The following is a 121896-nucleotide window of genomic DNA, read 5'->3' as shown; positions in this document are numbered from 1 at the left end:
TTCCTGAGTAAAATTGCTGTAAGAGTCCACTTCTGGACTCAGGGCAAGTCGAAGACCAGTCTATGTAGAAAGGCTGAGGCAACTGGGAAAGACCTGACAGCTAGTTACATATATTCTGACATAGTCCCCCCGTGATGGCTTTTAGTGACACATGTACTGATAGAATTCTAAACCTCTAGAATTCCCCTGCTGGTGACGCTGGTGTCTTCTCTTGTGCTTGACTGTACAGGGTAACCTGATGCAGAATGCTGCAAGTGTGATGAGAGGTAGAACGCTGTGAAAACTCTTGCTAGGAAGGTTGGGCTCGGCGTGACTTGCTCCAGTAGGAATCCTGGGTAGAGATTTTTAGCTGTAATTAAACGGTATATCCAGAGCCAAGGGTGACTCTCAACTCAGGTAGTTCTACAGGTCAGATGTGAATTTACCAAATCTCCCAATTTGTTTATTTGTTTTGTTTTGATTTTTTAGAGGAGGGTCTCGTTCTGTCACTCTGGCTGGAGCGCAGTGGTGTGATCACAGCTCACTGCAGCCTCAAACTCCTGGGTTCAAACAATCCTCCCACCTCAGCCTCCCAAAATACTGGGATTACAGACATGAGCCATTGTATTTAGCCAAATCTCCCAATTTAGAAACTCCTCTGTAAAGGGTTTGGGTCTGAGCTATATGTTTGTTTTTTGTTCGTTTGTTTTGTTTTGAGACGGGGTCCCACTCTCTTGCTCAGGCTGGAGTGCAGTGTCACAATCTTGGCTCACTGCAACCTCCACCTCCCAGACTCAAGTGATCCTCCCACCTCAGCCTCCTGAATAGCTGGGAATACAGGGGCACACCACCATGCCCAGCTAATTTTTCTGGGGGGTGGGGTGGGGACTTTCTATAGAGACAGGGTCTTGCCATGTTGCTCAGACTGGTCTTGAACTCCTGAGCTCAAGCAATCTACCTGCCTTGGCCTCCCAGAGTGCTGGGATTACAGGCATGAGCCAAAGCACCCAGCCCTGAGCTGTATGGTACTTCAAACTGCCAACACGCCAGCCCCCAACACTCTGATTGGTATTCCTTTAATTCATCAGACTCCATGTGCAATAAATGACTGAGTGTTGAAACTGTTCTTTTTTGTTTGCCCAATCGGTAGATGGCCACTTTTTGTAACTTTTTTTTTTCATTCAGGTTTCTATTTTTATTCAACTATAAGCAAACAGCACAATTAATGCAATGTTCAGCAACTCCAGACCAGCTTTTCTTACTCCTGTGAAGAATGATCAGTTTAACAAACACCGATCTAAGGTTTCCTCCCAAGCTGTCAGCGAGCGCTGCTGCCGGTCTAGATGGCCATGTCCCAACAACAGCAGCGCCACTCTCCCTCCTGCTTCTTCCAGGATTGCTCTTTAAAGGGACCAGAGCGACATACTGATGCCTATTGAGGCATCTGAGATGCACCGTGTTGGGGGTTAGCCTCAATGCCAGCCTCTGGTTGTCTAGGTGAGTGACATCACCATAAAAACACATTGTGTACCATTCTGGACTCAGGATCACAAAGGCAGAGGCAACCAATCTTTTTTTTTTAAACCTTCCTTAAAGATTCTTTGATGCTTTGCTCTATCACTGTAGGCCTGGTTTTTTTCCCCCCAGTTTTTTCTTTTTTACGTTCTGGGTTGCTATTTTCAGATTAACAATTTGATGACCCCATCACAGTACCAAAATATCCCCCAAAATGAAGTTCAAATTTGATCAAAACATAAATCAGAGTGAGTGAGTAAAATTATAAAGGCCAGGCAGCAGGAAAAGTCACCCTCAACCACCATCTGACTGGTCAGGTCTCACCTGTGCCAAGGGAGGCAGGAAGAGGAGAAACCTATTATACATGCAACACTGAACTGGGGAACATGGCTTGGGGCCTCCAGAACAGTTCAGGTCCCCAAGCTAACCCACTACTTCCCAGAGAGTTGCTCGTACAGTTTGGGCACATAGTCGTCCCACTCAGCCTGGTAACATGTGCCAGCCACCGGGGCCCTGAGCTCGTACTTTTTACGGAAGGACGCCACCTCGAATTTGCCACGGTGGTCTCCAGATCGGTTGCTGAGGATGGGCTCGTCACACTTTAGTGGCCTGTCCTGCTCATAAACCAGCCAGACATAGCGGTGGAGACCTGTGCCCTCGGGAGGCCCCGAGCCCACATAATCGGAGAGGAGTGTGTCACTGCTGATGTCATTGCCCTTCATGTTGACCACCAGGAAATGATGCCATTCTCTGTATTTGGGATCCTTCCTGCTGGGAGCATCAGGGTCTGTCAGGACCAAGGTGTAGAGCTTCCCTGAATCAAGACCATCCCACTAAATGCTGGTGGGTCTATTCTTAACCTGGGTGGGCGTCAGCACTTTGCCCAGCTCGTCCACCACCGCCCGGGCGTAGGTGACATGCAGCAGGTGCTGTGACCGCTCGTCCATTTCTCACAGGCTCAAGGGCCCGGACCACTTGCTGAGGTCCACCGGCATGGCAAGGCCAAGCAGAGCATGCAGCCGGGAGTGCCGCGGTAGGCCAGGTGCGGGCGGCAACAGCGACACGGAGAGCTCAGCACACTGGCCTGGGAAGGCGCAGACCCCACTTTTTGTAACTTTATAATTCCTTAATTTTATTTTTTTAAAGCTTATTTTGGTGTTATTCAGTATATAGTGTTTTACTGAGCTTCTGCAAATGCCATCGCAATAATAGTTTTGTTTTCTTGAACAAAAAAACCAAAATAAATTTCAAATGTTAAAGCAATGGAATCAATAAATTTATTAATGTTACATTAACACGAACTACAAGGAGACCTTTCGTATGTCTGATACCAAAGACATAACTGAAAAGTCATTTTTCCAAACCTTGAGCTTGCATTCACCTACCTGTCTAACCCTCACATGTGCTAATTAACTGCAAATGCCATTTCTGGGCTTCACACACATTCCGTGGCTTTCCCTTTTCTGATGTGACTTCCCTCCCTTACCCCACACCTCCCTGCGCTGTCCCCTGCTGTGCCCTTGGCTGGAATGCCCTGCAGCCTGCTTCAGCCCAGCAAAGTATTCATCTTACTAGTCCATGCCCTGACTCCTGATGTCACCCTTCCCTGCATCACCCTTCCCTGTGTATTTGGTGGATAAGGCTTGATTGAGGCTCAGGTACTGAGTCCCTGCTGGCACATTGAGAACCAGATGCCACCCCGATGATAAGGAAGACAGACCCAGGACTTCCATATGAATTGGATATGATCATCTGACATGCACCCTACTAACTGATGGATCCTGCTGTTACCCCAAAGCTCCAGAACCACACTGGCCAGACACAGGCATTTCCTGTCCCCTGAAGAGCCACTGAACCCAGCACAAAAGAGATCTAGAGCTCTCCAAACCTATGGAATGGCAACCAAAACCATGCCCAGGTTTTGAGTTAAGCCTCATTAGTCTCCCTTTTCCCTTGACAATGTAGAACTGTGCAGCGTAGCACTAAGTGAATGAGAGCAGAAGCCTCAGGACAGAACTGAACCCACCAGCTTGAGCTGACAACACTGCCAGGGGTTCTATCCACAGATGGAATATTCGCTTTGATCACTGAGTTAGGAGGCATGGGTGAGGGATGCAGAGCGCCGCTCGTCATGAGACAGCAAGCTATCCAAGTCAATATCCTATTAGTAGGGATGGCATGTTATAAAAGGCGTAAAGATCTCACCTGCCCCAGCTGGAAGCAGTGATTCCATTGCCCCAGATTCGGAATTGTGATTTAAACTAGGCCTCTCTTCAGGCATCAGAACCAAATTAGAGTGCTTTATACGTGCAAGGAACTAATGCAGAAAGACATTATGGGTAAGTCAAAGGAGATGCCCCAGCCATTGGGCAAATTCCTCTGACTCCTCCCTGATGGAACTAATTCTTTTTCTTCTGTGCCCGGATCCTAGAATCAAGATTCTTAAGGTCTGAGTACAAGTTCCGCTTCAGGATGGCGCTGCTGCACAGCAGGGCACCTTGCAGGGCCCCGACCAGCCCACAGGTGAAGATATCCTGGCCTAGGAGGCAAGAGCAGAGGCCCCTGAGCGTGCACCCAGGCAGGCCCAGGGGAGGGTGGGGCCTTGGTGCTCTTCCCTCCACATGAGGGCCACCCAGAGCTGGCTCCAATCAGACAGGGGCCACAGCCTGCCCAGGCAGCCCTGCTCAGGGGATGGGAGGCTGCAGGGGACAGCAGGGCCTGAGGACAGGAACAGAGGACATTGGGCGACAGGGTCCCAGGGTCTCAGGTCCTGACAACATGGGGCAGTGAGTATACCTGTCAGATAGAGGTTGGGGATGGGGCTCTGGGCCCTCAAGGAGGCCATCACACAAGGGTGCAGGCGGCCCAGGTCATGGTCAGCCCCGTAGCAGGCACCTCGGGGAGCAGCCAGATAGAACTGGTTGGTGAGTGGGGATCCTGCAGTCACACTCTCCACCTGAGGGCAGAAAGGGTGGGGCAGGCATGTGAGATCCTGGCTCCCCTCCCTCTTCCACTCGTTCCCATTCGCTGACTGCAGGGATGGGTGCCCTGTCCTTCCCTGGGGCTCATGTCTTGGGGCCTGATTCCCGTCTCAAGGAAAGGGCAGAAATAGCACCGTGAGGTTCGTCACCACCCCAAATACTTTACCCCCTACCTTCCCCTCCAGCTGTGGGAACAGTTTCAGGACCACTGACATAGAGGCTTCCACAAAGGAGTTTTTGAAGGTCTCATAGTCACTGCCCCGCTTTCCCTTCAGCTCCGCCTGCCACTCCTCAAACCACTCGTAGGCAGTGGGTATGAGCATGATCATGGTGGACCGGCCTGGGGATCAGAGCTGATATTACTACTGCCCGGCCTCTCCCTCCACCCCCTCACCCGGGACGTGCAGCCCCACCTGGGAATCGGTCCTCCCAGGTCGGATCCTTGGCTGATGGGAAAGCGAAGAAGAGAAGAGGGATGTGTTCCGCAGCCTCTTCCCTGGGCATGGAGACGTAGCGCTCCATCCTGCGTGTGACAAGAGTGTGGTGCGATCTCCAGGTTTTTGTCCTCAAAACCCCAGAACCACTGCAAGGACTGCTCATCCCTAGGGACTCCCCACAGGGGTGAAGCTGAGCCACAGCCTTGGTGTGACAAACTTCCAGGAGCAAATTAGAAATTGCCCACTTCCTCCCATTCCATAACCTCTGCTCATTCTCTGAGTCAAGCAGGGAGGCACGGGCCACACACATACACACACACGTGCACCTTACGCCTGGTCCATGTCCGTGTCATAGTAAACATAGTAGTTGGTGGACGGCAGATGCAGGTCTTCCTTGGTGCCTCGCAGGCAGATGAAAACAGAGGTCATGCCTAAGCCGGGCCGCACCGTCCCCAGTTGCTGCTTCACACCTGCCAAGGGGAGTGGTTGGTGCCTGTGTGGACCATGGCCGGAGACGGCCACTCCTTGCTCCCAGGAGAGCCTTGGGGTGCCAGCTCTGGCACCTGCCTGAGGCATGCCGGGCCCCTGGCCACTCTGCTTCCTTCATTTAACTAAATATTTTTGAGGCCTTCAGATCGTGTTCAGGAGGAAAATTCATAGACAAGGGAAAATTGTAACCAGACAGTGAGAGGGGGGTGGGAGGGACAGATGACTCTAGCAGGGCTGCCTGGCCCAGGACAGTGTCAGTTCCCAGAGGTCCTGGGACAGGGGAGAAGGGAGGTCAGGGTCACAGAGAGAAAGGTAGGAAGTAGCAAAGGCAGAGTCTGCCTGTGCACCATGCCTGACCTCCCTGCTCTGCCCCTGGGCCATCTCTGCCTCACCCCTTCAGCTCCTGAGAGTCTGAGAGAGGGGAGGCCGAGCAGGCTGCAGGCTCAGCCACGCAGGGTGAAGGAAGGAGAGGCTGGCGCTGGTGAAACCACCCTATGCCCTGGAGACAATCACAACTGCCTTACCACCCAGTCCCCATGCGGAAAGCCAGGACCTCGCTTTACCCCCCAGCCCGCTCTGCTGTCCCCTTCCCCGGCTCCTCAGGGAGCAGCTCCCGGGCCCACCCTCTGGGGTCAGGGCTCCTTCCCCTGCTCTCTAGCTCCTGCACCAGTCAAGGTTTCCGCCATACCATATCCGGAGCTACTCCGTGCTCTCCAGCTCCCGCACCATCCTGAGTCCTTCATCTGGGCCCCTCTCTCTCACCCCTGCTGGGTTACTGGTCCCCTCTTCCCAGCGGCCTCCCTTCCTCAGATCCAGTTACATGAAGGTGGCGGGACCTCTTAGCTGCGTTGGCTCGGCGGCTCTGCTCCCTGTGGGCTGCCTGCTCTCCTGCTTCTCTTCCTGAGGCCTCTTCTCTGGAAGCCCCCTCAGCCCAGAAGGGTGGGAGGAGCGGAGCTTTCAAATCAGACCAGCTACTCTGCTCAGCCCTGCCCCTTTCAGCTGAGTGGCCTCAGGACTGTAATTAATCTGTATGGGCCTCAGTTTCCCCAACATTAAATGCTAGGGTTAGGATGATGTTAGAGGTAGCGTTCTCACCTTGTTGCTTAAGGACAATCAGAGGGCCGGCCAAGAAGAGGAGAAGCATGACCCACACGGAGCAAGTTGGCTCCAGAAGGGGACACATTGGGGAACCTGCAAGAGGGGCAGTGCAGACCCGCCTTTTACCTGGCAGGCAGCGGGCGTTCCCCGGCAGTAGGTGTTCATAGGTGTTGAACAGTCCTGCGTTGGAGACCACGATGGGGCAATAGATGTTCACCAGCTCATGCCCCTTCTTCACACTGACACCTGCAGGCACAAGAGCTTGGCTGAGGGTCTGTGAGCTCTGGGATGAAGAGAAAGGCCCACGGCCCCCATGGATCTCTCTCTGCCTGTGCCCATTTCTCAGACCTTGGAGTCCAGCTACCTAGACTCAGGCAGGGCAGGCCCCTGGGAAAATGCACAGTGAGTGAATATCTTCAGGTGCTTTCACACTATCCTACAACTGCTTGGGCTTACTTTCCCTAGCTCTGTACCCACCTGTGTGTGTGTATGTTTGTATGTATTCTGTGTTTGAGCCAAATCCCAGACAAAGCTCAAGGGCTAAAGACCTTCCACTGGAAATCCAGGCCCTTTTCTCTGCTGCCAGAGTTGTTTCCAAATACTCTTTAATACCCTCCAATCGGGGCTAGGCACAGTGGTTCATGCCTGTACTCCCAGCGCTTTGGGAGTCTGAGGTAAGAGGACTGATTGCTTGTGTACAGGAGTTCAAGACTAGCCTGGGCAACATAGTGAGACCCTGTCTCTATAGAAAAAAAAATTTAAATTAAGCTGTATGGAGTTGTGCACACCTGTAGTCTTATCTCCTCAGCCAGAGGAATGGGTTCAGCCCAGGAGTTAAACGCTACAGTGAGCTATGATGACACTACTGCACTCTAGCCTGGGCAAAAGAGTGAGACCATGTATCTAAAAAAAATGAATGAATGAATGAATGAATAAAATAAAAATAAAACCCTGCAATGATGCCTCATCCTGGATAAGAGAACCTCCAAAATCTTACAGCAGCCTGTGCAATGTGGTCCCTTCTGTGTGTCCAGCTCCATCCATCTCTGGTCACTCTCACTAAACTCCCACTAAACTATTAGGCAGAACCAATATCAAACAGCTGAGAGTCAACCATTTCTTACCTACAAAAATGGCAGTTTCTTATTGTTCAACCTAATACTTCTGGATGCCTGAAAACACTCAGCTCTTTCATATCTCCACACCTTTGCACATGCTGCTTCCCCTTCCTGGAATATTCTCCAACCTCATCTGCTTGCTAGCTTCATCTCACCCTTTATTACTCAGCTCCAACACCTGTGCCTCCAGGAGGTTTCCCCTGTTCCACCGTGCTGTCTGTTATCCCCATCCTCAGCACACGCCTCCAGATGGCAAGTAAATGAATGCTTTTTCTTTTTTAAGATGAAGCCTCGCTCCGTTGCCCAGGCTGGAGTGCAGTGGTGCAATCTCAGCTCACTGCAACCTCCGCCTCCCAGGTTCAAGCGATTCTCCTATCCTGGCCTCCAAGTAGCTAGGATTACAGGCTCCCAGCACCGTGCCTGGCTAATTTTGGTATTTTTAGTAAAGACAGGGTTTCACCATACTGGCCAGGCTGGTCTCGAACTCCTGACCTTGTGATCCACCCACCTCGGCCTCCCAAAGTGCTGGGATTAGAGGCGTGAGCCACCGCGCCTGGCCCTGGCTAATTTTTGTATTTTTAGTAAAGACAGGGTTTCACTATGTTGGCCAGGCTGGTCTCGAACTCCCAACCTCAGGTGATCTGCCTGCCTTGGCCACCCAAAGTGCTGGGATTACAGGCATGAGCCACTGCGCCCGGCCTCTTTTATCTCTATCTTTTATTACCTAGCACTTGAAAAACAAACAAATATATCTGGATTGTATTTAACTCAACTGATACCTTGCTTCCTGGACCCCTTTCAGCTGAAAGGAGAACTTGTTCATGGACATCAGAGAAAACCTTGCCCAACCGACAGCCACCTCTCTCTTACCACCCGGTAACTTATCAGTCTCTTCTACTAATGGATTCTCTCAGATCACTGATGGCCTTTTCTCCTTCATTTTTCATTTTGCACTGGACCCCCCACTTATCACCTCCTTGAAAGGTTCCTCTGATAAATGCATGTCTACATCAGCCCAGTTTTTCCCAGGCCTCTTTTTGTCTGCTTCCCTGGCTTCTTTAAGCACCCATTAGTCATATATGGCCTATTCTGTTTAACAGAGTCCTTCTTGCACAGACCCTCTATTCCAAGAGTTCATTTATACTGGGATTCTGAGTCCCTGTGCGGGTTACAGCATCAACCTGAGCCAGGGTAATAAGGTTCTGGGCCCCACTTTACAGATAGAGGCAGGGAACCTTGCTGGCCTCCATACTACCCTGTGGAATCCAAGGTTACTCATTCATTCTATCGGCCACTGAACAGCATTTATTGAGCCTCTAATATGTGCTAAGATTTACAGACACAAAGATAAAAGACAGTCTCTACACTCAAGAAGACAGTCGGCTGGTCTCGGTGCCTCACGCCTGTAATCCCAGCACTTTGGGAGGCCAAGGTGGGCGGATCACAAGATCAGGAGATCGAGACCATCCTGGCTAACACATGGTGAAACCCCGTCTCTACTAAAAATACAAAAAATTAGCTGGGCGTGGTGGCGGGCACCTGTAGTCTCAGCTACTCGGGAGGCTGAGGCGGGAGAATGGCATGAACCCAGGAGGCGGAGCTTGCAGTGAGCCGAGATCACACCACTGGACTCCAGCCTGGGCAACAGAGCGAGACTCCAACTCAAAAAAAAAAAAAAAAAAAAAGAAGACAGTCATAGATTACTGGGTAAATAATTTTATCTATTAAATAAATAAATAAATACTGTTCTTTGGGGACCATGCAATCCTTTATTTTTCTTTTCTTTTCCTTTCTTTTTTTTTGAGATGGCGTCTCGCTCTGTCGCCCAGGCTGGAGTGCGGTGGCGTGATCTCAGCTCACTGCAACCTCTACCTCCTGGGTTCAAGCAATTCTTCCGCCTCAGCCTCCCAAGTAGCTGGGACTATAGGTGCGTGCCACCATGCCCAGCTAATTTTTGTATTTTTAGTAGAGACGGGGTTTCACCGTATTGGCCAGGCTGGTCTCAAACTCCTGACCTTGTGAGCTGCCCGCCTCGGCCTCCCAAAGTGCTGGGATTACAGGCGTGAGCCACCATGCCCAGCCATATTTTTGTTTTTTTTGTTTTTTTAAAGAGACAGGGTTTAACCATGTTGCCCAGGCTGATCTCAAATTCCTGAGCTCAAGTGATCTTCCCATCTCAGCCTCCCAAAGTGCTGGGGTTACAGGCTTGGACCACTATGCCCGGCCAATCCTTTATCTTTCCTGCTTCCTTTTTATTTCTGGACTAATCACTATCCCTGGACCCTGCTCTGGGGCAGATTCTCACCTTTAGCCTCCATGAGGAGGTCAGTTCTCCTACTCCTTCCGGTCTCAGGGAGACCCCAGGTCTCGCCCACACCAACCCAGGGACCCAGAAGGGCAGGGCGGGGCAGGGCTCTCACCACAGGCTTTCCCAGCTGAGTCCAGCAACACACTCTGCACAGTGGCCTTTGTAAGGACAGCGCCCCCAGCCCGCTGAATCACAGGGATGGTGTGGAAGGCAATTTCACTGGAACCCCCTCGGGGATAAAAGCCTCCTTTCATGTAGTGGTTGACCAGCAGGGCGTGCATGGAAAAGGCACTGTGGCTGGGGGTGACACCTGCAGAAGGAAGGAAGGGTGGTGAGCAGGCAAGAGCAGGCACCAGCACCATTCAGAAAGGAACGTGGAATTCTGTGAGATAACACACAGCCCAGTCTATCCGAGGAACCACATGTTCCTCAGGGTCCAAGGCAGCCAGAGGAGCCTTTCCATCTAGACATGGGGTACCTTAGAGATCTTGGCGCCAGTAGGAATACCCTCCCTGCAAACTGCCATGCTGCCAAGACCAAGGAGGATAGTGTTGCTTGAATTGAAAAATCATCCAAGGCATGGATGAACAGAATTTTGACCAAGGAGTCCAGCAGGTGGCCAGACTTCTCATCCACAAGCTCCAGAGGGCCTGGGGTTTACACTGCTCCATATCAGTCCGCCAGGCAGGGTCGAGAAGAAAGATTGAGAGATGAGAGGGCAGCCGTTCCTCCTCCAGAAGCTGCCCAGAGCCCAGGCCCAGTACCCACCGTAAGTGGGGAAGATGTAGCTGAGTACTGCCTGGAGCTCAGAGGAGGCCCCCAGCTGCTGCAGGACCTCAGCCAGGCTCTGGGTGGATGCTTGAAGGAATGGAGAGAAACGAGTCAGCAGCCCACACCTGTCGAGGAGCTGAACCACGGGCAATGGGAGGAATTTCAACAGGATGGCATGAGGGGCTCCACTGGATACCACCTGGGGGAGTGAATGAGGACAGCAGGCCTCACCTCTAGAACCGCTTTGACAGAACTGCTATCCCCATAGCCTGGACCAGCCCAATAATCCAGCAACACTTACCCCTGACTGAACTTTGCTGAATTTGAATATTTTTTTTAAAATCTATACTCTGTGAATTTTTCCCATCCTATACTCGGATGAGTCCTTTTTTTGCTTTTAATTTTCCTGCTCAAATTCCTTTTCAAAAATCCCAATCTGGTCTCGGATGCAGTAAAAAGGAGTAGTGATCTGATGTCATGGAAGCCAGCCTAGTCAGGGAGGAGAGCAGGGCATCCCCAGAGGCCAGGGTGACAGCAGCAGCTGTGGAGCCAAGGCTCCAGAGAGAGAGAGACGGAGAACTGGATGGACTTGGGTGGAGGCTGAGCTAAGAACAGATATGACTCTTCCTCCCTTCCTGCCTCCCGCACTGCACTCTCCACCCCCAGTGCCTCCACTAATAATAAAGAAAGCCAGCCTCATCGAGAACAAACTCTGGGTCCTCAGCATGTCCATGTTACCTTAACCAGCTTTATATACTTGTCAATGATAGCTTCCTCCTGTGGAAACTTCTCCTTGAGGCCCTGAATGTAGGCTTTCTCTCCACTGTACATGGGGTACTCCTTTCGGCCATTGGGCCCTTCCAGTACCATGATGTCAAAAGGAGAGGACAGGGGAGCCCAGTCCAGCTGCCCTTCAGTGATCTGGTCCAAGATAAAACGGCCAATGCTGCCCTCTTCCATATGCCCAATGTAATGGATTCCTGTTGGGAGATGGAAAAACAAGTAGTAAAGGGATATGGGGATTGAGCCCTGGAAAGGTGGCTGAGTAAGTGAGGTGGAAGAGTTTATCTGGCCTGGCCAAGTTCACGCCCAGAGTGAGCTGCTCACTCTGTCCGTAGGGAGGTGTCACAGCAGAAACCACCAGATCCCTGCCTGATTCAACTCCCAGTAGCTATGCTGTCACATAAGAAAAGTGCCCAGAGGCTGGGCACGGTGGCTCACACCCGTAATCCCAACACTTTGGGAGGCAGAGGGAGGTGGATCACTTGAGGTCAGGAGTTCAAGACCAGCCTGGCCAACATGGAGAAACCCCATCTCTACTAAAATACAAAAAAATTAGCGGGGTGTGGTGGCCCACTTGGTGGGATTACTGAGTGTAATCCCAGCCACTCGGGAGACTGAGGCATGAGAATCACGAACTCAGGAGGTAGACGTTACAGTAAGCTGGGATCACACCACTGCGCTCCAGCCTGGGTGATGAAGTGAGACTCTGTCTGAAACAAACAAAGAAAAAAAGTACCCAGAGAGAAGATGGCACTTCCAAAACAACAGAAATGCTCAGTATCACCCCACAAGGGCTGCTCCAAGCCTCTTCAACATACAGCCATGCTCCCAACCCTTTTCCACACAACTCTTACCTGTGTCAAATTCAAGGCCATTCTTTCCAAAGGTATGACAGCAGCCCCCTGCCTTGGTATGTTGTTCCAGCACCAGGACTCGCTTGCCAGCTTTAGCTAGAATTGCAGCTGCAGCCAGGCCCCCAAAGCCACTGCCAATTACCACCACATCCAGCTTCTCCGGCACTTGGTTGGCTGAAAAAGCTACAGCAGAAGGGCCAAAGGGTGGGTTTCTCAGGCAGGGGCAGGGAAATAGCAAAGATAGGGAAACCAAAGAAGACTTCTCTAGCTTGTACAGTGCAAGAAACCTCTAGAGCAGTTTGGCATAGAACTCTTGACTAACATGTTTCAAACATTTTACCTGGGAATACTCAGAACCAGCCAGGCAGATTTGGGGTTTTGCTTATTTGTTTTTTGAGACAAGGTCTCACTATGGCCCAGGATGAAGTGCAGTGATGTGATCACAGCTCACTGCAGCCTTGAACTCCTGGCCTCAAGCAATCCTCCTGCCTCTGGTTCCCGAGTAGCTGGGACTACAGGTGCATGCCACCATGCTGGGCCATTTTATTTTTATTTTTATGTATTTAATTTTTTTTAAGACGGAGTCTCACTCTGTCACCCAGGCTGGAGTGCAGTGGCGCAATCTCCGCTTACTGCAAGCTCCGCCTCCTGGGTTCAACATCATTCTCCTGCCTCAGCCTCCCGAGTAGCTGGGACTACAGGTGCCCACCACCACGCCCAGCTAATTTTTTTTTTTAATATTTTTTAGTAGAGATGGGGTTTCACCATGTTAGCCAGGATGGTCTCGATCTCCTGACCTCGTGATCCGCCTGCCTCGGCCTCCCAAAGTGCTGGGATTACAGGCATGAGCCACCGCGCCCCGCCTATTTTATGTTTTATAGAGCCAAAGTCTTGCTATGTTGCCCAGGCTGATCTTGAACTCCTGGCCTCAAGTGATCCACCCACCTCGGCCTCCCAAATTGCTGGGATTACAGGCATGAGCCAACACACCAGCCCACAAGCCGGGTTTCTTTGGAAGATGCAGGGTCTGCAAGCAATAGTGGAATAGCTGGGTCTTATGGTGGCTCTTCCAGGTCCTGATGAAAAGGCTTGGGCAGGACAGAACTGCTCAGAGGCTGCAGCTCTGAGAAATCACAGCACCAGCCCCTCCCATAGGGAAGGTCTGGGGGCAGTGCTGAGGGAGGCAGCACCTTCTCAGAAGACAAAACTGGATAGCAAGTGGTGCTATATGGGTACTTCCGACACAAGATCTGTTCTTCAACAATCACTGGCAAAGAACTGAGATCTGGGATGTTTCAAGATACAAGAGAACTTGGCAAACTGCTTATTTTTTTTAATGTTTTTAGAGAGATCAATAGTAAAAAAAAATTTCACATGTAAGTATATAAGATAAATACATGAAACAAGTGTCACAATGCAATACTTAGTGGAACTATGTATAATGCACTCTGATATTTTCTATTCTACTGCATTCTAAAATACTAGTTGTGGCCGGGCGTGATGGCTCACGCCTGTAATCCCAACACTTTGGGAGGCCGAGGTGGGCGGATCGCTTGAGGCCAGGAGTTCGAGAGCCTTGACAACATGGGGAAACCCTGTCTCTACTAAAAATACAAAAATTAGCTGGGCATGCCCACTACTCGGGAGGCAGAGGCAGGATAATCACTTGAGCCCAGGAGGCGGAAGTTGCGGTGAGCGGAGATCGCGCCACTGCACTCTAGCATGGACAATAGAGCGAGACTCTGTTTCAATAAATAAATAAATAATGCCAGTTGCAACTCACTAAATTGATTTCATAGCCCACTAATAGATCACAATCCGGTTTGAAAAGCAGTTAAGCTAGTCATCTCATTTTTAGACCAGCCCAGGTAGGTGCTAATGGTTATGCAGCAAATTAGTGACAGAGTCCAAGCTAAAACTCAGTTCTCAGAAGTCCAGATGATTAGTCCTTCCACTTAGAACAGTACTGTCTCCGATTGTGTAGCAAGATATGACACGGAGAATTCTAAAATTTACAAGTGAGAGGGACTCCGTAGATCAAACAGGTGATCCATTATTTTTTAAAGCAGCAGAACTCTTTAAACTCTAGAAGCAACCACAAAATATGTTTTAAAGATGAGAGTGGAGAGCAGGCTCTGAGCCTGAGGCGCCTTGTTGAACCTCTGCCAAAGTTTCAGAACTAGGGTTCAATCCTTACGATTTGGGACCATGCAAAGCCTGTTAAATCACCGGACGGGCAAAACGCAATTTCCTACGCATTTCTGTGCTGCTCCCCCACACCCCTGAGCTCGCATGGGAGGGTAGGTGAAAAAGTTAAGGTCCTGGAACCAAGTGGAGGAATGAGTCACGGGGATTATCAGTTCCACGAGCCCCGGGGTTACAAGTGGCAGGGCGGGTGCCAACACCTTGCAAACCAAGGACAATGACCACACCCTTGGGACTACTATTCCCGGGGCCTACTAGGGCAAAGGCTATCGACAGTGTTGCACACTAAAGCGGGGCTCCTCCACGTGCAAGGAAGCCCTCCTAGTACTTTACATATGGGGAAACTAAGGCCCACGTCTGGTAGCGGCTGCCTTGGCAAAATGAGAACCCAAATCTGTGAGAAAGCCTCGAGTGCAGCCCCGGACCCCAGGGTCCCTCCTGCTACCTTGTTTGAGAACCTTCTTCCTGGCCTCCTTGTCAGTTACCAGGGGCGCTGGGGGCCGTTTGACATCTTCGGAGAAAGGATTCGGGGAGGTGCCAGAGAATAGTCCCAAGTAAACTTTGCAGAGGACGGCCAGCAGCAGCACAGCCAGGAGCAGCACCAGCGGAAGCCACATCACGCCGGCGTCGGGTCGGGTAAATGGGACAGCTCCGACTGCGCTCAGCCTCTAGGACTGTGGCTCCGCCCGGGCTCTCCAGTCAGGAGGCGGAGGCAGCTTTGAGCACTGATTAACCAGCCAGCCAGCGAAGAGCCAACTCTCAGGTGATGATTGACCCTCCCGGCTCTCCGTACTTCTTTTGGGTTTCCATTGCCTACTGGGAAATGTAGTTCTCGGGGCCAGGGGAGCCGGCGCGCAAGCGGCTGTGCGCATGAGCAGATGAGGCCTAGCCGAGGCGGCGGGACCCCCAAGTTTGGAAAGCTCTGTTAACGGTGAGAACGCGTTAACACTTGCCAAGGGGAGTGGTTGGTGCCTGTGCGGAGCTAGCAGCCGGCCTGAGGAGGGAGGGAGACTGTGATCCGGTGGAAATTATCACTATGGGGCGAGACAAGGCCGAGAGTTGTAAGACTGAAAGAGAATCCCAACTGGGAGACAGGAGTCCTGAGTTCTGGTCCTAGCTCTGCCCTGGACTCGCTGCCTTGAGGTGTTAAATTGCTTTCCTCGTCTTACGCCTCCAGGCTATGCGAAAGTTCTGTCCAAAGGCTGCTCACAGCCCCTGTCTGACTGGGTGTCATGATGAATTGAGCTCCCTGTTACCTGCGCATCACAACCGGTGAGCGTCTCTGTCTCTGTGCCCCTCAAAGTGGCCCATAGTTTTGTCCTGGGGGCCCGCCTGGGACGGAGTCCTCTATGGCGGGTCCCTAATGACACCCCATCCGTGGGGAACCTGGGGGACGGGGAGCCGCCCATGGACAAGCACGGTGAAAGGATCAGCGAAGGGCCCATCTAATTTAAATTCCTATGCAGAGAATCTAACCTCCAGCAAGCAGTTGAAGAATCATACCCCCTCCTTGCCTAAAGAGGGTGCATAATGAATACTTGATTGGAGAAGGATCCATTTTTACAGGAAGGCCGTTTCCTTAGGTCCAACTATCAGGAATTTGCCTGTGAGTACTTCCTTGTTTAATGGAATTGTTGCTCTTTTCTTCTCTGCTACAGATAGTAACTTTCCCTACTGAAGGCCCCAGGAGTGCTCCAGCCAGGTGTGGAAAGCTGGTCACGATTCTATGCTACTTGGTTCATTTTCTACACAGCAACAGAAGAGCCCTCCTGAGATTGCTATTACCATACCCGCCTGTCACCTTGCCAAGGCTGGCCAATGTGTGTTTTGTCATAGGCTGTCATGGAGGCCATGATGGAGGAAAAGGAAAGGGGAGGCAGATGTTGAGGCCCCAGAGGCCACAGTGAGAGCAGTTTAGTTCCTGGGGTGCCAGGACTAAGGGGGCATTGCCCTGTCCCCAGGATTACAGTGAGCCACATGTCAAGCCCAAGAGCCAGGAGGTATTCTTCCACTCAGTGTTAAGAATCAAAGCATCCTGACACCAGCAGCCAGTTTTTATGGAATCCTGATCATTATTACCACAGTGGAGGGCTGACCTCATAGAGAGGCTACCCTCCTTCCTTAGTCACCCAAAGTTGTGAACTATGATTGTCAGTTGTGTGTGGGCCATCTGCCCACTTAGGATGCAATTTTTGATGTGACAGACATTCCGGATGTCCAATTCCCCTGTGATGAGGTATGAGCCTTGTCCAGCCCTTTTCCTGAGGGAAGCAATGTCAGATGAAAGACTTAGAATTGCCCAAACTGGCTAGCCAGCTGCCACATGCACAGTATTGCTGATAACTGAGAAAGGTTAGAACATCGTGTTGCATTTTGAATTTCTACCATTGTTGGAACCAGGTCTAGTATTATAAGCCCCTGACCCAACCTGTGTGTGAGGCCTAAACAAAGCCTGAGCACTTCAGCTAAGACCACCCACCAAGGTGACACCTTTAGCCTCACGCCTTTGATAAGCTGGCCCAGGTCCCAGTAATTCCATTGTCGGAAACAGACCCCATCCCTTCTAGTGGTGCTGCTGCCTTTTGGACACAGAATCCAGCTCACAGTCCCCTGTGTGGTCCCCTTTTTGCCATCCTGTGGTCAACAGGCCGAGCGTGTTGGCTCACGCCTGTAATCCCAGCACTTTGGAAGGCCGAGGCAGGCTGATCACGAGGTCAGGAGTTCGAGACCAGCCTAACCAACATAGTGAAACCCCATCTCTACTAAAAATACAAAAATTAGCAGGGTGTGGTGGCGCACGCCTGTAATTCCAGCTACTCGGGAGACTGGGACAGGAGAATCGCTTGAACCCGGGAGGCGGAGGTTGCAGTGAGCCGAGATCGCACGGCTGCATTCCAGCCTGGGCAACAGGGCAAGACTCCAAATCAAAAAAAAAAAAAAAAAAATTGTCAACAGAGGCATAACTGAATGGTGAAACCAGTTTTCTTTTTCAATTTCTTTTTTTTCTTTTGTGCAGAGCTGAGGCTTCGAAGACCTCAGAGGACTTCTCTCAGCACTCACAGAAACCTCCTACACCCTCGGATGGCACAAAGGGACTGTTTTCTTACTCTTAGTCTGAGTGACTGCCAAGAAGGAAGGCAAAGGTAGAGCAACTGGATCTCTGGCTCTCCACATAGCTTCTGATCTCAGACCTTACTAAAACGCTTTCTGGGCCCAAGGACAAAGCTCACATGAACAAATGATTTTGAGTCATGAATGAAAAATCTTGCTCTTTCCATAGTAAAGAAGAATTAAGAGATGGACAGGTAAGCATGCACTCTTATTTGGGAAAGGTGGTGTTGGTTTGAGATATATCATTAAGTATAGTAAGAATATATTAAGAGAATATTTGGAAAAATTTAGAAACCCTCATTATAGTTCTCTTTGTTCTGTAAGAAGGAGCTTCTATTCACCTCAGGGTCAATTGCTTTTCCTAATAGCTTGTTTTGTGAGTGAGTTATGAGATTTTTGTTTTCTTTTTGCTTGGGTAGTGGGGAGAATTTCATTGAGGAATCACCCAAGAAATCTGTATTTCATTGATTTGGATCATTTACCTTACTAGCCTCTTCCCTGTGAAACGCTTGCTTTGGCCTGATCATCCTCAGGACTCAGTTCAATGTGATATGTCTTTGTATGAGCCGGGCAGCTAACCCTACATGCCTTACCTTTCACACTACTTTGCCCACCCAAAAATGGTCTTAAATGGAGGCTGTGGGATTCAGTGGCCAGACTGGGACAAAGCCTTTGCTTTGGGTCTCCAGAAAGATTTTCTTCACTGTAGTAGTATGCGAACTGTTCCAAAGAGGGAAGTCTTTGGACACTGGAGGGGACTGAACTGGAGAAGGAAAGGAAGAATGAAATGAATCTCAGGTACACAGACGCCTGCAGGAAGTTGTTCAGCACAATGAATCACCAAATATTTTAGAGATAAAATTTCAACAAAAATTTGAGAAATATATTTTGTGCTTAGTACTGTGCCAATGGTTGTGAAACATATAAAAGAAATATAAGAGCCTGGAGGCAGTGGCTCACACCTGTAATCCCAACACTTTGGGAGGCTGAGGTGGGCAGATCACTTGAGGTCGGGAGTTGGAGACCAGCCTGGCTAACATGATGAAACCCTGTCTTTACTAAAAATACAAAATTATCTGGGCATGGTGGTGCATGCCTGTAATCCCAGCTACTCAGGAAGCTGAGGCAAGAGAATCGCTTGAACCCAGGAGGCGGAGGTTGCAGTGAGCTGGGATCACACCATTGCACTCCAGCCTGGGTGACCAAGTGAGACTCTGTCTCCAAAAAAAAAAAAAAGAAAAAAGAAATATAAGAGAAGGTCCTTATACAGGCCTTTTGCAGAGGAACTTTTGCTGCATACAAGGGTTACTGGACTTAGAGGTGTGAGACAGCATTGTAGCCCCAGCTAGTAAGGTAGGTTGCCTTGAGTAGGTGGAACTGACCTTGATCAGAGAAGAGGGTGGAGGTGTATTCTGGAGGAAAACTACATGAACAAAGGGATGGAAGTGAGGAGAGGGATCTGCAGCAGGTGTGTTGATTGCATTACAGTGGGAAATAAATGCTTAGCCATCATGAGCTCCGTTACGAGGGAGCTTGGTCAGCTGTGAGGTGTTTTGGCCTCCATCCTTGCATCTGGAACATGAAGAAATGAAAGTTGTGTTTAATGAGCATTAGTTGGAAAGGAAAAAAAAAAAAAAGCAGAAGAATTAGAGTAACAGGATGATCTGGGATTCCAGGGCCTTGGCATAATACATTCACATGGTTCAAAATGCAAAAAGTACAGAACGATATACGTATTGTGAAGAAACCACCTTCCACCCTTGTCCCCCCAGCCACTCAGTTTTTCTGCTGGAGACAAAGCTACTGCTTCCTTGGGTATAACTGTGAAAATGGTCTCTGCAGAGACAAGCAAATGTGCTTATGTACTTTTAAAAAATAAAATGGTAAAATAGTGTATAGACTCTGTCCTTTGTTTTTTCACTTAATACATCATGGAGATTGTCCCATATTGCCTGTAAAGTAAAGCACTTTCTCATTTGTCTTTATGGCCATATAGTATCTCACTGAGTGAATGTGCTTTTATTTATGTAAATCAGCCCATTAATGAACATTTAGGTTTTTCCAGCCTTTCGCTATTATAAACAGTGTGACAAAGAATCACACTATAAATGTAAACATGTCGGTTTTGCACATGGATGAATATATCTGTTAGATAAATTACTAGAATGCAGTATCAGGCCCCGCATGTACAAAACATGTATGATTTCATTAGGTACTATCAAGCTGTAGAGGTGGTAACAGTTTACTCTCCAGTGTGTTATGCACTCTGGCCAATGTACATGTTATCAGACTTTTTGATCTTTGATAATCTGACTAATGAAACACAGTAGTTTTACATGACTCTTTTTTTTTTTTTTTTTTTTTTGAGACGGAGTCTTGCTCTCTTGCCCAGGCTGGAGTGCAATGATGCGATCTCGGCTTACTGCACCCTCCGCCTCCCAGGTTCAAGTGATTCTCCTGCCTCAGCCTTTCGAGTAGCTGGGATCACAGGTGTGCACCACCACGCCCGGTGTGCTAAAAATACAAAAAAAATACTTTTTTGTATTTTTAGTAGAAACAGGGTTTCACCATGTTGGCCAGGCTGGTCTTGAACTCCAGACCTCAGGTGATCCACCCACCACAGCCTCCCAAAGTGCTGAGATTACAGGTGTGAGCCACGGCGCCTGGTGACGTTTTTCTGTTTTGCTTTTTTTTGTTTTGTTTTGTTTTGTTTTGTTTTGTTTTAATGAATGAGGTTGAACATTTGTTCATATGTTTAAAACCAATTTGTGATTGTGCAGGATGGCTCGTGTCTGTAATCCCAGCACTTTGGGATGTCAAGGTGGCTTGAGCCCAGGAATTTGAGACCAGCCTGGGCAACCATATGTAGACCCCATGGCTACATGGGCATGGTGGTGTGCACCTGTGGTCCCAGCTACTTGGAATGCTGAGGTGGGAGAATCCCTTGAGCCAAGAAGTGAGTGAGCCATGATCGTGCCACTATGCCCCAAGTGGGGCAACAGCGCGAGACTCTATCTCAAAAAAACCCACATGGAGAAACCCCGTCTCTACTAAAAATACTCTACTAAAAATTAGCAGGGCGTGGTGGCGCATGCCTGTAATCCCAGCTACTCAGGAGTCTGAGGCAGGAGAATCACTTGAACCCAGGAGGCGTAGGTTGAGGTGAGCCGAGATTGCACCATTGCACTCCAGCCTGGGCAACAAGAGCAAAACTCCATCTCAAAAAAAAAAAAAAAAAAAGCCACTATTTCAGTTACCTTTTGTGTAAACCATCTATATCCTTTTTCTAATGTTTCCACTGGGTTGGTTTTTCTTTTTTTTTTTTGAGATGGAGTCTCACTCTGTTGCCCAGGCTGGAGTGCAGTGGCATAATCTCAGCTCGCTGCAACTTCCACCTCCCAGGTTGAAGCCATTCTCGTGCCTCAGCCACCTGAGTAGCTGAGATTACAGGCATGTGCCACTACATCTGGCTAATTTTTGTACTTTTTAGTAGACATTGGGTTTCACCATGTTGGCCAGGCTGGTCTTGAACTCCTGACCTCAAGAGATCCTCCTGCCTTGGTCTCCCAAAGTGCTGGGATTACAGGCGTGGGCTACCACACCTGGCTGGTTTTTCTTTTTTGCCTTAATGATTTTTTTTTTCTCTGAGATTAAACTTTATTAAAGTTACTTTTCCAGAAAATTCAGTGAATATGGTAACATAGGAACAAACTTAGGCTCATAAGCCCTTTACATTTTTACATAATCTTTAATGATGTTGATCAGGAAATTCTTTCACTGGTAGAATTACTTCTCCATTCTCCAGAATTGTATCATCTGGGAATATTCTGGGCTTCTTTTCAATGGTGCCATATGGTTTTTTTAGATACATCATACTTCTTGGTGCTCTATATGTTCAGAGAAACTTCTCTAGTAACAAACTATAGAAATGATGATTTTTTATTTTTTAAACAGTAGAGACAGGGTCTCCCCATGTTGCCCAGGCTGCTCTCGAACTCCTGGGCTCAAGCAATCCTCCTGCCTCAGCTTCCCAAAGTGCTGGGATTGTAGCTGTGAGCCACCACACCTGGTGATTTTTAGGATTTTAAAAGAACACATTGAAAAATTAGCTCTGTATCTGTGAAATGAGTTACAAACAATTGGCCGAGTATTTTGGTCGGTTTTTTGTTTTTAATCTGTAGCAGGGGATAGGTTTGGCTGAGCAGAAAGGCCATAGGAAACTGCTTCACTAAACTTCGCTCACTCAGAACCCTCAGACTTTCAAAGAGCCAGGAAATCGGTATAAAATTTTTGAGATAACATTAACTAAGCTTTTTGCAGTTTTTCCTAGGACCAGATTAAACAGAAGTTTTCCTTTACAGTATTCATTATGGTTGGTATCTCCAGAGTTCATCCTTTTTTTGTGGTACTGGGAAAAGTTGCAACATTTACCTTTGCAGGGACATGGATGGAGCTGGAAGCCATTATCTTTAGCAAACTAACACAGAGCAGAAATCCAAATACCACATATCCTCACTTATAAGTGGGAGCTAAGTGATGAGAACACATGGACACATAGAAGGGAACAACACACACTGGGGCCTATTGGAAAGTGGAGGGTTGGCCGGGCCCGGTGGCTCACGCCTGTAATCTCAGCACTTTGGGAGGCTGAGGCGGGTGGATCATGAGGTCAGGAGATCGAGACCATCCTGGCTAACACGGTGAAACCCCGTCTCTACTAAAAATACAAAAAAAATTAGTCGGGCCTGGTGGCGGGCGCCTGTAGTCCCAGCTACTCAGAAGGCTGAGGCAGGAGAATGGCGTGAACCTGGGAGGTGGAGCTTGCAGTGAGCCGAGATCGTGCCACTGCACTCCAGCCTGGGTGACAGAGTGAGACTCCGTCTCAAAAAAAAAAAAGAAAAAGTGGAGGGTGGGAGGAGGGAGAGGATCAGGAAAAATAACTAGTGGGTACTAGGTCAAATACCTGGCTGATGAAATAACATGTACAACAAACCCCTGTGACCCAAGTTTCCCTATGTAACAAACCTGCACATGTACCCCTGAACTTAAAAGTTAAAAAAAAAAAGTATGACATTTAAACTATTATCTTTGGGGGATTAATATGTGCCTGGGAGATTGACCCTTGTCTGTTTTACAGGGCGAAAGATTGTCTGCTGGATATTCTCCATCATATGACAAGGACAAGAGTGTTCTGGCTTTCAGAGGAATCCCTGTATGTATCACCCACAACTTGGTACCTTCTGCCAGGGCTTTTGTTGTGTGTTACTGTGTGGTGCCAGAACTGTGCTAGACACTGGGGACACAAGGGTGGCATAGACCTTAGCTTCCAAGAGCTCACACTTGAGGGGAGTGAGGGGAGGGTGTATGGAACACAAACATACAAAACAACTTCTATTTAATAAGATAATTGCCATAATGAAGCAGACTATAAAACGCAGAGAGAATACCAAAGGCACACCACAGTCTGAAATGAGTGTATGAATTTTTGTTTATTTACATTCAAGGTGGGCATACACTTGTCCCCAACATCACCCAAGTTCCACATCATAGTTGAAGTTTTCCAGGTGCCTCAATTTAAAATGGACTTCAAGGCCAGTAAGTGGCTCATGCCTGTAATCCCAGCACTTTGGGAGGCTGAGGCAGGCGGATCACTTGAGGTCAGGAGTTCAAGACCAGCCTGGCCAACACAGTGAAACTCCATCTGTACTAAAAATACAAAACTAGCTGGGTGTGGTGATGCACACCTGTAGTCTCAGCTACTTGGGAGGCTGAAGTAGGAGGATCACTTGAGCCCAGGAGGTGGAGGTTGCAGTGAGCCAAGATCAGGCCACTGCACTCCAGCCTGGGCAACAGAGTGAGACTCCATCTCAAAAAATAAATAAATAAAAAGTAAAAGAAAATAAAACTGACTTCAGTCAACCCATCAGGGCACACTAGGTCCTTTTGGCCTCCAGTGTCAAGGACATTCAGTACAGTGGGTGGGAAGCGTTTGTGTATATGCGGGTATGTGGATTCTATCCTCAAGCTGAAGGTCAGCTGCCTCTACAGATCTCAGAGTTGAAGAACCATGGCATTCTCCAGGCTCTGACCACAGAAGCTAATGAATGGGAGCCACGTGGTAAGGTTCCCTTCAGGGCCCTTGGAGTCTGGGTGGGACCCAAGTCAGACCTTCCCATGCATCTGCTGTTCATCATTTGAATTTCTCTCACTCCTTGTCTTTCAGAATTTTGTAGATGTCTCATTCCTTGGGGAAAAATAGAATCAACACTGAATTAGGAATCAAAAGACCAGAGTTCTGATCTTCCTCTGCTAGTGGTTTACTGTGTGCCTCTGGGCAAGCCATATGATCTCTAATATTAGTACCTCCCTTATCCTCAAAGGGATATTATGAAAATGAGACACAATATAGGAAAAGCCTTTGAAAAGTTATTCTACTTCATCTGCTTTGCAAGGCGCTTCCCCATACTATATTTAAAGTTCACTCTACTTGCCAAGTGATTACGGAGAAAGGTACACTCCAGCCTGGCCAACATGGTGAAACCCCATTGTATTAGTCCGTTTTCATGCTGTTGATAAAGGCATACCCAAGACTGGGAAGAAAAAGAGGTTTAATGGACATACATTTCCACATACCTGGGTAGGCCTCACAAACATGGTGGAAGGCAAGGAGGAGCAAGTCACATCTCACATGGATGGTGGCAGGCAAAGAGAGAGCTTGTGCAGGGAAACTCCTGTTTTTAAAACCATCAGATCTTGTGAGACTTATTCACTATTATGAGAACAGCACAGCAGAGACTGGCCCCCATGATTCAATTATGTCCCACTAGGTCCCTCCCACAGCACATGGGAATTATGGGACTTACAAGATGAGATTTAGGCAGGGACACAGAGCCAAACCACATCACCGTCTCTACTAAAAATATTTTAAAAATTAGCCAGGTGTAGTGGTGTGTGCCTGTAATTCCAGCTACTCTGGAGGCTGAGGCACAAGAATTGCATGAACCCAGGAGGTGGAGGTTGCAGTGAACTGAGATTGTACCACTGCACCCATACGTGGCCACTAGAAATATGAACTTTTTTAAAAATACTCTTTTTTTTTTTTTTTTGTTAGGGACAGGGCCTTGCTTTGTCCCCCAGGCTGGAGTGCAGTGGTGCAATCATAGAATTTGTGGGTTCAAGCAGTCTTCCCACCTCAGCCTCCTGAGTAATTGTGTACCACCAGGCATAGCTAATTTTTTTTTTTAAGAGACAGGTTCACCGGGCACAGTGGCTCACGCCTGTAACCCCAGCACTTTGGGAGGCTGAAGCAGGCAAATCACGAGGTCAGGAGTTCAAGAGCAGCCTGACCAACATGGTTAAACCCCGTCTCTACTAAAAATACAAAAATTAGCTGGGCATGGTGGTGCACGCCTGTAATCCCAGCTACTCAGCAGGCTGAGGCAGGTGAATCACTTGAACCTGGGAGGCAGAGGTTGCAGTGAGCCGAGATCATGCCACTGTACTGCACCCTGGCAGCAAAGCAAGACTCCATCTCAAAAAAAAAAAAAAAAAAAAGAGACAGGTTCTTGCTGTGTTGCTCAGGCTGATCCTCACCTTATCCTCCTGAGTATCTGGGAATATAAGCGTGAGCTTCTATGTGTAGCTAAAAAATATTCTAATATAGGAACATCATTTGGACATCTGTGAAGTTTCTTTTAATGGAATTTTATCTTTATGGTGACAAACCCAGCATTAATACATTAATAATTTTTACTTTAAATACATACATATATATATTATATATATATATTTTTTTTTTCTTTCCAGAGACAGGGTCTCACTCTGTTGTCCAGGCTGAAGTGTAGTAATGTGATTGTAGCTCACTCCAGCCTTGAACTCCTGGGCTCCAGCTGGGACTACAGGTGTGCACTACCATGCCTAGCTAATTTTTAAAAAATTTTAGGTGGAGACGGTCTCATTATGTTGCCCAGGCTGGTCTCAAACTCCTGGCTCAAATGATCCTCCAACTTTGGCCTCTCAAAGTGCTGGGATTACAGGCATAGTGGCATGTGCCTATATCTCTGGCTAACTTTAAAAAAAAAAAAAAGTAAAAAATAAATGTAGGCTGGGCACGGTAGCCCACGCCTGTAATCCCAGCACTTTGGGAAGCTGAGGCGGGCAGATCACAAGGTCAGGAGTTCTCTACCAAAAATACAAAAATTAGCCAGGAGAATCGCTTGAACCCGGGAGGCAGAGGTTGTAGTGAACCGAGATCGCACCACTGCACTCCAGCCTGGGCGACAGAGCGAGACTTCTTCTCAAAAATATATATATATATAATAAATAAAAATAAATGTAAAAAAGAATTAATAAATAAGCTGACTCAATTGGCAGTGCTCTTGACTATATGAGTAAGTGGAAGAGAGCTGAAATAAAGGAGACAATTATAAAAAGGAAAAAAGATAACCTAATTAATGTGAGCTGTGTTAATTATCCTGACTATTTGTCCTTTGCCCCCGTGTTCTTCTGTTGGTCAGGGGAAAACAGTATTTCTGTCACACGTAGGAGGCATCTCCCTCGTTCCAAGAGAAAAGGAGAAGCTCTTACGTGGTTTGGGCATTTGTGTTGCGTTTTTAAGCACCAGCTTGCTATTGCTGGTGGAAACCTTGAACTTTTGTTGACTAACCTGTTTTGACAGCATATTCCCACCCCCTTGCCACTGTGGTTCCTGCTCCTGGCTCACAGACTTTGATCAAGCTGTTTGTAGGCGAGGGTGTATGGGGTTGGGGAGGGATTGGTTAAGTTGCTGGTAGATGAGGCTCTGACAGGTGAAGAATCAATAAATCAATAAAGCTGCATGAAGGTAAGAGGGTGAAGGATCCTGTTCAGCTTCATAATAAGCATTGCATCCTGCTGTTCTACTCTTCCCCTAGTCCCTTTTTTTTTGAAACAGAGTCTCACTCTTGGCGCCCAGGCTAGAGTGCAATGGCACAATCTTGGTTCACTGCAACCTCCACCTCCCGAGTTCAAGTGATTCTCCTGCCTCAGCCTCCCAAGTAGCTGGGATTACAGGCATCTGCCACATACCCAGCTAATTTTTTTTTTGTATTTTTAGTAGAGACAGGGTTTCACCATGTTGGCCAGGCTGGTCTCAAACTCCTGACCTCAGGTGATCCACCCACCTCAGCGTCCCATAGTGCTGAGATTATAGGCGTGAGCCACCGCACCCGGCCTACTCTTCCCTTTTTGTTCAGCCACTTTGTCCCTCCTTTTTAGCTCCTATGCTGAAAGTAAGTTTTATTTTCTTGATCCTCCAAGGTTGAATATTCTCTTAAAGCTGTCTTAGAAACTCCAAGGCTCAGTGTCTGCTACTCCGGACTGGAGCAGGTGAGATGGAATTTCCTAAAGGTCCAGATATTTAGGACCCTGGACCCATCTCACCCGCTGCCTCTGTCCATTGCCCTGCTGGACCTGAGCCCACACCTATGTTGATAATAATAACTTACATTTGGGCCACGTGCTCTCCTAGGAAGTAGAATTACCCCATCCTCACAACAGCCCCATGAGGGGTTACAGATGATAAGTAACTTGCCTGAAGACATACAGCTAGTAAGAGGCAGAGATGAAGCATTCACAAGTAGTTTGGCTCTCAAGTGTGCCTTCAGTAACTATCCTCTACTGCTTCCCAGCCGCTTTCTCTTCCTTATTATCCATTAGTGTCTGGTAGCATTTCATTTAATCTGCAGGTATATTCTCCCAACAGTTTATTGTCATGTGATGTCCTCAGCCAAGATTGTGAGGCAGAGAGGAGCTGTCCCAACCTACTATTACCACTGAGGCTGCAGAGATCATATTTTTGGTATTAAACTGGAGTCTCCCCATCCTTCACATTGTTGATGTCCTCTGTAGCAAACTGGAAAAGTCAGTGACAGAAGATGCCGCTAGCAGTTTGAGCCAGAGAATGACAGCTCTGGTTTGGAGAAAAGGGCTGGATGGTGGCTCTAGAAAGCCCATCCTTCTGCTCTTTTTTTTTTCTCCCCCTTATATTGTGCTTTCATTCATTCATTCATTCATCAAACATTTGTTGAGCACCTATTATGTGCCAAGCTCTGTGCTAGCCTCTGGAAAACCTGCCCTCATGTAGCTCACTGTGGAGTAGGAGAAACAATGACTACACTGTGATAAGCACGGGTTGTCAGGGTCTCACAGAGCAGTGGCCCCTCATCCAGACCGATGAGGTCAAAGAAGGCATCCAGGCGAGGATGGTGTCAGAGCTAACTGAAGAATGAGAGGGAGCTGCACCAGCAGGGGTTGGAACTGAAGGTGGCAGTGCCTGGAGTCTTGATTCCAGCAGAGGGAGAGCAGTCTGTGAAAAGGCACCAAGGGTGGGAGAGGGCAGAGCACATGGAGGAACTTCAGGTAGTTCTGGATGGCCCTGGGGCAAAGCTAGAGAGGTAAGAAGAATCTACAAATGTTCCTCGAGTTACATGAACTTCCATCCCAATAAACCCATTGGAAATGAAAAATTTAAGTCAGAAGTGCATTTAAGGCTGGTCCGAGTAGAATGATTTTTACAACGAATTGATCACAACCAGTTACAGATGTCTTTGTTCCTTCTCCACTCCCACTGCTTCACCTGACTAGCCTTTAAAAAAACAAAAAATTTAAAAACAAAAAGAAAAGAAAAATGCATTTAATACCCTGATAAATCCATCAAAAAGTCAAACAATTGTTAAGTGGAACTGTCATGAGTTGGGGAACCATCTGTAGATTGTGAAGTTATGTGGATACTGTGCTGTAGAGTACGGGTTTTATCTTGAGGACTGTGGAGAATCCCTGGAGGGTTTTGAGCAGTGATGTCCGATCTTACTTTTCTTTTCTTTTTTTTTTTTTTTGAGGCGGAGTCTCGCTCTGTTGCCCAGGCTGGAGTGCAGTGACATGATCTCTGCTCACTGCAACTCCGCCTCCCGCGTTCACGCATTCTCCTGCCTCAGCCTCCAGAGTAGCTGGGACTACAGGCGCCTGCCACCACGCCCAGCTAATTTTTTGTATTTTTAGTAGAGACGGGGTTTCACTGTGTTAGCCAGGATGGTCTTGATCTCCTGATCTCGTGATCCGCCTGCCTCGGCCTCCCAAAGTGCTGGGATTACAAGCATGAGCCACTGCGCCTGGCCAATCTTACTTTTCAAAAGCTCACTCTAGCAAACCTGCGAGGAGAGGATCAGAGGGTGTTAAGATCCAAGGCAGCCAGATGTGGTAGTGCGTGCCTGTAGTTCCAGGTACTCAGGAGGCTGAGGCAGGAGGATTGCTTGAGTCCAGGAATTCTGGGCTGTAGTGTGCCATGCCGATCATGTGGCCCCACTAAGTTCAGCCTCAATATGGGGACCACCTGGGAGTGGGGGACCACCAGGTGGCCTAAGGAAGGGAAAACTGGCCCAGGTCAGAAATGGAGCAGTTCAAAAATCCTGTGCTGATCAATAGTGGGATCATGCCTGTGAATAGCCACTGCACTCCAGCCTGGGCAACACAGTGACACCCCATCTCTTAAAAAAAAAATAGGCCCAAGGCAGGCAGACAAGGCTGGGGTCTTCAGTAGAGGCCCAGACATACCTAGATCTCAGAGGGTCTCCTTTTCTCCTACTATTGCAGTTGTGAGTACAGAGGTGGTCAGAGCCCAAGAAGAATGGGAAGCTGTGGACACCATCCAGCCAGAGACAGGTAACTGTACAAATGCTGCTGTCTCCCCATAGCCCCTCTGCCAGCAAAGGCACCATCCACACATGTGGCAAATGTTTCTGTGAGTCTGGGACTAGGAGATAGAATTCCTGAGAGTGCTCATTTTAACTATATAACATAGATTACAGTATCTTTTTCAAATCCTAAGATGATGACATCCTACCTCTGGAGGAAACCAGAGTGAAGGCCATGGAGAAAGGGCTGCCATCCCTGTCCATCTTTCACCCAGCCATGAGAGAAGACAGGGTTGACCTTGGTTAGGGCAGCTTCTACAGAGTGGCAAGGCTGGGCAGGAGGATGGAGACGGGCCCCTGTGTAAGGCTGCTCAGGTTGTTTACTGCACAAGGAAGTCCCTGGGGATGGGAGCTGAAGCAATCTGCTGGAAGGCTCTGAAGGCTGAGTAAAAATTGTCTCCTGTTTCTTTCTAAGAGGTTGGATGAAGCGATAGAACTAGGACCTATATCTAGCCTGAGCCTCTCTTCAGCTCCTGGGGCCCAGTGAATAGTATTAGCCATCGCCTATATTGCTAACTGATCAGTTAATTCCCTATTGGCTATAACAGAGGTGTATGGTTGGGGGTTCCTATACAAGGTGTAAGAAGGGAAAAGTGGAAATTAGGAAAGGCCCTTAAAGAAACTGGTTGCATGCTCTTATGTGGGTACCCAACCCAGGCAGTGACTTGCCCCCTCGTAGATGAGAGCATTTAGGGATCACCTGGCGGGGTAGATCCGCCCCATACCCACCACAGAGGCTGACCTAGCAAGACTGAATAGCCTCGTCCAAAAAAAGAGTCCTCTTCGCCGACAATGCCAGCCTCTTGAAAGAAGATTGGTTGTAGCTGTAGGTGTCTGATGTTCAACTGGAAGCCAGTGCTTGGCTTGGAAGTGACAAGTAGGAGGGCCTCAGTAAATGTTTGTTGACAGAATGACTCCTATAAATCCTGGCATGTCTTCCATTTTGCCACAGGGAGCCAAGCTAGCTCAGAGCAGCCTGGGCAGCTAATCTCCTTCAGTGAGGCCCTGCAGCACTTCCAGACTGTGGACCTTTCCTCCTTCAAGGTATGATGGTAGCAGGGTTTGGAGTCTCAAGCAAAGTGCCTTTTCCCTAGGAGCCAAGCCTCTATCCCACCAGGACAGGGCATTGGGCAAGCAAATCTCCCCTAAGATCTTGGTGCCCAGGATCACGGGTGGCCTAGGACCCATGCTTCATTTGGGGCCTTGATAGCTTTTGTGGGACTATGCCCTTACAGCTCCTGTGGCCCTGTCATTCAGGGGCCTGTATAGCTGTTTATCTACTCTTCCCTTTTAGGGATGGGGACATCTAGAGTCAAGTACTAGGTAGATCCTTGCAGAGGCAAGGCAAACTGTTCAGGGAGCTGAGTGATTCATGGCCAGTGGAGGAAAACCTTCCATTCCCTCAAGGAACCAGAAGCTATTTAGGAATTTAAGAAAGATATAAGCTGGAAAAAGAAGGAATATTTGGGGGAATAAACGCTAGGGGTGGGCTGGGTGCTGGGCATAGTGGCTCACACATGTAATACCAGCACTTTCGGAGGAGGCTGAGGTGAGGGGTCACTTGAACCCAGGAGTTCAAGGCTGCAGTAAGCTATGATCACACCTGGGCAACAGAGTGAAACCCTGTCTCCATAAAAAAAAAAAAAAAAGCTGGGGAGCTTTCTGGGCCATATTGAGTAACAATACGTTCAGAGAAATGTGATTTCAGGTCTTCTACCTAAAACCTGGCTCAGGGGAGAGAGGCTAAAAAGATAGGAACCAAGTTGTTTTATAGGACCCAGAGAGCCAAAAGCTACCGAAATCAGAATATTCTAAGGCTTGCAGTAGTGACCCTGAGCCATGAGAAGCCAACATGACCTCACTTGGGAAGTGCTGGTTGTGACCAAAAGATTCCAGCTACCCCTCAGAGTCATCTAACTCCAGTGGGTCCCCACCTCCTGGGAAACCTGTCCTGGCATTTGTCTGACTGCCTGGGGGAGCTGGGCATGTGTAACCCCTGTGGGAGTCAGTGGAATACCTAGTTCTGGAAAAGCCCAGAGGACTAAATGCAAATAATGGCTGATAATACCTACGCTTGGGGATGTCTTTCACCTTGCAAAAAATCTGGGAGCTGGAAGAGCCTGGCTCTAGAGACTCAACAGGTGCCTCGAAGCTTCTGCCTCCTTCCCCTGGCCCAAAGACCAGCCAGATAGCTGGGGGAATTACTTTCTGCAAGCACTGCCTCTGGTCTGAGCCTGATGGGAAGTTGATTAAGGGAAATGAACCAGCATTCTGCCCATTGCCTGCAACTTCTTCCCCAGAAAAGAATCCAGCCAACTATTCGAAGGACTGGGCTCGCTGCCCTCCGACACTACCTCTTCGGGCCTCCAAAGCTCCACCAGCGCCTTCGGGAAGAAAGGGACTTGGTCCTGACCATTGCTCAGTGTGAGTGCAATGCGAGCCCACAGGGCAGTTGCTGCATCTGTGGTTGGGCAAGACCGTGTGTGCTGACCCTGTGAGGCTAAGCCAGGAATATTGCATGTACCATGGTTGGCGGGTGAGAGTGGGAGCTAAGAACTGGATATCTCACAGTCCAGATCTCACATTCTCTGAGAAGCACCCGGTTCTCCCATGAGGGGCAATCTGGCAGAGAGTGTGGGTGTGTTTTGGGGCAGGTGGCCTGGATAGCCAAGACCCAGTGCATGGCCGAGTCCTCCAGACCATCTATAAGAAGCTGACCGGCTCCAAGTTTGACTGTGCCCTTCATGGAAACCACTGGGAGGACCTGGGCTTTCAGGGTAAGAGGGAGGAGTAGCTCATCTTCTTTTTCATGCCTCTGATTCCAGGACTAGAGTGAGAGGCCAGGTCGTTCTCTTCCAGCGCTATGAGGGGGAAGATCTTGGGGGAGTATTCCAGGAAGAGGGTGCAGCAAATGCAAAAGCCCTGAGGGGGCGCCTGCTAGTTCTGCTTGAAAAATAGCAAGAGTAGGTCGGGCATGGTGGCTCACGCCTGTAATCCCAGCACTTTGGGAGGCTGAAGAGGGCGGATTACTTGAGGTCCTGAGTTCGAGACCAGCCTGGCCAACATGATGAAATCCCATCTCTACTAAAAATACAAATATTAGGGCGGGGTGCGGTGGCTCGTGCCTGTAATCCCAGCACTTTGGGAGGCTGAGGTAGGTGGATCACGAGGTCAAGAGTTCAAGACCAGGCTGGCCAACATGGTGTAAGCCCGTCTCTACTAAAAATAGAAAATTTAGCCAGGCCTGGTGGTAGGCGCCTGTAATCCCAGCTACTCGGGAGGCTGAGGCAGGAGAATTGCTTGAACCTGGGAGGTGGAGGTTGCAGTGAGCCGAGATTGCGCCACGGCACTCAAGCCTTGGCGACAGAGCAAGACTCTGTCTCGGAAAAAAAATAAAAAATAAAAATTAGCCAGGCATGGTGGCACGTGCCTGTAATCTCAGCTACTCAGGAGGCTGAGGCAGGAAAATCACTTGAACCCGGAGGTAGAGGTTGCGGTGAACAGAGATCGCACTACTGCACTCCAGCCTAGGTGACAAAGGGAGACTGTCTCAGAAAAGAAAAATAGCCAGAGTGTGGCTGAGGTGGAGATGAAAGTGACAGGAGGAAAGATCACTTGGTGGTCTTTTAGGCTGTTGTAAACATTTACTGTAAGTGATATGGAAAACACTGGAGTGATGTGACAGAATCTGGCATTTTTGGGTTTTTTTCCTCTCTAAAAAATATTTATGAAAATTTTATCATATATTATTTTACATTCTGAGTGAAACAGAATCATTTCACCAGTTTTTGGATTGTACTATTTTTTTTCAAAACCATATCAAATTGGCTGGGCATGGTGGCTCACACCTATAATCCCAGCACTTTGGGAGGCCAAGGCAGGTGGATCACCTGAGGTCAGCAGTTCAAGACCAGCCTGGCCAACATGGCAAAACCCCAATTCTACTAAAAATACAAAAATTAGTCGGGTGTGGTGGCACGTGCCTGTAGTCCCAGCTACGTGGGAGGCTGAGGCAGGAGAATCGCTTGAAACCGGGAGGATGAGGTTGCAGTGAGCCAGGATTGCGCCACTGCACTCCAGCCTGGGTGACAGAGTGAGACTCTATCTCAAAAAAAAAAAAAAAATAGACAAAACCATATCAAATTATATTTGTATAGAATAGGAAAATAACTTTGAAAGGAAACTTTAAGGCCGGGTGCTGTGGCTCACTCCTGTAATCCCAGCACATTGGGAGGCCGAGGCAGGCAGATGACTTGAGGTCAACAGTCTGAGACCAGCCTGGCCCACATGGCGAAACCCCATCTCTACTAAAAATATATAAATTAGCCAGGCATGGGGGTGTGCACCTGTAATCCCAGCTACTCAGGAGGCTGAGGCAGGAGAATCGCTTGAACCCAGGAGGCGGAGGATGAACCCAAGATTGCACCACTGCACTCCAGCCTGAGTGACACAACAAGACTCTGTCTCAAAAAATTTTAAAAAAAAGATAAAAGGAAACTTTATGTACCCCTAATTAACTGGTGGTCTGTTGGTATGGCAACATGGTTAAGTCCCTGTTCCCTCTCTCATCTATCATGTAATTGTCTTAAATGTATCCTCTCTATATATTCAGAATCGCACCAGTAATGTTAAGATTTTTGTTTCAATCAACAAACATAATTTTTTTGAGGAGGGGTTCTCAACGAAGAACCAGAAAACCTGCTAGACAAATTGTAGAAGAGCTGTGACACTGCAATAAACGTAATTTCTAAATCTCTGGAGAAAAAGGAAAATCTGGGCCAGGCACGGTGGCTCACACCTGCAATCCCAGCACTTTGGGAGGCCACGGCGGGAGGATCACGAGGTCAGGAGTTCAAGACCAGCCTGGCCAAAATAGTGAAACCCTGTCTGTACTAAAAATACAAAAATTAGCCAGGCATGGTGGCGCGTGCCTGTAGTCCCAGCTACGTGGGAGGCTGAGGCAGGAGAATTGCTTGAACCCAGGACGTGGAGGTTGCAGTGAGCCGAGATCTCGCCACTGCGCTCCAGCTTGGGCAACAGAGTAAGACTTCGTCTCAGAAAAAAAAAAAAAAAGATAAGAAAAAGGAAAATCTATTGTATTTACTCTTTCCATTGTTTGTTCTTCCTTCCTAACCCTCTTTTTTTTTTTTTTTTTTTCTATTTCAAGGACTTCCTTTAGTTATTCTCTTAGGATAGGTCTGCTGGCTATAAATTGTCTTTGTTTTCCTTCATCTGAGAATGTCTCAATTTCCCCTTCACTTCTGAATTCTCTCGATATAAAATTCCAGGTCGACAGTTCTTTTTTTTCAGCACTTGAAAATGTGCTACTTCCTTCTGGCCTGCATAGTTTCTGATGAGAAATCCACTGTCATTTGAATGATCTCTCCCTTATAAGTAAGGAGTTCATATTCTCTTTCTGCTTTCAAAATATTTTTTGTGCCAGGCATGGTGGCTCACACCTGTAATCCCAGCACTTTGGGAGGCCAAGGCAGGAGGATTGCTTGAGACAAGGAGTTCAAGATCAGCCTGGGCAACATTATGAGAACCTATCTCTACAAAAAATAATTTTTTTTTTCTTGAGATGGAGTCTCACTCTATTGCCCAGGCTGGAGTGCAGTGGCATGATCTCAGCTCGCTGCAACCTCCACCTCCTGGGTTCAAGCAATTCTCCTGCCTCAGCCTTCTAAGTAGCTGGGACTACAGGCCTGTGCCACCACACCCAGCTATTTTTTGTATTTTTAGCAGAGATGGGGTTTTACCATGTTGGTCAGGCTGGTCTTGAACTCCTGACCTCAAATGATCCACCTGCATGAGCCTCCCAAAGTGCTGGGATTACAGGCATAAGCCACCGTGCCTGGCCAAAAAAAAAAACTTTTGTTTAGTAGCCAGGTGTGGTGGCGCATGCTTATAGTCCCAGCTACTGGGGAGGCTGAGGCAGAAGGACTGCTTGAGCCCAAGAAGTCGAAGCTGCAGTGAGCTGTGATAGCACCGTTACATGCCAGCCTGGGTGACAAAGTTAGACTCTGTCTCAAAAGAAAGATCTTTGCTGGCCGGGCGCGGTGGCTCATGCGTGTAATCCCAGCATTTTGGGAGGCCAAAGCAGGTGGACTACGAGGTCAGGAGTTTGAGTCTAGCCCGGCCAATATGGTGAAACCCCATCTCTACTAAAAAAATACAAAAATTAGCCAGGCATGGTGGCATGTGCCTATAGTCGCAGCTGCTTGGTGTGGAGGCGGAGGTTGCAGTGAGCCAAGATCATGCCACGGCACTCCAGCCTGGGCGACAGAGCGAGATTCCATCTCAAAAAAAAAAAAAAAATCTTTGCTTTGTCTTTGGTTTTCAGGAATTTGACTGTGATGTGTCATTGTATGGATTTATTTGGGCCTCTCCTGTTTGAGGTTAGCTCAGTGTCTTGAGTCTGTAGGTTTGTGTCTTTTGCCACATTTGGTCAATTTTCAGCTGTGATTCCTTTGAATACTTTCTTCAGCTCCACACTTTGTCCTCTCTTGTGGGATTCCAATGATACAAATGCTGTCTTTGTTCATTTTTTAAAATCTTTGTTATAGCCTCAGATCTCCAAGGCTCTGTTCATTTTGGTTTTTGTTTTGCTGTCCCTCTGTTGTTCATATTCTGTTATTCTATTGTTACTGTCCCATATTCAAGTTCACTGATTCTGTTGTCTCCGTTCTCCTGTTGACCCCATCCAGAGAGTTTTTAGTTCTAGTTCTTCTATTTTTCAGTTCTAAAGTTTCCATTTGGTTTGTCTTTATATCTGCTGTTTCTTTACTGAAACTTTCTATTTTTTCATTTTTTCAAAGTGTATTTGTTCATAATTGCTTACCAAAGGCATTTTATGGTAGATCCTATAGTCACTTTCTATCATTGCTGTAACAAATTACCACAAACCTAGTGGCTTAAAACAACACAAATTATTGTCTTATAGTTTTCTAGTTCAGAAGTCTGACTCAGGTCTCACTGAGAACCTGTGGTCAAGATCAAGGTGTTGGCAGCACAGTGTTCTTTTTGGAGGCTCTGGAAGAGAATCCATTTCCTTGCCTTTTGCAGCTTCTAGAGGCCACCTCCATTCTTCCATCTTCAAAGCCAGAAACAGCATCTCTCTGAGCCCGATTCCTCACATCTCTTTCTCTGGCTCTGGGCTTCCGCCTTTCTTTTCCACTTTTAAGGACCCTTCTGATGACATTGGGCCCACCCAGACAGTCCAGGATCATCTCCCTCTCTGCTGATCAGCAACCTTAATTCTACCTGCAGTCTTAATCCCCTTTGCCATGTTACATAACAGTCATAGCTTCTGGGGACATGGTCATCGTGGGGCGGGGGGATTATTTTGCCTACCATGGCTGCTTTAAATTCCTTGTCAAATAATTCCAACAACTGTGTCATCTCTGTTGGTGTCTGTTGATCATCTTTTCTCATTCGAATTGAGAATTACCTAGTTCTTGGTGTAACAAGTGATTTTTTATTGTATCTTAGACATTTTGGGTAGTCTGTATGAGACTCTGGATCTTACTTAAATCTTCTACTTTAGCAGGCCTCCCCTGTTACTGTGCCAGCAGGGGAAGGAGGGACGTCACCTTGTTACTGCCAGGTGGGGGTGGAAGTCCGGGTATCCCACTTGGCTTGCAGTAATACCAAGTTCAAGACCAGCCTGGCCAACATGGCTGGTGGGGCCAGGGGTGCCTCGTTACTCTTCCTATGTGGCTTCCACATTGCAGAGGAGGCAAGGGGGCTCCTTACCACTGGGAAAGATAAAGTCCCAGCTCCCTGCCCGGCCTTCTCTGACGCTACCCTTGTGGAGCTAAGGGGTGCCTTGATACAGTCAGGCCAGGATGGAAGTCTAGTGTCCCTGCTCAGCCTTTTCTGGAGAAGAGTGGGGATGGGGCCACATTTTTCTCTGTGGTGTTTTGCTGCAGTAGGGTGGGTGTTGGCTAAAGCCTTCTGTCTTGTTACACTGCCTCTTTCCCCACCCTTTGGCTAGAGAGAGCAGCTTTCCTTGGGGCTTTTTGGTCTGCTCCCATTGGCATTTCTGGGTTGCTGTCTTCTCCAGCACCAGCTGGGATATATTAGGCAAAAAGAAACCCAGGAATTCACCAGAGAGTTATTTCTCAGCTCTCAAGATTCCTAGTAAGTCTGTCTTCCCTCCTTTCAGAGTCTTCTGTTTATTTTATATAGTAATGTCCAGGGCTTTTAGCTGTACTTAGTGGGAGGAATAGGCAGAAAGTGCATTATTCATCTTGTTCCAGAACTGTAAATTCAGCCTTTTTTGTAAAGGATTGCTTTGGTGGTTTTGTGTAGAAGTAACTATCAAGGGTCACAGGCAGCAGCAAGAAAACTGATGTGGGAGGCTGCCCCCAGGGCGCTGGGGTCCCCATTTGGTGCATAGCCCCTGCTTAGCTCATTAGAATGAGCCCCACAAGTGTGGCAGAAAGTGGACGTGTGCTGCTCATGCTCCGCTAGCCTGGGAAGAGGCCAGTGTCAGGGCAGCTTCCCACGGCAAGCCCTTGAAGCATTGCTCGCTGCCACACCCTGTTTCCTCACGGTCTCTGTTACAGGAGCGAATCCAGCCACAGACCTGAGAGGCGCAGGCTTCCTTGCCCTCCTGCATCTGCTCTACCTGGTGATGGACTCAAAGACCTTGCCGATGGCGCAGGAGATTTTCCGCCTGTCTCGTCACCACATCCAGGTGAGACTTTGGTGGGAAGCCAGAGGAAAGGAAAGGGCCGTGGAGCTAGGACCTGAGTGGCCGAGAGGGCTCCCAGGACAGCTGAGATAAACCAGGAATGGGCTTCCCCGTCAGTCTGACCTGCATTGAAATATGAGCTGTACCGCTCATTAGCTGTGTAGCTCAAGCAAGTTCCTCGACTCCTCAGAGCCTTGATTCCCTCATCTGCAGAATGGAAATCATAGTGTTGTTAGAAATGCTTGTTCTTTTGTGCTGTAAAGAAATAGCACTTGAACATAAATTTAATTTCTTCAGCAAGGCTATTTTTTTACTTTCTGCAGAAAGGGTACACTCACTAGCAGTTTTGCCACGAGAGTACACTGAATAAATGAGACAGGGTCATTTATAACTTGACCCATCTACTTTACTGCTGTGTCCGGTTTCTATTGGCTGGAATGGGACTTCACATTCGTATTTGTCTTGATTGGCTAGCAACTTAGAACTTTTTAAAAGAAGCAAAGGAAGAGGAGAACAAAGGAAGGAAGAAATAACTTGTGGAATGCTGAGAAAGGTAAAAACACCTTCAAATAAGGAAGAAGAATAGGCTATGACTTAATGCTTGCTTGGACTAGTATAAGCATGCCAGGGCAAATATTTAGGCTAAATTGTGGGAGCTAAGAACATAAAGTACAGTGACTTCTTCATTATGGCTAGCAGATATTTAAGAATGTTAGCAGAGGTCTTTGAATAAATTTTGCTTCTAAGAGAAGTTACTATTTATCTTAATTAGATGGGGAGGAAAGTCTTTGAAGAGGAACCTCTACTTTACTTTTTACAGTGTGACCCTGAAAATCTGAGGTCTCAGTTAATTTAGAAAGTTTATTTTGCCAAGGTTGAGAACACACGCCCGTGACACAGCCTCAGGAGGTCCTGATGATATGTGCCCAAGATAGTCAGAGCACAGCTTGGTTTTATACATTTTAGGGAGACATGAGACATCAATTAACATATGTAAGAATGAACATTCATTCAGTCCAGAAAGGCGGGACAACTAGAAGCAAAAGCGGGAGGACTCGAAGCAGGGAGGGGGCTTTCAGGTCATAGGTAGATAAGAGACAAATAATTACATTTGAATTTCTGCTTAGGGTCTCCAAAGGAGGCAATCAGATATGCATTTATCTCAGTGAGCAGAGGGGCAACTTTGAATAGAATGGGAGGCAGGTTTGCCCTAAGCAGTTCCTGGCTTGACATTTCCCTTTAGCTTAGTGATTTTGGGGGCCCAAGATATTTTCCTTTCATATTTTCCCCCTTTTCTTTTTTAAAATCTTTTGGAGAAAGCATTTTAGAAGAAAATGAATCTCTGGTCTTAGGTTTCATCTGATCTCTTATGGCTAGGATGGTTTATTCCTAGACGGATAGGTCCCGAGTTATTAGGAAAGTTCATTTTTAGAAGGTTGTGAAGTGTCATGTCCTATGAAGAGAAAATATGGGGAGGAAGCGAAAACAACAACAACAAACAAAAGAACAATCCTGGATGTCGATATAGGCCACATTCCTCTGAAGTCTATACATCAGTAGGCAGGTATGAAAGTGGCTTATGTATGTAAATAGGTTGCTGTTATTTTCTTCTGAAGTTGTCTGGCTTCAGTTGGCAGGGCTGTAAGAAAGCATGGCTTAATTTTCAGTGACTCCAAATTAGGAAAATGGAAAAAAAAAAGAGGAAAAGAAATTGAAAACATTATTTTGTTCTGTTTTGTTTTGTTTTTTTGGAGACGGAGTCTCGCTGCGTCCTGTTGCCCAGGCTGGAGTGCAGTGGCGCAATAGCACACTGCAGCCTTCGCCTCCCAGGTTCAAGTGATTCTCCTGCCTCAGCCTCCTGAGTAGCTGGGATTATAGGCACACGCCACCACGTCTGGCTAATTTTTGTATTTTTAGTAAAGACGGGGTTTCACCACGTTGGTCAGGCTGGTCTCGAGCTCCTGACCTCGTGACCTGCCCGCCTCAGCCTCCCAGAGTGCTGGGATTACAGGTATGAGCCACCGTGCCTGGCTGAAAACATTATTTTGAAGACTTGTAGCCAAGAAAAATTAGAATTCAGCCCAAACTGTAGAAAATTATTAAAATTGAAAAACATTAGGCAAGACTAGGATCTAATGACAGGTGTACTATAGTTTTTGAAACATAATTTTTCTTTCTCCAGTTTCCTGTTTTTACTAAAGACAAATCATGGTGGGACCGATTTGCTTTACAATACTTAGCCAGATTATTTGTATAAAGTACAGCAAGAATAATTATTTTTCACATAGGCTTTTTTTAAAAATTGGCTTTGATGGAACTTTGTTATATAGAAGGAATCTCAGGCAAGACTTTTTTTTAAAGCCAAGCCTTGCCATGGATTTGTACCATCAAATATCTATGAGTTGGGTGAATTTCCTCTCCTCTTGAGGTTCCAGGATAAACCTGGGGCTCCTGGGCCTGTCATAAAGTAACATTCTTTACTTAACACAAGTCAGAAACCCTGTTCAGGGACTGTGTACACAAAATATGAGGCCAGTTTCCCAAGGGCTTTATTGGCTTCATAAATCAAGTTTGAGTTCTTAAAGGAAATGACATGGTTCCAGTCAAAGCCTTGGTAAAATAATCAGTTTCTCCAGTTGTGTCCTATTAGCAGTGAAAACAGATTCTTATTGTATTTACCCAAATTACTGTATTGCCATAAATTAAGAATACTCACAAATAGTTTCCAAATTCTGGAGAACTCAGGTAGAGAGAAACAAATATGTTCCAAATTTTGGTCATAGTAGTATACTAAATTGTTAAAAGCTGTCAATAGCTCAAAAGAAAAGTTTGAAGACTCTGAAAAACAAAACAAAGGATCAGCAATGTTTTAAGCAAAAGGTCAAAAAAATTAGTTCAATCCATGCAGTTAATTCCTGTTCTGCTTTGATATTCATGAACATTTTAGCTCTCCATGAGTCTGAAAGTTTTTCCTCTATTCTGATGTCACAATCTCCAAAGTTATCAGAAACCTGCATTCAAGAGCCCCTGTTAGAGTTTTACAGATGATGATGATTATTTATTTATTTATTTTTAGACTACTCTTGCTCTGTCGCGCAGGATGAAGTGCAAGTGGTGCAATTTTGGCTCATGGCAACCTCCACCTCCCAGGTTCAAGCGATTCTACTGCCTTAGCCTCCAAGTAGCTGGGATTACAGGCACCTGCCACCACACCCAGTTAATTTTTGTATTATTAGTAGAGACAGGGTTTTTGCCACGTTGGCCAGGCTGGTCTTGAACTCCTGACCTCAAGTGATGTGCTCGCCTCAGTCTCCCAAAGTGCTGAGATTACAGGCATGAGCCACCATGCCCGGCCTTTTATAGCTGATTATAAAACCACCTTCTAAAGAGGACCAAACAACACAACAATTGTCTGTGGATGACAAAAAGTTTTAGGGAAGCCATTGTTGAAGACACAATTGACAAGGAAATTTGTTACCTCTGTGGCACAGAATAATTTAACATAACAATTATAATTATTACTGATAATGTACACTAAGTTATATCAGAATTTTAGGAGTTTCCCATAATTTTGGAACACATACCAATAACATATTTATACAAATACAGCCCAAAGAAAATCGTACACCATTTCATATTTGACAATGCTTCCTGTATAATTTTTATGCCAAATAAGCCAAATTATGTCATTTTTAGACTTTATGGAGCCTAATATCTTAAAGGATTTATCAGGTCAGAAAAAGACATAATTTATGATTTGATTTTGGAAAGTTTGTCAAATATCAAAGGTTTAAAACTTGATATCACAAAATAGGATCACAGGTCATTGTAAGATAAGTCATTCTTTTAACCAAAGCAATAACTCAAGGATTTCAAAAAGAAGGTGAAAATCTCCATTCCTTGAGAGCGGAGACTTGATTTTTCAATCAATAAGCCCTAATAAAAACAGCATGAAGCCAATTAAATTTATTTTTCAAAATTTTATAAACAATCTATAAAATTTTAATCTTGACCATAAGATATAACTTCCATAAGCCTTTTATAACCTTTATAACCTTTATTAAGGAGTTGGTTAATGCTTCAAGAAAATCTTGTTAATCTGACACAGGGGCTCATGTGCTGCTTTTGCATCAGCGTGCCTTTGACATTCATGATTAATTTATAAAGAAACTTAACCTATTTTATCTTTCAAAAATCAGCTCTTGCAATCTCATGCACCCACCTCTTCCACAATAGTCCCTGGGCCTTGAAGAGTTGAGTAGCTTTAATTTCTGGCCCCGTGTCTTAGGAATGCAGTTTATTCTGATTGGCATCTTCTACCAGGCCTGAAGATGAGGCTTTAATTGCTGTCAATGTTTAAGATTTGGGCTGGGCGCAGTGGCTCACACCTGTAATCCCAGCACTTTGGGAGGCCAAGGCAGGCAGATCGTGAGGTCAGGAGATCAAGACCATCCTGGCCAACACGGTGAAACCCCGTCTCTACTAAAAATACAAAAAATTAGCTGGGCGTGGTGGCGGGTGCCTGTAATCCCAGCTACTCGGGAGGCTGAGGCAGGAGAATGGCGTGAACCCAGGAGGTAGAGCTTGCAGCCAGCCGAGATCTTGCCACTGCACTCCAGCCTGGGTGACAAAGCAAGACTCCTTCTCAAAAAAAAAAAAAAAAAAAAGATTTGGCAGGACATAGGGCCGGGTGCAGCGGCTCACGAGTGTAATCCCAGCACTTTAGGAGGCCAAGGCGGGCGGATCACGAGGTCAGGAGGTCAAGACCATCCTGCCCAACATGGCGAAACCCCGTCTCTACTAAAAATACAAAAAATTAGCCGGGTGTGATGGGGGGTGCCTGTAGTCCCAGCTACTCAGGAGGCTGAGGCAGGAGAATGGCATGAACCTGGGAGGTGGAGCTTGTAGCGAGCCGAGATTGTGCCACTGCACTCCAGCCTGGGCAACAGAGCAAGATTCTGTCTCAAAAAAAAAAACATTTGGCAGGACACGGTGTTCCTTTTAGACCCAGGAGTTAAAGCCCTGTAACTCAATGTCACGAGGACTTTTTTCTTTTTTTTTTTTTTGAGACAGAGTCTCACTTTTGTCACACAGGCTGGAGTGCAGTGGCGCAATCTTGGCTCACTGCAACCTCCACCTCTCGAGTTCAAGTGATTCTTCTGCCTCAGCCTCCCGAGTAGCTGGGACTACAGGCGCGTGCCACCATGTCCATCTAATTTTTGTATTTTTAGTAGAGATAGGGTTTCACTATGTTGAACAGGCTGGTCTCGAACTCTGGACCTCAGGTGATCCACCCGCCTTGGCCTCCCAAAGTACTGGGATTACAGGCGTGAGCCACCGCGTCTGGCCAGCACTTTAAAAGCACATACAGAAAAATACACGATGTAATAACCTTAATTTAAAAACAAGACAATTCAGTTACTTATCTAGGGATGGGTCTCGGGCTGTAGACTCTACCATCCCAGAAGCAGGAAAAAACAAAAAACAAAAAAAACTCATCTTCCCTGTTAGAAGTGAGCTCAAACTCCATAAAGAAATTACCTGCCTTCCATTGTCATGGAAACAGGAAATCTTACCTTCCTTGTTAAAAGCAAGTAAAACTCCAAAAAAAAAAAAAGAGGAGTTGTACAACAAAATAAACTTTAGATCTTTTTTGTTTTTTTGTTTGTTTGTTTTGAGATGGAGTTTCACTCTGTCACCCAGGCTGGAGTGCAGTGGCGTAATCTTGGCTCACTGCAACCTCCACCTCCCAGGTTCAAGCAACTCTCCTGCCTCAGTCTTCTGAGTAGCTGGGGTTACAGGCGCCCACGACCACGCCTGGCTAACTTTTGTATTTTTAGTAGAAACAGGGTTTCACCATATCATATTGCTTGATCCTGGGAGGTCGAGGTTGCAGTGATCTGTGATTGTGTCACTGCATTCCAGCCTGGGTGACAGGGCGAGACTCTGTTTCAAAAAATAAAAATAAAATGGAGGGATTGCTACATTTTGCTACTTGAGAAAACCATAAAACCCAACCCCAGAGGGGCAGGTCCAGACAGAGACAGAGAAGCTACTGGTCTCAGGCTGGTCTTGAACTCCTTACCTCAGGTGATCCACCCGCCTTGGCCTCCCAAAGTGTTGGGATTATAGGTGTGAGCCACCACGCCCAGCCAAAGATCTTGAACAAATTTGGGGAGATCAGGGATTCTCTGGAGGGTGTACTCCCAGACCTCAGCAAATTGTTCTGTTGTTTTGAGCCATAAAGTTAGCTCATGCTGGTACCAAGCATGGATAGGAGATTTGTCAAAGGTCAGGGGTACCTCCACTCAGAATCCCTCTGTGGTTACCAAAATGTGAACCCTGAAAATCTGAGACAGGTCTCAGTTAATTTAGAAAGTTTGTTTTTCCAAGGTTGGGAATGCGCACCTGTGACACAGCCTCAGGAGGTGCTGATGACATGTGCCTAAGGTCATCAGAGCACAGCTTGGTTTTACAGTTTTAGGGAGATATGAGACATCAATTAACACATGTAAGATGAGCATTGATTCCTCCGGAAAGGTGGGAGGACTGGAAGCAAAAGTGGGATGACTGAAAGCAGGGAGGGGGTTTCCAGGTCATAGGTAGATAAGGGACAAATGGTTGTGTTCTTTGAGCATCTGATTAGCCTTTCCAAAGGAGGCAATCAGATATGCGTTTATCTCAGTGAGCAGAGGGGTAACTTTGAATAGAGTGGGAGGCAGGTTTGCCCTAAGCAGTTTCCAGCTTGACATTTCCCTTTAGCTTAGTGATTTGGGGAACCCAAGATATTTTGTTTTCACAATAGAAACTTCAGCTGGCTCATTGGGAAAATTGGAGACAATGTACAAAAGTAGCAAGCACAGCTGTGCTGTTGCTGTTTCAACTCTCTGCCCTCCCTGAGGAAATCCCTTGCACAGGGGTAGCATCTCTTGGCCCTGAAAGAGAAGAGTTAGCCTCCACGGGCCCAAGAGGAGGAGATGGATCTCCATGGGTTATGTGAGCCACAGACTTACCAACAGGCCAGAGGTGCTTCAGTAGCTCCTCTGTCTCTGTCTGGACCTGCCCTCTGGGGTTGGGTTTTATGGTTTTCTCAAGTAGCAAAAAGTAGCAATCCCTCCATTTTATTTTTATTTTTTGAAACAGTCTCACCCTGTCACCCAGGCTGGAATGCAGTGGCACAATCACAGCTCACTGCAACCTCTACCTCCCAGGCTCAAGCAATCCTCCCACCTCAGCCTCAGCTGGGACTGCAGGTGTGCCGTACCATGCCCAGCTAATTTTATTTTTTTAATAGTCTCTCCATTTTAGAAAACAAATTTGACCTGTTTCCTGCCATCTGTCTATCCCATATTCATGGGACCTAGGATTCATTCATTCACTGAATGAAGATTTTTTCAGCATCCCTTGGTGCTATTCTTCTTGGTACTTGGGATACATCAGTAAATAAAACAAAGATTCTTCCAGCAGAGATGACCATAAGCTCAATATATCAATACATTATAGAGTGCTCTAGAAGATAATAAGTACTAAGGAAAAATAAATAGGATAGAGTTGAGAGAATGTGGAGAGACAGTTACAGTATTTTTATAGGGTGGTCAGGGTAGCTGTCATGAGAGAGTGAGACTTAAACCAAACCTTGGAGGTGGGAATGTTAGCCAAGCTGATATCTGGGAGAAGAACATCCCAGGCAGAGGGATTAGCTAGAACTAAGGTCTCAAGAAAGGAGTGTGTCTAGCATAGGTAGTGAGTAGTAGGGAAGCCACCGGAGTGAAAAGAACACAGGAAGTTTCACTCATGTCTGTATGAAGAGACCACCAAACAGGCTTTGTGTGAGCAACAAGGCTGTTTATTTCACCTGGGTGCAGGCGGGCTGAGTCCGAAAAGAGTCAGCAAAGGGAGATAGGGGTGGGGCCATTTTATAGGATTTGGTTAGGTAGTGGAAAATTACAGTCAAAGGGGGTTGTTCTCTGGCTGGCAGGGGTGGGGGTCACAGTGCTTAGTTGGGGAGCTTTTGAGCCAGGATGAGCCAGGAGAAGGAATTTTACAAGGTAATGTCATCAGCTAAGGCAGGAACAGGCCATTTTCACTTCTTTTGTCATTCTTCAGTTACTTCAGGCCATCTGGATTTATACGTGCAGGTTTGGGCCCAGAGGCCTGACAGGAAGGGCAGTAGGAGAGGTGGTCATAGATGATGGGCCAGAGGGCGCAGGGCCTAGCAGGCCATGGAAAGGACTCTAGGTTTTACGCTAGGTAAAATGAGGAGGCGCTGCAGGGCTTTGAGCAGCAGAGTAACACAGTCCAACTTACTTTTTTTTTTTTAATGGATCCTACCAGCTGCTAAGTTAAGAATAATTTCCAGTGAGGGCTTTTGTAGTAAGTTAGAGATGATGCTGGTTTGTCAATCTCCCCTTCCAGCAGAGGAATGTGTGGGTAAGAGAGTCACAATGTTTCTGAACAAAGCCATAGCTCTTAAGTGGTGAAGCTGGGCCTAGAGCCCCTGTTTCCTGACAGCTGGCCTGGCGGTGGGCTCTGTACAGCATTGATTCCCAGCCAGCAGCACACCCTGAAAAGTCACATAGCAGTGGGAGTGCAGACGCTTAGACTCTCCCCATCAGAACCACTCAGTTGGAATCTTCAGGGTTGGGGCCAGGTCAGCAGCAGCCGCAGAAGATACTCTGGTCTTCCTGCTTCAGCAGACAGGTTTCTAAGCCCAAACGTGAGGCATGAGGATAAATGAAATTGTAAATGGAAGCACAAAAATGTCCAGGTCTGAGTTCCTCTGCTGTGTTTTAGTCAGTTTCAGTGCAGTATTTTAGCTCTAAACAATGCTTTTTAGGTCTGAGGGAACTGCTGAAGGAAAGGAGACATTTAGATCTGAAATCCAATTTTTTTACCATTTTTTGATAAGTAGGCTTTTTTTTTTTTTTGAGATGGAGTCTCGCTCTGTTGCCAGGCTAGAATGCATGGCACAATCTCAACTCACTGCAACCTCTGCCTCCCGAGTTCAAGCGATTCTTCTGCCTGAGCCTCCCAAGTAGCTGGGATTACAAGTGCCCACCACTACACCTAGCTAATTTTTGCGTTTTTAGGAGAGACAGCGTTTCACCATGTTGGTCAGGCTAGTCTTGAACTCCTGACCTCAAGTGATGTGCCCACCTCGGCCTCCAAAAATGCTGGGATTACAGGAGTGAGCCACCACGCCTGGCCAATAAGCGGGCTTTTTAAGAATGTTCCCGGGCTGGGTGTGGTGGCTCACGCCTATAATCCCAGCACTTTGGAAGGCCGAGACAAGCAGATCACCTGAGTTCGGGAGGTCAAGACCAGCCTGATCAACAGATCAACATGGAGAAACCTTGTCTCTACTAAAAATACAAAATTAGCCAGGCATGGTGGTGCATGCCTGTAATCCCAGCTACTCGGGAGGCTCAGGCAGGAGAATCGCTTGAACCTGGGAGGCAGAGGTTGCGGGAGCCGAGATCGTGCCATTGCACTCCAGCCTGAGCAACAAGAGCGAAACTCCGTCTCAAAAAAAGAATGTTCCTGAGAATGGATGAACACTAAGTTCAGGTCCTCTGTTAATAATGTTGTTACCATACTGTTTTTCTCATATTTATTTTTAGATTGAAAGAAATCAAGGGAAGGGATGATATTATGCAAGTATATATGATCATTAAATAGGCAATACCTGAAGGTACAGAGGTATACATGAAGGTCAGCATCAATGCTGTTCTCAGCTACCCATGTTGAGGCAAGTATAACAACGATGAACATTTGTTAATACCTACTTGGGCCAGGTGTTGTGCCTAGTATTTTGCACATGTGATCTTAAGTAATGCTTACAGCAACTCTGTGAGGTGGGTAGTGGGATAAAATGTTAAGTGTTGACAAAATCTGTCTCATAAGGCCAGGCGCAGTGGCTCATGCCTGTAATCCCAGCACTTTGGGAGGCCGAGGTGGGCAGATCACTTGAGGTCAGGACTTCAAAACCAGCTTGGCCAACATGGTGAAACCCTGTCTCTACTCAAAATACAAAAATTAGCTGGGCGTGGTGGCACGTGCCTATAGTCCCAGCTATTTGGGAGGCTGAGGCAGGAAAATCCTTTGAACCCAGGAGACAGAGGTTGCAGTGAACCGAGATCACGCCACTGCCCTGCACTCCAGCCTGGGCGACAGAGCAAGACTCCATCTCAAAAAAAAAAAAAAAAAAAAAAAAAATCTGTCTCTTGGAGTTGTTGTAATGATTAGTGACTTGACTCTACCCAGTGTGGCACTAGCGCTGGATTTCCAAGACCACCTGCAGGTTCAATGATTCCTGAGAGACTCAAGGGACTCTACGTATAGTTATACTTAACAGTTCTGATTTAGTACAACGGAAGCAAAATCAGCAAAGGGAAGAATTACATGGGACAAATTCCATAGGAAACCAGGTGGTGATGTCCAAGAGGCCTCTCCCAGTGGAATCACACAGAACGCACTTCATTCTTCCACTGCCAAATTGTGCAATACGTATAAAATGTCACCAATCAGGGAAGCTCATTAGAGGTACCCAGTACTCAAGGTTTTTACCATGACATGCTGGTCATGTAGGCACCCTCTGCCTAGCACATACCAAAACTCTGGAATCACAGAGGGAAAGCTGGTGTTCTGCATAAAGTATCTTTTTTGTGTTTGTTTTTTTGAAAAAAAAAAAAAATTTTTGTAGAGACAGGACCTCACCATGTTGCCCAGGCTGGTCTTGAACTCCTAGACTCAAGTGATCCATCCGCCTGTAATCCCAAAGTGTTGGATTGTGAGCCCTGGGCCCAGCCAGCAAAAACTATCTTGTTTGCATGAGCAGTTGAGGAACAATGTTAGGGAATGATGGGAACCATCTCAAAATCCAAGTTCTCAGCTGTCAGCCATGGCCTGATCTAAGAATTTTCTAAGGCTCAGGCTCTAAGGAGTCTCAGGCCTGCTGTGTTAAGTTTTTTCTGCACAGCACTCAAAGTTTATGTCCTTTTTGATTTTGAGAGATGGGAAGACTGAGTTTCACAGAGGTTGGGTGACCTTCTCAAGGACACACAGCTACCAGGTAGCCAGGCCAAGATCTGGAATTCAGGTATCATGGAAGACCCTGAGAAAAATCTCTGTGGAGCCAGAAGACCTTCTGCAGTTCAGCACTGTCCAGAACTTTCTGCAGTGACAGAAGTGGTCTAGATATTGGAAATGCAACATCCAGTACAGCAGCCGCTAAGCACACGTGACTACTGAGCACTGGAAATGTGGCTAGTACCACTAAGGAGCTGAATTTATATTGTTTTTCATGTTTAATTCATTTAAATAGCTACATGCAGCTGGTTGCCACCATACTGGGCAGTACAGTTCTATACTATAATGTAATGGATTTTTCTTCAACCGGGAAGCAGGGGGGATAAATAGACCTTGGTTCTTGTTCTGTACTAAGGAATGCACTGGTCTATGTGTTCCTCTCACTGGGTGTCCTTGTGTATGTGCAACAGGGGAAAATAACATGTCATGTCTGCAAGTTCCCTGAAAAAAAGGCTCTTTCCATTCAGGGATTTTGCAAGCTTGGTTTCATTGTTATTAAAGAAAGGAGCTTGCCTGACTAAACATAGAGCATTAAAGCTGTCCCTGTAGGGGATTCTGAGGCCCTTCCTGGTGAAGCTCCCCTGCCAGACTCAGGCTGCCTCCTCTTGGGGTCTGACCCGCACAGCTGGCTCTCAGGCCTCTGTGTTATCGTGAGATGGGGTGTCCCCGCAAGTCAGGATGACCTTCTACCCACGTGCGTCTTCTCTATCTGTCTTAGGATGAGGTGCTCACGATCAGCCAGACAACCAGAAGCCCAAAGAAGGGGAGAGGAGACTTTAAGAACCCGTAGGGCTAGTTAGAGCACCGAGCCTCTCACTTCTGTCTTCATCCTGACACCAGGAGATGATGTGGGCCCAGGGGTTGGGTCTGCTGCAGGCCAAGGAGAGCTGATGGGTCAGGATGATGAAGAGGCTGGAGAGCTAGCATGGGGGTTATGCACATCAGCTCTGGAGAAAATAACCTCAGTTGGTATCCTGGTTCCCATGCCTTAGGAAAGTTACTAAAGGTCACTGAGCCTTAGTTCCTCATCTGTAAGATGGGAAGAAGATTATTAGGAAAATTAAGTGGAAGCAATAATAATATCAGCTGTTGCCTCTGGGGCTGTGCTTGCCTGCGAGTCACACCAGGCTGCAGATGACAGGAAACACAGTGAGAGCTGGAGTTGCTGCTGACTGGGTGCCCCTCCATTCCAGCAATTCCCTTTCTGTTTGATGTCCGTGAACATCACCCACATCGCCATCCAGGCCTTGAGAGAGGAGTGTCTCTCCAGGTGAGTCCCCAAACACCAGCTGGTTAGAGTGACCCAGCAAAGCCTTGTTTGTCCCCACTCTGGCTTAATTTTCCCCAGCTCTACTCCACCTGCTGGCTCCTGGAGGGCCTGGACAAAGTCCCCATGCACCAGTCTCCCCAGGACATCCCTCCTCCCACCCCTGGCCTCAGATGTCAGGCTCCTGGGGAATGGTGGGGGCATCCTGGGTTTGGGCTGGCTCCCCTGGGGAAATGGGGAAGGAAGGCGGGAGGGAACCTAGGTCTCAGCCTTCATCCACCGCTGAGCAGGTCACCTTGCCTTTTTCCTGCAGAGAGTGTAATCGGCAGCAGAAGGTCATCCCCGTGGTGAACAGCTTCTATGCCGCCACATTCCTCCACCTCGCACATGTCTGGAGGACACAGCGGAAGACCATCTCAGACTCGGGCTTTGTCCTCAAAGGTGTGCTCTTTCTTCTGGGGAAGCCTAGGCTGAATGCACAGTGTCCCAGGTCCAGAGAGCCCAAGGTGGTTGCTAGACTGGTTTTGGCTGCGGTTCTTCCCCATCCACACTTTCTCAAATTCCAGCTTACCAAAATCTCCATCACCCACCCCCTGGAGTCTGCTAGTTCTCCTTTCTCTGCCCTGACTGTCGCCCTTTTCTGGTCTTATACTTATGACAAGCATATATTCTGATCAAAAATTGGGAGCCAGGGTCCAATAGTTGGACTATTCAAAGTTGCAATTGTGCAGACAAGGTAGAGTGTGTGGTCCCTGTGGCTGTACCTGGCTCCCCAGCCTACCTCTCTGGTGATCTCTCCATCTGAGGCTCCTTCACTTTCTCTCCATGGGATAGGGGTTGGGGGTACTCCCTAGAGCTGCTAGGCTTGAGGCCCTGACTATCGTGTCACCCAGAGCCCCCTCAAGCCTTCTGCTCCCCAATTCTCTCTGTTGCAGAGTTGGAAGTATTGGCCAAGAAGAGCCCACGGCGGCTGCTCAAGACCCTGGAGCTGTACTTGGCCAGGGTGTCAAAGGGACAGGCCTCCTTGTTGGGAGCACAGAAGTGCTATGGGCCAGAAGCCCCTCCCTTCAAGGATCTCACCTTCACAGGTGAGAGTGACCTGCAGTCTCACTCATCCGAAGGCGTATGGCTGATCTGACCTCCGAGATGAATGGAGGCTTAAAGGCTGAGCTGCAGGGGCTTTCAGAGGGTCAGTGGAGCCACGTCAGGAGCCTGGCCAGGCCGCACCCCTTGCTGTCTCAGCAGATGGGATATAGGAAGCTCCTGGGCTTAGCTGTGGGAAGCCAAGTACCCTCACCGGCATGGGACATGAGGGGCAGCTAGACTTCGCCCCCTTCCCGCAGACCTGCCTCCAGAGCAAGGAGAATTCTGCCTTAATCTGTTGGGCTCCAGTCTCCGGGTTGAATTCCAGTGTATCCCACTGGGAGTGAATGGATCATGAGGTTGGTTGGCCCCATCTGGATGTTCTGCAGATCCCCACATGGGAGGAGATTCCCAAGTAGAGGCAGCCAGAATTCTGACTCCCTGGCAACAGCAGGGCTTTCAGGCACCAGTGTCTGTGTTGTTAGAACTCAGAGGAAGAGGCAGGGGCAGCAGCCAACAGGGGGCAGCATGACCCAAGCAAGGGGCCTGAGGCCTCAGTGGGGGTAGGACAAGGAGGTACCTCACAGGTGGGTGTCAGGCCCCCTCTGGAGTTTCTGGCCATTCACTTACCCACTCTCTTCTCCCCCTGACCCCCGCTCCATTGTTTATGATGGAAAAATAGACATTTGGCTAGGTGTCTCTCACGGCTGCTCCATCCTAGCCCCCACAAGCTGGGGCTTCCTCCTGTAGATGCTGTGCATGCCCCATGATGGGTTTCTGGCCTAATTGAGGGAAGGAGGAAATTCATACCAGCAGTTTTCCAATAAAAGAATTGTTCTAATTAAGCGTCTCAGGTGTTTTTTTCCAAGACGAGTCTTGCACCATCCTGTGGTCCTGTCGTTCCGGGACCTGGTTAGAGCCAGGCACACCTAAGGGTGAAGGCATAGGAGGGTTCCAGCCTGGTCATGGGCTCCAGGAGACAGAAGGTTGCCTGTGCTGCAGCCAAACCTTGCTGAATTCATAGGATGTCCATCTTCTGCTATACTTACAAGCCCAGAGACTCCTTGCAAGCTCTAGCCAGTGGACGAGGTAGCCCAGCTCTTGTTAAGATTGACTGGTATGAGGCATCCACACCACGTTTTTCCTGCATTTGCTTCTGGCGAAGGCCAGCACTGTTGGTTCCTTCCCAAAAGAGCCTCCAGACTGGGTGCAGTGGCTCACGCCTGTAATCCCAGCACTTTGGGAGGCCGAGGCGGGTGGATCATGAGGTCAGGAGATCGAGACCATCCTGGCTAACACAGTGAAACCCCGTCTCTACTGAAAATGTAAAAAATTAGCCGGGCGTGGTGGTGGATGCCTGTAGTCCCAGCTACTCAGGAGGCTGAGGCAGGAAAATGGTGTGAACCCGGGAGGCGGAGTTTGCAGTGAGTCGAGACTGTGCCATTGCACTCCGGCCTGGGCAGCAGAGCGAGACTCCGTCTCAAAAAAAAAAAAAAAAAGAGCCTCCAGGCCAGGGTACCTGAGCTGGGGAGTGGGGGGCAGGTGAGAGCCCCACTATGCTGCCTTCTGTCCTCCGGACCCCCTCAAGTGGAATGCTATGAAAGACCACTATCTGGCCCTGCAGGCCTCTTTAAGTCTGACCCACTGCAGTGGGAAACATCACAGAGGTAGGGAAGAGAGGTGACCACCCAGGCGTGGAGGGGAACTCCTGACTGCTGTCAGCAGGATGCCTCAAAGGTGGGGCTAGTAACAAACCCCATAGTTTGCCTTGTGTTGTCTGCCTGACCTGAACTAACCCCTTCATTCACAATACTTCCTCCAGTCTGGTCCTCAGCTAACCAACAGAGATAGCAGGGAGATTGCTGGGCATGGCATGGCAGGAGTTGAATTGCAGGGGAGAAAAGCTGCAGCTCGGCCTCCACTTTGGAGTATCAGGTTGGGTGATTCTTCCCTCTGCAGGGTCCTTTCTGCCCACCATCCACCTGTTTAGTGCCCCCCAGATGACAGAGTACTCACAGCTTCAGACCCTGGAACATTAGCAATAATGTAGTCTGGCAATTTTAAATTTACAGTTCTGTTAATGAACTGGTTGTGAGGGGTACCTGAACCCTCTGAAAGCAGATGCAAAAATCTTTTTTGTTTTTTGAAATGGGATCTCACTCTGTCACCCAGGCTGGAGTGCAGTGGCGCAATCTCGGCTCACTGCAATCTCCACCTCCCGGGCTCAAGCCATCCTCCCACTTCAGCCTCCTGAGTAGCTGGGACTACAGGTTTGTGCCACCATGCCCAGCTAAGTTTTGTATTTTTGGTAGAGATGGGGTTTCACCATGGTCCCCAGGCTGGTCTCAAACCCCAGAGCTTAAGCAGTCCGCCTGCCTCTGCCTCCCAAAATGCTGGGATTATAGGCATGAGCCACCGTGCCCAGCCACAAAAATCTTAATCTGTGTATATTTATAGGGAAAGGGGCTAGGCCTTTCATAGGAGACTTAAAATACTCCCCGTCTCTACAAAGGTTGTCAGAACCACTAATGTAGTGCAACCTTTATTCTCTCCCCTTTAAAAAACCATCCCTGGCACCTGCCCTTTGTGTAGGCTGTCAAGTAGGGCTAAGAAGTCTATGGAGAAGACATGGAGGCAGATCCACAGAGGAGCTCATTTCTTTTTTATTTTTATTTGTTGAGTCGGAGTCTCTGTCACCCAGGCTGGAGTGCAGTGGTGCAATCTCGGCTCACTGCAACCTCTACCTCCCGGGTTTAAGCGATTCTCCTGCCTCAGCCTCCCAAGTAGCTGAGATTACAGGCATGCGCAACCATGCCCGGCTAATTTTTTGTATTTTTAGTAGAGAAAGGGTTTCCATGTCGGCCAGACTGGTCTCAAACTCCTGATCACAAATGATCCGCCCGTCTTGCCCTCCCAAAGTGCTGGGGTTATAGGCGTGAGCCACCGCACCCGGCTGGGGTATCTATGGTTCTTGGCACAAATCAGCAAGTTCAACTTGCCAATTGATCAGAATTTTTGTTTTGGGATGAAAGAATCCAATTTCTGGAGCTCAGAAGCCACATAGTCCAGAGGACCTGGGGGTGAGGATGAGTCAGGGTGGTTGCAGCCTTGCCAGGCCTCACGGCCTCTGGTCCAAGCTGACACAGGCTCACTCACACCCTGCTCTTGGCCCCTGGGCATGCCTTCTCAGATGGGACCTCTTCCTGGCTACTGCATTCTCCCTGCTATTTAGCTCTCTAGCCTCTGACATCCCACCACCACTTCATTACCCAAGAGAATGAACTAAGGTCTAGCAAAGGAAAGTAACTTGCCTAGGATCACAGAGGCAGGGTAAGAACCAGACTGAAGACTGTCCATGCTAGCCTGGTGCTTTTCACACAGCCCTGCAGTGGCCCTGGGCTCACCAGCCAAACATGCAGGGCAATGTGCCTACGAAGTAATAAGCCAGGCTTGGTACAATTGTGAAAGGCTGTCCTCTCTTGCTCAGCGGGCATATGTCACTTGAAGCTGCCTGGCAGTGCTTTTTTAGGGCATCTGAAGAAATACTGCCTTAAATGGAACTGCATCCCAAGCCCGTTGCCACAACCTTCTCCCTGTTGGGAATGTGAGACTGAACTGAACCCCCGGATGCAACTGATCCTGAGGCCTGGCACTGTGCCACCTCCCTATTGGGTTCATGGCAGTCCCTGCAAGCCTGGCTGGGACTCCTCTGTCATGCAAAGCAGCTCTGGCCCCTCCAAGGCTGTCCAATTGTCATCTGTGTGCTACTCCACCCCCAGCATGGGGATGAACCCAGGTGAATAGGTGGGTGACGGTGAGAATCAGCCCAGGGCAGGTGGTGCAGGAAAAGAGCTGGGAAAGCACTTGTCTCCTTTATTGAACATCTGCAGGGGGCACCTCTGCACTGACCAGGCAGCCAGAGAAGCAAGCAGGCAGGTGGTGGGGGGCAGGGGAGCATGGGGGGCAGGAAGACGCCCACCCTCATTTCCAGTCCTTGAAAAATTGCTTGAAGATGGGACTCTCACGGCCCTGAGGCAGAATCTCCACCTGCAGGGACAGCGGGGGAGAAGTCTGGTTCACAAAGTTGCCACCTCTGCCTCTGCCCAGGAGGACAGGAGGGGGCCAGAGCCGGGGAGGAGGGTGTGGGCGCCTGGCCTGAATCCATGTGCAGTCCAGGCCGGGAAAGCTCCCCTGGATGAGCCATGAGATGAGAACCAAGATTTCAGGGACACAGACTGAGGCAATAGACTGCTTCAAGGGCGTGGGTGCACAGTTTAATAAACGCCACCAACGGTAGCTGAGCCCTGTCAGCTCCCCACGGGATGACTTGTGGACACTGTGCTGCGGCAGGAGTGGCACCAGCCAGGGACAACGGCCCAGAGGAGGAGTACCCAGTTCTCTGGGCACCCAGGAGAGTGCTGCCCAACATCCTCTTTGAAAATAATAAGTATTTTGACATTTTGAAGGATTGAGATGGGCTTTCCCACTGGATGGGTCTAAGAGGGAGGCCTGGTTGTTCCTGACAGTGCCCAAGGCTCTCCTGCCTTTCCTGGCCAATTTGAGGGGTCAGGGGCCACAGGAAGAGCCCTAGGAGGAGGGCTGGGGGTGTGCGCATCTCCTCACCTGAGTGTTCGGGGCGTACTGCATGCGCGAGATGAAGCCCTCGGCCACCTGCAGGGCTGCCTGCCGCTCCTTCTCATTCGCTTTTCGCCCTAGATCATAGGAAGGAGATTTTTAAAAAGAGCAGGGACCCTCTTTAGCTGCCATCCCATTTTTCTTGAGGAAATTTAAGGGAGTCCACAGAAGAGCCAGCAATTTTTACAATAAATGGAGCAGGGGTCCCAAGAATGCCGAGGGGCTCTTTGGAGATGTGGAGTCAGTCCCTTAAGAACTTTCCCAAACTGGCAGCACCAAGGTAGATGAAAACCCCTCTTCTGCCCGGGTCTGATCATGCAAAACTCTGCTCTGACCTGGGCCCCTGGAATATTTCAGGGAGGGGAACAGGTGTTCACCCTAGCATCAGACTGTGAGGCCACAGGTCTCCTTTTCCCCTAGGACCCCTCACCTCTTGAATTCATCAAGCCTTTTCTGAAAAACTAAATAAGACAATGGGTACAATTTATTATAGAGGTGACTTACTCCCATAATGCCGGCAGGGCTACACTGGCCTAACGGTTATGCTAACTAAGCACTTACAAAAATGAAGACCCCACGTAATCCAGTCATTTCTGCTAGCAGTCCTGAGAACTCAAACTGCTCGTTCCAGGCTTTTTTATTTTTTCTGAGACGCAGTCTCGTTCTGTCGCCCAGGCTGGAGTGCAGCGGCACCAACACGGCTCACTACAGCCTCAACCTCCCAGGCTCAAGCAATCTGCCCACCTCAGCCTCTCGTGTAGCTGGGACCACAGGTGCACGCCACCACACTCAGCTAATTTTGGGGTTTTTTTTTGTAGAGAAGTGATATTTCGCCATGTTGCCCAGGCTGCCAGACATTTTTCCAAGGAAATGATACCGAAACGATGCCGTGATGTGGTTGGCTCTCTAGGCAGGCTATAAAATGCCATGAACTACAATGTATCTGAAATTAATATGCTGGATTCCTTCCTCTGTCAACTGACCAGCTGCCCCCCTACCCATGAGATCATTCTCTTCCTGGCCTCCCAAGTTTCCTGTCTCTCCTCTGATTTCTCTTTCCATAGTGGTTGGGTTCCTTGCTCCGGTTTATACATGCTTCTGTGGGCCTCTGTGAACCCCCCTCTGCTTGGCATTGGTTCCATGGGATATGTGCCCTCTGGCAGGAGAGAAAAGGCAGCCCTGCAGCACACGCCTCTCGCTTTCCACTCTTTTGCTGCTCCCAGCTCCTCCCTTTCACCTCTATCCCTGCTGAGTTTCAGAAGCAATACTATGAAATGCCTGGTAGCAGCTATCTGTAGATACCCACCTACTTGTCTGCCTTCCTGACCAGGCTAGGGGCTGGCATTTTCTCCACCTTGGTTGACCCCACAACTGGGTGTTGAGCAAATGCTATTGCTGAAAATTCTCAGACCCCAGGCAGAGACTGAGAACAAGTTTGTTTGATTTTCAGTCAAACCAAGCAGAACAGGCTCTGCCCAACAGTGTTTCTATTTCCAGAAGATAGAATCTTTTGGAAAAACAAGTTCTACAGGTTCACCACTCACTGCATAAAATGATGTTTAATTTGTCTAAAATTCATTTCTGTCAAACCTTGAGACAGAATCCCAGGATCAGGGGTCCCAGAAGCCCCAAAGGTCTAGAGCTGGGCTAGGGCAGTGGTTCTCAAAGTGTGATCCCTGGAACCAGCAGCACAGACATAACCCATAACCTTGTTAGAGATGCATGTTCTGCCCCACTCCAGACCTAGTGAATCAGAATCTATGGGGGTGGAGCCCAGCCATCTAAACAGGCCGTGGGGTGATTCTGAGGCTTGCTGTAGTTTCAGAGCCATTGTCTAGAATTTAGGAGGTGGGAACAGCAAAGAGAAAATGGCGAGGCAGTGGCTCACATCTGTAATCCCAGCACTTTGGGAGGCCGAGGCAGGTGCATCACTTGAGGTCAGAAGTTCGAGACCAGCCTGGTAGTGAAACCCCATCTCTACTAAAAATACAAAAATTAGCCAGGCGTGGTGGCACACACCTGTACTCCCAGCTACTCGGGAGGCTAAGGCAGGAGAATTGCTTGAACCCAGGAGGCGGAGGTTGCAGTGAGCCAAGATCGCGCCACTGCACTCCAGCCTGGGTAACAGAGCAAGACTCCTTCTCAAAAAGAAAGAAAGAAAATAGCAAGGCCTATGCCATGGCTCACGCCTGTAATCCCAGCACTTTGGGAGGCCAAGGTGAAGATCACTGGAGGCTGAGAGTTTGATACCATCCTGGGCAACATAGAAAGAACCCATCTCTATCTTTAAAAAAAATTTTTTAAAGAGAAAGAAAATGGTCAGCCAGAAGCATGCAGGCTTCCTGAGGCTGTCTTTTACAAGCAGCTAGACAGGCTGAGTCCTGCAAAGGGAAGCCTGCCCGGGTCAGAGCAGCTACAGGCATCTCAGGCTGTTACAGAGGAGCCACGTACCCTTCCAGATATAGATCTTGCCACAGAGCCCGTTGTCCAGCACAAAGCAGTCATCAGATATCAGCAGTTCAAGGGCAAAGGGGCTGGAGTCAGCCACCTTGGTCAGGTTCATCTGTCCAGTGGCATCAGAGACCTGGGGAGGAGGGAAAGTGCCTGATCTCACCCCCGACACACCAGCCCTCACCTCAGCCTGAGGAGGGGGAGGCTGGTCCTCCCTAGGTCCCTCCCACTGTGCCTCGCTGCCCACTGCCCAGGTCCCAGGAGCAGACAAGAGAGTGAAGACCTGAAAAGCAAATTCCAGGCAGCCCCACTCCCTCTCATCACCCCAATCCCTGCAGCACAGGGGCCCCGAACCCATTTGGAAATTAGGTGGATTCCAAATTACAAAGAAATGCACAGAATTCAAGAAAGAAAAGCTCAGCATTGGCTTCAAGCCTTCACCAAGCATAGGCTGGAAGTGAGGTGCACTCATCTCCCCAGGAGGGCCTGCCTTCCGCCCACTCCCCATCCTTGTCTCACTCCCAGCCCTGTATAACTCCCCACCTCCCACCTCGGTTCCAGCCCCACCTTCCCCCTGCCTTCTCCCCTCCACCCTGCTTGCATGCAGCTGTGCTGTGCAGGCTCCCACCCTCCCTGCTGCCGGGTCCCAGGGCAGGCTTGGGGGGCCCACCTTATACAGAGCTGCGGCCTGGGCATTTGCCTTGTCAGCTGTGAGATCTTCCTCAGGGTTGCCCTCCTTCAGAGCAGGCTTGGGGCCCAGGACCTGCAGGGGCAGGGGCAGGCCAGGTTTATAGGGACCCCTGCCCTGGAACTTCCCAGCCCATCATGCCCAGGGCCACTGCTTCTGGTGGGGCAAACTGCGCCCTGCACTAGGGCACCCAGCAGAGGTGAGGTGAGTGAAGGCTGAGTCCAGCCCACCCCACCAGCCAGGCTGCTCAGCCTCGAGGACGAGCATCTACCCAGAGGGGCACCCTGTGAGCTGGCCACAGCCCTAGGCAGTACACCAGATGGCCCCTGCCACCCTCCACCGGCCACCCTCAGCCCTCAGCTCATCACCACCTCTCTTGGCCACTTTCAAGCAGAGGCTCCCAGCCACCCACTCCAATGTTCCCCAACCTGGATCATCTCAGCAGGCTCCTCCCCATCAGTGACAATCTCCACCTGGGCCTTGCCCTGTCGCTCACTGTCCCGGATGGCCAGGGCCAGGTCCCTCGCCTTGTTGCGTTCCAGGATGTTGGACTTTCCACCACACCAGGCAAAGATGTTCTGCAGGGAAGCAGGAAAGTCCAGGTCAGAGCCAGATGCCTGTGTCCTGCTCCCCAGCTCAGAGAAGGGCCCACAGCTCTCCCTCTCTCCTCTCTGAACTGTCCCTGAGGCAGGACAACCAGGAAGGCAGAGCACAGTGCAGAGGGCTCTCTGAAAATGCCCACGACCACCCTCTGCAACTGTTTCTCTGCCCACCTGCCATCTGTCTTCCTTTCTTTTTTCGAGATAGGGTCTCACTCTGTCATCCAGGCTGGAGTGCAAAGACGTGATCATGGCTCACTGCAGCCTTGACGTCACGGGCTCAAGCAATCGTTGCACCTTAGCTTCTAAGCAGCTGGGACTATAAGCACTTGCCACCATGCCTGGCTAATTTCTTAATTTTTTGTAGAAATGGGGTCCCACTATGTTGCCCAGGCTGGTTACAAACCGCTGGGCTCAAGCCTCTTTCTTTTTCTTTTTTTTTTTTTTTTTTTGAGATGGAGTTTCGCTCTTGTTGCCCAGGCTGGAGTGCAATGGTACAATCTCAGCTCACCGCAACCTCCACCTCCTGGGTTCAAGAGATCCTCCTGCCTCAGCCTGCCGAGTAGCTGGGATTACAGGCATGTGCCACCAGGCCCGGCTAATTTTATATTTTTAGTAGAGATGGGGTTTCTCCATGTTGGTCAGGCTGGTCTCGAACTCCCGACCTCAGGTGATCTGCCCACCTCGGCCTCCCAAAGTGCTGGGATTACAGGCGTGAGCCACCGCGCCCAGCGCCTCTTTATTTTTCTTCCCATCACATATCTCCTATGTTTAAACGTCTCTTAACCACCTATCTCCACCTACTAGAAGGTGAGCTTCATTAGGACATGAAGGTTTTGTTTGGCTTTGCTCACCGCTGTGGGCCCACTGCTAAAACAGAGCCCGGCATGGATTTAGGCGCAAAATAAATATTGACTGACTGAGTGAAGGACTGGATGGGTGAATGGCTGAATGGCTCCTTGAGCGCAGCATCTCACACTTCTACCCACTGCCCTGCCAGGCAGAGCCCCTGTCACCTCTCCTTTTCTGGTAATGGCGAGGTCTGTTCACCTGTCCCCTTCCTTGTCTCAGCACGTGTAGTCCTCCTCACCAAGAGCTCCTGGATTGATCTCCCTGCCCCAAATCTTCAGCGCCACAAGACGCAGCCCATACTCCTCAGCCAGCCAATCTCCTCATGACCTAGGGCTCACCTTCCACCTTGCTTAGGAATTTCCCTCCCCCTGCTCCCGTCCCCCAGCCCGGGTCCCAGTCTCACTAGACCCCTGGTGTGTGCATGTCTGCACCCTTCCCCACCTTGGTGGCTCAGCTCACCTTCTCCCTTTGCCTGGAGTGGCATCTCCCCTCCTATAGGTCTAGTCCAATGTCACCTCCCTGGGACAACTGGCTTCGGCTCAGGCTAGAGGGCCCCTCCCTGCCCCAAGCCCCCCCCAGCACATGGCAGCTGTCCCCCTTAAAGCCCTCATCACATCCTGCCTCAGGTTATGGCAAGTGACTGGCCTATCTTGGCTCCCTCCCCAGAGCGAGCTTTTATTGTCCCTGTGCTGGCTCAGAGAGAGCATCATAGATTCACTGAACGAAGAGATAAATGACTGAATTAATGAATGGTCTGGCAGGCAGTGAACTCAGAGGCTTCCAAGAGGAGGGAAAAAGCTCCAGAGCATCAGAGGCAATGTCTAGATGGCAGAAGGAGGCTGGCATCAGTCCTTACAAATATAGGGACATTCTCCAATGGTCAGAGTGATCTGACTTGGAATGGGTTTACGGCTTCTCAGCTTCTCTCCCTCTTTCCTGGCCTCCTGCCCCTCTGTCCTTGTAAAGGATGGTGCCAATACGGAGTGCTCAGTCTGGCCAGCCTACCCACCTGGCCCAGGTCCAGGATGAAGCAGTCCCCAGTGTTGAAGCTGTCCCAGTTCAGTGCCCGCTCGGTGGCACGGATGTTCTTCTTCCCCTTCACCTGGTAGAGTTTCTTGATGGCAGCTGGGGCTCCTGTGGAGGTCTTGTGAAATGCTGACTCCACACCACCTTCCTGCAGCCCAGACGGCCCATCTGAGTGGACTGACAGGAGACCCAGAGCCCTCTGCACCCCATCCCACTGGGAGACGGGCAGAAAGGTGGGGACCCAGCTCCAAAGGCACCCGGGTCTTCTGCAGGGTAAGAACCAGCCAGAAGCAGGGCTGGCTCTGAGGGAAGCTGCAGGGTGGGGGTGCCTGGAGGTAGGCTCTGACCTGGTACTTGAGGCCCCGTGGGAAGTAGCTCATGAAGAGGTCAGACTCATTGCCCTGCACCTCGCGGTGCTGCACAGGCCGCTCTCCCAGCAGCGTGTTGAGGTGCACAGCCAGCACGGCACAGGCCCCCTGCTCATCCCGGGATGACTGCTGGCCTGGGACAAGTGGGAGAGGGCAGGGCAAGGCCCTTGTGATCCATACCAGCCCCCTCCCTCCCCTTCCTGGGCCCAACCTTCCCCCATCCAGATCCCCTTACCTATCCACAGGTGCAGATGGGAAACCTCTTCTGGGCCATTGTGCAGCACTAGGTAGGAGTCCCCCGAGAAGAAGACGCCCTGGTTCTCTTGCGCCACAGGCACCGGCTTCAGCTTCTCCACCCGCCACACATGCAGGCCTGGATCCTGCACTGAGCCTGGGAATGGAGAGCCACTGCGAGAAGAGAGAGGGTTGACAGCAGCCTGGACCCACTTGCCCAAGCACAGCCCTGGGCAGGCCTGGCGACTGCAGTCTGGGGATGAGGAGAGCAGTGGGGAGGGGCAGCCCTTGGAGGTAAAGAAGGGGAAGTTGTGAAAGGAGATGGGGCATGCAGCTTACCTCTGGGGAATGGCTGTGTACATGCTGTCTTCAGATCTGGAAAGAAAGAAGAAGCCATTATTATTACAAATGCCACAAAAAGGACCTCTCACGTGGGGCTGGAGAGGCCCTTTCCAGTGGCCAAGTACTTTCATATTCATCAACTACTCCACCTCTAGGAGCCCTAGTTCCATTATGCAGACAAAGAAAATGAGTCTCAGAAATGAGTCCAAGGCCACACAGCTAGTGAGTGGTTCATGGAAATAAGGTCTCTGACCCCTGGGCCAGGGTCTTCCGTCTGCTGAGATCTCACAGAAATTAAAATAAAAGCAGAAATTAACAGAAAACAGAAACAAGAGAGAAGAGCAATGAATTTTTTTTTTGAGACTGAGTCTCACTCTGTTGCCCAGGCTGGAGTGCAGTGGTGCGATCTCGCCTCACTGCAACCTCCGCCTCCTGGGTTCAAGTAATCCTCCGGTCTCAGCCACCCAAGCAGCTGGGATTACAGGCAACACCATCACACCCGGCTAATTTTTGTATTTTTAGTAGAGATGGGGTTTTGCCATGTTGCCCAGGCTGGTGTTGAACTCCTGACCTCAAGTGATTTGCCCACCTCAGCCTCCCAAAGCGCTGAGAGTATAGGCATGAGCCACCATGCCTGGCCTCAAGTTGGCTTTTTTTTTTTTGGAGACAGAGTCTCACTCTGTCACTCAGGCTGGAGTGCAGTGGCGTGATCTCAGCTCACTGCGACCTCTGCCTCATGAGTTCAAGTGATTCTGGTGCCTCAGCTTCCCAAGTAGCTGGGATTACAGGCCCACACCACCACGCCTGGCTAATTTTTGTATTTTTAGTAGAGACAGGGTTTCACCATGTTTGCCAGGCTGGTCTTAAACTCCTGACCTCAGGTGATTCACGCGCCTCAGCCTCCCAAAGTGCTGGTATTACAGGCGTGAGCCACCGTGCCCGGCAAGTTGTTTTTTTAAACCGATAAAATTGATAAATCTTTAGACAAACTGATTAACAGAAAGAGAAAACACAAATATCAATACAGAAATGAGAGATGTGAGATCACCACAGATTTTACAGATATTAAAAGGATAAAGGGAATATTATAAAAACTTTATGCCAATATATTCAACCACTTATATAAAATGGGCAAATTCCTTCAAAGACACAAATTATGAAAGCTCATTCAAGAAGACACAGATTATCTGAACAGTGGCCATATCTATTAAAGAAAATAAATTTGTAGTAAAAAACTCATTCCCCCCCCCAAAAAACCCAAGCCCAGATGGCTTCCCTGGTAATTTCTACCAAAAATTTAAAAAGGACATAATACCAATTGTACACAAAATCTTCAAAAAAAGAGATGACAGAACACTTCTCAATTCATCCTATGCTGCCACCATTCTCCTGATAACAAAACCAGATAAATATATTATGCAAAAAGAAAATTACAGATCAGTATCTCTCATGAACATACACACACAAAAATTAACACAATTTGGCTGGACACGGTGGCTCATGCCTGTAATCCCAGCACTTTGGGAGGCCAAGGTGGGTGGATCATGAGGTCAGGAGTTCGAGACCAGCCTGGCCAACATGGTGAAACCCTATCTCTACTAAAAATATAAAAATTTGCCGGGTGTGGTGGCACATGCCTATAGTCCCAGCTACTCAGGAGGCTGAGGCGGGAAAATTGCTTGAACCCAGGAGGCAGAGGCTGCAGTGAGCTGAGCCCATGCCATTGTACTCCAGCCTGGGTGACAGAGTGAGACTCCATCTCAAAAAAAAAAAAAAAAAATTAACAAAATTTTAGCAAATGAAATCAAATAATATATAAAAAATAAACCATGATGACCAAATGAGGTTTATCCCAGAAATGCAAGGTTGGTTTAATATCTGAAAATCAGGGTGACGATAGCTAATAATAATGCAGTGTATGTTTCAAGATAGCCAGAAGAGAGGATTTGAATGTTATCATCACAAAGAAATGATAAATGTTTAAAGTGATGGATATGCTAATTACCTTGATTTGATCATTATACAATATATACACATACATTGCATATGTACAACAAAACATCACACTGCACCTGCTAAGTATGTGCAATTATTATCTGTCCATTATAAATTTAAAATAAATAAATAAAGCCGCTCACAACGCAAAAAAAAAAAAAAAAACACACCGAAATTTGAAAATCAATGCTATACACCCAGTAACAAACATGTATGTGTAATCACCTCAATAGATGCAGAAACAGCATTTAGCAAAATTCTACATTCATTCCTAGTTTAAAATTTTTTCAAGCCTGGGCAATATAAGGAGACCACAACCCTACAAAAATTTTGAAAATCAGCCAAGGCCAGGTGCAGTGGCTCACACCTGTAATTCCAGCACTTTGGGAGGCCGAGGTGGGCAGATCACGAGGTCAGGAGTTCGAGACCAGCCTGGCCAACATGGGGAAACCCTGTCTCTACTAAAATACAAAAATTAGCTGGGCATGGTGGCATGCGTCTGTAATCCCAGCTACTTGGGAGGCTGAGGCAGGAGAATTGCTTGAACCCAGGAGGCAGAGGTTGCAGTGAGCCGAGATTGTGCCACTGCACTCCAGCCTGGGTGACAGAGCAAGACTCTGTCTCAAAAAAAATAAATAAATAAAATAAATAAAAATCAGCCAAATGGGATAGTGCAAGCCTGTAATTCCAGATCCCAGCTACTCAGGAGGCTGAGGAGTGAGTATCACTTGAGCCCAGGAGATAGAGGCTGCAGTAAGCCAAGATCATGCCACTGAACTGCAACCTGGATGACAGGAGGCTGAGGAGTGAGTATCACTTGAGCCCAGGAGATAGAGGCTGCAGTAAGCCAAGATCATGCCACTGAACTGCAACCTGGATGACAGAGTGAGACCCCCTCTCAAAAAAAAAAAAAAATTTTTTTTTTTACCCACAAACTAGGAATAGAAAGAAATTTCCTTAACCTGTTAAAAAGGCATCTATTAAAATACAACAAACAAACAAACAAAAACCCTTCACCTAACATTATATTTAATGGCTGCTCTAATTCTAAACTCCCTCCCTGAGAAATTTCACCCACTCCCAGGCATCAGCTATCAATTCTGTATGTCCAGCTTCCCTCAAATGCCAGAATGATGAACACTTTTTCTGGACAAAAGTCATTCAAGGGAAAAAATGCTAAACACAAGTATTTTTTAAAAAGATATTATCTTTTTAAAAAATTCAGAAAATGCAACAGCTACGGCTCCACTCACTGTCACTTTCATAGGTTCCCATCACTAGAGGATTTCTTTTTTTGGCTCAAAATGCAGAGATCACAGAGCCAGCATGCACTTCGTACATAATACAATTCATGCTGTGCATCCATTCGGACAGAGTTTGTGTAAGATGAGCCCCAGTGGCACAGGGTAAGGGCTTGGGGAATTGGAGGGTAAAAATGCAAGTTGGCACCATTAGGAGATTCTTGGGGGCTGGGGCAGCAGGATCAGGAAGTGCAATATTTGGCAGGGGCCAGGGAAGTCAGGGGTAGGGGGAAGGCAGATGACAGAGCAGAAGGTATTAAGTCTGAGTAGGAAACAAAGAGGGACAGGTCAAGGGCAGTGATAATGGATGTGAAATGCTGTGTGAATTATGACTTTCCTTTTCCTTTCCCAACCTACAAAATAGTGGAAGGCATATTTTGGCACCACGATTCCGGAAGAGGAGATGCAGAGAGCAGAGGTTTGCGGAGGGAAACTTTAACGTTTCTCCATCCCACAGAGGATCACATGCTGTGCCCACATCCCCTGCAACAGGCAGCCCAGCCTGTGACTCAGGCCTGAGCTGGTGAAGTGGCTGCCCCAAGCTCAAGCCATCAGGGAGCGCTCAAGAATGAGACACGGAGTGCGCCAATTGTCAGCTTTACTATTTTTCATTCTGTGTTTAACTCAAAATCAGGCAGCCCACATGCCAGAGAGCCACATCAGGGTTTGGATGAAAGGGGTTTGGCAGGCCAGGTGCAGTGGCTCACGCCTGTAATCCTAGCACTTTGGGAGGCCGAGGTGGGCAGTTCACTTGAGGTCAGGAGTTCGAGACCAGCCTGGCCAACATGGTGAAACCCCGTCTCTACTAAAAGCACAGAAATTATCCGGAAATCACTTGAACCTGGGAGGCGGAGGTTGCAGTGAGCCAAGATCCATGCCACTGCACTGCAGCCTGGGCAATGGAGTGAGACTCGGTTTCAAAAAAAAAAAAAAAAGAAAAGAAAGGAGTTTGGCTGCCCATTAGAATGACCTTGGGACCTTATTAAAATGTCAGTACTGACAAAGATTCTTTGCTTGGCCAAACTTTAACTAGGCTTCTGAGCCACCCCGTAGGCCCATCTGTGTGCTTGTAAAATCCGGTTTTAGCAAAAGAACCCTGCTAAGGCCATTTACCTAGAACCCCCTACCCTTGATATCTGGTCAATCTGATAATCGTGGATATCTGATTGGGTTCCTCAACACCCTGCCCCCGCCGCCCCAGTGATGTCTGATCACTCTGGCCTGTATTCAGCAAGAATCCTGTTAGGGGCCGGGCACAGTGGCTCATGCCTGTAATCCCAGCACTTTGGGAGGCCAAGGCGGGCAGATCACCTGAGGTCGGGAGTTTGAGACCAGCCTGACCAACATGGAGAAACCCCATCTCTACTAAAAATACAAAATTAGCTGGGCTTCGTGGCGCATGCCTGTAATCCCAGCTACTCGGGAGGCTGAGGCAGGAGAATCACTTGAACCCGGAAGGCAGAGGTTGCAGTGAGCTGAGATCATGCCATTGCACTCCAACCTGGGCAACAAGAGCGAAACTCCGTCTCAAAAAAAAAAAAAAAAAGGAATCCTGTTAGGTCAGTCTAGCCAGAATCTCTTTACCCTTGATGTTTCCTCTTAGTAATTTTCTTTTTTTTTTTTTTGAGACAGAGTTTCACTCTGCTGCCCAGGCTGGAGCGCAGTGGCACAGTCTCAGCTCATTGCAACCTCTGCCTCCTGAGTTGAAGCAATTCTCCTGCCTCAGCCTCCTGTGTAGTGGGATTAGAGGCATGCACCACCACATCTGGCTAATTTTTTGTACTTTTAGTAGAGGTGAGGTTTCACCATGTCAGTCAGGCTGGTCTTGAACTCCTGACCTCCAGTGATTGCCCACCTTGGCTTCCCAAAGTGCTAGGATTATAGGCGTGAGGCACTGCGCCTGGGCCTTATTTTTTTTCTTTAACAGTGCCCAAGCCCCTGGTCTGGGGATTCTGATTCCACAGGTCTGGAATGGGGCTTGATCACCCATATTTTGAACATATGTTCAAAGTGATGGTAGTAGTGCCAGTGAATTCTGTCCAGAACAGTGTCAAATGCTCACCTGCACATTAGAATCATTTGGGGGCTTTTGAAAAACCCCAATGCCAGCCAGGCATGGTGGCTCATGCCTGTAATCCCAGCACATTGGGAGACTGAGGTAGGTGGAATGCTTGAGCTCAGGAGTTCAAGACCAGCCTGGGCAACATGGTAAAATCCTGTCTCTACAAAATATACAAAAATTAGCTGGGCGTGGTGGCACACACCTGTCATCCTAGCTACTTGGGAGGCTGCAGCACAAGAATTGCTTGAACCTGGGAGGTGGAGGTTGCAGTAAGCCGAGATCACACCACTGCACTCCAGCCTGGGTGACAGAGTGAGACTCTGTCTCAAAAAAAAAAAAAAAAAAAAGTAATTTACAGAAAAATAAGAAAGAAAAACCCCAGTGTCTAGCTTCCATATTGGACTCATTAAAACCAGACTCTCTAGGTGGAGCCTGGATGTCAGTGTTTGAGAAGCTCCAGATGACTCTAATGCTTGGTCAGGGTTGAAACTCCTGCTGCCTCATTAGATCTCTGTCCCGAGACCTTTTGTTCCAGTCTCTCCTGGGGAAGGGTCCACCCTGACCTCTGGCCTTTCATTCTTTCCCCTATCCCAGCCCTCTGTCCAAGCCCACAGCTCCCTGAGCTTCCTCAGTGTCCATGTTCACCCTTACATCCATTAAAGCCCCCTCATCCTAGGCTGGGCACAGTGGCTCACGCCTGTAATCCCAGAACTTTGGAAGGCTGAGGCGGGTGGATCACCTGAGGTGAGGAGTTCAAGACCAGCCTGGCCAACACGGTGAAACTCCGTCTCTGCTAAAAATACAAAATTAACCAGGCATGGTGGTGCGTGCCTGTAGTCCCAGCTACTTAGGAGGTTGAGGCAGGAGAATTGCTGGAACTCGGGAGGCAGAGGTTGCAGTGAGCCGAGATGGCACCACCGCACTCTAGCCTGGGTAACAGAGCAAGAATCTGTCACACACACACACACACACACACACACACAAAAGCCCCCTTATCCTTCCAGGCCCGTATCAAGCCCCAGCTGTCCAAGGAAACTTCCAGGATATTAAGTGGCCTCCGCCTTCTCTGGGAGTTCTCCCAGCCCTCTCCCCTGGGAGCACATACTTTAGCCTGTTTTATAGCATAACCTGGCTGCTTCACATCTCAACTGGAGCAAGGACACACCTGATGCCTCTGTTCCTCAAGCAGCCCAGCAAAGAGTCTATTCCATTCCACCCAACGTCTGTGCTGGGGGCTTGGCACTGGGGGTGACATGCACAGAGACAAAGAATAGCCCATGTTTTATGGTTTAGCTGCAGGGTGCAGTGAACAAGGGAGCCATCATACCCAGTGAAACCGCAGACGAACTTCCTCTAAGTGGGGAATGTCACAGAATCACAGATGTCAGCATTAGAAACTGCTAAAGTTGAAGAGGGGAGCTGGGGCGGGGGGGAGGAATAAAAGAAAAAAAAGAAAGCGCTAAAGTTCTTATCTAGTCCTGCTCTGCCTGCACCGCCCTACACATACCCATACACGCATAGTGCAGAAATCTCTTCTATAGCATCCCTTACCATCCTCTTCTTGAAGGCTTCCAGTGATGGGAAACTCACCACCTTACCAAACAGCCTCTTCTACACCTCTTAAAGCCTTTACTTTTCCCCACTCTGCCGTAGTGTGGTGAGTTATGGACCCACCCACCTCCACTACTACACTATAGGGTCCTTTAGGGCAGGAAGTGTATTTTGCCTCTGGATCTAGCTGGAACCTCATTCAGGTGCTCAAAGAATGCATTTGATTAACTGGACCTGCTGGGCTCTGATTATTAGACTGGGGTGGCACCTAAGGGATAGCCCAGGATTTCAAAAGGCTGGGACAGGCTGGAGCAGCCCCAGGAGGCAGAGAGCAGGGGCTAGGGGTCCCAGACTGCCATGGGGCTGGGGGAGGGGAGGACGCAAGTCCTGCTGGCTGTCCCATGGTCCTGACTTAGGCTGTCTTTGAGGACACACTGGGGGACCTCGGAGAGGAGGTCACCGTTACACACACCTTTAAGGAAAGACTTGACAGCCATCAGAGGGACAAAAATCCTGCCGGGGTCCAGTGGTACCTTTGCCTTCCTCAGACCCTGATTCCACTGACCCCTAATAGGTCTCTTCCCTTCACAGTCCCTGCTTGCCCCTAGGTGTGAAATGAAACAGCACCTCCACTTCTCCTGGTGGAGGTAGGTGCCCACCCTCGAAACCAAACTGAATCTCCCAGCCTGGGACATGGCATTCTCAGAATCTAGGTCCAGAGGCCTCATTTGGGGATTCCAAATGGTTTTTCCCCTGATACCAAATAGGTCTCCTACCCTTCCCCAGGGTCCACCACTTCCTCCCTCCCCACCTCCTACCTCAGACAGTCCACCTAGACCCTCAGCCAAGGTCTTCCAGAGTTTGCAAAATAATCAAATGTGCCACTTGCATTTGAATTCAAATGGCTAGGACTGCCCTGCCCCCTCCCCAAGCCACTCCCACCCAAATAGCATCACACCACAGTCCTGTCTTGGGGACAGGCAGCTTCTAATCTGATTTCACCTCCAGTCTGGCTGAGGGCCTTCAGGAGCAGTGTGGTGGCCTCTGTCAGGAGGTCTGGCACAGCTGGGACAAGCCCTGACCCGAGAGTTCCTCCATGTGCAGCGTGGGCACAGCCCACCCATCCTCCTGGGCAGCTTCACAGCTGCCATCAGATCAGGTGCCTGGAGCCTGGCATAAGGCTGGCAGGACAGCAGGCTGGGGGAACTCCACCCTGGCATAAGGCTGGCAGGACAGCAGGCTGGGGGAACTCCACCCTGGCATAAAGTGGTATCCAGAAATGTGGGTCTCTGTTCCCAGGCCACCACAGCCAGCCCTCACCTGCCCACCCAGGACGGTACCAGCCAGCTGCGCTGGCAGCCACCCTGCCACCTTCACCTTTCAACACTCCTACTTTCCTTTCTTCCTCCTACTCCTGCTTCGTAGGTTCGTCTTCCTTCCAGACTGCCCCACCCGGCTTCTCACTTCCCTCTTACTTCTCTGGCTGCCCCAACCACCAGCCCCACCCACCAGCCCCACCCCTGGGCTCCTTCCCCAGCCGGTGTGGAGGCAATGTACCCCGACAGGGAGGGGAAGGCAGTGCTGGGAGGCCAGCAGGCCTGAAGCAGAAGAGCAGTCACTGGGGTGGGCAGTGGGTATGCCAGGCCGTCTCCTCAGAGGGGCCCACAGGGAGGCTGGCGGTCCACACAGCCCCACCACAGTGGCCTCAGCCCGCTGCAGGACACAGCCAAGGCAAATCAGGGAGGGCATCTCTGAGTCTGAGACCAGCAAGGAAAGCCCTGTTCTCCATTCAGGGCATGGGGCAGGCGCTGCACAGCCCCCACCGCTGCTGGGTTAGTCACATTTTCTGGGCAGGGTCACTGGCTTCACATTACTTTTTCCTCCTCCCTCAGTTTGTCTTTCTCCTTGCCCTGAATGCAAGTATTTGGTTTTTTTTAAGATCAGTTTTTTGTTTTTTTTTGTTTTTTTTTTTTCCTGAGACAGGGTTCACTGTCACGCAAGCTGGAGTGCAGTGGCATTATCATAGCTAACCGCGGCCTTGAACTCCTGGGCTCAAGCGATCCTCCTGCCTCAGCCTCCTGAGCAGCTGACACCACAGGCCTGCACCAACACGCCCGACTAATTTTTTTATTTTTTCTGGAGACAGAGTCTTGCTACTCAGGCTGGTCTAGAACTCCTGAGCTGAAGCAATCCTCCCACTTTGGCCTCCTGAAGTGCTGGGATTACAGGCGTGGGCTACTGCACCTGGCTAAGCTCAGTTCTCAGGGAATGGCTGAGGCCATAAAACATTCTTCGCCATCTTCCGCATGCCATGCTGATGCCTCTCCGGTCTCTACCCTTTGGTCTGCTTCTCATTCACCAGATGTTTATCATCATGACTTCTGGGCTCTGGGCCCTCTGAGAGACAGCCCATCCTGGGTTGACCCAGGGCAACTATCCTGCCTACATCACAGTCACTAGACCCTAGAGCATGTCACCTCCAACTCGCTGGCTTTCTGGAGGACACCGAGGTCCTGAGAGCACAAGAGATTGCCCACAAACACACAGGGAGTGGAAGCCCCTGCAAGGGAGGCTCCCATTCCCTTCTGAATCCCTGGGGGAAGGATGAGCGGACTCAGTGAGGCTCCAGGGGAAACTGAGCACCCAGTTATGCAGCCACACAAGCGTGGCTCCTCTGCCCAGAACCTGGCCGGCCTGTCCTGGAAAGGTATTGGTCAGCAGGCTGGCTTGAGACAAGGCTCCAGGTTCAGGGTCAAGGCCTGGGGACCCTGGAGCAAAATCTGGAACAAATCTTCCTAATTAGCAGACCTTCAAACAAAACCTCATTATTTGACTGCGTGGGAAAAGTCTGGAGAAAATACAGTACTGGATAGGCTGGGCATGGTGGCTGTCTCCGGTAATCCCAGCACTTTGGGAGACTGAGGCAGGCAGATTACCTGAGGTCAGGCGTTCAAGACCAGCCTGGCCAACATGGTGAAACCCTGTCTCTACTAAAAATACAAAAATTAGCCGGGCATGGTCATGGGTGCCTGTAATCCTAGCTACTAGAGTGACTGAGGCAGAAGAATCACTTGAACCCAGGAGGCGGAGGCTGCAGAGAGCCGAGATGGCGCCACTGCACTCCAGCCTGGGAGACAAAGCAAGACCCCATCTCAAAAAAAAAAAAAAAAAAGCAATACTGGATGAATGTTTCTCATTGAAACGAAATTGATAAAATTTCACTAGAGCAAGACGGGAAGTTAAATGTTCTCCCCAAAGAACATGGCCTGTAGCTAGCATCCAAGTGTCTCCATGGCCAAACTGCCAGGCTTAAAAATAGGGTAATATGGGCCGGGCGCGGTGGCTCACGCCCGTAATCCCAGCACTTTGGGAGGCCAAGGCGGGTGGATCACGAGGTCAGGAGTTCGAGACCAGCCTGGCCAGCATGGTTAAACCGCCATCTCTATTAAAGACACAAAAAATTAGCCGGGGGTGGTGGCGCACGCCTGTAATCTCAGCTATTCAGGAGGCTGAGGCAGGAGAATCGCTTGAACCCGGGAGGCGGAGGTTGCAGTGAGCCGAGATTGCACCATTGCACTCCAGCCTGGGTGACTGGGCAAAACTCAGTCTCAAAAAATAATAATAATAACAATAATAATAGGGTAGTTTGGTGGAGGGTGGGAGGAGGGAGAGATTCAGGAAAATAACTAATGGGTACTAGGCTTAATACCAGGGAGACAAAATAATCTGTACAACAAAGCCCCATGACACGAGTTTACCTATATAACAAACATGCACATGTACCCCTGAACTTAAAAGTTTAAAAAAGAAAAAAAAGGATAGTCTGGGTGAGAATCCCAGTAGGGCCTAGTCCCCACAAAACCACAGGCTGGGCGGTTAACCTGGTAGAGTGATAAGAGCTAGACAATTTGGCTCCTTACTAGCTGTGCAAGTGACTTAACCTCCTGGAGCCTCCCTGTGCCCCAATCTGTAACACGTGCATACAGTTAAATGTGAAGATGAAATGAGATCCTATGATTAATGAGCAAATAATACATGCTCGATAAACCCAGACTTCTTTCTCTTCCCTTTAGTTTGCAATGTGCCAGCAGCACCGGAGGTAGAAATGTGCCTGGCCACTCCCCTAGCTCCCGGTTTCTCCACAGGAAGAAAGAAAGTTAAACCACAGAGCACTCTCCTATTTCCATCCCCAGCCCCAACGCTGGAAAGCTTCATAGATTTTGGTCACGACAGCGCATACCTTGGGTGGCTCTTAAGTTCTGGACTCTGTGACCCACGGAGGGAACAAGGATCAATGGGAATCACTGTTCCTCACACTCAGTCTCTCTAGGCTAAAGCCTCTCCTATCACCCCAGGAAAAAAGGGGAGAGGTTTACACATTAACAGCGAAACAATTGGCTGGGCGCAGTGGCTCACGCCTGTAATCCCAACACTCTGGGAGGCCGTGGCGGGCGGATCACCTGAGGTCAGAAGTTCGAGACCAGCCTGACCAACGTGGCGAAACCCCATCTCTACTAATAATACAAAAATTAGCTGGGCGTGGTGGCGGGCGCCTATAATCTCAGCTACTCGGGAGGCTAAGGCAGGAGAATCGCTTGAACCCGGGAGGCGGAGGTTGCGGTGAGCCGAGGTCTCGCCACTGCACTCCAGCCTGGGCAGTAAAAACAAAACTCCGTCTCAAAAAACAAACAACAACAACAGCGAAACAAAAGGGCCGGTCGCTCAGCCTAGGACTCTCGGGAGCGGCTAGGAACTCAATGCACATGCTAATGAGTTATCTGGTAACGACGCTCTAGAACTAGTTTTTTTACCAGACGCACAGTGTTCCTACCCTTGTGGTCTCCCCTGAACACTACTGCTTAGTTTGTCCCAAATGAAGTAAAATAAAGTATTTCTTTAGCACGGACCCACCCTCTCCCGCCTTTTCTTACAGGAAGCCAGGAGACGGCGCGCCCCTAAGAGAGGCCCCCGGCTGTGGGAGAAGAGGAGGGAGCGGGGCGCCCCCGAACCGGCTAAGCCCGTTCGACCCCTACAGGAGGAGCCCAGGTCCCCGGCGACCGGACCCCGAAGCGCACTACTTGCCTGCCAACGCCTTGCTCCGAGGCTCTGGGCGCTGTCTCAGCCGCCCCCCGCCCCCTGGAGGTGCGCGGCCAGGAGCCGCCCCCAGTGAGTCAGAGGGAGGGGCCCGGCCGGTCTGAGCTGGCAGGGAGCCCCTATGGGAGGCTGGGGCGCCCGAAAGGGTCCTAGAATTGGGCGTGGGAAGGAGGGTATAGGGGAAGCTAAGGACAAGCTTACTATGCTGTAAACTTTGCGAGAGAATTGCAGTGTTCACTTCCATTCAATCGTTAGGCCCCAGGCCTCAATCACCCTGTGAACAGCTACTGTTCTGTGAGAGCCTACTATGTGCTTGGTGCGTCCTCACATCTACTATCATTATTCCTGCTGGAAACATGAAGTCTTTGGGAGGCTCAGAGAGGGTAACTAACTTGTCCAGAGTGTCATACTGCTAGTTCAGTAGCAGAACTAAGATTTTTTTTTTTTTTTTTTTGAGACAGGGTCTCACTCTGTCGCGGCACCTGGAGTGCGGTGGTGTGATCACAGCTCACTACAGCCTCAACCTCCCAGGCTCAAGCAATCCTCCAGCCTCAGCCTCCTGAGTAGCTGGGACTGCAGGCATGTGCCACCACGCCCAGCTAAACTTTTTTTTTTTTTTTTTGGAGAGACTGTGTCTCACTCTATTGCCCAGGTTGGTCTCAAACTCCTGGGCTCAAGTGATCCTCCCGCTTTGGCCTCCCAAAGTGCTGGCATTATAGGCATGAGCCACCGCACCCAACTGCTGAACCAGGATTCTAAACCAGGCTGATCTGACCTGCAACACCTGACCCTTCTCTTCTTTATTCAGAGGAAAACAGGCCAGCAAGCATCTGCACCAGGAGGCCAGGCCTTCTGGAAATGTGTTGGACAGCGATGGGTCCACACTTCCGCCTTGGCTCCTGAATGTGGCATAGCCAACCCATGAGAGATGTCAGTTGACAAAGAGCATGAGGATCAGGCCATGGCCTTGTGACACAGTGGTAAGATACTTTTGTGGGAGGCAGCTTCAAAAATCCCAACCAGAATGAGTTTCTCTGAAGTCCATGGGTGGGGCCTGGGGTAAGGAAACAATCTTTCTATCTGGGTGACCTCAGACAAGCACACTCCAGCAAGGAGTCCTCGGAAACCACCTCCCGCTGCCTACTATCTGCCTTCCTTTGACCAACTCTGCTCACTCTGCAGACTCAGCTTAAATATCCCTCCTCTGAAACTCCCTCTGCAGTGCTCCCCAGGTATTCTGGACATCAAGCCACTGGACCACCTGCATCTACACCCCCATGGGAACACTTCTCAGGCACACCCGATAGCAAAAGTGGATTTGGATCCATGGGCAACCTGGCCTGCTTCCAGACAACTAGGCCTCTCCAAGGTTGTGCCCAGGCATAGTCCTTCCAGAGCATTCAGTTTTTGTTTTGTTTTGCTTAGGTCAAATTTATAGTGAAATGCACAAATCATGTGTACATTTAAATCAGTTTTGACAGATGCAACACCCATGTAACCCACATCCCTACCAAGATATAAAACACTTCTATCACACCACAAAGTTCCCTCCCCACCATGTGCTTCCTCCGCCATAATGTTAGCACCTCTAGCCAGGGACCGTGTCAAGTCATCCTTGCAATCCCAGCACCCTGCATAGCGCCCAGCAGGTAATAGGCGCTCAAAAAAATTTTTACTGAATGCATTAACAGATTAGACAGCAAAACCCCCACATTCTAATACTGCCCAGATTCTGTTGCCTTGGGATAATCCCTTAAGACTTCCTAGCCACAGATTCCTCATCTGTGAAACGAGAACAGAAGCCCCAGTCCTCCTACCTTGGAAGGTTGTGAGGATTCAACGAAAGGCTGCTTTTTTTCTTTTTTCTTTTTTTTTTAAGAGACAGGGTCTCACTCTGTCACCTAGGCTCTGGAATGCAGTGGCATGATCATAGCTCCCTGCAGCCTTGAACTCCTGAGCTCAAGTGATCCTCCTGCCTCGGCCTCCCAAAGTGCTGGGATTACAGGAGTGCGCCACTGTGCCCAGCCGGGAGGATCTGCAAAAAGAATGAAGGCCTGGACAATGCAAGGTACCATCACCATTATTAATAAACTCCTACTTCTAGGATGAACACCTGGCTGAAGAAACCCAGGAGAGAGAAGCACTGGACACTGGCTTCTGGGCTTAGCTGCTTGGACTCTGGCCAAGGTCTGGGGATGTCCAGGACAATCAGCTTTCTGTTTCTGTGCCCATAAACTCGGGGTATGGACTCATTTCCAGTGCTGAGAAGTTCTGAAATTGCAAAAGATTCTTCCTAGCAAGTTCTCGACCTGTCTTCTAACTACCCTGCCATGTGGCCCTCTCTGGGCCTCAGTTTCCCATCTGTGAATGAAAGCACTAGACTCGAAGGGTCCCTTCTGGCTCCTCTAACTCCAACCGAGAGGCACAGCTCAGGCTGAGTAGTTGCATTTCCTCATCACGGGGGACTGACAGGGATCTTTTGCAATGCTCAATTCTAACATCAAAATTCCCCCAAATATTCCTTTTTTTTTCTTTTTTCGAGACAGAGTCTCACTCTTGTCGCCCAAGCTGGAGTGCAATGGCACAATCTCAGCTCACTGCAACCTTCCCCTCCCTGGTTCAAGTGATTCTCCTGCCTCAGCCTCCCGAATATCTGGGACTACAGGCGCACGCCACTATGCCGGCTAATTTTTTTGTATTTTTAGTAGAGACAGGGTTTCATCATTTCGGCCAGGCTAGTCTCGAACTCCTGACCTCAGGTGATCTGCCTGCCTCGGCCTCCCAAAGTGTTGGGATTACAGGTGTGAGCCACCTCACCAGCCCCAAATATTTATTTGAAGACATTGATTCAGGATGCTTCTAGCCATTAAATTTGATTTGCAAATGAATTTTTCTGGATCACCTCACAGGCCCTGGGGAATGGCCAGGGGTCTGGGTGGCCATATTTTCCGAATAAAGCTCAAAACCAAAACTTTGGTTTTGCCTTTTCTTAAATCACTGCTAGGTGCTCAGGGGCAACCAGAACAGTGACATGCTGGAATTCCTTGTGACTTCTTGGGAAAGTGGGACTGTCCAGTACAGCATGAGTGGCCTGGGGAGGGCACCAGGTGCCTGGGATGGGGGGACTAGTCCCCCAGAAGACAAGTTTACCCCTGTACAGCCAGCGTCACACTGGGTACTCAACACCATAACAGCTAACACTATTGCGTGCTGCCACTATATGCCAGGTGCTATCCTTGATATGATTTTCTCATTTAATCCTCGCATTTACTCTCTAACATGGATCCTCTTATTATCCTCCTTTGACAGATGAGGAAACAGAGATAAAGAGAGATAAAGTAGGTCAAAATCACTTGTTCTAGGTCCCACTTAGTAAGCGGCAGAGGATAGATGGGAGCCATGTAGTGGGAGTCCATGCCCTCCCCACTATCACCGCATGCTAGTGCCAGCTGTGAGTCCTTTCACATGCAAACAGCTATCTCAGCTCTTTTTTTTTTTTTTTTTTTTTTGGCTCTGTTGCCCAGGCTGGAGTGCAGTGGCACCATCTCGGCTCACTGCAAACTCCGCCTCCTGAGTTCAAGCAATTCTCCTGCCTCAGCCTCCCGAGTAGCTGGGATTACAGGCACGTGCCACCACGCCCGGGTAATTTTTTCTATTTTTAGTAGAGATGGGGTTTCGACATGTTGGCCAGGCTGGTCTTGAACCCCTGACCTCAGGTGATCTGCTTGCCTCAGCCTCCCAAAATGCTAGGATTACAGGCGTGAGCCACTGCGCCCGGCCATACCCTCCCTTTTGAGGTGAGGCTTTTGAAGGCCCAGACCTTTCCTCCAGTGCTTTGAGGTCTGATCCTGATGATAATAACACCTCACTCATAACCTGGACTTCACAGTTTACAAAACACCCCTCCTCCTCACCCCCTCCCAAACTCGGTTTATTTTTGTCGTTAAAGCAGAGTTGTAGGCCAGGGTGGACCATAGGTTTTCTTGGTCACGAGAGACTTCCTCCCTCCCTGGGCTCCCCTCTGTAGTGGTGCCAAATAAAAATCTGATCAGTCAAGCCTGTAAGGTAACTAGCGCTAATGTGCAGAGCCAGTCCTGGGCAGGCCTGTTCATTATTTTGCACACTCTTACACCGAAAGGGCCCAGGACCCTCGCCTGGCCCAGCCTTGCCTGCCAGGCCTGGGCTGGGTCTCCCAGCCCAAATTCTCACAAGAGGGCCGACTCCGGCCAGAGCGCGCCCCTCTTTGTGCCTCGGTTTGCCCACCTAGCGGTCAGTCCCGCAGGCGTGGCGGGTACATCTCAAGGTCGGCAGAAAGTGCCACCGGGAGCCCAGCCGGAGTTGCGGGCCTCGCGCCGGGCCCACTGTCCAGATCCAGGGCTCACGAGAAAAACGAGGACGCAGGACAGCCACACGCCAGGCCGCGTGTAAGGCCCCAACCCGGCCCCAGCCTGGGCCCTAGACCCCTACGAACTACAAATCCCAGCAGGCAGTGGGCCGCGGGGCGGGGTCTCGGAAGCTGCGGCCTGTGGTACCTTTGCTGAGCCCAGGTCCGAGGGCCCTCGGGGACGGGAGCACCACAACAGACCCCCGGATACACTTACACACACAGTCTCACAAACACACAGTCACACACGCACACACACGCGCGCGCGCGCCTTTTGGCCCCTCCCCTACAAACTACAAATCCCGGCAGGCAGCGGGCCGTTGGGCGGGGCCTTGGGTGCTCATCCGGACGCAAAGATTGCGCCAGCCAGGGTGGGATCCCGGTGGCTAGGTGGGGGCTCCCCTGCTGGGGAAGAGATGGCCTTCTCTCCTCGCAAACCCAGCCCCCCACCCCTGCACGCGCCCCTCTGCCCTGGAGTCGCTGGTCCGAGCCCTCCTTCTCTGCGAACCTGAGCCCCGCCCTGCCCTCCCTACGAGGTTGGGGCCGTGGGAGATGAAGATGGTGGGTGGGGGGTTGGGCCCACAGCCTGCTAAGCACGCAGAGTGGCCTCCTGAACCCTTCCTCCATCGCCTAGAGCAAACTCCCATTCCTGGAAGGAGGAGCAGCCCAGACCCTGAGACTGGACTAGGTCTGTTAGGGTCCCTGTGTGGCCTGCAGGACTCATGGTGAAGCCCAGGGAAGGCCTGGGTCCTCCAAGTCAGGGATGTAGGTCCCAGGGTGTTCAGGCCGCGGTATCTGACCATCGTCGGCGCCCTGCGCCCAGGCATCAATTTTACATGGCAGAGTCAAGGTGAGGTTAGGAGGCTGCCAGGAGGTAATAACCAGGGCACTCGCATTCAGCATCCTCTCTCTCAAAGCACTCTCCTCACACCTCAGGGTCAAATGTCAGAACTCTTGTCCTAACTTCCCAGGTTGCCCAAGGAGCTTCTGAGGTGCTACAGAAGGGACTTACCCAGACCCTTCAGTGCAAGCCAGGAACTCAGGGTCCGGCCTGCTCGGTAGGATGAGCTGTGCTGAGGCCCTACTTCATCCACCCTTCTGGGCCAGGGCAGCCTCTTTCCAGAGGCCTCTTCTCAGCTGATTTCTGGCTCCCAAGCGGGAGACTCAGGTTACACCTGTATCGGGAGCAGTGACACCACAGTGGCCAGCAACACATTGGACTTTCTGTCTCCAACTCCATTTTCAGCTTTTACACTTCCTGATCTGGGCATATACTGCTACATCCTGGATCATCAAGGAAGGAGGAAAATACCTAGTCAATGAAGGTTTAGCCATGACCTTGTAAGTCAGTGAGATTTCATTCTTGTGTGGTTAGTTCGAGGTGAGCTACTTCCTAGAAATATTTCATTTGATCTCTAAACACCTAGAAACCGCTCCAAAAGGGATATTCAAAGTAGATTGCCCAGATTCTCTTGATAGCAGATGTGGGGTTCATATTAACTGGTCGCGTGGTCTCTAAGCATGCCTATTTCTGCCTGGGAAGTTCTCAAAGGTTTGGTTTTCTGAGTGTTTCTGTTAAAACAATCAGTCTTTTGTTGAGTAGCCCTTTTGCCCCTAGAGAGGAGAGATAGGTACCATAGAAACTTGGAGACAGCTATTGACTCAGTCCCTGGACTCTTTAATAAGAGCCCGTTCTGTTTTTTTTGTTTGTTTGTTTGTTTGTTTGTTTCCTGAGACGGAGTCTCGCTCTGTCTCCCAGGCTGGAGTGCAGTGGCGCAATCTCCGTCCACTGCAACCTCTGCCTCCCGGGCTTAAGCGGTTCTCCTGCCTCAGCCTGCCTCAGCCTCAGTAGCTGGGATTATGGGATTACAGGTGCACACTACCACGCCTGGCTAATTTTCGTATTTTTAGTAGAGACGGGGTTTCACCATGTTGGCCAGGCTGGTCTCGAACTCCTGACCTCAGGTGATCAGCCCACCTTGGCCTCCCAAAGTGCTGGGATTACAGGCATGAGCCACTATGCCTGGACTGAGCCCATTCTCTTATTATTAGAAATCTTATTATCAGAATGTGAGCTTCTGCATTCCAGGGCTTAGCACCAGACCCTCAAGTCAGTAATGACCCTTGGGACATGCAGTATGCCAAAAGCTGTTTAATGCCCATTCCTGCTCCGTGAAGATCCAACCAGCAATCAGCAGGGTGCAGTTAAAGTCACAGAGCAGTGTTGTTAGGTCATTACAGGGAATGTGGCTAAGGAAGGGCAAAGCCCAGCAAAACTTGTCCTAACTTCCCACGTTCTTTCGCTCTGCGGGCCTTGCCTTCATTTACCTTCCTGATAACTAAAGCCTGGGTCGGTGGTCCTCCAGGCCACGCCCCTTCCACCGTCAGCCTCCGGGCCCAGGAAATGAGCGACAGGCTGCCATGCCCCTCCTCACCAGCAGGGGTCGCCCTCTCACGTGGAACGACTGCTTAGGTCCCCACACTGGCCCGGGACGGGGTGAGGGGACTGTGGCTTTGGCTCTGTGTACATCATATGGCCTTGGCCAGCATCCATTCTTCTCTGGCCTCGGCTTTTCTGTTGGTAAAAGGGAGGGAGGGTGATCTCAGGGCCCTCCAGGCCCATCAAGGAAGGAGGTGGGGTGGGAGACGTCGGGGAGCCACTGTGTCCAGTCTCTCCTAACGGGGAGGGTAGAAGACCAGCTGGGAACAGGAGAAGCTTGGCTCCCAGGCTCTGTGCTGAAGAAGGAAGCCTAAGCAGGGCCATGTTACATTTGGTGGAGGAGGGAGAGGGTAGGGGAGGAACAGACGCCGGCCGCTCCCACTAAGGAAGGCAAATAGAGGAAAGGACCCAGTGGGGTGGGGAAGGTCCGCCAGAGGTATCCAGAGAACCAGAGAAGGTGAGTGTGAGGGAGTCCTTGGTGATCCATCTGCGCTGGGGAAAAAGGTTTTCAGCAGATAAACACAGCCGGGACCTCGGGGGATTGTGCCTCAGCCTAGGCCCGGTAGTCGAAGACATATGGACAGGAAATGGGCAAGACACGGGCCTTTCAGAGAAGAGAGACCAAAGATGTTTGCAGAGAGGCAGGCTTTGCGCAACCTGTAAAGAATGAGTAAGGTTTGAATAGCAGCTACAACAAATATTGATTGAGAGCCTGCTGTGTGCCAGACTGTGGGCCCGGCACTTGGAATTTGGCCGTGAACCTAGCAGACACAGTGGCTGCCCATTTACATAGCGTGCAGTCGAGTGTGGGAGTTTACAGTCTAGCTGTGAAATAAACCTGTAGGTTTAATTACGGTGGGAGCTCAGAGAGCGGGGTAGGAGACTGTCCTGGTCTGGGACCTCCGCTGCTGAGGAAGGGTCACCTAAGCTGGGGCCTGCAGGAGGAGGGAGGAAAGGGGCTGGGATGTTCCAGAGGAGGAATAGCAAGTGTACCCTCCAGATAAGAAGGGCCTGGTGGAGATTAGAAAGGGTGGAAAGAAGCCATGTCACACTGTGTTTGCAACCACTCTCCCCCACACCCAACCTCACCTGTGTATCCTGTGTACTTGGTCACCTCCTGGGCTCTCTTGGGGGCAGAATCTGGGCAGCGGGGGAATGGATCAAGCTGAAAGACAGCTAAAGAGACTGTGGCTGAGTGCAGGATAAAGAGCCAAGGTGGAGGGGAGAGGGCTGGGCTCTGGGAGACGGGGACATCTGTGAAGAGGATATTGCCATTTTGGGGGTAACATTTTTTGAAGTATGATATACATATAGAAGAGTCCTTTTTTCTTTCTTTCTTTTTTTTTCTTTTTACTGTTGTGCTGCATATTAAGAATGCCCTCTTGGTCGAGTGCAGTGGCTCACACCTGTGATCCTAACACTTTGGGAGGCTGAGGCAGGTGGATTGCTTGAGCCCAGAAGTTCAAGACCAGCCTGGACAACATAGTGAGACCCCATATCTGTTTTTAAATTAAAAAAATTAAAAAGAATGCTCTCTCTCTTTGTCATATTCTGTAAAGATTGAGTAAATATCTAGAAATTCCACTAAAATTTCCTTAAGTCAACAGGAAACAGAATGGTCTGCCTGGGCCTCAGTCACATTGGAGGAGCAGAGAGAGAAGGTGAGTGTGAGGGAGTCCCTGGGAAACAATGGAGGGACTGGGGATGGGGAGGTAGGAGGGGCCTGATCTTTCCAGGCATCAAGAAGCATTTGGTTTCTGTTCAAGGAGCCATGAGGAGTCACTCAAGGGTTTTAGGCAGAGCCGTGACACAACCAGAGATACTATGAGCAAAGGTTCCGGAACAGGGCAGGGCAGGACAGGTGAGTGGGACAGAGGCACACCACCTGGGTGGGACAGAGGGAAGAGGATGCTGCTGTCTGGGACACTGTACCCTAGAGGCTGGGGAAAACCGACCTCAACTTTCAGCTCCCAGCCTAACCCTAGGAGAACCTGAGAAGAACTAGTGGAATGCCTTCCGGAAAAACAGAGACAAACTACACACCAGACTTTTGTTTGTTTGTTTTGTTTTGTTTTGAGATGGTGTTTCACTCTTGTCACCCAGGCTGGAGTGCAATGGCACGATCTCGGCTCACTGCAACCTGCACCTCCTAGGTTCAAGCAGTTCTCCTGCCTCAGCCTCCCTAGTAGCTAGGATTACAGGCGCGTGCCACCACGTCTGGCTAATTTTTGTATTTTTAGTAGAGACAGGGTTTCGCCATGTTGGCCAGGCTGGTCTCGAACTCCTGACCTCAGGTAATCCGCCTGCCTTGGCCTCCCAAAGTGCTGGGACTACAGGCGCGAGCCCCTGCACCCGGCCTGTTTTGTTGTTGTTGTTGTTGTTGTTGTTGTTGTTTTGTTTTGTTTTGTTTTTTTGAGACGAAGTCTCACTCTGCTCACTCTGTCGCCCAGGCTGGAGTGCAATGGCACAATTTCGGCTCACTGCAACTCCCACCTCCCAGGTTCGAGTGATTCTCCTGTCTCAGCCTCCCGTGTAAGTGGGATTATAAGCGTGTGCTACCACACCCGGTTAATTTTTTGTATTTTTAGTAGAGATGGGGTTTTACCATGTTGGCCAGGCTGGTCTCAAACTCCTGACCTCAACAGATCCACCCGCCTTGACCTCCCAAAGTGCTGGGGTTAGAGGTGTGAGCCACTGCACCTGGCCAACAAACTACACACCAGACTTTCTACCCACTGCCAGGGGAGACAGAGGGATGGTCTCTCACAAAGCTCTGAAACTGTGGCAAGAAATGATTGTGCACCAGGGAGGGATGGGGCAGAGGCCTCTCCTAGGGAGCCATCTGTCCCTCGCTCTGTCAGCCCTTCATCACCCATCACAGCTGTCCCAAGTCAGCTGAGTCAGCAGACCTGTGACAGCAGCAGGCGAGGGAGGAAGAGGGGCCTCTGCTAGCTTGTGTGAAGCCAGCCCCATCATCCATTGGCCCAGGACAGTCCCTTCCCTCCCTACTGCAAACTGCTGTCCCCCGGGATTGCCCCTGGCTTTAACTTGAACCCAACCACAGAGTTCCGTTGGCTGTAGGCCCTTCCACCAGGAACGTGTTGGGCCTCTAACCTGAGCACCTGCTCTGGCAAAAATGTCCTGAGGACTCAAGGCCCCTTACCCTTGTGGGGCCTTCTTCTCCACATGCAGCTCCCTGCCCTGTCCCCCTGTTTCCAGGCTGGTCTTGAGCTTCTGAGCTCCCCAGCTCCTGTACCCCTATTTCCTCAGGGACAGACCTCTCCCCACGCACTTGGCCCTAACCTCATGTTCAGAAAGTTCTTTCCTTTCTACCCCACCTAAACTTCACTTGCCTTTGTGGGTTCCCACTCTGCTGGGAGAGGAATCCTTGTATCGTCAGTACCTCTCTTCCACTCCCCTCAAGAAGGGAAACCTGGCTTTCCCGTGGTGGCCCCCACGTAACCTCCTGTTGGCCTGGCCTCCCGCTCCCTGGCCCTGCCTTCCCCTAGTGCCTCTGTCTTCCTGTGCTTCCTTATATTTGAAGTCCAGGTCACATCTCCCTCCCTCTTTCCCTTCCTCCCTTCTTTTTCTTTCTTTCTATCTATATTGATGGATTTTTTTAAATTATAAAAATAATTAATGGTTGGGCACAGTAGGTCTCACCTGTAATCCCAACACTTTGGGAGGCTAAGGCAGGAGGATCACTTGAGGCCAGGAGTTTCAGACCATCCTGGGCCACATAGCAAGACCTCATGTCTACAAAAAATGTTTAAAAATTAGCTGGGCCTGGTGGTGTGAGCATATAGTCCTAGCTACTTGGGAGGTTGAGGCTGGAGGATCAGTTGAGTCCTAACCTAAACTTGAGGCATGAGTTTGAGGCTGCAGTGGTCTATGGTCATGCCACTGCACTCTAGCCTGGGTGACAGGGTGAGACCCTGTCTCTAAAAATAAATAGTCCTGGCCGGGCTTGTTGGCTTACGCCTGTAATCCCAGCACTTTGGGAGGCCGAGGCAGGTGGATCACAAGGTCAGGAGTTTGAGATCAGCCCGGCCAACATAGTGAAGCCCCGTCTGTACTAAAAATACAAAAATTAGCCAGGCATGGTGATGCGCACCTGTGGTCCCAGCTACTCGGGAGGCTGAAAAAGGAGAATCGCTTGAACCTGGGAGGCAGAGGTTGCAGTGAGCCGAGATCGTGCCACTGCACTCCAGCCTGGGTGACAGAGCGAGACTCCATCTCAAAATAAATAAATAAATAAATAGTCCCAAGACTATACAGGTATAACGCCGTAACACTAGTTCTATCTGGTTCCACCTTCCCAGGAGACGCCTATACCTGGGTTCACTGTTTGAGTTTCTTGGCATCCATTTGGTGATCCCACTGACTCTGAGGTTTCATCCCCAAATTAAAGTTCTTTTCTTTCTTTTCTTTCTTTCTTTTTTTTTTTTTTTTTTTGAGACTGTGTTTCACTCTTACTGCCCAGGTTTGAGAGCAATGGCGCGATCTTGGCTCACAGCAACCTCCGCTTCCTGGGTTCAAGCTATTCTCCTGCCTCAACAACCTCCTGAGTGCTGGGATTACAGGTACTCGCCACAATGCCCGGCTAATAGTTTTGTATTTTTTTTAGTAGAGACAGAGTTTCACCATGTTGGCCAGGCTGGTCTCAAACTCCTGACTTTGTGATCCACCCACCTCAGCCTCCCAAAGTGTTGGGATTACAAGCGTGAGCCACCACGCCCGGCCAGATTAAAGTTCTTAACTGAAAGTAAGAGAAACAGACTCTAGCTAGTTTAAGCTGGAAAATAATTTATTAAAACTATTCTGTAGCTCATAGCATCTCCAGCAGGGCTAGAGAGTTAGCCAGGAATAATGTCCCAAAGGTCACAGCCAAGCCAGCCTGGCAGAGCCACCCTGGACACTGATACCACTGTTTGCCAATGCCATTGATTTGGGCCCTGGGTGGTGGCACTAAGGGCTCACCCCCCTAAGCCTCTGGAAACAGGATTTGGCCATCACTACCCTCCCAGGGTGCATTTGTCTTGGTGCCTGATGCAGGTTCAGAGTCTGGCACGGGGCCTCTGGCTGGCAGACCCTGCACCTCAGCGGCAAGGGGAGGCTGGGAAGGCCTCACCTGGCTTCTGCAATTGGAAACGAGGATTCATGAGGTGGAGAACTCCCCAAATGTAAAGCATGTTTAGCAGCCAAAAAGGATGGCAGATATCCCCTTCTGTTCTTGGTGAGCCCAGCCACCCACATCTCCGCGGCTCTTCCTCCACGTGCTGCGCTCTCCCACCTCTGAGACCTCTGACCACAGCCTGCTTACCTGTCCCCCTGCAGGTCCCCAGAGCCACCTCCATCCTCCTCCTTGCAATGAATCCCACTCCACTCACACCACGGGTCCCGGCTACACTTCGCCATCTTCTCTGTCTGCTGGCAAAAATGACCTCAAGTATTTCTTCCATATGTAGGTTTTCGTCCACGGTTCCAGGCTCATAACTCCCACAGCCCTGTTTAGAGCCTTTGATTATGATGTTGGCTGTGTTAGGCCTCAGGAGCAGGCCTTGGGGAAACAGAATCTCTCTGGCCTTTTCCTGTCCTCCTTTCACCCGCCTAAGGCCGTACTCTAATCTTCCTCCACCTTTCTGATTGTGGGACCCTAATTCCAGAGAGGGTCCTGCCCCATACTCTGGGGGAAGGAATGCTGTGGTTATGAATCTTCTATAAAAACCCAAGAGGCCTGGTTCAGAGAGCTTCTCCATAGCTGACCATGTGAGGCTCCTAGAGTGTGGTGTGCCCACGGAGGGCATGGAGCCTCCACACCCTTTCCCACTATTTCTGCCCTACACATCTCTTCATCTGTATCCTTTGCAATATCCTTCATAATAAACCAGTAAACATAAGTAAGTGTTTCACTGAGTTCTGTGAGCTGCTGCTCCAGCAAATTAATCAAACCCAGAGAGGAGGTTGTGGGAACCCCAGCTTGAAGCCAGTTGGTCAGAAGTTCTGGAGGCCCAGACTTGTGCCTGGTATCTGGGGTGGCCGGGCAGGCGTCTTGGGGACTGAGCCCTCAACCCGTGGGATCTGACTCTGTCTCCAGGTAGGTAGTGTTGGAATTGGGTTGGAGGACACCCCGCTGTGTCCGCTGCAGAACTGATTGCTCACTGGGTGGTGGGGAGAACTGCCCACCCCGCCACCACGTTTGGTCACAGAAGTCTGCTCTGTGTTGACTGTTATTGTGTGAGAGCAGGGGAAAAATCCATTTGAGTTTTATCTAAACACCACTGTGTGTTTTCTGAGGGTGGATTAAGACTACCTTGGGCCCATGGCCTGTTCTCAGTAGCTGAGACCTGAAAAATTTGGAGAATCACTTTGTGCTATGGAAGGACCATAAAACAGGCACTCAGGTGCTGCTGGACAGTGGGGCGTTATACCTTCAAAATGTGAGTTTCTAGTAAGTCCACTTCCAGGAATTCATCCCCAGGGAATATCTATGGTGCGCACAGAGCAATTCTATGCCAAAGATGGATAAAGAGAATGTCCCAATCTGCCTGTGTGACAACATGAGGCCACGGAGGCAGGCCTCTTTCCTTCCCCTTCTCCCAGATCTGCCCAGGCCAGTGCCCCCACCCAGATGGCATGGACTCTGCCCTCTGCCTGAGGCCCTTTCACTCACCCAGGCCTTGGCATTTGCCTATGCAAAGCCCTGAGCAGAGTAGGGAGGTGGCTGGAGTGAGGGCAGCATGGACTGGGAAACTCGCTCAGGCTGAGGTTTACAGTGGGGTGGTGTCCAGAACTTCCTACTGACCCTGATTCCAAACGAGGCCCCCTTGGGTGAGGGAAGTTGCCGCCTGCCTTATGGTTCAAATGTGGAAGAAAGGTCAGCTGAGAGTGGAGGACAAAGAATAGACCCAGTAGAACCAATTCTGGATGAGGATTTGTTATTTTTGTTTTTTCAGTTTTTCCCTTTGTACCAAATGGGCTCCCTGTGAAGCCACCCCAGTGACTCTTCTTGGTTTCTTGGATGCCCTTTTGCCTGCAGGTCCCAGGAATTTTCTGGTCTTCCTCTCCATCCCTGGGTGTCTCCCCAGTGCCCCCAGCCTGGTGGCCCCCAAAGATGCAAGCACGTGGGCTTTATTTCTCCTTTGTGCCAACAGCCAGGATGCCACCGAAATAATAAGCACAAGAAAGCTCCAGGGCCTTAGAAGTTCTCATGTCATCATTCATGATCGTGGTCTGTGTTTCCTCATTCCCTGACTTAAACAGAGTCAGACACCAGGCCCCAGCCCTCCTTTTTATCGCGATGCTTCTCAGAAAGTCAAAGTTCCTAAATTCACTCAGGTAACAGAGCCCCTGGAAGTCATGAGCTCCTTAAGGAAGGTCACAATTAGCACTGCTAATTCCATCGTAGGAAAGTAGGGTCCAGACCCAATCCTGGTGAGGTACAGGATGCTTAGCCTTTAGGGCACAGGCTCTGGGGCAGGCAGAGCTCAGGTTGAATCCCACCTCCAACACTTGCTAAGTGCATGACCTCAGGAAAGCTATTCAACTTCTCAGAGCCTCAGTGTTATGACTGAATTGTGTTCCCTTAAGATTCATATGCTAAAATCCTAACCCCCCATGTGACTATTTAGAGATAGGGTCTTTAGGGAGGTCATTAAGAATAAATGAGGTCATGGGGGTGGGGCCCTAATCTGATAGTGTGGGTGTCTTCATAAGAAGAAGAGTTACCAGAACCGCCTCTCTCTGCACAGACAAGAGGCCATGTGAGGACACAGAGAAAGCAGCTGTTTACAAGCCAAGAAGAGAGGCCGCATCACAAACCAACCCTTATGGCACCTTGATCTTAGACTTCTAGCTCCAGAACAGTGAGAAAATGACATTTCTGTTGCTTAAGCCACACAGTTTGTGGGTTTTGGTTATGGCAGCCTGAGCTGACTAATACACTCAGTTTCCTCATTTGAAAAGCAGGGATAAAACTAGTACTTGCGGCATGACGTTATTGTGAGAATCCAATGAGGAAACACACGTAATGCCTGCCTGCTTCATTTTCCTACGGCATCTTCAACGCCTGGAACAGCCTCTGGCAGACAGTGGATGTTCAGTAAATCCCACTGAATGGATAAATACATCCATCAGAAAATGAAGCTGCCGCACTAAATATGAGAACTTCTTTCTAAGCGCTTCCCTCACCTTCATCTCCTTAATCGTTGGTCATCACTCACCAGCAAATGACAACAGTAGTAAAGGGTTTAAGAAAAGTGTCTGCAAGGCCAGCCTGCTGTTTTTAATTGGATCTGCCAAATAATGTAATGTTGTCTATGAGTTGAGAAAGGTGACACTGATCAGAGAGCTGAAGGAAGCCTGAGAACCCTGGTCCAGCTTGGCTCTTCCTCTTATCGTGCAGAGGGGCTGGAGACCACAGCTGGGGGAGGCCCGCCTAGGGGAGGCTCAGAGACCTGGGGCTGGGCCCTGAGAGTGTCCTGGATGAAGTTGGTCCAGGGTTGGAGGCCACAGCAGATCTACCTTCCTGGTGTTTAGGAGATGCAAATGATGGGAACAATGGAGCCCTTGTCCCCAGGCCATTTGTGGCAGATCCTGGGCTCCAGGGAGGCAAAGCTCCTCTGCCTCTGCCATGGTAAGATGTGGTCCCCGGACGGCCCCAGGCATGTAAACCTGCCCATCTGGGAGGCCCAGGACTCGGCCACGGGGTGGTTGCACTGACCCCTCTACTCCCCACCCTGGCTTTTTCCAGGACCAGCTCAGTGGGAGCAGGCCCCGGTGAGTACTGGGACTCCTCTCTCCCCTGCCCTCCCCTCTTGTCTCTCTCTACCCCTCCTCTCCTGGGCACAGCCATCCCAGGAGCTGTGCTGTCTCTGCCTGGCCCGTCTCTGCCCAGGGAGACCATTCACGCGCCTCCACTTCCTGTCAGCACTAGGGCTCCCTGACTCCCAGCTTCCCCAGGGCACCAGCTCATGCAGTTATGCACCCATGGGCACCAGCTCTGCCCCCAGCCTCCTTCTCTGCTGCCCTGGTACCAGGGCACCTGTCAGTCACACTGTCATGGATGTGAATGTCCCAGAGCACAGCGTCTGTCTCACAGAAACTCCAGGGCCCCTTGGGCAGAGTTGACTAGAATGTGCTTGCAGGCTGGGGCCACCGCTCCCACCCCCCAGATGTGTGGGTAAGTGACACAGGGGGTCATAGGGGCCCAACAGACTGGGATCCCTTGCAAGTCAGGTCCCCCCTGAATGACTGCACACCTCCTGCCTCCCAGAGCCCAGCACTGCGGAGTCACAGGGGCCTAGCTCTCCCATCTGTCTTGGCCAGAATCAAGGGTGCAGGAGACAGGGGATGGGCATAGGTGGAAGGGCCCCTTGTTTCCAGACTGCCTACCTCAGTGGCCCCATGGCAGCATTGGGAATGCCGGTGATGAGTGGTTCCTTTGAGTTGAAGCACTGGAGCTGTCAAGGGGGGGTGGTTTATTATACTGGGGAAAGGTGGGCAGGGAGGAGGTGAGGCCAGCTTGTCTGTCCAGACTCCCCAGATTGGAGAGAAGATGCTCCCAGCCCTTCCTTCCTGCCTGCCCCAGGGACTTGGAGACACAAGGTGAGTCTGCCTACTGAGGTTGGGGTGGGGAGGCAGCGGTCAGAGCCTGCTTTGAACACCCTCTCCCCTCCATTCCTGCTGTGCTGAGCATCCCTTCCTCCAGGCCCAGGAGGAGGACGAGGAGGAAAATAAGTATGAGCTGCCCCCCTGTGAGGCTCTGCCCCTCAGTCTAGCCCCTGCCCACCTTCCTGGCACTGAGGAGGACTCCTTGTACCTGGGTGAGGGCTGGGAGGTGGGAGGCAGGGAGGCCAGGTGCTTGGGCAGGGCAGGAGGGTCCCCACAAGACAAGAGGGCATAGGCCTCGCCTCTCCTCCCCTGCCCGCACTAAGGCAGCAAAGGAGGCCTCAGCTGGCAGTCACCAGGGCCTCTTGGCTGGGCAGGGAGAGAGAGAGAGATGAAGGAACGGAGGGAGGGAGGGTGGGAGGGAGGAAGAAGAGTGGGAAGGGAAGAGGAGGGGTGGTGTAACCAAGGCAACAGCAGGGGCCTGGCATTCCCCTTCTGAGATCCCAACACTTCTTCAGGCCAAGGGCGGGGGTGCTGGGAGAGCCCCGGCTGCCGCTGGCATCCCACCCCCACTGCTCAGCTCCTCGGCCAGGTTGGGGCAGGGAAACTGCCCGCCTCCAGTTGCCATGGAGACTGGGCTGTCAGGAAGCCAATGAGCAAGGGGAGCGAGGGAAGGAGGAGGAAATGGAGGCTGGTGGGGGGGAGGCGGGAGGAAAATGGGAACCCACCTGGGAGGAACCCACCAACTCACAACACATGCGATCTTTTCCAGATCACTGTGGCCCCCTGGGTCCATCAAAGCCGTCGCCACCCCTGCCTCAGCCCACCGTGGTGAGAGGCTTCTCCAGAAGTCCCTCCTTCCCCAGCCGCCCCATCCCAGGCTGCCATTTCCCAGTGAGTGAATCTTAGAGGCATCTCATTTGCAAGATTCCCCCACATTTGCATTCAAGAGGCCCCTGAAAAATCAGATGCCAGATGCATGAGAAGCCAGAGCCCTGCCGCTGTCAGTCACTCCTCCAACTCGCCTGGCCTGGTCCTTCCAGCCTCCCCTTCAGCTTCACCCACGGTGCCCTTCTCATGTCTCTGAGGGGGAGGGGAGGGGCTCAGCTGCCCTTCCCTTGGATTCTGGGGCCTGAGGACCCCTCCCCACCTCCAGAGCAAAGAAATCCCTTCCTCAGCTGTCAGTCACTGCCAGCTCCCATTCCCATCTTTATCCCAGTAGGACTTTATGAATTTTGAAAGCTACTGCCTTTATCATACATTTCACTAGAATTTTTGTAAAAAGCAGGGAGCGATTCACAACAAAGAAAGAGCCACAGGGTAGAAGCAAAGGGAAGAGTCATCCCTTTTGTACATTTTTAAAAGCTACACAGATACAAGTGGTCCCATCCCATCCTATCCCGCCCCATCCTTGCCCTCCTGCTCTCACCATCCGCGCTCACCAGCCCCACTGTGCCCACAGCTGAAGGGAGCAGTGAGCCTGCCAGTGCCCGGAAAGCAGGGACCTATCTTTGGGAGGCGAGGTAATGGGGATGTCCTCTCTTTCTGTGGCTCCACCCTGGGATGGGGAGTACTCCCGCCACGGGGTAGAGCTGTGCTTGCCTGACATGGGTCTCATACTCTGCCCCTTCATGGCACTCCCCTGGCTGTGCCCCTTTTTAACCTACCAATCCTCTAAGGTAGGCAGGCAGGTGGCGTTGCCTCTAATGAAATGAATGAGGAGACTGAGGCCCAGAGATATGAAATGCTGTGCCTAAGATCACACAGAAGCAGAGTCTGCTCTTTTTTTTTTTTTTTGGCTTGGCTGCTCTGATTTTTTTTTTTTTTTTTTTTTTTGAGTCGGAGTCTCGCTCTGTTACCCAGGCTGGAGTGCAGTGGCACGATCTTGGCTCACTGCAACCTCTGCCTCCCGGGTTCAAGCGATTTCTGGCTAATTTTTGTATTTTTAGTAGAGACAAGATTTCACCATGTTGGCCAGGCTGGCCTCGAACTCCTCACCTCAAGTGATCTGCCCGCCTCGGCCTCCCAAAGTGCTGGGAATTACAGGCATGAGCCACTGTGCCCAGCTGCTATGATTTTTTGAACAGTCCAAAGTCATTTGGAGCCAGGCCTGCCAAGTCAGTTGGGAGGTCAGGAAAGGTGACACCATAGGGCTGTGCAGAGAACCATCAGGGAATGAGAAAAGCTTTCTCCTGGGGCTTCAAAGCTGGCTCTGAGATGCCCTCCTCGGAGGCGCCCTAAGGAGACTCTGCTTTTTCAGCCTCAGTCCCACTGAATTCCTTTCTGCTCCCTGCCATGCATGACAGGTGGTTCTCTCCTTTTCCTTCCAGAGCAGGGTGCATCGTCCAGAGTGGTGAGCAGCCCCTCCATTTCCACCTCACTTTCCAGGCTTCTGGTTAAGAAACTGGCAGGGGTGGGGTGGGGGCTAGGGAGGGCCAGGAAATATCCCTGAAACCAAGGGAAAAGGCCCAGAGCAGGGCCCCTGCCCCCAGCCACAGGCCCCTGGCAGGCAATGAGCCAGCTGTCCTGAGGGTGCCGCCCAGGGATCCTCCTCACACTCTCTGAGAGCTGGGGCCCATGGGCGCCTCTGAAGGGGAAGGTGCTCGTGGGATGCCCCCTCTGAGACAGAGGAGAAATTGTAATCATTCAAGCTAGCTCCCAGAAAGAGGGTCACCATGTGAGGAGGGAGTGAGGTGCCTGCCACCCCTTCAAATCGATGGCTCCTCCCCCAAAACCCCAGTCCTAAATGGAGTCTCAGGACTAGTCAAACCCATGGTCTCACACACCCCTCCCTACCTTAGGTGCCAGGCCCTCCAAAGAAACCTGATGAGGACCTCTACTTGGAATGTGAGCCCGATCCAGGTGAGCCCCTCCCTCAGCTCCAGACCCCTCCTGCCTGAGGCCCTCAGCTGCTCACAGCACAACACACTCTCCTGGCTCCATCTGCTTCCCTTGCTGCCTCTCACCACCCCCACCAACACGCATTTGCCTTCAGTCACCGCATGGACATCACACTCCTGCCTGTGGTCCAGGTTGACCCACACTGTGCCAGCAAGGGAGGTGCTCCCCTTAGAGCATGGGCTGGGTGGGGCTCCCCAGCTGCTGCCGCCAGGACAGCATCTGCCTCTGGTTGGAAGCACTCCCAGAAAGTCCAGGCTGCAGAGAAGCAGCAGGCCCTGCAGCTGTTCTCAGCCCCGCCCTGGTCAGCATGGATTCCCTGCCTGGTGCTCAGCCGAGCCCAGCCTGCCCCTCCCTGTTTCAGTCCTGGCTTTGACTCAGACTCTCAGCTTCCAAGTCCTGATGCCCTCAGGCCCTCTGCCCAGGACATCAATGATGCCCAGGTAAGTGCCCCACCAGGTGTGCACCTGTGTGTATGTATGTGAGACACAGAGAGAGACAGCAACCCAGTTCAGGCTTCCCCAGCCCTGACTCTGGGATGGAATCTCCTTGCACTGTCCCATGGTTGTTGGCAGTGGTGGCAGGGGCAGCTTGGAATGCTGGGTTCACTGGCCCTTTCTCTTGAAAAACATAAAGACCCTGAGTTCTCTCCCCCAATTTGCTTCCCACAGGCCTACCACAGCCCCCCAGGAAACTCGGAATGTAAGAGGCTGATGGTCAGGGGAGAAGAGAGGGAGGCAGGGAGGGAGGTTCAGGGTGGGACCTGGGGCCCGGCCTCTTCTGATCAGACCTCCTGTATGCCAGGGAGCAGCAGATGCCGCCTCTAAAGGTGAATAAAGGCTGGTCCAAAGGTAGTGAGTTATCCCAACTGATTGTTCACAGTCAGTTACAGATCAAACTCCTTGTTCTACCCTTTCCCCACTTCTCACTACTGCACTTGACTAGACTTAAAAAAAAAAAAAACTAGGTGAATGCAGGCATCTTCAGCATGAATGCAGGTGGTCCTGCCAGGGCCTGCCCCAGCCCCAGCCCTGCAGGCCAGACTCCCTCAGGCCCCAGGTTACTGAGGATGTCCCTGAAGCTCTGACTCCAGCTGAGATCAGGCCTGAGGGGACCCTCTTGGGCATTTTCCGGTGCCTGCACCAAATCAGGAAGCTCCTAGTCTGTGCCCCAAGATCACGCCTCATTTGGAGGTCACACGAGGCCTGGCTGGTGGGTCCTACCAGAGCACTGGATCTGGAGAGTGGAGGAAGCACTGGGTGCCGGGGTTTGGGCTCGGGGCCATGTACGCCTCCTCCTACCCCCCACCCCAGCAGCTGTCCCCTAGAAGCCGCCTTTGCCCACCTCCACCCCACCCCAGCTCAATAATCTGCTTCTTCTAGAAGGAAGGAAATCGTCTGTTCCCTCTGTAGCCCCCACTGGGAGCACCTCAGCTGCTGAGGTGAGGAGGGGCTGGGAGCAGGCTGTAGGGAGAGGTTCCAGGAGCAGAGCCTGAGAGTCCTTACCCAGGAACCCTCTTGGGCTGAAGGGTGCACCACTGCAAGAACACATTGAACACGTGTGCGGCACCCCGCCGTGCCCCAGACAGGGACACCACTTTGTTCTGCCTGAGGGGGACTCAGTTGAGCATAGGAGATGGGAACACAAATAACTGCACCCTGGGTCCTCAGCTCCGCATGCCTGATTGAGTGCCCTGGCATGTCTCTGAGTGACTGTGTGTATGCACAGGACGGTGATCTGCTGGCTCAGCCTTGGTACTCGGGGAACTGTGACCGCTATGCTGTTGAGAGTGCCCTGCTCCACTTACAAAAGGTGGGCAGCCACGGACCCTGGGTCTTCTCCGAAACCCCTTTTGCTCGCAGGCTGTGGCTGGCCGAGCAGTGGGGAGCAGGAGAGCCGGGAGGGTTCTGGCCCCATCATGGGTCAGGGCGGTGGGAGGGCCATTGGAAGATGAGGTTGATGGCTGGGGTCTCCTCCACAGGATGGGGCCTATACCGTGCGCCCCAGCTCAGGGCCTCATGGCTCCCAGCCCTTCACCCTGGCAGTGCTTCTCCGAGGCCGGGTCTTCAACATTCCCATCCGGCGGCTGGATGGCGGACGCCACTATGCCCTGGGCCGGGAGGGCAGGAACCATGAGGAGGTGGGAGCTGGAAGAGGCAGGGGCCTAAGGAGGGACCACAGAGCAGTACCCCGGGCCTAGCCAAGAGCATTTGCCTAGGGAAAAATCTTCATTTTGTATCTTTCTGGGGTGGGCAGAAATGACAGAGCCCAGAGCCCTGAACTCCTTCCCAGACACCTGGCCCTCTGGTGGGGGAGGTGCCCCTCCTGCCATGGCTCAGTCTGCACAGGGTCGAGGTGGGGCCTTTCTGCCTTTAATGAACCCAGCTGGGAGGAGGGCGGGGTCCAGGATCTTCAGACTCTTGTCTACCTCCCCCGAGGACTCAATGTCGCACCCAGCATTTGCCAGGATGCAAACTAGAGACACCCATCACACAGCTCCCCACGCTGGAGGACCAGGGCAGAGGCGCACCCTAGAGTCAGTTTGATCTAGCCTTGGACATAAGAGTCTGGCCAGTGGCGTGCCCATGGGTGCAACAGCAGGAAAGTTGCCCGAGGCCTGGAACGGGGCAGCAAAATGGCAGTGGAGCGGCATGGGGCAAACAGGAAGGAAGATATCTAGAAAAATGTCAAAAGTCCCCTTGCCAGAGTCCCACAGTTGCCTCAGGAAGTTGCTCCCAGCATGAGGCTCATGGGACTCACGGATGCCCTGCCTCCCTGGCCAGCTCTTCTCCTCCGTGGCGGCCATGGTCCAGCACTTCATGTGGCACCCTCTGCCCCTTGTGGACAGACACAGCGGCAGCCGGGAACTCACCTGCCTGCTCTTCCCCACCAAGCCTTGAGGCCACAGCGAAGTACACACTGCCTTTGGCCCCAGTTTGCTTCTTGTCCCGCCCCACCTTGGGCTGTCTTCCTCTCTCCTTCCCCACCCCTCCTCACCCTAGCCTTTCCCAGTGCCCGCAAGCAGCATTAATGGGGAAAGGCTGCCTGGAGGCCCAGGGAAGGGTCCTGGAGACCCCACCCCATGCTCACCTAGAGCCTCCCACTGCCCTCTCTGTTGCCTCTCCAAGGCTGACACCCTCTTCCTGGCCTCCAGGAATGCAGGTGTCTGCCCAGTTCACTAGGTCCTGGATGAAGGAACCGTGGTGGCCTAGACCAGTCAGGGGACAGCACAGGCACTGCCGGAACAGCAAAGGATCCTCTCACATCTACTTGTGGGCCTAGGGCACCCTGAAAGGGACTGGCCTACCTTGCACAAGTTCGCATTCAATAAACATTTGTTGAATGAATTATTGAATCTGCTAAATGAAGCAGAGGTGTCCTGCACGAGGGAGGCCCCACGGTTCTCAAGTGTCACAGGGCAGACTAGCCTGCAGTTATGGAGATGCAGGAGCTAGGCCCGGGCAGAAAGGGCCAGCTGTTTCTACCCCAGATTGGGGCTTTTACTTTTAGATGCTCTGTGCCGAGCGAGGCCAGGCTGAGTGGCTGATTTTTGTTTTGATTTGTGGGAGTTGGAGTGGGGAAGGGAGGGAGGCTCAGTGCTGTCTCTGACACCCTATTAAATGAGGAGAATAGAGTCCATTACCTACTCCTCCAACACCTACTTACTGTACTGTGCTCCCGGGGGAGTGATGAGCCTGATTTTGGGAGCTTGGTGTTGTCTAGAGGAGGGGAGACAGTGGGCCCCGGGAAACAACTAGATCTAATGCTCCAGTCTAGGGTCAAAGCTAGGGAAAGCTGAACAGTGGCGCTCAGAGAAGACATGACAGCGGGCGAGAGCTTAGGGGGCGATGGGAGGTGGAGGGGCACTCCAGGTCCCCAGGGGTCCAGGCAGAGCTGCGGGACAGGGCGCAGACCCCGAGGCCCAGGGAGCACCGGGTGGCCGGCGGCCTGCAGGCTGGCGAGGGCGTCGGGCGGCGCAGGGCAGGCCAGGGGGCGGGGGCGTCTGGGGCCCTGGCGTGGCGCCCGGAACACCCCGTGCCGGAAGCTCCATGTGACCGTGACTCCGCAGAAGCCGCGAGCGCAGCGAAACAAAGGGCGGCTCTGCGGCCGCCTCGAGCTCAGGCTGGCACCGAGGGCCCGGACCCCCATCCCACTCCGCACCCCCATCCCACTCCGCACCCCCGGGCCTCCCGGCCCTTCTTGCCCTCCGACCCCGGGCTCTGGCAGGGCCGGGAGGCGCAGGAACCCCGCGGGGGATGGGGCCGGCAGGCTGGCACTGAAGACACTGGGATGCAAGCGGGAGGCTGGGGGCGGGGGCGGGGCTGCAGGGCGTGGACGGTCTCCGTCAGTGCCGGCTCCTGCGGATTACCTTCTCGGAACCGTCATTTCTTGCCTGTAATAAGGGGAAGATAATCGTCCCTACGTAATCGTCCTCCGGTTAGGAGGCTTAAGTGAGACATGCCACGTAAAGGGATGCCTGCGTAAAGGGGTGCCTGATGGGGAGAAGGAAACACCAAATTCGGGCCAATTAGCTGCCACTGTCAAAATCGCTGGGAAGACAGTTATCGGCCAGGGCACCAGGAAGGGGCACGGGCTGGGGCAGCCGTCATAGGGGTGGGGTGCGGGGGGCGGGTGGACACCGGTGTGTGTATGTGAGGAAGGGACCAGCAGCGGAGGCCTCTAGCAGAAACAGGAGAATAGGAGACCGGCAAGACACGCCCTCAACCCACTGGCCCACCCCTGGCTCCCTCCAGAACCTGGCCTCCGTCCTCCACACCCTCCCCAGCCTCATCCCGCAGGCCCGCAGGGGCTGTGGAGGCTGGGGAGCTTGGCACCTTGGGCTGGGACTCAGGGTACAGTCAGCCCCCTAGTATCCCCACAACAGCTCTACAAGTTCCACTTCCCTAGAGGAGCTCTCCACTCTGTGGCCACAAAGGCCTCGGGACTCAGGGGCCTGTTGTTACTGAGCCCCGCAGCCATGAGGCCTTTGGTGGGGGAGTAGAAGTTACAGCCCAGAGCTCCTGAAGTTAATGGCCCAACAGGGACTCTGATTTTTCCCAGCTTAGGGACTAACTTCAAGGAATTAGCCTCCATTCCTCCCCTCCCTGGGGAGAAAGACAGGAGGAGCAGCTAGGCAGTGGGACAGTCTGTAACCCGGGCCCTTGAGGGCAAAAAGGAACCTGTTGCCTGCCCAGTGCCTCCTCAGCTTGCAGGCCTGAGCAGATGGCCCCTTGTCCAGGGAGCCTTCACCACTCCCCCAGCCTGGGCCCAGGTACTTAGGCCGTCGTCTCTTCACTCCCAGGACAGACCGGCTACTACTGCCCACTATTGGGTATTCTGGGCCTGGAATACAGCAGGTGGCGCATATTTATTGAAAGAGTGATCAAATAGGTCAAGTCTATTCTGGATTCCTCTAAAGCTGATAACATTCTTTTATCAGGGCCTCCTTTGTTAAGTGAAAAGTCCAATCCAGTGCTGTCCAATAGAACTTTCTGTGATGATAGAAACGTTCTGTATCTGCATTGTCGAGTACAGTAGCCACTAGCCACTGGGGGTCATTGAGCACTTGGAATGTGACTAGTGTAACTGAGAAACTGAATTGTTCATTCACGATTTAATTACTTTTAAATAGCCACATATGGCCGGGGTTCCAAGTCTCATGCCCTCGCAAGTGTGAGGGGCAGTGGGGAAAGCTGGAGAGGTCGGCAGGGGCTAGGTCTGGAGGAGCCTGGGAGGCCTCCATAAGGCACTGGGGAGCCATGGAGGCTCTGAGCAGGGGTGGATGCAGGAGGGATGATGGTATCCTAGGAGCATCACTCTCGTTGTGTAGTGCTGAATGGGCCAGAGGGGCTGCACAGAGGCCAGGGGAACATTTAGGGGCTACAGGTATTCTGATCATTCAGGCGAGAGATGAGTCCCCTTGATTTTTCACCATGCCAACATCCCTCTAAGCACCCCATCCCCATTTCCTCCCAACCAGCCGGCCAGACTCTAGAAAATTCTAGGCAGGGTCACCGACTAGGGGATTAAGTCTTTGAGAAGTGCCGTTTGGAGGCCGGGTGAGGTGGCTCACACCTATGATACCAGCCTGCTGTGGCGGGCAGATCACTTGAGGTCAGGAGTTCGAGACCAGCCTGGCCAACGTGGTGAAACCTGTCTCTACTAAAAATGCAAAAATTACCCAGGCCTGGTGGCACATGCCTGTAATCCCAGCTACTTGAGAGGCTGAGGCAGGAGAATTGCTTGAACCCTGGAGGTGGAGGTTGCAGTGAGCTGACATCACGCCACTGCACTCCAGCCTGAGAGACAGAGCAAGACTCCGTCTCAAAAAGAAAAAAAAAAAAGTGCCTTTTGGTGAAGAAGCCCGTGTATTACAGACAGACAGTGGGTTACCTGTCTCCAGAGGCCGGGGAGGGTCTGTAGCACAGGGAAGCTGAAGGAGTGTGCAGCTGAGAAGGGCATGAAAGCCTCAGCAAAACCACACCTGCCGGGGCTCAGAGCATGGTCTAAGCAACCTTCTGCCAGGCTTTCAGCTTTGGTTTCTGAAGAGGCGGTCTGATCTTTGGTGAAAACACGGACAGAAGGACCCAAGTTTCATTCTGGCTCAGCCACTCACTTCCTGCATAACCTTAGCCTCAGTCTCTCCACTTTTATGTTTTTGAAACCGAGTATTACTCTGTCACCCAGGCTGGAGTGCAGTGGCATAATCTTGTCTCACTGCAACCTCCACCTCCCGGGTTCAAGCAATACTCCTGCCTCAGCCTCCTGAGTAGGTGGGATTACAGGTGCCTGCCACCACGCCCAGCTAATTTTTGTTTTTTTTTTAGTAGAGACGGGTTTCACCACGTTGGCCAGGCTGGTCTTGAACTCCTGACCTCAAGTGATCCACCCGCCTTGGCCTCCCAAAGTGCTGGGATTACAGGCGTGAGCCACCGTGCCCGGCCAGTCTCTCCACTTTTAAAATGGGGCTAATAATACATATGTCTCAGGATTGTTGTGTATAGGTGTATAGGCTGGGCGCAGTGGCTCACACCTGTAATCCCAGCACTTCAGGGGACCAGGGTGGAAGGATCACTTGAGCTCAGGAGTTCGAGAATAACCTGGCCAATAAAAAAATCCCATCACTACAAAAAAATTAAAAAATTAGCTGGGTGTGGTGGTGTGTGCTTATAGTCTGAGCTACTTGAGTCTTCGAGGTTGAGGCTGCAGTGAGCCATGATCATGTCACTGCACCCTAGACTGAGCAACAGAGCAAGATCCTGTCTCAAAAAACAAAACATGGATTTAACATATACTTTGCAGCCATAGAAAAAGAATGAGATCATGCCCTTTGCAGAGACATGGATGGAGCTGGGGGCCGTTATCCTTAGCAAACTAACACGGGAACAGAAAACCAAATACCACATGTTCTTACCTGTAGGTGCCCGTGCTAAGTGATGAGAACACATGGATGTGTAGAGAGAAACAACACGCACTGGGGCCTATCGAAGAGGGGAGGGTGGGAGGAGGGAGAAGATCAGGAAAAATAGCTAATGGGTACAAGGCTTAATACCCGGGTGATGAAATAATCTGTACAACAAACCCCTATGACACAAGTTTACCTACATAACAAACCTGCATATGTACCCCTGAACTTAAAAGTTAAAAAGATCCATATACTGGCTGAGTGTGGTGGCTCACACCTATAATCCCAGCACTTTGGGAGGCCGAGGCAGGCAGATCACGAGGTCAGGAGATCGAGACCATTCTGGCCAACATGGTGAAACCTCATCTCCACTAAAAATAAAAAATAAAATAAAATAAAATAAAAATTAGCTGGGCGTGGTGGTGTGCACCTGTAGTCCCAGCTACTCGGGAGGCTGAGGCAGGAGAATTGCTTGAACCCAGAAGGCAGAGGCTGCAGTGAGCCAAGATCACGCCACTGCACTCCAGCCTGGGTGACAGAGCGAGACTGTCTCAAAAAACAAAAACAAAACAAAACAAAAACCCGTATACTTAGCCTAATACAGAGCTTGACATGCAATAAGAGCCATCTGATTGGTACCTAATAATATTAATAACTGTGATTTGGCAAAGCTTGGTTCAGGTCACTTTTTTGCTGCATTTTTAAGGACTCAGTCTTTCCCAATATACACACATACTTATGACGTCTTTAGGCACTGTAGGTACTGTAATAATTATTGTTGTTATTTTTTTTTTAAAAATTTTTTTCAGGGGGCTTTCTGGTAAAAACTGGAAAGGCTGCTAGACGAATACTAAAAGAGCTGTAACATTAATAATTATTGTTTTGTCTGCTCACCAGACTTTCCTGTTCCCCTTCTGGTAGCACAATCCACTTCCCCCACTATAGATCAGGCATGTGACCTAGGTCTGACTGGGACCAAACAGGGCCCATGAAAACCTCTTGATGTTGAGAGAGAGAAGCCAGCCCTCTTTACAAATCTGAGCTGCAAATGGCCACCTTCCCTGCGATGTGGATAGAGCAGAAGTGAAGCAAAGACAAAGAAAAAGAGTCTTGGAGACTTTGGGTCCTGCCCCAAAGCCACAGTATTTGCCTTAGTGCCCCTTCCAGTTATGTGAGCTAGAAATTTCCTTTTTGGTTTAAGCTAGTGAGAATATGGCGTCTGATCTTTGTAAAGAAGACTCCAGGCCGGGTGCAGTGGCTCAAACCTGTAATCCTAGTGCTTTGGGAGGCCAAGGAGGAAGGATTGCTTGAGCTCAGGAGTTTGAGACCATCTTGGGCAACATAGTGAGACCCCTGTCTCTACAAAAAAATAAAAAGAAAAATATTAGCAGAGGTAGTGATGTGTGCCTGTAGTCCTAATTACTTGGGAGGCTGAGACAAGAGGATTGCTTGAGCCTGGGAGTTCTGGACTGTAGTGTGCTATGCTGTTCTGGAGTCTGAACTTAGTGGCATCAATATGGTGACCTCCCAAGAGTGGGTGATCACCAGATTGCCTAAGCAGCGGTGAACCTGCCCAGGTAGGAAACAGAGCAGGTTAAAACTCTTGTGCTGATCAATAGTGGGATCATACCTGTGAATAGCCATTTGCGCTACAGCCTGGGCAACATAGTAAGACCCCATCTTTTAAAAAGAGAAGAAGAGGAAGACTCTTGCCCAGTACAGGCACACATGTCCTTGAAGTTCAGGGAGGTCAGGAGATTCATCTGAAGCACAGAGCAGTTAGTGGTAGAACGATTAATAGAACTTAGACTTGTCTGGTCATCTCTGAATTTACCATAAACTATACCATACATTCCACTGTTCACTCACAAATAATAATTGAGTGCTTACTATGTGCCAGGCACCAAACCAGCATCTTATTTTTCCTCTACATCTGCTGAAAGATTCTCCCTCCCCAGCTTCACTACCAGTCTCTAGGAACCCTTGAGTCAGGGGAAGACTCAGCCAGGTAGAGAAATAGCCTTTCTCTACCAGGATAGGGCCCAGCACACTCACTGTCTTCCCAGAATCAGTACTCCCAGAACTCTTAAGTGCTAACGATGCAAGAGGAGCCAGCGAGCTACCCACCCACCTACCCTCGTACTTACCTGCCTACCTACGTTCTGTGGTTCTGCCCAGCATGGAGTAAGTCCTAGCCCTGGCCCAGGGACCCCAGCTGGGGCCCTGCCTGCACACCTCTCTGAGCAACTGTGCTCCTGTTGCCCTCATGTCTGCAGTGATCATTTTGGGGGATACTGAAGTTGTTTTCAAAGTGTTTTTGGGCTGGGCACAGTGGCTCATGCCTGTAATCCCAGCACTTTGAGAGGCTGAGATGGGCAGATCACTCAAGCTCAGGAGTTCAGGATCTGCCTGGGCAACATAGTGAGACCCTGTCTCTGTAAATAAATAAAAGTACTTTTGATCTAAATTCTCCTGAGTGTTCCCTTTCCTTACTTTGCAAAGCTGGTTGAAGAGAAAGAGAGGTGGCAGCAGCAGAAGGATGTCATGACAGTAGTTTCCAAATCTGGTCCTCAGAACACCCCTGAACCATGATGATGATCACCATGTCATCATTGGTGACAAAGAAAAAAAAAAGAGAGAGAGAGAAACACAACCTGTGGCATGAGCTTTTTTTTTTTTTTTTGGAAACAGAGTCTTACTGTGTCACCTAGGCTGGAGTGCAGTGGTGCGATCTCAGCTCACTGCAACCAGCATGAGCTTTTTCTGTGCAAAACTATTCCATTTAAGGGCCATCTTTTAAATGGAAGTCAAGTTCTTCCTCCTTTCTTGATGTTAAACTATATTTTCTTGGCTGGGCGAGGTGGTGGTGGTTGGTATTCTCAACACTTTGGAAGGCCGAGGCGGGTGGGTCACCTGAGGTCAGGAGTTTGAGACCAGCCTGGCCAACATGATGAAACCCCGTCTCTACTTAAAATACAAAAAATTAGCTGGGCATGGTGGTGGGCACCTGTAATCCTAGCTACTTGGGAGGCTGAGGCATGAGAATCGCTTGAACCCGGGAGGCAGAGGTTGCAGTGAGCTGAGATCATGCCACTGCACTCCAGCCTGGGCAACAAGAGTGAAACTCCATCTCAAAAAAAAAAAAAAAAAAATATATATATATATATATATACACACACATACACACACACACACACACATATATATACGCATATATATGTGTGTATATATATTCTTTCAAGTCACTTGATTTTTCTGGGCCTCAGTTTACTCATCTTTAAAATGGGGTGAGACGGGCAGGGTGGTTGGCCTCAAGGATCCCTAAGGGCCTTTCCAACTCCAGTATTCCTACTGCCTGGGACTAGGCCTCTCTCATAGCCTGGGCCACCTCCCAACTCCCACCCTACTCACCCCAGCACCCTCTCCCCTATGCCCCCCACCAGCCCTTCTACTTAGCTCCACAAGGTGTGCCCTCCTAAGTGTCCTCTGGGGAGAAGTGCCCCTCCACCATGCACTCTGGATTCCCAGGAGATACAGTGGATAAAAGTCAAACATGGGTTTCAGACATTCTCATGTGGATTTGTCCAGCTTCCATGCAGCCGGGAAGTTGGAGGGATAGAAGGTGGGAGATGAGGAGCAAAAGCACAACAGGCACCAGGGTAGGGCCTGGGTGGGGAAAGAGCATTGAAAGAGAGGGAGGTTCTGGATGAGTCATAATAGCATAGATTCCTAGGACATCTGAGCTGCTGGGCTCTGAGACTGCCTTGTCCTGTCTCCTCGCGTTATAGATGAGGAAATTAAGGCCCACGGAGGGGAGAGCAGTCTGTGAATGGAGGGGAGAGGGTAACTACATTTTTCCTCTAGCAGCTCCTCAGCTAAGGGAAAGTCCTGCCTGTGGGAAGGAATCAAGGAAGAGAGATTGGGAAACCGAGGCCAGAGCACTAAGTTAGGACTGACCAGGACAAGGGCCCCAGGCTCCCGTGAGCTCGTGTTCCTGCTCCCCCACCTGCTTTCTGCTCCAGTCCCTTCTCCGGTCTCCTTTCCTTTGCCTGTAGACCTCAGCTCTGCTCTCAGGACATCCCAGATAGCAGCCCTGATGCTCAGAACACACTTTGCTTCCCAGGCTACATCCACTTTTGCACCCCAAGAGGATCCAGGGATAAAGAAGGTACCAGGCAATCCCAAACACTGGGGCTGGGTCCCAGGGAGAACAACTGAGCCAGGTGTCTCACCTGCGAACCTCCTGTCACCTTCAGCCCTGAGATGCAATGGCAATAATCCATGGCCTCTTTGGAAGCCTCTCTCATATACTGTCAGCTTGCATCTGCGGCACCTGCAGCTGTTGGTGGGGGCTCATTTTTATATTTAATTTTTTAGAGACGAGGTTTCTCTTGCCCAGACTAGAGTGCAGTACTGCAATCATGACTCACTACAGCCTTGAACTCCTGGCTCAAGCAATCCTCCTGCCTCAGCTTCTTGAGTAGCTGAGCCTATAGGGCACACCACCATGTCTGGTTGTTTTTTAAATATTTTGTAGAGACAGAATCTCACTATGTTGTTCAGGTGGGTCTCGAACTTCTTGGCCTCAAGCAATCCTCTTGCCTTGGCCTCCCAAAGTGTTGGGATTACAGGCATGAGCCACTGCACCCAGCTGGAGGATTGTTTTTAAAGCAGTGATGTCATGGCCAGAGAGAAACCAGCCCCACAGTTCCCAGATCAGCCTGGGAGATGTCCACAAACTTAGGAAGGCTTCCAGCAAAGAGGCCTTGGGCAGGCTGGGTGATCTTCCAGGCCCTAGGCTGTGCCTGCCCTTGATTGCACAGAATGTTCACTGCCTGGGAAGCTGGGAGCTGGGACAGCTGGGTGACCTGGAAATGGAGGGGCTGAGGAGCTCCAGGCTGGCCTGCTCCTCCTTGCCACCCTCTTCCTGATAACAACAGACAAGGCTGGGAGGCTCCTGGGAGCCTGCTGCCTAATTCCCAGGGCCTGGCAGCCAGCCCTGCAGCTGATGCAAGGCCAGGGGTGGGTGAGCTCAGCCTGTCCCCAGCACCCAGAGCCTCTTGCACCTGGTATGCCCTTGAAAATGCATCTGTTCATGCCCCCTCTGCCTCAGCCTCCTAGGGTCCAGCTCTATTCCTTCTGAAAGCGTAGGAGGGCCACCTAAGGATCTGGAAGCAGGCCTTGCTTGGGGGATGGGGTGGGAATTAGGCAGCAGGTTCCCAGGAGCCTTCTGGCCTTGCCTGTTGCTATCAGGGAGAGGGTGGCAAGGAGGAACAGGGCAGCCTGGAGCTCCTCAGCCCCTCCATTTCCAGGTCATTTCTGAGCATCTCTGAGTCAACCCCGCACCTCTGCATGGGCAGCCTAAGAGCAGTGCAGGGACCACAGCCCCGCCTCCAGGGACGTCTGCAGTGGAATAGAGGGGCAGGGCTCTGCCCCTCAGGGTCTGTCCACACCAGCCCACTTCCTCTTCCGGGAGAGGTCAGACAGCCCCTGGGAAGTCTCCAGACCTTCTTATCCCGTGAGAAGATGGACTTTCCTCCTCTGGCTCTCCCCTTTTACTGGACATGCAGGCCCAATGTAGGAAGGCAGGGGCCTGTCACTCTTCAACAGCCCTCAGGTGTCATCAGCTCAGGACCAGGATTCATTCAGCATCTACTTACTAAGAGCTCTGTAATGAGAATGTGACAAATAATAACTCGACGCATATCAAATGCATGCCTCATCTTACAAAGTGCTCTTGCAATTAGTGTTTTGAGGGATCCTAGTGACGATGCTGCAACATAGGGAGGCCCTAGGTGGAGAAGCTGAGGCCCAGGGAGCTGAAGTGGCAGCACCAGGAGTCACACCACAGGGTCTTCCCATATCCTCCTGCTACTTTAGTCCTGCCCCATACACACGCACTGAGCAGGAGGCAGGCTTCCTGCCACATGCTCGACTGTCACAGGACACCAGCTGGGACAGGGAGCAGAGAACAGTGTTTCCCATGGGCAGTGGTAGATGTAGGAGGCTGGGAGACCAGGACTTGTGGATTTAGGGTAGTTGCATGCCAGAGCCACAGCTGTCTGGGAGGGACTGGAGACAGGCTGAGGAGCAGGGAGGGTACCTGGAGCACTGGAGCTGTGCCTCCCTTTAACATAGCTGTTTGCTTAGACAATACTCAACTGTCCTGCTGAGCTCAGGCTGGCACCAGTGGGATTGGGTCTGTTGCCTGGGGATTGAGGCTGGCTACAGGACCGGCTCCTCCAGTTCTGGCCAAGGACCAGTGGCCGTGGCCATCACTGGCCTCCTCGCTGATGCCAGGATTGAACAAGGCCTTTCCAGTCTGCCCATTGTATCTGGGACCTGCCCTTTGTTCTCAACCCCGTCTGACCGTCTCTGGGGGACCACGCACCCACCTTCATGACTCTTGGCCAACCCTCCCAGCGGCTCTTGCAGCATATGCAACTACTGCTGCTGGTGAGCTCAGGCAGCTGGACTCATGGGCAGGTGAGAATATGGTGTCCTGCGCTGGAGGGCAGGCACAGGCTGTGCCAACTGCACCCACCTCTCCCAGACTTAGGCCTGGCAGGGAGGCCTGCAGTGTAGGCAAGGGCTCGCTGGAAAGAGCGATGAGGAGGCCCAGCCTGCTGAGCACTCGAAGTCCTCCTTCTACTCTCCTGTCCTTTCACTGAGAGGAGATCTAAAGAATAAAGTTTAGCTGGGCATGGTGGCTCACGCCTGTAATCCCAGCACTTTGGGAGGCCGAGGCAGGTGGATCACCTGAGGTTGGGGGTTCGAGACCAGCCTGACCAACATGGAGAAACCCCGTCTCTACTAAACATACAAAATTAGCCAGGTGTGGTGGCACTTGCCTGTAATCCCAGCTACTTGAGAGGGTGAGGACGGAGAATCGCTTGAACCCAGGAGGTGGAGGTTGTGGTGAGCTGAGATCGTGCCATTGCACTCCAGCCTGGGCAACAAGAGCGAAACTCCGTCTCAAAAAAAAAAAAAAAAAAAAAAAAAGAATAAAGTTTAGCTCCTGACTCTGCCCCAACCCTGAACCAATTCCTAGAACATTGAATTACTTGAATCACTTTTTTCTTTTTTTTTTTTTGAGACGGAGTTTCACTCTGTGCCCAGGCTGGAGCACAGTGGCATGATCTCAGCTCATTGCAGCCTCCGCCTCCTGAGTTCAAGTGATTCTTGTGCCTCAGCCTCCCGAGTAGCCGAGATTGCAGGTGCCCGCCACCATGCCCAGCTAATTTTTGTATTTTTAGTAGAGACAGGGTTTCACCATGTTGGCCAGCCTGGTCTTGAACTCCTGACCTCAGGTCATTGGCCTGCCTCAGCCACCCAAAGTACTGGGATTACAGGAATGAGCCACCGCGCCTGGCTCACTTGAATCACTTTTAACTTTGAATTCTCTTTATTTGTTACTAGATATTACAATCACATTGTATTACATTTAAAAAGTGCAAAAGAGTATAATACAGAGAAAATCAATTCTCCCCCCACGCACCTATGGCTCAGCTGCCCCATTCTCCACCCTCCAGGGGCAAGCAGTGCTACCAGTCTTTTGTATGTCTTTCCAAAGATAAGGCTTCATTAACCACTGAATTTTTTTATTATCTGAGCTCACACGGCAAGGTCACAACTCGCTTAACTCTTATGCTTGGGATGAGGAAGGACAAACTCCTCTGCTTTGAACATTCCTTGAGAACCAAAAGGCAATGACCAGAGACAGGCTCTTCCCATCACAGGCCCCCGCTCCAGTTCTCTCTCCCCTCACAGCCCTCCACCTGTTACCCCACTGGACGCCCAAGGCAGAAGCGAAGAACAGATGGTATTGGCCTCCTTGTTTCTTAGGAAAGTTGAGGATCCAAGAATTAAGAAGACCCAAGGTCACAGCTAACTGGGGCACCCTCAGTTTTTCATATCATTGCCCCACTTCCCTATTATCTTCTCTTTGCTTTGTAAATGACCTTGAGTTCTTAAATATCTCACCACAACTTGTCTATGGAGATCTCAAGGAGAGGGTCAAGGACTCTTCTTCTTGGGTCGTCTCTTATGAGCTGGATTTCGAGCTGGGCCCTAGAGCAGCCCCTCAGCAGTGGCTGAGGACGCTGGCTGAATGCAGTGAGAGAGGGAAGGGGTCTGCTGTTCTTCCAAGGGCACCCCGAGGCCCTGCGGTTTCTCCCAGGACACACATACACATCCCTGGCCACCAGACCCACTGGCCCACGGGCCCTGTGCCTCATGAGTTCTTTTTCATGCAGTTGGCTCTGTTAATGCCCCTGCTCAGAAGACCAAGGCCGTGGCTTGGCTCCCTGGGGGTGAGGCCTCCTGTGGTGAGACATTCTGTTCCTTGGCCATGAACTGAACGGAGTGTTGCACATTACAACAGGATGACAAAAAGAGACTGTCCCTCCCTGACATGGAAAATGCACAGTTCTCTAGCTGAAAGGGTGACTCCTCCTGCGATCCCCTCCTCCTTCCAGTTCCTTCTCACCCTACCTCTATGATCCGTGGGGTTTTTCTGAGATGAGCCCTCATCTATTATATCTTCACATTCTGTCTTTGACGTAAAAGCTAACTTTAATAAAGCAGGGCTTGGCTGGGCACAGTGGCTCACGCCTGTGATCCCAGCACTTTGGGCGGCCAAGGAAGGTAGATTACCTGAGGTCAGGAGTTCGAGACCAGCCTGGCCAACATGGTGAAACCCCATCTCTAATAAAAATACAAAAAAAAAAAAAAAATTAGCCAGGCATGGTGGTACATGCCTGTAATCCCAGCTACTTGGGAGGCTGAAGCAGGAGAATTGCTTGAACCTGGGAGGCAGAGGTTGCAGTGAGCTGAGATCACACCACTGCACTCCAGCCTGAGCGACAGAGCCAGACTCTGTCACGATAAAAATAAAAATAAAAATAAATAAAATAAAGCAGGTATCTCTCTAAACATCACAGAGTGCCTAGAAGAATCAGGTTCTCAGGAAGCAGGATAATAAGAAGGCTTCAGAGGGTATGAGCTGTGGCTGATTAGTAATGCAACAGGGACAAGAGGAGACTTTTATTTATTTCAGAGAACAGAAAGTAGCTGCCACAGCTGTTTTGTGAAACCAGGCTCAGTTCTAGGGTGGGTCTGAGGACACCACTGGGGTGAGAGACTCCGGGAAGGGACCCATGAACCAGAGGGGCTCTGACTTGAGAGGATCAGAAGCCCGTGCTGCTGGAGGGAGAAGAACAGGTCAAGTCACGGGGCTGGAATCAGAGAGGGGATTCCCAAGGATGGAGAAGGGTGAGGGGATGGCTAATCTATGGTGTGACAGGCCATGGGTCACAAAGAAGGGATCTGGTGGCTCCATTTGGTGTTTCTACCACCTGAAAATTTGTGTACTCACCAAAGAACTCATCTGTTCTAACACCTGGGACCCCTTCCTGCTTCCTCATTCTGCCCAAAGTGTCACTGTACTGAAGGGCCAGGGTCTCACCTGACACTCACCAGGCTCCCCAGAGACCAAAGCTCTACTGTGGCTGTCAGGCCCCACCTGCCTACCTGGAATTCCATCCATGGTCTCCTGCCAAGTGCTGCTCCCCACGGCACCCTCATTGCCTGTTCCCTCCCGATTTTCACTGCAGGTGGCTGTGTGAGGGGGAAGAAGAAGACTGCTGGATTACACTGGATGGATTGGCTGTTCAACCATTGGCCACTAAAAATGGCAGCCTCTGTCAGGTACAGTGGCTCATGCCTGTAATCCCAGCACTTTGGGACACTGAGGCAGGAGGATCGCTTGAGCCCAAGAGTTTGAGACCAGCCTGAGCAACATAGATACCCCATCTCAACAAAAAAATTTTTTAAATATTAATGGCCGGAAGTGGTGGCTGACACCTGTAATGCCAGCGCTTTGGAAGGTCAAGGAAGGCAGATTGCTTGACCTCAGGAGTTCAAGACAGGCCTGGGAAACATAGCGAGACCCCATTTCATTAAAAAAAAAAAAAGATAAAAGTAAATAAAAAAAAAATTAATCAGCTGTGCTGGTGTGAGGCTGTAATCCCAGCTACCCAGGAGGCTGAGGCAGAAGGATCACTTGAACCTGGAAAGTGGAGGCTGCAGTGAGTTGTGATCATGCCACTGCACTCCAGCCTGGGCAACAGAGCGAGATCCTGTCTCTCAAAAAAAAAAAAAAAGGGCAGCCTTTCTTTAATATATCCATAATGACACCAGGCCTCCAGAGTAACTGTTGACAAAGTGCTTGCAGAATCACCCACCTATAGCATGAATTCAGTCTATCAACAACACTAGAAACAGAAACACAAGGGTTCACATTTTATTTTTTTAGAGACAGGATCTTACTATGTAGCCCGGGCTGGCCTTGAGCTCCTGGGCTCGAGTGACCCTCCAGCCTAAGCCTCCCAAGTAGCTGGGATTACAGGTGTGCTCCACCATGCCTGGCTGGGATCATGTTTATTAAACACATCCTTACTTGGCCTCTGAGACACCACCCTTTCTTGGACCTTCTTTTATGTCACTGGCCCCTCCTCCCCCATGTATATTTCTGGTTTCTCTTCATTTTCCTGGTGTCAAAATACTGCACGGCCGCAGGAGTCAGTCCTTCTCTTCTCTGTCCTTGTTCACACTCCAGGTGACCTCATCCAGGCTCATGGCTTTAAGATCAATCTCTCTATGCTGACCTCTCCCAAATTTGTATCTCCAGCCCTGACCTGTCCTCTGGGTTTGAATATCCAACTGCCTAATCAACACCTTGACCTGGGTGTCTAATAGGCACAGCTGGCACCATATCCAAAATTAAACCTTTATTTTTACCCCAGACCTGCCCTTCTGCAGCCTTACCCAACTCAGTAAACGATACCTTCACCTTCTCCATGCTCAGACCAAAACCAGACAAAGGACTCTTCCCTGACCTGTTTCATTTACTCACGATCGACATTAATAACCAGCAAGGCTAGACGTGGTGGCTCCTGCCTGTAATCCCAGCACTTTGGAAGGCCGAGGCGGGAGGATCACTTGAGTACAGGAGTTCAAGGCCAGCTTGGCCAACATGGCAAAACCCCGTCTCTACAAAAAATACAAAAATTAGCCGGGCATGGTGGTGCTTGCATGTACACCCAGCTACTGGGGGGGCTGAGGTGGGAGGATCACCTGAGCCCAGGAGGTCGAGGCTGTAGTGAGCTAAGATTGCAACCACTGCACTCTAACCTGAGTGATAGAGCAAGACCCTGTCTCAAAAAAAAAAAAAAAAAATCAGCAAACCCTGTTGGCTCTACCTTCAAAATATACCCACCACTGGCCCTGCTGCCACTAATCCTAGCCACTGAAGTCTTGACCACAGCCTACCAGGCCTTGTGTGATCTGGCCCACTGCCACCTCCCTGGCTCCATCTCCTGCCACTGACTTTTCCCTTGACCCCTGCCACACTGGCCTCAGACACTGCAAGCCCACTCTTGCCTTGAGTGTATTGCTGTCTTCTCAGCCTGGAATTCTCTCCCCCAAAACACTCACAAAGCTGGCTGTTCTATTTCCTTCTGGTCTCTGCTCAGATGTCACCCCTCAGTGAGGCCTCCCCACACTACTTTAAGACGAGGAAATCTTCCCACACTCCACATTCTAGATTCCTCCTCTTTGCATTTTTTTCATATCATATATGTGTGTATGTGTGTGTGTGTGTGCACATGAGTGCACATATATAAAAATAAAATATCACAAATTTCCGAATTTCCTGAATTGGGCGATGATCGCTCTAGCTACTTCCCGCTGGATAGGGGCAAAGAAGTCTCACTCCGTCCCTCAGGCTGGAGTGCAGTGCTGCGACCTCGGCTCACTGCAACTTCCACCTCTCGGGTTCAAGCGATTCTCCTGCCTCAGCCTCCTGAGTACCTGGGATTACAGGCATCTGCCACAATGCCTGGCTAATTTTTGTATTTTTAGTAGAGATGGGGTTTTGCCATATTGACCAATCTGGTCTTGAAGTCCTGACCTCAAGTGATCTGCTCACCTTGGCCTCCCAAAGTTCTAAGATTACAGGTGTGAGCCACTGCGCCTGACCTTTTTTTTTTTTTTTTTTTTTTTCTGAGACAGGGTCTTACGCTCTGTTGCTCAGGCTGGAGTGCAGTGGTGGGATCATGGCTCACTGCAGCCTAAATCTCCCAGGCTCAAACCATCCTCCATCCTCAGCCTCCTGAGTAAACGGAACTACAGGTGTGTGCCACCATGCCTAGCTAAATTTTTAATTTTTTGTTGAGATGGAGGGGTCTCACTATATTGCCCAGACTGGTTTTAAATGCCTGGGCTCAAGTGATTCTTCTGCCTTAGCCTCCCAAAGTGCTGGGATTACAGGCATGAGCCACTATACTTCTTCTTGGCTATCTATTATGTCCCTCTCCTCTCTAAACTATAAAAACTCCATGAAGATGAAGAATTTGCCTGAATTATTTCCTGCTAGAGCCTAGCAGGTAGAACAGTGTCTGGTACATAGTTCCTGTTAAAAGAAAAGCTTCAGCTGAATTAAATGTAAAAGCTGAGCAAAGAATGATTCCCAAATCAGGCAGCCTCCTGAGCCAGAGTAGGCCCACAGACTGCAGTGTAGCCACGTGGTGGAAGAAGATTTATGGACAGAAAAAGGAAAGAGACATACAGCAAACGGAAGCGAGTTACAGAAACAGCTGGATTGGTTGCAGTTTTGCGTTTGCCTTATTTGAACGCAGTTTGAAGAGTTGGCCACATTTGATTGGCCAAAACTCGGTGATTGGCCCAAGAGTAGATTACGGTCTGTTTACGCTTCCATTTAGGCTGTAGTTCATGATGTACAGAGAAACCTTTAGGCCAAACTTAAAATATATAAGGAGGCCAGGCGCGGTGGCTCATGCTTGTAATCTCAGCACTTTGGGAGGCCGAGGCAAGTGGATCACCTGAGGTCATGAGTTCAAGACCAGCCTGGCCAACATGGTGAAACCGCATCTCTACTGAAAATACAAAATTTAGCCGGGTGTGGTGGTGTGCACCTGTAATCCCAGCTACTTGGGAGGCTGAGGCAGGAGAATTACTTGAACCCGGGAGGCAGAGGTTACAGGGAACCAAGATCACGCCATTGCACTCCAGCCTGGGCAACAGAATGAGACTCTGTCTCAAATAAATAAATAAATAAATAAGAAATAAGAAAAAATGTAAGGAGGCAGCTTTAGATTAAACTTGATTTAACATTTCCTAGATACTAAAACTGTTGAATGGATGAGGCTTAAAGAGGCTAGATTAGTTTCCTAAGGCCACATAATTTAGTAAATGTTGAAACTCAGTGTTAACTAATTTTCCCAAGGTCACAGATTAAGGAGCAAAGGCAAAGCTGGGGTTCAAGCCCAGGTCTGAATTAAACATGGCATGAAGCCACAGAGCTTTCCACCTCCCCGTCCCCGTCCACCCAAGGCCAACACTAGTCAATGGCTCCCCTCCCAGATGTTCTCAACAGTCACCTTCCTGTCCCGCACCCTGCCCTTCAGCCTCTCCTTAGCGGCAATTCATTCTTCGGAAAGGTTTATGTTCATCCTAAAATTATAACATAATACATGTTCAGCCTAGAAAACAAGAAAGTATGTTTAGAAAGCAGGAAGGAGGCCAGGCGTGGTGGCTCATGCCTGTAATCCCAGCACTTTAGGAGGCTGAGGTGGGCGGATCATGAAGTCAGGAGTTCAAGACCACCCTGGCCAATACGGCGAAACCCCATCTCTAATAAAAATACAAAAATTAGCCGGGAGTGGTGGCGCACGCCTGCAGTCCCAGCTACTCGGGAGGCTAAGGCAGGAGAATTGCTCGAACCCAGGAGGCAGAGATTGCAGTGAACCAAGATCGTGCAACTGCACTCCACCCTGGGCAACAGAGCGAGATTCCGTCTCAAAAAAAAAAAAAAAAAAATTAGCCAGGCATGGTAGTGGATGCCTGTGGTCCCAGCTACATGGAATGCTGAAGCAGGAGGATCACTTGACCCCAGGAAGTTGAGGCTGCAGTGAGCCATGTTCATGCCACTGCACTCCCGCCTGGATGACAGAGCAAGACTCAGTTTCAAAAAAAAAAAAAAATTATAACCTGGCCACTAGTCACAAATCCTGGGTTCTAATCTTCTAATCCCAACAGGAAGGAAGTAAAGGCATGTATATGGGCATAGAAAGACAGGCAGGCTCTGGCCAGAGGAAACAAAGAGAGTTGGTCTCTCCCAGTGTGTCTGGGGTTGGTTCCTTCTGATGGGTTCGTGGTCTCGCTGATTTCAATAATGAAGCCGTAGACCTTCACTGTGAGTGTTACAGCTCTTAAAGGTGGCACGGACCCAAAGAATGAGCAGCAGCAAGATTTATTGTGAAGAGCGAAAGAACAAAGCTTCCACAGCGTGGAAGGGGACCTGAGTGGGTTGCCGCTCCAGGCTGGGGGTGACCAGCTTTTATTCCCTTACTTGTCCCTGCCCATGTCCTGCTGATTGGTCCATTTTACAAACCTCTAGCTAGCCACAGAGTGCTGACTGGTGTGTTTTTACAGAGCACTGATTAGTGCATTTTACAAACCTCTAGCTAGCCACAGAGTGCTGATTGGTGCGTTTTACAAACCTAGCTACAGAGTGCTGACTGGTGCATTTTAAAATCCTCTTATAAGACAGAAGAGTTCTCCAAGCCCCCACTCAACCCAGGAAGTCCAGCTGGCTTCACCTCTCACCAGCAGGGGACAGACAAGCAGGAAGGGACAAGGAGATCAAAGGGCAGGAGTGGAGGCAGGGTGGGGAGGAGGGGGAAATGGGACCCTGGGAGCAGTGACAGGTAAGATAAGGTAGGAGGAAGGTGTAGAGAGCTATGAACAATAGCTCAGGCTGAGGAATTTGGACCCAACAAAGGAAGCCTGAGAGTGGGCTGGAGACACTGCAGGTGGGGAGGCTGCTTAGGGATGATGAAGGGTTTTTAGCAGAGATAACTCAAAGAGCAATGTAGTGTGGAGGTTACAGGACCAGGAGGAGTCTGAGATCACTCCCAAGGTGAGTGGCCAGTGACTGGGTGAAAAGTGGTGGCTCTTTGGAGGCTCAGGAAGAGGGAAAGGACAGGCTGGGCTCAATTCTGGTTGTTGAGAATTGGCTGGGAGCAGGTCTATGAGCTATGATGTCCCAGAGGAGACTGTCAAGATTATCAAGACAGATGTTTCCATGAGGAGACGCCGGTGAGGGAAACAGGGTGGAGGAAGAGGCACAGGACAGCTCTCCAGCATAGACTTTCCACTGCCCCCAGATCAAGCCTGCACTCCCCGGCCAGGTGTGCAGGGCCCTCCACATCCCAGGCCTACTCACCTCCTCCTGCCTTCTCTCTCACTCAGGGAGACCCTCCACTCCCAGGGGACTGTGCCTCCTCCAGCACTAACTCTTCAGCCACTCCATTTTGCTTGCCTCCATGGGCTGGGCTGCCATCTTCCTTGATGGTCTCCTGCTTCCCAATCCTCAGCTGCATCATCAGTCCTGGAGCACCTGATGGGTGCTGGAGCACACAGCATAATCCCCACAAACAACCCTTGACTTGACTTCCCTTTTCCACTCTCCTCTCACCGCCCAGTCCCCAGCTCTGTCAGCCTCACTCCCCGCTGATGGCTGAGCTTGTCTCAGAGTTGCAGGTAACCTTGGCATTTGTGCCAAACGTTGCTGACCAGGGGCAGACTTAGCTGTGTAAGGCTGGTCCAGACTCCTCCAGCAGTCACATAGATCAGCTTTAATGTGCCCACGAATCCCTGGGCTTCTTGTTTAAATGCACATTCCAGTGGGTGAGCCTGGGATAAGCTGGCGATCTGTGTTTTTAACAAGCTCCCAGGTGATACTGATGACCACACTTTGAGTAACGAGGATATGGAGGACTTTTGGATCCAGTTTTCTCATTCACCAAAGAGGGCTCTGACCACTTCACTGGGTTACCATGGAATCAAATGAGTTAGAGTTTGTGAAAAGAAAATAAAAGCCAAAGGTGCCGGGCAAATGTCAGATTCACCATCTATCCCAGGTCTTGCTGCCAGGATGAAGATGATAAAATATGCAAAAGGCCTTGATTGCTTAGCAGATGCCAAACAAATGTTAGGTGCTCCTCCCCCAGAGCCTTCAAGGTTGAACTCAGCCGCTGGGTGGGCTCTCGGCTCATGACTTCATTCCTCTGCTCACTCCACTTACTGGATCTGCTCTCACTCTGGCTTGGCCTTGATCACATCTCCCCATCCCCTCCCGTCAGCCCCATAACACGACTTTTTTTTTTTTTTTTTTTTTTTGAGACAGGGCCTTGTTCAGTTGCCCAGGCTGGAGCGTGGTAGTATGATCATGGCTCACTGCAGCCTCAAATTTCCAACTCAGCCTCCCGAATGTCTGGGACTACAGGTGCAAGCCACCACACCTGGCTAATTATTTGTGTAATAGAAATGGGGTCTCAGCCAGGCATGGTGGCTCACACCTGGAGTTCGAGACCAGCCTGACCATGATGGTGAAACCCTGTCTCTACTAAATACAAAAAATTAGTCCAGCGTGGTGGCACATGCCTGTAATGCCAGCTACTCTGGAGATTGAGGCAGGAGAATCGCTTGAACCTGGGAGGCGGAGGTTGCAGTGAGCCGAGATCTCACCACTGCACTCCCGCCTGGGCAACAGTGAGAGATACTCTGTCTCAAAAACAAATTTAAAAAAATTTTTAAAAGTAAATAAATAAAAGAAATGGGGTCTCAATCTGTTGCTCAGGCTGGTCTTGAGCTCCTTGGCTCAAGTGATTCTCCTGCCTCGGCTTCCCAAAGTGCTAGGATTACAGGCATGAGTCAATGCACCCGGCCCACAGACTGCTTTTGATGTTTGTAACAGAGTTCCATGCTGATGCCAGCCTTTTCTGGGTGGGGTTTTATTCTGCTTGATTTGTGTGTCAGCTTGACAGCCACAGCCATCTCACTGCCAGATACAATAGGATAAATGTCACAGTGATTACCAGCAGCGGATGATTAAAATGGTGACTAATTGGGTACCTGTGCCAAGGGAGAGGTAGGAGTTGAAAATAATTCCTAGGTTTCAAGCCTGGGAGGTGCAAGAATGATGAGGTCAATTCGGAGCATTGAACCTTGGGGCCAACGTGCGTGAGACAACACAGTGGAAGAGTTCCTCAGGCGGGTGGAAGTGTGGGACTGAAGGTGAGGGAGAGGTCGGCAGGGGTTTACAGATACCCATAGAGATGTAATCGCTGAATCTGCGTAGAGAGAAAAGAGCAGAAGACTGAGGATTAGACATTTGGAAACGTCTCTGTTTATTCATGTAGCCAAAATAAATTCCAGGAGAGGGTCATTTTGACCAGGTTCTCAAGCAGGGCATGTTTCTTCCCAGGCCCCAAATGGCTCCCATCCTGGCCCTAGCATGGAGGGGTGTAGGGCGGCAGGCAGAAGGGCAGTGGGGTCTGGGTCTCACTTTCACAACAGGTCTCAAATTTAGACTCGTGATGTTATTTCTAAATAGGATTATATCATACCTACTGTCACAGACAGAGAGGCCCTGTCGGCTTCCTCGTCCCATCCAGGTGCTGTGAGCATCAGGTTTCCTGTGGACATCAGCTCCCACCCAGGAGCTGGGTAGGCTCCCTTTTCTAGGGATTGTCCTTCTCCACCTCTGTGACTGTGCAAGCCACTGTGTGTGGAACATGTCTCCACTGTCCCTGCCACACTGATGGTCCCTCTTGGGACAGGGACCTATTCCCATACCAGTCATGGTGCTGTACTCCTCTTGCCAAAATTAACTGGTAGAAGGGAACACCTGACTCAAACTGGACCAACGTGTCACTTAAAGGGGGTCAATGTGTCACCCTCCAGGGGTTTTGTTGCCCCGTTTGAGAGTCAAATGTATTTCTCTACGTAAAAATTAACATAACAACAACAAAAAGGTGGCAGAAATCAATGAATATTTCCCCCTCTCGAATCCACTAACATGCCGGTGGAGGAATTTGTAAATAGACATAAATGAATAAGAACAAAGGGAACCTGTGAGGAGACATAGCAACATGACTTTGGAAGCTAGAAATCAGTGATTACTGAGAAGATCTGAGAATGTTGAATACTGTCAGCTGCAGGAAAAAACAAGTGGTAACCAAGTGTTAACCCATAGAATTCCCTAAAAGGCTCCAGGTACCTCCTGAAGGAAGGTTAAAGATGAGCCTAAAAATGAAGACTCATTAAACATCTGTTTTAGAAACAGGGCCGGGTGTGGTGGCTCATGCCGGTAATCCCACCACTTTGGGAGGCCAAGGCAGGTGAGTCACCTGAGGTCAGAAGTTCGAGACCAGCCTGGCCAACATGGTGAAACCCAGTCACTACTAAAAGTACAAGAATTAGCTGGACGTGGTGGCGTGCACCTGTAATCCCAGCTACTCAGGAGGCTGAGGCAGGAGAATCGCTTGAACCCAGGAGGCAAAGGTTGCAGTGAGCCAAGATCGTGCCACTGCACTCCAGCCTGGGTGACAGAGCGAGACCCTGTCAAAAAAAAAAAAAAAAAAAAAGATGAAGAAGAAGAAGAAGCAGTTAGACCCCAATCCCTCCCCATTGCCCTCCAGTGAATGACTGTCCCTCCTCCACCCCAGCAAAAGACACTAGCAGCTTCTACTAGGAAAGGATAAAACTGAGGTTTTCTGTACTAGGAGTCATCAGTTACAGGTGAGGGCTCGGATATTTTATTGGAGACAGGGGTTGTAAGTAGGATCACCCTTCATAGTAAATGAAGATACCGACATCTCTTGTTCCCCACTCAGTAACCAGAACTCTGGCAGTCACATTTCTTCCATCTGGGCAGGAGATTGGAAGAAACATTTCCAGGAAATCTGACCAAGCCAATTAAAAAAAAAAAAAGCCCTGCAGATACTGACATCAGAGGTTTCCCAGTGAACTGGCCCAGCAGGACCATCTACTGTGTAGTCCCCAGTGGACAAGCCTCCATGTGTCCATGGGGCTTCCAACTGGTTTTTCTGCACCCTACTCTTTTCTTTTTTCTAAGTTTAATCTTTTTAAAAGACTAGTCAAGTGCAGTAATGAGAAGGGAGAAAAGAGTAGAACAAGGAGTTTGATCTGTGACTGTGAACAATCAATTCAGAAAACTCACTACCTTCAGACCGGTCAATGTATCCCACACTTTAAAAATGTATGCAGACAAGAAGTCCCCAGGATGGTGACCAAGTGAGATCCCAAGATCCTCCTAAATAGAAGGCCTAGGCCAGGTGTGGTAGCTCATGCCTGTAATCTCAACACTTTGGGAGGCCGAGGCAGGTGGATCACTTGAGATCAGGAGTTTGAGACCAGCCTGGCCAACATGGTGAAACCCTGTCTCCACAAAAAATACAAAAATTAGCTGGGCATGGTGGTGAGCATCTGTAATCCCAGCTACTCAGCAGGCTGAGACAGGAGAATAGCTTGAAGAGGGGAGGTGGAGGTTGCAGTGAGCCGAGATTATGCCACTACACTCCAGCCTGGGTGACAGAGTGAGACTCCATCTCAAAAAACAAAACAAAACAAAACAAAAAAACAAACAAACACAAAGGCCTAAAGAGCCACGCATACAGCTGGGATGAGGTCAAAGACCCTGGGAGAGATTTTGCCTCATGTTTGAGAGTCAAAGGTATTCCTCTACGTAAAAGCGGAGGGAACGGCAGGGCAGAGTAAAAAATAAATAAATAGAAAAAAAAAAAAAAAACCACAGGTGCAGTGGTTCACACCTGTAATCCCATCACTTTGGGAGGCTGAGGTAGGTGGGTGATCTGAGGTCAGAAGTTCGAGACCAGCCTTGCCAACATGGTGAAACCCTCTCTACAAAAAATTTTAAAAATTGCTTTGGTGCGGTGACTCACACCTGTAATCCCAGCACTTTGGGAGGCCAAGGTGGGTGGATCACCTGAGGTCAGGAGTTTGAGACCAGGCTGGCCAACATGGCAAAACCCCATCACCACTAAAAATCCAAAAAATTTAGCCAGGCATGGTGGCGCACACCTGTAATTCCAGCTATTCAGGAGGCTGAGGCAGGAGAATCGCTTTAACCCAGAAGGCAGAGGTTGCAGTGAGCAGAGATGGCGCCACTACACTCCAGCCTGGACAATAGTGAGACTCTGTCTCAAACTAAATAAATAAATAAAAATTAACATAAAAAAATTAGCCAAGTGGTGGCCCACCTGTAGTCCCAGCTACTTGGGAGGCTGAGACAGGAGAATTGCTTGGACCAGGGAGGGAGAGGTTGCAGTGAACTGAGATTGCACCACTGGACTCCAGCCTGGGAGACAGAGTGAGACTCAGTCAAAAAAGAAAGAAAAGAGAAGAAAAGAAAAGAAAGAAAGGAAGAAAGAAAAAAGGAAAGAAAAGAAAAGAAAAACACAATGTGGGGCCAGATGCAGTGACTCACATCTGTAATCCAAGCCCTTTGGGAGGCTGAGGCAGGAGGACTGCTTGAGCCCA

The 121896-nt window shown here is 50.1% G+C and overlaps 4 protein-coding genes, 1 long non-coding RNA gene, 2 other non-coding genes and 1 pseudogene across 32 annotated transcripts; 3 read left to right on the top strand and 5 right to left on the bottom strand.

Moving 5' to 3' along the window:
• Window positions 1–1720: 1720 nt before the first annotated feature.
• Window positions 1721–2582, bottom strand: LOC100982645 (phosphatidylethanolamine-binding protein 1-like; annotated as a pseudogene).
• A 166-nt stretch (window positions 2583–2748) lies between these two features.
• On the bottom strand, window positions 2749–15338 carry RETSAT (retinol saturase). The gene is made up of 11 exons (XM_003816586.5): window positions 14984–15338; window positions 12334–12516; window positions 11435–11676; window positions 10694–10895; window positions 10038–10235; window positions 6626–6745; window positions 5244–5382; window positions 4889–4998; window positions 4649–4815; window positions 4291–4450; window positions 2749–4033 (listed from the first exon to the last, which is right to left on the bottom strand). The coding sequence occupies exons 1-11, from the start codon at window positions 15153–15155 to the stop codon at window positions 3894–3896; spliced, it is 1833 nt and encodes a 610-aa protein (XP_003816634.1). The 5' UTR covers window positions 15156–15338; the 3' UTR covers window positions 2749–3893.
• Window positions 15339–15351: 13 nt separating this feature from the next.
• ELMOD3 (ELMO domain containing 3) lies at window positions 15352–52355 on the top strand. 14 transcript variants are annotated; one of them, XM_063594827.1, is made up of 14 exons: window positions 15392–15469; window positions 15716–15810; window positions 16005–16144; window positions 17555–17843; window positions 22787–22861; window positions 23698–23767; window positions 29278–29346; window positions 30331–30422; window positions 31679–31802; window positions 32033–32155; window positions 37949–38079; window positions 50358–50434; window positions 50745–50872; window positions 51367–52355. In XM_063594827.1, the coding sequence occupies exons 4-14, from the start codon at window positions 17790–17792 to the stop codon at window positions 51567–51569; spliced, it is 1146 nt and encodes a 381-aa protein (XP_063450897.1). In that variant the 5' UTR covers window positions 15392–15469; window positions 15716–15810; window positions 16005–16144; window positions 17555–17789; the 3' UTR covers window positions 51570–52355. The 14 variants fall into 14 exon arrangements, with proteins under 14 accessions (XP_024783358.1, XP_008967887.1, XP_024783357.1 ...); XM_057301279.2 differs by lacking the exon at window positions 16005–16144 and adding an exon at window positions 16197–16240 and having other exon boundaries at window positions 15409–15469; XM_024927589.4 differs by lacking the exons at window positions 15716–15810; window positions 16005–16144 and adding an exon at window positions 16197–16240 and having other exon boundaries at window positions 15378–15469.
• LOC112438964 (U7 small nuclear RNA) lies at window positions 34049–34110 on the bottom strand. Its single transcript, XR_003027276.1, has one exon. It is a non-coding gene; the product is annotated as a U7 small nuclear RNA (small nuclear RNA).
• Window positions 52356–55353: 2998 nt separating the features above from the next.
• Window positions 55354–79381, bottom strand: CAPG (capping actin protein, gelsolin like). Of its 8 annotated transcripts, none has more exons than XM_055107738.1 (11): window positions 79245–79381; window positions 76530–76747; window positions 62707–62742; window positions 62369–62541; window positions 62113–62267; window positions 61749–61913; window positions 59717–59866; window positions 59271–59363; window positions 58601–58733; window positions 56138–56226; window positions 55354–55561 (listed from the first exon to the last, which is right to left on the bottom strand). In XM_055107738.1, exons 3-11 carry the CDS (start codon window positions 62727–62729, stop codon window positions 55496–55498), a joined length of 1047 nt encoding a protein of 348 aa, XP_054963713.1. In that variant the 5' UTR covers window positions 62730–62742; window positions 76530–76747; window positions 79245–79381; the 3' UTR covers window positions 55354–55495. The 8 variants fall into 8 exon arrangements, with proteins under 8 accessions (XP_054963713.1, XP_054963710.1, XP_054963712.1 ...); XM_055107735.1 differs by lacking the exon at window positions 79245–79381 and adding an exon at window positions 78976–79198; XM_055107737.2 differs by lacking the exon at window positions 76530–76747 and having other exon boundaries at window positions 79245–79378.
• A 2210-nt stretch (window positions 79382–81591) lies between these two features.
• On the top strand, window positions 81592–87436 carry LOC117979203 (uncharacterized). Of its 4 annotated transcripts, none has more exons than XR_010109251.1 (6): window positions 81592–81993; window positions 82910–83021; window positions 83137–83197; window positions 83303–83397; window positions 86020–86119; window positions 86874–87436. It is a non-coding gene; the product is annotated as an uncharacterized LOC117979203 (long non-coding RNA). The 4 variants fall into 4 exon arrangements; XR_008624323.1 differs by having other exon boundaries at window positions 81611–81993; window positions 83144–83197; XR_004669948.3 differs by lacking the exon at window positions 81592–81993 and having other exon boundaries at window positions 82011–83021; window positions 83144–83197.
• A 2423-nt stretch (window positions 87437–89859) lies between these two features.
• Window positions 89860–97390, top strand: SH2D6 (SH2 domain containing 6). 3 transcript variants are annotated; one of them, XM_055107733.2, is made up of 17 exons: window positions 89860–90171; window positions 90289–90314; window positions 90683–90717; window positions 91072–91142; window positions 91246–91360; window positions 91918–91976; window positions 92608–92668; window positions 93476–93498; window positions 93947–94007; window positions 94408–94486; window positions 94715–94745; window positions 94848–94872; window positions 95426–95484; window positions 95772–95855; window positions 96025–96183; window positions 96827–96955; window positions 97198–97390. In XM_055107733.2, exons 1-16 carry the CDS (start codon window positions 90169–90171, stop codon window positions 96941–96943), a joined length of 1008 nt encoding a protein of 335 aa, XP_054963708.1. In that variant the 5' UTR covers window positions 89860–90168; the 3' UTR covers window positions 96944–96955; window positions 97198–97390. The 3 variants fall into 3 exon arrangements, with proteins under 3 accessions (XP_054963708.1, XP_063450892.1, XP_034809359.2); XM_063594822.1 differs by lacking the exons at window positions 89860–90171; window positions 90289–90314; window positions 91246–91360; window positions 94848–94872; window positions 95426–95484 and having other exon boundaries at window positions 90321–90717; window positions 91918–92039; XM_034953468.3 differs by lacking the exons at window positions 89860–90171; window positions 90289–90314; window positions 91246–91360; ... (1 more) ...; window positions 94848–94872; window positions 95426–95484 and having other exon boundaries at window positions 90321–90717; window positions 96827–97390.
• A 4866-nt stretch (window positions 97391–102256) lies between these two features.
• Window positions 102257–102318, bottom strand: LOC112438963 (U7 small nuclear RNA). The gene has a single exon (XR_003027275.1). It is a non-coding gene; the product is annotated as a U7 small nuclear RNA (small nuclear RNA).
• Window positions 102319–121896: the final 19578 nt, after the last annotated feature.

The sequence above is a fragment of the Pan paniscus genome, chromosome 12 (genome assembly GCF_029289425.2).
Source record: "Pan paniscus chromosome 12, NHGRI_mPanPan1-v2.0_pri, whole genome shotgun sequence".
NCBI lineage: Eukaryota > Metazoa > Chordata > Mammalia > Primates > Hominidae > Pan > Pan paniscus.
This window is presented reverse-complemented; position numbering and strand designations above follow the sequence as displayed.

Excerpts from the sequence above, each read along its gene's own strand:
- RETSAT (XM_003816586.5), bottom strand. The coding sequence starts at position 15,155 with ATGTGGCTTCCGCTGGTGCTGCTCCTGGCTGTGCTGCTGCTGGCCGTC. Across the intron at positions 12,517-14,983 it reads GAAGAAGGTTCTCAAACAAG|CTTTTTCAGCCAACCAAGTG; the intron begins GTAGCAGGAGGG and ends CTTCTGCTGTAG. Across the intron at positions 10,896-11,434 it reads AGTATATAAAGCTGGTTAAG|GTGGTATCCAGTGGAGCCCC; the intron begins GTAACATGGACA and ends TCACTCCCCCAG.
- ELMOD3 (XM_008969639.5), top strand. The coding sequence starts at position 17,790 with ATGAATGAAAAATCTTGCTCTTTCCATAGTAAAGAAGAATTAAGAGAT. Across the intron at positions 22,862-23,697 it reads TGGCTTTCAGAGGAATCCCT|ATCTCAGAGTTGAAGAACCA; the intron begins GTATGTATCACC and ends CTGCCTCTACAG. Across the intron at positions 29,347-30,330 it reads CACCATCCAGCCAGAGACAG|GGAGCCAAGCTAGCTCAGAG; the intron begins GTAACTGTACAA and ends ATTTTGCCACAG.
- CAPG (XM_055107738.1), bottom strand. The coding sequence starts at position 62,729 with ATGTACACAGCCATTCCCCAGAG. Across the intron at positions 62,542-62,706 it reads TACACAGCCATTCCCCAGAG|TGGCTCTCCATTCCCAGGCT; the intron begins GTAAGCTGCATG and ends CTCTTCTCGCAG. Across the intron at positions 61,914-62,112 it reads CACGGGGCCTCAAGTACCAG|GAAGGTGGTGTGGAGTCAGC; the intron begins GTCAGAGCCTAC and ends TCTGGGCTGCAG.
- SH2D6 (XM_034953468.3), top strand. The coding sequence starts at position 90,509 with ATGCAGTTATGCACCCATGGGCACCAGCTCTGCCCCCAGCCTCCTTCT. Across the intron at positions 91,977-92,607 it reads CCCTGCCTCAGCCCACCGTG|CTGAAGGGAGCAGTGAGCCT; the intron begins GTGAGAGGCTTC and ends CTGTGCCCACAG. Across the intron at positions 94,008-94,407 it reads GGAATGTGAGCCCGATCCAG|TCCTGGCTTTGACTCAGACT; the intron begins GTGAGCCCCTCC and ends TCCCTGTTTCAG.